The 115,134-nt window shown below is 33.6% G+C and overlaps 11 protein-coding genes across 16 annotated transcripts; 3 read left to right on the top strand and 8 right to left on the bottom strand.

Annotated features, from left to right (window-relative positions):
- Positions 1 to 2,545: 2,545 nt before the first annotated feature.
- On the bottom strand, positions 2,546 to 35,290 carry LOC144845510 (cilia- and flagella-associated protein 300-like). 3 transcript variants are annotated; one of them, XM_078702896.1, is made up of 8 exons: positions 17,672 to 17,689; positions 15,973 to 16,089; positions 6,801 to 6,876; positions 6,021 to 6,093; positions 4,688 to 4,854; positions 4,289 to 4,461; positions 3,986 to 4,046; positions 2,546 to 3,533 (listed from the first exon to the last, which is right to left on the bottom strand). In XM_078702896.1, the coding sequence occupies exons 2-8, from the start codon at positions 16,068 to 16,070 to the stop codon at positions 3,405 to 3,407; spliced, it is 777 nt and encodes a 258-aa protein (XP_078559022.1). In that variant the 5' UTR covers positions 16,071 to 16,089; positions 17,672 to 17,689; the 3' UTR covers positions 2,546 to 3,404. The 3 variants fall into 3 exon arrangements, with proteins under 3 accessions (XP_078559022.1, XP_078559024.1, XP_078559023.1); XM_078702897.1 differs by lacking the exon at positions 17,672 to 17,689 and adding an exon at positions 14,986 to 15,084 and having other exon boundaries at positions 2,547 to 3,533; positions 15,973 to 16,068; XM_078702898.1 differs by lacking the exons at positions 6,801 to 6,876; positions 15,973 to 16,089; positions 17,672 to 17,689 and adding an exon at positions 35,281 to 35,290 and having other exon boundaries at positions 6,021 to 6,218.
- Positions 8,489 to 13,200, bottom strand: LOC144844946 (uncharacterized). The gene has a single exon (XM_078702061.1). It carries the CDS (start codon positions 13,187 to 13,189, stop codon positions 8,489 to 8,491), a length of 4,701 nt encoding a protein of 1,566 aa, XP_078558187.1. The 5' UTR covers positions 13,190 to 13,200.
- Positions 18,214 to 42,181, bottom strand: LOC144845508 (solute carrier organic anion transporter family member 2A1-like). Of its 2 annotated transcripts, none has more exons than XM_078702892.1 (10): positions 42,172 to 42,181; positions 23,213 to 23,828; positions 22,702 to 23,043; positions 22,260 to 22,424; positions 21,619 to 21,826; positions 21,083 to 21,236; positions 20,744 to 20,919; positions 20,426 to 20,490; positions 19,441 to 19,646; positions 18,214 to 19,327 (listed from the first exon to the last, which is right to left on the bottom strand). In XM_078702892.1, exons 2-10 carry the CDS (start codon positions 23,811 to 23,813, stop codon positions 19,232 to 19,234), a joined length of 2,013 nt encoding a protein of 670 aa, XP_078559018.1. In that variant the 5' UTR covers positions 23,814 to 23,828; positions 42,172 to 42,181; the 3' UTR covers positions 18,214 to 19,231. The 2 variants fall into 2 exon arrangements, with proteins under 2 accessions (XP_078559018.1, XP_078559019.1); XM_078702893.1 differs by having other exon boundaries at positions 18,214 to 19,336; positions 19,453 to 19,646.
- Positions 24,606 to 29,923, bottom strand: LOC144845509 (phospholipid phosphatase-related protein type 1-like). Its single transcript, XM_078702895.1, has 7 exons — positions 29,767 to 29,923; positions 28,983 to 29,232; positions 28,252 to 28,378; positions 27,790 to 27,967; positions 27,216 to 27,273; positions 26,876 to 27,052; positions 24,606 to 26,049 (listed from the first exon to the last, which is right to left on the bottom strand). The coding sequence occupies exons 2-7, from the start codon at positions 29,220 to 29,222 to the stop codon at positions 25,621 to 25,623; spliced, it is 1,209 nt and encodes a 402-aa protein (XP_078559021.1). The 5' UTR covers positions 29,223 to 29,232; positions 29,767 to 29,923; the 3' UTR covers positions 24,606 to 25,620.
- On the bottom strand, positions 31,532 to 42,301 carry LOC144845507 (integrator complex subunit 4-like). The gene is made up of 18 exons (XM_078702891.1): positions 42,176 to 42,301; positions 40,702 to 40,855; positions 40,214 to 40,369; positions 39,962 to 40,068; positions 39,261 to 39,437; positions 38,300 to 38,632; positions 37,968 to 38,142; positions 37,384 to 37,589; positions 37,011 to 37,153; positions 36,492 to 36,607; positions 35,354 to 35,487; positions 35,117 to 35,268; positions 34,786 to 34,879; positions 33,940 to 34,020; positions 33,544 to 33,743; positions 32,518 to 32,815; positions 32,173 to 32,293; positions 31,532 to 31,881 (listed from the first exon to the last, which is right to left on the bottom strand). Exons 1-18 carry the CDS (start codon positions 42,230 to 42,232, stop codon positions 31,724 to 31,726), a joined length of 2,862 nt encoding a protein of 953 aa, XP_078559017.1. The 5' UTR covers positions 42,233 to 42,301; the 3' UTR covers positions 31,532 to 31,723.
- A 1,253-nt stretch (positions 42,302 to 43,554) lies between these two features.
- On the bottom strand, positions 43,555 to 69,396 carry LOC144845208 (V-type proton ATPase 21 kDa proteolipid subunit c''-like). 2 transcript variants are annotated; one of them, XM_078702391.1, is made up of 8 exons: positions 69,385 to 69,396; positions 49,173 to 49,237; positions 46,786 to 46,834; positions 46,360 to 46,443; positions 45,228 to 45,305; positions 44,975 to 45,099; positions 44,611 to 44,801; positions 43,555 to 44,491 (listed from the first exon to the last, which is right to left on the bottom strand). In XM_078702391.1, exons 2-8 carry the CDS (start codon positions 49,234 to 49,236, stop codon positions 44,459 to 44,461), a joined length of 624 nt encoding a protein of 207 aa, XP_078558517.1. In that variant the 5' UTR covers position 49,237; positions 69,385 to 69,396; the 3' UTR covers positions 43,555 to 44,458. The 2 variants fall into 2 exon arrangements, with proteins under 2 accessions (XP_078558517.1, XP_078558516.1); XM_078702390.1 differs by lacking the exon at positions 69,385 to 69,396 and having other exon boundaries at positions 49,173 to 49,329.
- On the top strand, positions 51,161 to 53,197 carry LOC144845209 (PAT complex subunit Asterix-like). The gene is made up of 4 exons (XM_078702392.1): positions 51,161 to 51,320; positions 52,321 to 52,426; positions 52,604 to 52,701; positions 52,977 to 53,197. The coding sequence occupies exons 1-4, from the start codon at positions 51,271 to 51,273 to the stop codon at positions 53,044 to 53,046; spliced, it is 324 nt and encodes a 107-aa protein (XP_078558518.1). The 5' UTR covers positions 51,161 to 51,270; the 3' UTR covers positions 53,047 to 53,197.
- Positions 54,271 to 60,388, bottom strand: LOC144845772 (uncharacterized). The gene is made up of 4 exons (XM_078703202.1): positions 60,082 to 60,388; positions 58,323 to 58,661; positions 57,320 to 58,148; positions 54,271 to 56,485 (listed from the first exon to the last, which is right to left on the bottom strand). The coding sequence occupies exons 1-4, from the start codon at positions 60,386 to 60,388 to the stop codon at positions 54,556 to 54,558; spliced, it is 3,405 nt and encodes a 1,134-aa protein (XP_078559328.1). The 3' UTR covers positions 54,271 to 54,555.
- LOC144845206 (WD repeat-containing protein 36-like) lies at positions 62,285 to 86,323 on the bottom strand. The gene is made up of 22 exons (XM_078702387.1): positions 86,144 to 86,323; positions 83,931 to 83,958; positions 83,630 to 83,730; positions 83,423 to 83,537; positions 83,171 to 83,303; positions 82,339 to 82,393; positions 80,926 to 81,058; positions 80,244 to 80,419; positions 79,358 to 79,478; positions 78,342 to 78,491; positions 69,851 to 69,999; positions 69,241 to 69,355; positions 68,880 to 69,045; positions 68,132 to 68,240; positions 67,964 to 68,043; positions 66,944 to 67,051; positions 66,159 to 66,259; positions 65,509 to 65,651; positions 65,256 to 65,369; positions 62,903 to 62,987; positions 62,596 to 62,783; positions 62,285 to 62,452 (listed from the first exon to the last, which is right to left on the bottom strand). Exons 1-22 carry the CDS (start codon positions 86,285 to 86,287, stop codon positions 62,303 to 62,305), a joined length of 2,664 nt encoding a protein of 887 aa, XP_078558513.1. The 5' UTR covers positions 86,288 to 86,323; the 3' UTR covers positions 62,285 to 62,302.
- On the top strand, positions 86,125 to 95,623 carry LOC144845207 (solute carrier organic anion transporter family member 2A1-like). 2 transcript variants are annotated; one of them, XM_078702389.1, is made up of 9 exons: positions 86,125 to 86,182; positions 91,921 to 92,262; positions 92,571 to 92,735; positions 93,337 to 93,544; positions 93,861 to 94,014; positions 94,205 to 94,380; positions 94,602 to 94,666; positions 94,771 to 94,964; positions 95,093 to 95,623. In XM_078702389.1, exons 2-9 carry the CDS (start codon positions 91,935 to 91,937, stop codon positions 95,189 to 95,191), a joined length of 1,389 nt encoding a protein of 462 aa, XP_078558515.1. In that variant the 5' UTR covers positions 86,125 to 86,182; positions 91,921 to 91,934; the 3' UTR covers positions 95,192 to 95,623. The 2 variants fall into 2 exon arrangements, with proteins under 2 accessions (XP_078558515.1, XP_078558514.1); XM_078702388.1 differs by lacking the exon at positions 86,125 to 86,182 and adding an exon at positions 91,053 to 91,753.
- Positions 95,624 to 98,209: 2,586 nt separating this feature from the next.
- LOC144844162 (rapamycin-insensitive companion of mTOR-like) lies at positions 98,210 to 114,508 on the top strand. The gene is made up of 29 exons (XM_078700912.1): positions 98,210 to 98,255; positions 98,359 to 98,406; positions 100,974 to 101,071; positions 101,628 to 101,885; positions 102,483 to 102,609; positions 103,115 to 103,284; positions 103,542 to 103,609; positions 103,823 to 103,890; positions 104,227 to 104,309; positions 104,561 to 104,648; positions 104,947 to 105,104; positions 105,215 to 105,295; positions 105,636 to 105,736; positions 105,875 to 106,046; positions 106,308 to 106,394; positions 106,520 to 106,566; positions 106,802 to 106,952; positions 107,249 to 107,466; positions 107,625 to 107,751; positions 107,919 to 108,160; positions 108,444 to 108,720; positions 108,869 to 108,961; positions 109,095 to 109,201; positions 109,706 to 110,905; positions 111,190 to 111,334; positions 111,570 to 111,879; positions 112,208 to 112,460; positions 112,563 to 112,701; positions 112,875 to 114,508. The coding sequence occupies exons 1-29, from the start codon at positions 98,210 to 98,212 to the stop codon at positions 112,932 to 112,934; spliced, it is 5,022 nt and encodes a 1,673-aa protein (XP_078557038.1). The 3' UTR covers positions 112,935 to 114,508.
- The last annotated feature ends 626 nt before the right edge of the window (positions 114,509 to 115,134 follow it).

The following is a 115,134-nucleotide window of genomic DNA, read 5'->3' as shown; positions in this document are numbered from 1 at the left end:
ACATACCCGGAACATATATGAAACATACTCGGAAGATACCTGGAACATACCCGGAACATATGTGGAACATACTCGGAACATACTCGGAACATACACGGAACATACTCGGAACACACCCACAACATACCCAAAACATACTTGGAACATACTGGGATCATACTCGGAACATACTTGGAACATACCTGGAACATATGTGGAACATACTCGGAACCTGCTGGGAACATACCCGTAACATACCTGGAACATATCCGGAACATATTCGGAACATACTGGGAACATACCCGGAACATACTCGGAACATACCCGGAACATACTCGGAACATACTTGGAACGTACCAGGAACATACCTGGAACATATGAGGAACATACCCGGAACATACCCGCAACATATGAGGAACATAATCGGAACATGCCGGGTGTCACACAGCCGCAACTACGGCTCTTTCGGACATGTAACTTCTGGTAACCACCGGTAAACAACGGTAAATAGCCACAACTGTACACATATAAATGTAAAAAGTAAATTTAATAACAATCTTTGACAAACAATTCTTTCTTTTATAATCCAAACCCACAAAAAAAAACCACAAAAAAAACCCAACCAATTCTCAAACAATGATACAGTATCCCTATTCCCCACACACTTTATACAATTCCCCAAATTTTCCAATCCTTCCAGACAAAATATCAACAATCTTCTTATTGTCAAATAAATCCCCGAAACCCCCCTTTCAAATGCAATATCACAAGATGAATAATTAAACAATAATAAATGTCCACAATATTATCGTTCCTTCTTGCCTTCTCTCCTACGCTGACACAAAAACAAATTAGAAAGATAAAAGTTACAACGATTCTGCAACTAAACAACTCCCACGCCTCTGCTCCCGTTCTGCTTGTATTATCAATTATAATTCTTCCCAAACTGCAACTATTTTCTGACATATAAATAAATCAAATATATAGTTAAAATGTTTCTTGATGTCGTTCTGCACTGCAATCCGCTCCCCGACCAATTATTTCTTTCTCCTTTTCCACGTAAAATAATATCAGTATCAATCAAGTTACTCTTCAATATTTCCAAACAATTCTTTAAATGCAACAACTTCTGCTGTTTTCAACAGTTATTTCTTCCGTCAATTTACATTCACAATTTCAATTAATCCTCAGTAATCTCAACAATTAACAGTTCTACATTTAAGTACAGCCTTATAGTATTACTTCCAACTCACAATTTATTAACTTCATGTATATCACTTTATTTCCTTTCTGCTTCAGCTCTATATCACCATAATTATTTCCAACTCACAATTTATTAACTTCATGTATATCACTTTATTTCCTTCCTACTTCAGCTCTATATCACCATAATTCAATTACTTCTTCTCCTGTACGTCTTAGTTTCTCATATCAATATTCACCTATCCCTTTCTGGCTTAACATAACATAGCCCTCCTTCTCTGTCTCCTCTCAATTTCCATCTCCCTCAAAATTCCCTCAATTATACACATACCACCACCTTATCCTTCTCCAACAATCAGCAACTCACACACTAACTTAACTCTTATACCTCTCCTCCAATCAGCAAACTCCACACAATCCTTTTCTGCAACACAAATACTCTGCTCCACTGGCTTCACACAATAGCTTCCTAAAACAAAAGAAAGGTTCAAATAGTGAAAACAAAGGGAAAGTAAGAATGAACTAGCAAAATATATATACAACTATATGTCACTTGTGACATCGGGTATGTTCCGGGTATGTTCCGGGTATGTTCCGAGTAAGTTTCGAGTATGTTCCAAGTATGTTCCGAGTAAGCTTCGAGTATGTTCCAGGTATGTTCCGAGTTTGTTCCGGGTATGTTCCAGGTATGTTCCGAGTATGTTCCAGGTATGTTCCTGGTATGTTTTAGGTATGTTCAAAGTTTGTTCGGAGTATGTTCCTAGTTATTAATTGTATCAAACATATGATGCAGTATTAATTGTATAGATAAGTTATGTTTAATTTAGGATTAGAAGAAAAGCTAAATCAAAATGATAAATTAAAACAACCAGAAAGTTAGCAGAGCTTTCGGGCAACACTAGCCTTTCATCAGTGCAAGCGGATTTAGGGCGCGTTTATACAACATGCTATTACACGCATATTCACCACGCTTACAAAAAGTGTGTTGTGTAACATCGAAGAGATTCCGTGTAATGAGATTTTAATTGCAAAAAAGGCTACTTGGCTGAATCCTAAAATTGTGTGGATTCCCGGTTGCTGTTGGCGTGTTGAAAGTGTCCTCAGGGTATTGTTTTGACCTCTCGTTAAATATAAGTATGTGCTGTGAAAATGTTTACCAAATCTACAGTAATAAATGATTGTGCTTTTGCATATTTTAACTGATTTTGCACTTAACATTAACGCTAATCAAATTCAAAAGCAGATTTAAAAAATCAATAACTCAATAAACTAAATTTTACATGAAATCATCCGTTTTATTAAAATCCTTAATAAACTAATATTAATTCATAATGCATGCGAGTATATATACAACTTAGGATTATGAACTATGGTATAACACGGTATTACGATTTAATGTATAACTGCAATGTTTTTGTGGGGTTGACCTCGGCCCGTGCAACACGCTAAACATTAAAGATGTGTTCAAATTTAGGGTGTTGTATAAACACAGCCTTAGAGATATATATATACATATATTTAGGATGTATAAAGATATTATTTTTTTCACTTTTCTATAGATCAGAGAGTAACTAAAATAGCACTGATTATGTTTAAATAGTATAAAACTGAATCTAAATAACGAAAGGCAAGCCATGATTCAACTTTTCGATCTTTATTTGATTAGCAATATTATAGCATAATAATTACAATTTAAAAAGTTAATATTTTGGATATTTTCCCCAAAAAAACCCTAGCACACAGTATAGTACAGGATTTTTTTTTTTTTTATTCTTCTAGTCTATGTCTAGGGTAGTGTTATAGGAAGGAGTTAAATGCTATACCTTGTTGGATACTAGCATGCTGAATACTTGTATCTAATAGGATTATTTATATACACCTGAAAGCCAGAAATGTAAGTTTATTGGATACTACTACTGTATTTCCTTACTTATACCATAAGAGTAGTGTTTATCCTTTTGTTGATATATGTATTACTGTTATGTTTACTAGTAGAACTGTTCCTATTTTGATTTATATAGTTTAAACCTTCATACGTCAAACACGTCAAATCGTCAATTACAAAAATATGTCCATCATTGGAGAGTTAAAATAAACTATACCTGATGCGTATCATTTTGCTGTTCATTGACTATTTTATGCGCAATATTCCGCACCTGGTGTGCTACAATAAGCATAATCATTTCTGTAACTGAAAAACTGACCTCACCAACATAATTTCATTACCAGACTGACCCCACCCATCTGTGTTGTAGAATAGCCACATGGCGCTTAAGTGGGTCAATAATGGCATACGCTACATTCTGCTCATGCTCTACGTTACTTGGAAATACTAGCATACAATCCTTATCCTTTAAAAAAAAAAAATATCAGAATTTCTAAATTTAAAATTACATTATTTTCAATATTTCTTTTTTTTTAAATATTTCTTTTAACCCAAACTGGCTTTCGTGAGCCTGTATATTTTTTAATTACTCGATAAACATGGTAAAGAGTATAATTTCAATATTTTAATTAAAAGTCTCTTCCTCAATATTGTCTATCCACAAGTTTGATGAGGAAATTATGATATTTTATACAGTATATATATATATATATTTTCTATGAATTCTGCTGCCAAAAATATACTGTACTGTATAATATTTATTTTGCTACAGCAGAAACAGACCCTATTTCTTGATAAAATAATTATTGGCCTCATCATTTCACTAAATGTCTTTGTTATAAAACAGGATTTGTTTTGAAATCCTACAGTTAATTCAGGAACTAAGATAATATTAGTAATCTAATATTATATACTTACAAATCCTTTGAATCTATATACAATTGAAGACACAAGAAGCTCTTTGCTATCCTTTTGAACACTATGAATGAACAATAAAGCATCCTGTACTATTAATTCACAATTAATTTGTAAAAACAAGTAGAAAGCTTTTTGGTGATACAGTAATATTATAGTTTTACCATTTAGAAATAATAATGTACTTATTTCTTCACGAGTTTAACATTTTAACACACACTATATTTATTAAAGAGTATCAGTTTATAATTTACTATTTTTCACAACTACAATAAAATAAACTGTACTTCAAACAATCAAATTTACCTTATCAAATTTTTATATAATGCTTTTATAGTATCAAAATATGGTATTATGTTATCTTCATATTGACACACTGGGCCACCAAGGCAAATTAGTTTCAGAAGACGAAATAGAAACTCATCTCTCTCTTGATCAGTGTACATCTCATAGTTATCACAGTCTTCTACAAGCAGCATCTAAACAAATATCTCTTTTCGATATTATATTTTGCACATTAAAAAACACAATATATTCATTGTCAGTGCTCTCACCACCATTTGAGTAAGGGTGGTGTTTAAAAGAAAAAATAAATATAAACAATTTATGCGTGGTGGTGAACACTGCACTTGTTCTCCCTCCTAATTGGCTGAGAGCAAGGGAGCCACCAAGGTGGAGTCCAGGGGCGAATTATTTTCTACCAACCTTTCTTAGTTCATCAGCAATTGTAAAGCCTTCATAAAACTCGTCTAAACATTTGGCAATACTTCCATTTTCCCTTACAATTGACTCTTTCTGTAGTCTATCAAAAAATGACATACTAGTATAAAAACAAGGTACTGGGCTGCATTCCACTCTAACTACATTCGTAGCTGTAAAACAACAAAGTATGTTAACAATACTGTAACATGATATATTGCAGGAAAATGACATACTAGTATAAAGACAAGGTACTACATTCATAGCTGTAAAACAAAAAAGATGTTAACAATACTGTAACATGGCTCCTTTAAGTTTTTGTCTAGTTTTCATCATTGAATTAAATATCAAATAATTGGGAAATTCAAGCCAGCACGGCCTCAAACTTGACTGACATGTAATGTATGGAGGAGATCTTTGTGGTACGTATGTGTTAATTCACCACGAACATAATTAGAAATTTAGACAAAAAAGTTATGAATGATAGTCAAATTCTTTATGTCAAATTCTTTAATAGAGAGATTGATGAAAATATAAAATGTCACCTATTGTTTTTTTTTTAAATATCACCTATAGTATTATAACATAAATACATTCCTGTCATTTGATTGGATGGTTGTGGGCCATATTACATGCAATAGTATAGAAATAATGAATGTTTATGATGATGGTGAGAATATTTCATGAGTTGAAAAACTGACTGCTCTATTTTTAACAAGGCACAGCAAGTTGCTAGCCAAAGCATTTTCATTTTTTCAGTGATTTGCCTTTGGATTTAAAGTAAATAATAGAGATTTTTAGATTAGTTAAAGATGTATTGTCACCACAAAACATGAAAAATTAAGATTAATTAAATCAGAATTGAATCAGACAGAATATGTTATTTTGTAGTTTAAATAAAGTTAATCACTTAATAATGTTTTCACTTTTTTTTAAATGACAAAATAAATGGTTAAATTCAACCAAAAACACATTGGCTGGCATCCAATTTGACCATTTTTTGCTTTAAACTACAGTTTTTTCAAGTAATACTTTTTTTTTGGTCAAAGTGGATAGCTAGTTTGTTACATTAAAATGGCATATTCGACAAAAAATGTGTTAAGAATTATTTTTTCAGGGGGACAATACATCTTTAATAGACGTAAATGGTTGCTAATTTTTGAAAATGGCCAGATAAGCATTAACGAGATATCATTCATCATGAACTGTTTGGTAGTACATATATATTTTCTATATTTCCTCGTATATTTAACAACAAGAATGACCTGTTTTTTTTAATGATTTTAAAGTAATCTATTAGTTAATTATATATTTTGTATCAAATAAATGATTAACCTACCAAAGTTTGTAGCAACACCACTGCTGTTTATAATGTTTAAGGTGTCTGTGACATTTGAATCTTCAAAAAACTCCTGAAAAAAAAGTAATGTGCTACAGTAGATAGTTTGTGGTATACAATGATGAATTATGACCATTTAATGAGGTGGGGCCGGGTTAAAATAGAGCATTGAATGGAATAGTCTCTCCACTCAACGAATACAAATCATTCATTTGTTTTAATAACTGTCTAAAATAAACTTTTATTCAATTTTCAACAAATAAATTATAAACATGTGAAATGCAATCCGCACGTTGAAACGCATCAACAATTAATATCACGTATGGTATTGATGTCAACAAAGAATGTGTGATGTAGTACTTTACACACGTATACAGATACAGAGGTTGTCCAAACTGCATATTATGGCTTATTTTCTGTTTAGGTTTAAGGAAAAATATAATATGCAGTAAAGTGTAAAACCAGAACTTTATATAATGTAAAATAATTATTCAGATTACCACAATGAAAGACTAGACATAATTTAGGGCTTAGTGTTAAAATTTGCCACAAGTGCATTCAGTGCATGTTTTGAACTGTTTACACAACGCAAAGAATGACAAATTAGAGATTAAACATGACATATTTGGCTAAATCGGTACAGCTTGCTGAAATCAGTCAATACGCCCTCAAAATTGACGTGGCTAAACAATCACGTCAAGCTGAATCGCTGACTAGAATCCATGTGAATAAACAAAATTAAAATAGAATGAGAAGAAGATTGATCAATGAACAAGTTACCTTCATAAAATCATCTTTCATGTAACTTTGAAACATCTGATCATAGTTATAGTGTTGAATAAGCATCTTTACACCCCTATAATTTAAAGTATATTTTTTCATTTTGACATGTACATAGAAAAATCTACCCGGTGAGTTATTCATTGTGGTTTCAGGCATTTCATCACTTCTATTTTGACATGCATGTACAAATTAGCTGATGAAATTAAAAGAAACATAACAATCCACATAGACGGAAGAAAGAATTTTACAAATTGATTTGATACCATACATAAAAAGAAAAAAAACGAAAGATGCATTTGTATGATTCCAGGTGTCACACAGCCGCAATTACGGCTCTTTCGGACATGTAATTGCTGGTAACCAACGATGAACAACGGTAAATAGCCACAACTGTACACATATAAATGTAAAAAGTAAAATTTAATAATAATCTTTGACAACCAATTCTTTCTTTTATAATTCAAACCCCCAAAAAAAACCACAAAAAAAACCCCAACCAATTCTCAAACAATGATACCGTATTCCTATTCCCCACAAACTTTATGCAATTCCCCAAATTTCCCAATCCTTCCAAACAAAATATCAACAATCTTCTTATTTTTAAATAAATCCCCGAAACCCCCCTTTCAAATACAATAATATCACAAGATGAATAATTAAACAATAATAAATGTCCACAATATCGTTCCTTCTTGCCTTCTCTCCTACGCTGACACAAAACAAATTAGAAAGATAAAAGTTAAAACGATTCTGCAAATAAACAACTCCCACGCCTCTGCTCCCGTTCTGCTTGTATTATCAATTATAATTCTTCCTATTTTCTGACATATAAATAAATCAAATATAACGTTAAAATGTTTCTTGATGTCGTTCTGCACTGCAATCCGCTCCCCGACCAATTATTTCTTTCTCCTTTTCCACGTAAAATAATATCAGTATCAATCCAGTTACTCTTCAATATTTCCAAACAATTCTTTACATGCAACAACTTCTGCTGTTTCCAACAGTTATTTCTTCCGTCAATTTACATTCACAATTTCAATTAATCCTCAGTAATCTCAACAATTAACAGTTCTACATTTAAGTACAGCCTTATAGTATTACTTCCAACTCACAATTTATTAACTTCATGTATATCACTTTATTTCCTTTCTGCTTCAGCTCTATATCACCATAATTATCTCCAACTCACAATTTATTAACTTCATGTATATCTCTTTATTTCCTTTCTGCTTCAGCTCTATTTCACCATAATTCAATTACTTCTTCTCCTGCACGTCTTAGTTTCTCATATCAATATTCACCTATCCCTTTCTGGCTTAACATAACATAGCCCTCCTTCTCTGTCTCCTCTCAATTTCCATCTCCCTCAAAATTCCCTCAATTATCCACATATCACCACCCTATCCTTCTCCACCAATCAGCAACTCACACACTAACTTAACTCTTATACCTCTCCTCCAATCAGCAAACACCACACAATCCTTCTCTGCAACACAAAAACTCTGCTCCACTGGCTTCACACAATAGCTTCCTAAAACAAAAGAAAGGTTCAAACAGTGAAAACAAAGGAAAAGTAAGAATGACTTGCAAAATATATACACAACTTTATGTCACTTGTGACATTTACTCCCCTCTAAAAGAATAATGTATCAACATTTTCTCCATACCGTGACGGGTCCTATTTACACTCGACTTAAATAATCAGCTCCTACATTTTCACTGCCTTTAATCGCCTCTATTCGGAACTTGTACGGTTGTAGAGCCAGGGCCCATCTCATAATTCGCCCATTGGACAATTTCGCTCTGTGCATAAACACAAGCGGCTGGTGATCAGTTTCCAACGTGAAGTTTCGTCCATATAAATAAGACTCAAATTTCCGTACACTCCATACAATGGCTAAGCATTCTTTTTCCATCACTGAATATGCTTTTTCTCGAGGAAGCAGTTTCTTGCTAGCGTACGCCACGGGAAACTTCACGTCACCATACTGCTGCATTAGAACCGCTCCCACTCCATATTCGGACGCATCTGTTCTCAAAATAAAATCTTTGTTTAAATTAGGAAGGCATAAAATTGGAGTACTGTTTAATTTTTCCTTAAGTTTAACAAACGCACTTTCCTGGGCCTTCTCCCAACATATTCGGTTAGGTTCCCGATTCTTCGTTTTGTCGGTTAATGGACAAGCAATCACAGAGTAATTAGGAATGAACTTTCTATAGTAGTTGGTCATCCCAAGGAATGACCGGAGTTGTTTCTTTGTTTCTGGTTGTTTGGCTGACAAGATGCTTTGTATCTTCTCCACTCGAGGTTGAACATTTCCTTTCCCTACCACATGGCCAAGAAACTCGATTGTTTCATAACCAATGAAACATTTGCTTGGTCGAGCAGTTAGATTGGCCCTGCGGAGACGTCCAAACAATTCAGACAAACATTTCATATGTTGATCCCAAGAAGCTGTGTGAATTAGAATGTCATCAATATAATTAAGTGTATTATCCATTCCTTTGAGTAATTTTCTCATGATACGACTGAAAGTAGCCGGTGCATTGACTAAGCCGAACGGCATGACATTAAATTGAAACAAACCATCTGGTGTTAGAAAGGCTGTTAAAGGTTTTGACGCTTCATCCATGGGAACTTGCCAATACCCTTTACTTAAATCTATCTTAGTAAAATAATGATCATGGGCCAACTTTGTGAACAGTTCCTCTTGGTCCGGAATCGGTTCGGCGTCAAAAACTGTAACCTGATTAAGTTTTCGAAAGTCCACGCAGAATCGATTTGACCCATCCGGTTTCTTTACCAATACTATTGGAGAGGCAAACGGTGCCCCTGAAGGCTCCACTACACCCAGATTTAACATCATATTTACCTCATCCTTAATGGTACCTCGCAACGCATGTGGAAGTGGATAGGGCTTGGAACGGATTGTATCATCAGTTTCCAGCTTGATTTCATGCTGCCCAAGTGTAGTCTTACCCGGTAAATCCGTCAGTACATCTTTGTAGTTTCCGATAAGTCGGTGCACCTCATGCTTTAGTGTATCATCCAGGCTTTCGTTGATGTGGATGTCGGCTGTTGTTTCTTTTGCTAGTAGAGGGTGGAGCTGTAAAAGATTCTCATTAGATAGATGATAATTTTGGTTATTTGTAAATGTTTCATTAGGTTCGCATTCAATAACAGCGGTGCTAGCTAATTCAAGGATACCAGAAGGCTCGGATACCCTTAAGGCAGCACTAATGTCTGCGGTTCGCTCGTAATACTTTTTCAAGAGATTGGCGTGAAATATTTTGAATTTCCCGTTAAGGTCAATTTGGTAGTCTAGATACCCAAATTTCTTTACAACCTTAAAAGGACCTTTCCATTGAAGCAATAGTTTGTTTTTGTCTGTGGGTAATAAAAGTAGTACCTTATCCCCAACCTCAAATTCCCGGGACTTACTCTTTTTGTCATAATATTGTTTGTACCTGACCTTAGATTTTTGTAGATTCTTCTGAGCCATCTGACAGGTTTCATGTAGTCGTTCCCGTAAATCCATAACGTACTGGTAGGTGGTTTTTGTTTCTGGTGTTTCGATTTCTTCGGTCCACAATTCCCTTAGGATGGACATGGGTCCTCGTACGGTACGGCCATATAACAGTTCAAAAGGAGAAAACCCTAAACTTTCTTGTGAAGATTCCCTAACCGCAAAAAGTAGTGGGTCAATGTAACGATCCCAATCAGTAGGCCTTTCTGCACACATACGTTTCAGCATTTGTTTGAGTGTTCCATTGAACCGTTCGACCAAACCATTACAAGCTGGGTGATATGGAGATGTCATTACCTGACGTATAGACAACAACTTACTAACTTGCCTCATGACTTCAGATGTAAATTGTGATCCCCTATCGGTAAGCATTTCTTTCGGGATACCAAGTCTAGAGAAAACACCAACCAAGGCCTCAGCAACCCGTTCAGCTTCAATATTTGGTAGAGGCACTGCCTCTGGATAACGAGTAGCAAAATCTATTATTGTGAGTATATAACGATTACGACCTTTAGACATGGGGAAAATGGGACCAACTATATCAACGGCAATCCGTTCAAACGGCACCTCGATCAAAGGCATGCTTCCTAGAGGCACTTTCGTAACTCTACCTTTTTGTACAGTTCTCTGACAAATGTCACAGGATCGACAATATCGAGTAATATCTGCAGTTACCCCAGGCCACCAAAATGTTGTCAACACTTTATCTGTCGTCTTTTTTACCCCTTGGTGTCCTCCTAATAAGGTTTCATGGGCTTGGCGCATTACCTGGCGTCGATAGTCAGCTGGCACTACTAGTTGGGTAAACTTATCCCCGTGTTCAATATTAGGAGAGGAAAATTGCCTATATAATAGGTCTTTATGATAAATAAACCTAGCCTCGGCTTGTTTGTTACTCACAGTTGTAGTTTGTTTCTCTGCAAGATCCTTGAATTTTGCAAGGCTGATATCTTGTTGCTGGGCGGTTTTCATAATTCCCGCTGTGATGATTTGCTTGTGTATTTCTGTAGTTTTAAGTGTTCTGAATGGTTTATCCATAGTGTTAGCTTGAGACCGGGTAACAACAGAACATCCTTGAAGATTTCGCTCTGTCCATGTGGGATCTGGATTTCCTGGTGCTCGTACTCCTGCAATATTACCTAATATCAAGTCATAAATAGGGTTATTCATACATAGTGCATACGTCTTTCCTGAAAAAAATGGAGTATTAACATGTATTAATGCAACCGGTAAGTTGCGGACCGTGCCATCAATCAGCACACAGGTTTTCTCCTTACCAGTAAATTGTTCGGCTGATACAAGATCTTTCTTCACAACCACCCCACTACAGCCACTGTCACGAAGAACAGAGACGCAGCGTGACCCAACACAACCTGTATAAACGGGCATTTTACTAATTGAATTATTTAGAGCCGCTGTCATAATTGGAAGACAGTGCCCACATTGAAGAGTGACCTTATCACCATCATTATTGATACAACATTGATTTAAAGACTCTGACATTTTCGTAACCATACTGGCACCCACATCGGGAATTTCTTCTTTGGCTTTACATTCGTGTTGTTTTGTACATTTCTGGCAATCAGACTCTTTTTGTGGTGAAGTAGACAACCCAGCGCAACTGTTGGCGTCCTGTCTACAATTTCTGGCAATATGTCCTGTTTTTAAGCATCGGTAACATTTTGGAGGAGAGTTTGGCTTATGCATAGTTGAGGCTCTGCAATTTCTAGCTAAGTGACCTACACGATGACATATAAAACAAGTTGGACTACGGAAACTAGAAGGGCTTTGTGATGAGGATATACTGGGAACATTATTAGAGGAGAGTTGAGGAGAATTTGGCTCTTTTTGTTTAAACTCTATTGGTTTACCAAATAATCCCCCACGAGCTTCCAAATATTGCTCCGCAATTTCAGCCATCGCTTGTATCGTTTTCGGTTGACGTTCCCTTAGGAACAGAGCTAGGTCCTTCCCACACCCATCGGTAAACTGCTCTCGCAGCAATAAATCTTTTAACCCCTGAAAGGTTTTTTCCCCCTCTGCTAGGTCAATCCACCTATCAAGATAATTGCTTATCCTCGCAGCAAATTGCGGGCCGCTTTCTCCGTATTCGGGCTTAGCTGTTCGTAACTTATGTCGAAATCCATCGGCGGTTAACTGAAACCGTTTTAGAAGAGCCAATTTCAACAGTTTGTAATCGTTAGCTTCAGCTGACGACAACCTGGAATAAACCTCGAGAGCCTTCCCAGTTAGTAGGGCACTTAAGTTAACCGGCCACTCAATTTCTTTCCACTCCTGACTAGTCGCATACCGTTCAAACCTTTTCAGATAGGCATCTAGGTCATCTGTTCGATCATGGAAAGGGGGTAATTTAGGTTTACTGGCCTTAACCCGTGACTCAGGATTGGGTAATACTCTACCACCCGGCCGTGCCCGATTCTTTTCTTGTTCTAATTGGATTTCTAACCTTCGCATTTCTATAAGATAGGCCTGATTCTCAGCTTCTTTCGCCCTTTCGTTTTCTCTCTCTTTTTCTTCACTCGCTCTTTTTCTCTCTGCTTCGTCCCTCTCTAGTACCTCTCTCCTCTCTCTCTCTTCCTTCTCTAGTGCCTCTCTTCTCTCTCTCTCTTCCCTGTCTCTGTTTCGCTCCATTTCTTCTCTCTCCCTGTCCCTGTTTCGCTGTTTTTCTTCTCTCTCCCTGTTTCTCTCTTCTCTCTCTAGTGCTCTCTCTTCTCTCTCTCGTGCTCTCTCTTCTCTCTCTCTGGCAGCTTCCTCTCTCTTTTCCACAAACTCTCTTAATTCCACTCCATCTAACCCCAACGCTTTTCCTGCGTCAACAATTTTAGTGAGATCCATTTCTTAAGAAAAAAAAATATATATATATATATATATATAAGTATCCAATATAAGTATACAGTATGCCAATAATATGGCAAATAGACAATCCAAGAATCACGTACAATTGTTTCATCTACCAATGTTCACGCTAGGTTACAAAGTCTCCCGGACGAGCCCCCATAAATGTCACACAGCCGCAATTACGGCTCTTTCGGACATGTAATTGCTGGTAACCAACGATGAACAACGGTAAATAGCCACAACTGTACACATATAAATGTAAAAAGTAAAATTTAATAATAATCTTTGACAACCAATTCTTTCTTTTATAATTCAAACCCCCAAAAAAAACCACAAAAAAAACCCCAACCAATTCTCAAACAATGATACCGTATTCCTATTCCCCACAAACTTTATGCAATTCCCCAAATTTCCCAATCCTTCCAAACAAAATATCAACAATCTTCTTATTTTTAAATAAATCCCCGAAACCCCCCTTTCAAATACAATAATATCACAAGATGAATAATTAAACAATAATAAATGTCCACAATATCGTTCCTTCTTGCCTTCTCTCCTACGCTGACACAAAACAAATTAGAAAGATAAAAGTTAAAACGATTCTGCAAATAAACAACTCCCACGCCTCTGCTCCCGTTCTGCTTGTATTATCAATTATAATTCTTCCTATTTTCTGACATATAAATAAATCAAATATAACGTTAAAATGTTTCTTGATGTCGTTCTGCACTGCAATCCGCTCCCCGACCAATTATTTCTTTCTCCTTTTCCACGTAAAATAATATCAGTATCAATCCAGTTACTCTTCAATATTTCCAAACAATTCTTTACATGCAACAACTTCTGCTGTTTCCAACAGTTATTTCTTCCGTCAATTTACATTCACAATTTCAATTAATCCTCAGTAATCTCAACAATTAACAGTTCTACATTTAAGTACAGCCTTATAGTATTACTTCCAACTCACAATTTATTAACTTCATGTATATCACTTTATTTCCTTTCTGCTTCAGCTCTATATCACCATAATTATCTCCAACTCACAATTTATTAACTTCATGTATATCTCTTTATTTCCTTTCTGCTTCAGCTCTATTTCACCATAATTCAATTACTTCTTCTCCTGCACGTCTTAGTTTCTCATATCAATATTCACCTATCCCTTTCTGGCTTAACATAACATAGCCCTCCTTCTCTGTCTCCTCTCAATTTCCATCTCCCTCAAAATTCCCTCAATTATCCACATATCACCACCCTATCCTTCTCCACCAATCAGCAACTCACACACTAACTTAACTCTTATACCTCTCCTCCAATCAGCAAACACCACACAATCCTTCTCTGCAACACAAAAACTCTGCTCCACTGGCTTCACACAATAGCTTCCTAAAACAAAAGAAAGGTTCAAACAGTGAAAACAAAGGAAAAGTAAGAATGACTTGCAAAATATATACACAACTTTATGTCACTTGTGACACCAGGGAGCCTCTAAATCCATAAAAGAGGATACATCCTGAGGGATTGTTTTTGATTATATATTCTATGGACCTTGTGTAAATGGATAAAAGGAAAAATCTTTGGGGAATAAAAAAAAAATTATAATTAATCTTCATTTTTCTTGTTTTTGGGGGACAATAAATCTTTAAAAAAACATAACCTATGTCCTTATGTGATGTCATTAATTATCTAAACTACAATCAACTTACATCAAAATAAAGAGGTACTGCTTTATACATTGGTACCAAAAATTATGAGCAAGTAAAACTGCACTTACAGATATTTGTGTTCCTTACCCCAAAATTGTCCAAAACTCTGGAACTGATTGGTATAATTAGAAACGCGTTAAAATCCCACATTAGGGATGAGAATATTTAATGTTAACATCATGTTCACTGGATATAGGTAGGCATACATAAAGATACCAAAAAATGTACTTAATAGCCTTGGTCTGTGTCCCTTCTAAGTGACATTTTCTTTGAAGTTGTCTTTTCTATAAATATATTGGGTTGGATGGAACAACTTAGTCACCATGTACTGGATACTTAATTGGAGTGAAAATCTAAATTCTTGAACTATGATCTAATCGAATACTATAAAAGGGTTAGGGTAGGGAGGGTTATAAGTTTATAATTTACAGTCCCTTTTTATGCAAAAAATAAAGAATACTAAAATCAAACATTGAAAAGTCATTTTTAGTGTATTAACATACATAAGATATTAAAAAAATGCAGTGACTTGTTTCTATTTTATATCACTGTGCTCCACTGGCTCCAAATTGGGTCCACTTGAGCACAGTGTATTAACATACGAAAAGATTTTAAAATTCAGTAACTTATTTCTATTTTATATAACTGTGCTCCCCTGGCGCCAAATTGGGTCCACTTAAGCACAGTGTATTAAAATACGAAAATATATTAAAATGCAGTGACTTTTTCTATTTTATATCACTGTGCTCCTCTGGCGCGCGTGCCAAATTGGGTCCACTTGAACACAGTGTATTAAAATACGAAAATAATTAACATTCAGTGACTTATTTCTATTTATAATTTTATATCACTGTGCTCCACTGGTGCTAAATTTGATCCACTGGACCAGTTACCTTAGTACTATTTCTATTTCGGAAGTAAATAAAGGCATAAATGGCGCTCCGTAGAAAAGATGGGGCGACTTGACTGGATCCCCCTCTAGCCTAGTTGCCTAGCCTAGGCCTAGGCCTAGCCTAGAATTAGATGCAACAAATAATTATAATTATTAATACAGATTTGTGATTCGAGACTCACCACTTCTGAAAGAGTTCATTAACATTTTTATCAGTAGTAAAGACACATTGTTTATCAAGTTTTAAAAATTTAAACCGTTTTCTGCCACCTTCTTCCATTTTAATAGTAATAGTAATACTAACTAGAATTTAATTCGTCACTTTGACGAATTATAGGTGATCATTTTTATCATTTTACTGAAATAAATTTTTTTTAAACATGCACGTACGTTAACATACGATCGGAAAATGTTGATGTATGCCATCCTATTATATGCTTATAGTGCTGAGTTGTGCCTATATGCCATATACAATATGTACAATATATACTGTATATCTATATACAGTGTAGCATAGGTGAAATTACGGGACACACATGTTCTAATTTTTTGGCATGATGACGTTATCAAACTAAACTTTAAGATGACAATTTCGAAAGATAATTAATTGAGCAAAAAAATATAAGATTTGGAAAAAAATTTGGCACGTGGAAGCGCTGTGCGCGCTCTTTGAATTGTGTATAACTTTGACGAAAAATATGAAAAAACTACTTTTTCACTTCAACTGGCCATATGTTAACGTCACAACATCCGATAGGCTTAATTTTTATATGAATTAATATCTACATTTCATCAGCTTTCATAATAAATTATAATCATCAAGGTAACCTTCAATTCTGAAGAGCTGTAAGATATTCAAATTTACTGCGAAGGTGAAATTACACGGCCTACGTTATTCAAGTTTTTACGCGTGATGACGTCATTAAAATGAAGATAGTGTCAACTCATGATAAAGATAATTAATTAAGCAAGCACATACTGAAAGTTGTGCGAAATTCGAGCACACATAACCAAGATGCGCTCTGTTGAATGTGATAATCTACACAAAAAGATAACAAATCCTAATTTTTAAATTCAAGTGGCCATTTGATGACGTCAAAACATTTTGTACGTAAAATGTGTACATGAATTCATATCTACAACTCAATGGCTTCCAGAATAAGTTAAAAAAATCGGGGGTCATCTTGCATTCTGAAGAATTATTTTCATTTTAAAAAAGACCTATTTTTCACCATTTTCAGAACTTTTGTAAAATTAATGTGCGCACTTTGTCATTTTTAACGTGCTCGTATAGCGTTATTTTAAGTCGGAACTGACTCAAATTTGGTGAATGTACTAAGGATGGTGAGTAGAATGAGATTTGTAAAAAAAATTCATGTTTTTTACGCTTTTTAAGTATCGCGCGCGCAAAAACGCATTTTTGCGCAGTAATTTTTTGAAACACGCAAATGGCCTAATTCATGCTCTAAATTGATCAAAACTTAATTTTGAGCGTTTTAAATTTTTAACGCGCGATATCATGCGCATGAACCTACGTGCGCGTGCGTTTTTATTTGCTAATATTTTTACCCTTGATCTGAAGTTTACGTGTAGTGAATTTCATTAATATGTGATAATGAATTATGGAGATATGATTGATAATGTGATTTCGCAAAATGGCGTATAAATGTCGTCACGGATGAGTGATCACGCTGGAAAGCTTATTAGGATTAAGTTATATTATTTGAAAGATATTCTGAAATTTTTGTAATCATTGACATTAAACTTTTTGAGATAATTGTTACACAAAATAGTGTACAGAAACAATAAAAAGAAAAAAAAAAATAATAATAAAGATTTTATACAATAACAATAGGTGATCATTTTATTCTAAATGATCACCTAATTAGTAGGCTAATTACGAATTCTCGTCGTACGCGTTGTTGTTGTTTTGAAGAATTAAATAATTTGACAGCGCCCTCTTTCATCATGGAATCACTGGACGTGTAGAGTAGTACACTCTAGGCCTACTTACTTCCCAAAGAGTAGCCAGAGCTTGTCCCTGGAAAGCGCACCTATTCATTGAAATATGAAATTAAATATTAAGTCTCCAATAGGCCTACTAACCCACCATGGTTGGGGCAGAGCTAATAATGAAAATAGAGCCCAGAATTGCAATTATACTTATTACATACACCTATGATAATTATGATAATGTTAAAATTTCAACTATCCAGATGCGACTTTAAAATTTTAGGTGAGGTTATTTACTTTAAAAACTCCACTTCGTATATGCCTATGCGGCGACGGAATTAGTCTAAGCTTCGAAAATTCGTCTAGAAATCGGCATCTTTGCAAATGTTCTATATTTGATCTTATTTCACTCTCCATTAACCGCATACAAAAACCACGGAGACAAACTATCTGTTTAAAACATGTTTATTCTGGGACGGTGCGGCCATACACACCAACTACCATAAACGTTTATTCATAACATATTAAAATACAATATCTTGCATAAATCGGACATTTGCTACCAATGTAGCAACATTGATTAACAAAATCAAAATAAAAAAAGATGTTAAATGTGCTCTCCCTGCCTCAGTACTATAAGGCCCTACCAGTACCACAGGCTTTTCGAAAAGAAGACCATGTGCTCCTTCATTTTAGCACTCTTGGGTGGACTTCTTTTCCACATGGAGTTCTTTTCGAGATTACTTTTGCAAACTAAAAGGTTCCCGCCCGGAAATTGTTTACATTTGAACAATCTTCTAATGTAGGCCCTAAAGGTTAACAACATCAAAATTTAAGTGTAGCGTGTTGACCGGCACAAACTTTAGAAAAAGTCAAAGAATAAAAAAGGTGAGTTTTAAGAACAGATTAATATTGTTTTAACGATGACGAATGAGGTAGTAAATTCCAAAAGAAAGACCCACCGCCAAAAAATGCCCAATGAAAATGAAATTTGCCAAGTTTGTTTTAGGCACTTAAAGGGTGAATTTATCATTGGATGAGCGAAGACGGTCAGAAATGTAGGAAACGTTGTAGGCGTTGGATGTCTTTGGCCGAATAGCTGTAATATAATTAAATTAACAACCTTCGCTTGTTTTCTAATACATCTAGTTCATTTGTTTCTTACATTCACCATGTTCTATTTGTTAAATTGTTTCCAAAATTTCCAATGTATAAATGATTTGAAAATAAGTGTATGTATTTTATCACCATCACCCGATCGTTTCGCATCCCTTTACACCCAAAGCAAATTAATTAGAACGTTCCAATTTTGAAGTACATCATAGTTATATCATTTGTTATTATTATTTATTAGTGTAATTATAATATCGATAAGTAAAGTTCATAATGAGGAAGAAGTTATTTAATAATATTTGTTATACTTATACAAGAATTTATTTATTATACATTTTGAATAATTGCATCAATATTATGTGAATATAAAACAAGCTATGCCAACGTTTCTGTAATTTTATTTTTATCAACTGAAGCTGGATAATCTTCGTATTGGTTTTTCAGATTCTTGATTCTCTTATCTCTTGGAGTCTTCCAAAACTATATAATTCAAGTTTAAGTACATGTGAATAAGGATGTATTTACTAATGGTGTAGAAACAAATTAGATAGAAATATTAAATGCATGCTATTCTTATATAAAACAGAATATCTTACCTTAACAGTCAAAAAGACACAACATGCAAAAATACCTCCCAATACCTTCAAAGCCACAAAAGTACCAATGAAGCCAAAACGATAATGTTCAAGATCGTATATTAGACATGCACCATTTCCAGCATCTGTTTCTTGTCGATATAGACATGTTGAAGAAATAACGGCACCAAAGTATAGGCTAGCGGGTAAGAAACCTATAACGTAATCAATCAGTTCGAATTAGGAAAAAGTGGAATCTTTGATGGACCAAGAATTGCGTAGTTGGTCTGTACTGTAATATCAAAATACAATGTAGGGTGGGACGGATGCGAGATTTCGGTGGTAGGAGTGGATTGCGAGAGGGTCTCCACTACCATGGTTTAATATTCAACAAAAACATTTTGAGAAAACCTGGAGTTTGGCCGAAAATTGACCTCAGACCCTAGGCCTATATTCAGATGGTTCAAAATAGAAATTATATACACCAGCTGATGTACCGTATATTTAGAGGTGTCTAATTTTACTGTAAATGTTTCTTCTAAGGGAGGCGAATAAATTTGAATTTTAATTTGATAAATATAAAATGGAATGTAGGGGATGATGGATATATTTGGCAGATATATATATTATATTCACAAACCAAGCATAAATACTTAACACTCTTTATTTTTAAAATAGTGTTGACATGTCCTAATAATTCAATTTTAGCCTGGGTGCAGTACAAATTTAGCGGGAAAAAAGTATAGGAAATTTTTTTTGGGGGTTTTCTGATAGAGTATACCATATAGAATGTCAGAAAAAAAATCCCCATCCCAGGGTCTTGGGGAAAATTTTGTACGGCACTTTTAATTGGCCTATATAACAACAAATGTGTATATTAACTGTTCTGCACCCAGGCTATTTATGGAGAGGATGCGTCTGCACTCCCTTACTAATTGAGAGAATCATCTTGAAAATAAAGTAATATTGAAGCAAGGTAGGTCATTAACATTACCTAGTGTTCTTACTACAAGACTCTGGTAACCCATCGCTATAGCTCTGTCCTCATCAGCTACAGATCTAAGTAAATCAACTTTACATTGTAATATTGGCATAGTATTATTGGTATTTTCCAATAAATGAACTGGCAAACTGAAGAAATGCATAAATGAGTAAATGGACAAAAAACGAACATTCTCATACGAAAGGTAAATAGCTTGATTGCCCATGGAGGGAGTATCTCGATATGTCGAATACGGAAATACGGGTGGGGTTGGGTGATGCGTGCCATGCAAAAATTGTAAAATGCGGAACTAACACTTGACATACATACCTTAATGTTGTCATTACGCATGGATTTGTTCTCATACTAGCAAACATTGAAATGATCGCAACAAAAAGAGCAAATACAAATGTTTTATCACAAACAAAATTGCATACACCCTCAGTAGCCGCAGGAAAGTCACTGTCCGTGTACGATTGACCAATGCATGCACAGTCCGAAAAATTCTGTTAAATATAAAAACATCAAAACAAACAATATATATATTCTTTGTTAAAATTAATTATTCATATATGTATGCCTACATATAATCTAATAAATGTTTAAAAACAAATTGTACTACATCAAAACTAATTACATTATTAAATATTGTTATAAGAATTTTGATACCATTTTGTTGTTATCAATATCATTGTGTAGTGTAGTACATCCTGCATGGCACGGGGATAGATACGTTACACCATCTGCGCCACAAACAGGTTCGTAAACACCGTTTGAACATGAGCAATGCTGATTACAGGCATCACCAGCAACCGGTAAATTTCTGTTAAGGATGAAACAAAACAAATTACAAATAAGTAATTTAGATAATTGATCATACTTATCGTGTTTATACGAGCTTTAGCTTGATGACCAGGACAAATGAGAATCAATTAAACTTCTGAGTTGTGGCTGAGACAACAATCAGGTTGTGGGTAGGCCTAAAGCAACTTACCGAGTTGTGGGTGAGACAACAATCAGGTTGTGGGTAGGCCTAATGCAACTTACCGGGTTGTGGGTGAGACAACAATCAGGTTGTGGGTAGGCCTAATGCAACTTACCGATAAAATCATAGAATCATGTACGTATACTTTCTATCTAACGTGGCAGTATCAACCTTTATTTAAATTTATAGTAACATATTTAGATGGATGTGAATTACTTACAATTGTTGGTGATTTTCATAGTTAACAGTTACACCAGCTATTTTAGGATTGGTACATCCAATAAAGAGTACAGGAATTGAAAAACATGCCGCCGTCAAACAGATGCTTACTACCATGAGAGATAAGCCGCGTAACTTTAGTTTAAATCTTTTTATTATAAAACTGCTTATAACGTTGCCAATTATATTACCTGGAGCTGTGATAAGACCTGAAAATAACAAGAAATATTGCTTACAAAAAAAGCCGCTCGACCTTTTTACGTAACAGTTGGAATTACTGTTCTTGTAATTAAATAAATTAAATTTACATAAATTGGTCTTAAAGAGTGACTCTAAGCACGTATGACGTGATCTGCAACAGGAAAACTATGCCGGTGGAGAAGAATTGCAGATGTCATCTTTTTTTATTTTTCTCTTTAAATTTCTCCCGTTGATCTCTACAACCATCAGTGAGTTAATGTTTACGGATGACGAGCATCTTCATTTTTTTTTAAACACACAAAAACCCCAACCATTTTAAAGAAAAGTGATTTTGTCTCCTCCTAAACTTGTGTTTTGTGGATACACTTGAGTTTTGGAAGAATAGCGACCTTATGATTTTTAAGGAAAAATGAGTTATGCATTATGATCAGTAAGTCTTACCAACGATGATGGAAGCGATAGCTGGAGCTACATTAAACTGCACTTGAATATACTTGGCTACAAAGAATATGAAACCTCCAATAATTGCTAAGTCACAAGATGTTGCCAATAATACGAATGTCAATACAGGATTCATTATCAGTCTTTTAATTGCTTTCATAAAACCTAAACAATAAACCAAATAAATGTTTACAATAGTAATTACGGTGATTTTTATGGAAGTGATACGAAATTAAACGAATTTAAGCTTAAATTAACAAACATATGATATTTATCGTTCTGTTGTATTCGTTGTTTTTGTCAGCATCGTATAATAGACAATATTTTGCGGGCTATATAATCATATAGAGAAAAACATTTTGATATGTTCATAAAAATTGGTAAAAAGATTGAGATTTTCATTTTCCTTTTGAGGTTGACTTTGTAATAATTTGTATCTTACCAATAATATTTGCAAGGACGCTAGATTCATTGAACATACGAAAGGAGATTCCAACCATAATGTCTTCTTTTTTACCATCATCTTTAATCATTCGGCTACATATCTGACATTCGTGCTTGGTGAGGTGTCGTGGAAAGAAAAACATTGGTAAAGACAATAATAACATTACAGCACTGGCACAAAGATATCCAAGCCACCAAGCACCTAGCCAAGTTGGATCTCGAAATCCTAGTGGCTTGTCTTCTACAATAAAGCGTTCGAAGTCAACGTATAATGACAAACACTTGTAACTAGCAAAGAACCCCAGAAGCGGTCCAAATGATGTCATCGACATAAAGGTACCTAAGAAAGGATAATTTTTACAACAATTATTTAATTGGTTAAACAATTTAGGATAAGCATAATAAATCAATAAAGAAAGTATAGCAGTAAATAACTTTCCTTAAAAGCAGTTTAAACGACAACATAAAACATATAATTGAATATAGTAAATTAAAGGTTGTATAATTACCAATATAAATCGATGTTGTGGAAGAATCGATTGTAGAATCATCAAGATAAGTAAATGTCAACGGGAATAATGGTGATGTACCAAAACCAATCAACAAATTGCCAATACAAAGCCAAGCAATGCCACTCATTTCTTTCTCAACATACACTGTTTCCAGTATTTCTTCAGCCGAATTATTACCAAAGGTAACATTGCAAATTGTACCTGTATTTTGTTGTTCATCGTTTGTTGACATGCCTTTGTATTGATAATTATCATTGAAAAAATGCGGCACCGCACAACAGAAATAACCGAGCGAACTAACTATAGCTCCTATTCCAATAATTCTTGGCTGATTTGACTTCGATCCGTAATATGTTACAAATAAGACAGCTGATAAACTTGATGCATCGTTTATGATACCTATCAATCCAGACATTTTACTGTCAAATTGAAATTGTTTTTCAAGTGTGCTTATCACACCACCAAAATATGATGTAACAGCAACTGCAGTTAGGAATTGTAGACATGCAATTACAAGAAATGGAATCGGATGATCAATTGTACCACATTTGTGGTTGCAAGACTTTTGAGAACGGTCACACTCTGTTTGCTTGTTCATTTTTGTCAGAATCACCTCCTTATAAACAAAACAAAAACAATTCTGAACGATCACAAGATATGCAGTGGTCAATCGACAATAGAAATATTAAAATATTTAGTAAACGAAACCTCATTGACATTTTTACCATTTAGAGATCATTACAGTAACGAGAGTTACAATTTGTAAAATACCTACCCACTTTTTTCTCTTGTTTCTGGAAGCAGAATCTACAACCAAAGTCGAATTCACATAATATATACGCTTTATTCGATAATTAAAAGTTATGATAGAGGGGCTACAAGCTGTGATTGATTGAAGATCTCGTAAACTAGCCTGCTTTCATCCTTGTATTTTATTCATGGGCCAAATCCATATTATTCAGAGGTGTACTTAGTCGAATTAAGTTGGAAAAGTAATAAACCTATTCGATAATTAAAAGTTATGATAGAGGGGCTACAAGCTGTGATTGATTGATGATCTCGTAAGCTAGCCTGCTTTTTTTATTCATGGGCCAAATCCATATTATTCAGAGGTGTACTTAGTCGAATTAAGTTGGAAAAGTAATAAACCTATTGTTTAACAAATGTATATGAATCTCGAATTTTCCTGATACTGGAGAAACACAGATTCAGCTTCCGTCTTAGCGATTAGTCTATACGCCCTTAATTTGTTTCCAGATTTGGCAGAATGATTATATTTCTTACCCGTATTCTAAACAAACATTCATACTAACATTTTAAATTGATTGATTAATAAACTTATTATTTATTGAAGAACATGATGCAGAGGTTCGTTTGGTCTGCCAAATCGTTTTATAAAAAACTGAAGTAGTAAATTTTATTTCCAAGATATAAACATGACACATAATACAAAGTATACGATTGAAAATACGTGTAAAATATTGTAATGGATCATTAATAAAAATTTCACACGGTTCAGTGTCTATTAGTATAAACGTGATTCCAGCTGAATACATTAACTAAGTATATTGGCTATTTATTAATTATTTATAACTAGACCTATCTATTACAGTACAGGCCTAAAAGTACAATTTACTATATGGAAATTCACGCCTTGCCCGTTTAACACCTACATGGTTTAATGTCACTAAAATAAAAGCCACCATTATTCCTTCGTTAGAATTTGAAAAAGTCCTAACATCTCAGTATAAGACCAAACTTTATGTAATTTAATCAATTTAAGCAATTCGTGGCTGCCAATTTTACTCATGTAATTAGAGCTAACACCTTCACCGACAAGGCCAGCTTGGAAATCGTCCAATTGACCAACTCCTAAAATGAATGAGGCCGATAAATTATCCACATGTATCAGTCCCTTTAATGTTATAAACATATATTATAATAATTTATAAAATCTACAATGTGATATTCAGCTGCCATCTACAACTACTCTGAAACACCTTTCAATTGGTAACATACTTGGATGTTTGAAATGGATGCGGATGATGGAAACAGGAAGGCACGGATCCTTACAAAGAAAATTTCTCATTTTAAAATTAGAGGATGTAGCAAATGTAGAGTACTAATCTTTCATTACAATCATAAAGATATGCTACAGGCCTACCTCAACGAATGCAGCGAACGAAGGATTTTATAAGTCATTTCTGGGAGGGGAGGGAGTGACATGACTGAAAGTGTATAATACATTGAATGTGTGGGAAATTATGTGTGTTTAAATGTCTAAATTCAGCAACCAGGCCAAGCATGGCAAATGTAATATGTACTGTATATTTAGCTATATGTCTATCGTTCGTTTCATCATACATATACTGTATGCTGTTTAAACACAAACAAATACTAAATAATTAGTGATGGTATAAAAACATTGGTTGATCGTCATCTGCTAAATGACCATCTCCCAAGTCCGTATCGCGTGCTTCTGTTTTAAAGGCAGCTATGGCTGCTTGCTCATTCGCGGGCAATCCATCTTCTGCAAAAGATGGTAATGGTGGTTGATGGTTATAGACAAACTCTTCTTGCCGTCTGTAGTCATCGATGTTGTTGTCATAGTAACTTCTGTGAGCAGTATTGTATTTAACTTCGTGCAACCTGCTCATAAAATCATTTCCCTTTTCACGTCGACTAGCATGGCGACTAGATGCACGGCTGGCTTCTCTAGTTAGCGTTTGCATTATTCCTCCTCCACCTTTTTTATCTTCTTTCTTCGGCTGTTCAATGTTTGGTCGATTAGCTTTTTGCAACGATCCCTCAAAGCCATTCAGAACAATCAGACTCTGAAGATAACACATTATAACTGTTACTAATAATTATTACAATATTTGTAAATAGGCCTATTGTTTTAGGGTTTTTTTGTGCTCAAGTTTAATTTGCAAGCTAAACGTTACTAATGTATACTGCATATTTTGTCCTATAAACACTGAATAAAATGGTCTCAATATCATTTAAATCTATAGGGTGGGTCCTATAAATACGCATATTTGTTCCCAAAAAACGTCAACTTGAGGGCGTTAACCCAATTAAACACAACACGAGATTCTTTCCAAAATACGTCAAATTGAGGGCCCTATTAATAAAAAAAAAAAACGTTTATTTGGAGTTGCTTCTATTTTTAGTCGGTTGGTTGGTCGGTAAACATTAACTTGAGCACGCGACTGCAGCCATGTATATGGCCTTGTTTAGTCGCGTGCAAACGCGACTTTACAGCTCACTATGTCGGTCGGTTTGTCGATCGGTGAACACTAACTCAAATTTGCGCACGCGATTACAGCCATGTATTATATGGCCTTGTTTCCAAAAGACGCGAATTGTCCATAGTAGCCTACGTCAATTTAAATATGGTTATTTTTCTTGCTGTTTTTGTAAGTGGTTTGATAATTAAATTAGCTACGTCATCGTACATAATGTAGACTCAGTAACGCAATATTCCCGAATATGATCGGTTCAGACACTAACATATCAAATTCGGTTATGAAAGACAAATCACAGAATTCATGAAACTTTACTGTAACTTGTCTGACACGTCACTCTCAGCTACAAATTGCTGGGAATTTAACTGTATTTACTATATGATTAAATTTGATTAATTGATATAATTATTACCATATATAAGGCTATGAATATTCCAATCAAGGAGCCAGCTATGATATCAGTCCAATGTTCTTGATAAGTTGAAACTCGATTAAGGCTTACCATAAATGGAAGTAACATAATGGTAATAAAGAAAACAGGACGAAGTGTACGAGTAGCAGTAATTGTCATCATCTTTGACAAATAAATCTACAAAAGAATGGCATGTATTCAAATTAATAAATACACATGGTGAATTGATGCATTCAACGATAACCAAATACCGTAGAGTGAGAATAAGGGCTAATTGTGTAGTCTTTATTTTGATTATTATAGTTTAACTCTACCATATGATAAAAATCGAGTAACTTACCCCTGCAAACAATGCTGCATATGATGAAATGGATGCGAAATAGGAAGGAAATGATGACCTGAAAATAATGTAATGTTATATTCTTCATATAGCAATAAATGAATAAAGTTAGAACCATGTTCATTTTACAATATCGACAGTGCATGTAGGTATAAAATGTGTATATCTCCATGGACAGTGGTCAGTAATATTATAATGAATATTAATTGCTGTTTACCGCCGACTTTAAGCATGGCCTTTTACAGTCGCCAGCTGATCTTTCTGATGGCTACCTATCAATTCTGAGCCATATTTTTATATGAAATATAATACTGCTACTTTTTACTATTTATTTTTTCTAAACACAACATTATACAGTATAACGTATATGGCCATTGGATTTTAGTTTGCATGCTATTATATGCCAATGTTTAGGTTTTTTATAGCGCCCTCTATGATTTGATGTAGTATTATAGCGCCCTTTATAGTTTCATAAAACCTCCCGATATTTTATTTTTCCAAGTTGGGATGTCTGATGTTTTTGTTACGGTTAAAATCGTAGGCATACGTATATCGTATCTTAGGGAGGACCAACCTCGTGTGTTCAGTTATCTCATTTTGACACATTCCATCAGCATACTGAACATAGTTTTCTCTGCAATTGTTTCGAAGTTCTGGACACTCGGTAAAAAAATGGGGAGCTGGTCGACCTACAATGACTCTTCCAATTCCAGAAAATATTAATGTAGAAAACGCTCCAATAATGAATAGACCTAGAATAGCAATTGAATGAAAAATACAATTTAGGAAAACAGGCCTAGATGGCATCTTAGTAACAGTACGACAATGTTGAGTATTGTCATTAATCATAAATACTGTATTATTCATGATACAAAATCAAATAAATTAGTACATAGAAGAAAAATAAAGATAGGGACAAATAAAATAAATAAAAACAGTACTATATTACAATAGGCCTAAGAGGGTATCCAAAACATTCGACAATATTCAATATAATTTGATAGGTCTAATTAATAAATATAGTAATTATAGTTACCTTCATAACGAATTATACGTCGTATTGTCGGCTTAACTCTGAAATCAAATGTAATTACCGTCTTTTCCTTGGGAAGCCCATCGGTACTACTATTATATTGTGCCATTATCAATTCAAATAACAAGACCTGTTAAAAAGCAACAAACGGCGACGGTTGTAAAAACAACTACATCCCTAAACACAAGCATTTTATTGTACTGTAAAATCATAGGTAGTCCTATCTAAATAATAAATAAAACGTGTAGTCCGAGCAAAGTGTCATTTGTAGCATTGACTAACACGAGGAATTGTATGTTTGTTTACAATTTGTGATTACTTATGATTAGTCCAAAGTTGACGACGAAGGTTTAATCGTAATTATATTCAGTAATAATATATGGTTCGTACACTTGAGACTCATTTTTAAATATGCGCAGTCCCAGAGAGAAACTAAATTCAAAAAACATTTATTTACGTCCATAAGACAATTAAATTAAAAATAAAACAATGACAAATAGAGGTTTAGAAAATAATGTACGAAGGTATGAATCGCAGGAAGATGAAAATATTGTGGTGGAATTGTATGAAGAAACACACTATTACAGTACCCTTCTTTTAAAACCATTTAAGGATCTTTTGTTCATTTATTTATGTACTATTGATCGCTAGTTTGTTTAAAAATTCAGTATCATTAATTGAATGTGAGCTTGTATTTTGAACTATATCAATATTAAAAACAGTATGATACATACCAAAATTGATGGAACAACAAAACTGACGAGATAAAGAGCCGTCTCACTGAGAGAAGATGATTGCTTTGTATAATTGTAACTATTATCAGAACAAAGTACTAACATATCATTGATTTTAAATATATCTTCATAATAAAGAAAATACCAAAATAGTATTACTGCTACAGCCACAACACAATCAACAAGAAAAAAACATGGAAGTAACCAGTTGTTTTGGGTTTCTTGTATTCGCCGCTTCATAATTGTAGTCCTACAAAATAAAAATCACTAGCATAAATATTTTGTAAACCTTATATTATTATAACCAATTTGCCAACATTTTAGTAGATTATGGATCAGAAAGATTTCGTTTAATGTGTACAGACATTTTGTGCAACTGCTGAAATAAAATTTAATTGTATATTTAACAGACAACTTGATAAAGTTCAATGACGATTCTATTTCTTTCTCTCTTTACCATTATTTGATTCAATGTTGGGTTGCCATAAATCCCCCCACTGCCCTACTACACCCAGTCGGTGCCTTGAGAGGCTTTACCACTTGAGACGTTATTTGATTAATATAGAATCATAATGGATTGCCTCACAAGATTTATATATATTTATAAACATAGTAACATAGTATATAGAGTAAGAAACGTTCTAATCTTCCACTGTATACCGTACACTATCTTCATGCATTCTGTACTATACACCTTACACACTTTGTGGCAGGCATCTACATAATATTGTATAGATTTTATTACAGGTATATCAACATTGAAAACATACAAGACGGCACTTACTTGTTATTTTTGCTGGTCTTTCCTCATCGAAATGTTATCGAAGCCGACTATCGAATACCAACTGTATCATATAGAAGGTATTTATGTCTACTTAGGCGTGGTGAGAATGAATAAGTGTGTGCTCAAGCATTACAAACATCTCACAATGGTACTATTGACAGTTCTTGCTAGCCTTTGTATTTGTGCATTGATGACAAACATTTACCAAGCCAAAGATCAATCACTATACCATTTTAATTATAATAATATGCCTTTCAATTCTTAAATATCACAGGATTTTGAATTTTAAAGTATATACAGTTTCTATTCAGTGGCATGTATACAAAAAATGTCTGAGTCTAGTCACTATGAAAAATTAGACAAAAACCCAAAGCCAAAATATGAAATGTAAAAAGTAATGTATTGCTAAAGAGTACAACTCTGGATAATTATATTAATACTGTATATATATGTATATAATGACAGGATAATTAATGTACATATAGTATACATCAAAAATATCCTACAGGTTTTTTTAAACATTATTCATTATAACCATATCGCACAATGAACTTGTAAAATACAATACACCTTAATAATATCATAACTAATGTAGTTCGTCTACACAAACATACAGTGTATCATAAATGGACAACTAATTGAGGCAAAATGAGAGCCACATGATATACAGTAGCTAAACATGGTAATTATATCTACTGCACAACACTGTAAATTACAGATGGAATTCATAAGTTAGTATTATAACACCAAGTAGATTCTTGTCATTTGATTGCGGGTCACATGACATTCAAACAATTATAAATTTTCTATTGAACTCTTAACTTATGTCATGTTTTTTTATACTGAGTAAGTGAGCAACCAAACACACGACATGAGGCTATTTATAGCTCCATGATGAGGCTATGATGTTGTGTAGTGTGCGCTGTCAACATTTTTCTACTCCGCATCCAAAATTAGAGTGCTGTCTTCTCGAATGGCTTAGACTTTGGCCTAGCCTCTCATTAAAAGTAGGTGTTTTTTAAAACAAATAATGAATGTTTTTATATTCATGCAATGGAACAAATAATAATATAAAATGTTTTATATTTGAAAATTGAACCTTTAAATTTATATAGAAAGAAAACACATATTAAGAAAACACATTCTATATTGCAAGATTCTACTCATCCCATGCATAATGTATTTGAGGTGTAAGCGGTAGACGTTACCGGTCCATCATCTCTCATGCAAATATGTTTCGTAACAGCTTTTATCCAGCTGCCATTCGGGCACTGAATGCTTGTCAGTATACCGTATATCAGGCACTGAATGCTCGTCAGTATACAGTATATCAGGCACTGAAAGCTTGTCAGTATATAGTATATCAGGCACTGAATGCTTGTCAGTATACAGTATATCAGGCACTGAATGCTTGTCAGTATACAGTATATCAGGCACTGAATGCTTGTCAGTATACAGTATATCAGGCACTGAAAGCTTGTCAGTATATAGTATATCAGGCACTGAATGCTTGTCAGTATACAGTATATCAGGCACTGAATGCTTGTCAGTATACAGTATATCAGGCACTGAATGCTTGTCAGTATACAGTATATCAGGCACTGAATGCTTGTCAGTATACAGTATATCAGGCACTGAATGCTTGTCAGTATACAGTATATCAGGCACTGAATGCTTGTCAGTATACAGTATACCAGGCACTGAATGCTTGTCAGTATACAGTATATCAGGCACTGAATGCTTGTCAGTATACAGTATATCAGGCACTGAATGCTTGTCAGTATACAGTAAATCATGAGACTGATGTGACACTATCCGTAACACTGTCATTATTTTTGTCAGTTTTTCATTTATATCTGATCAGAGCAAACATAATTTCTATGTATATTTTATATGCAAATGACAATAGATGGAAGTAATTTTCCACTGATGAATGAATAGTGATTTTCAATAATCTTTATTTTTTAGTTGCTCTAGGCATAATATATACCTTAACAGGTTTACATAGTTGTAGTGCACACTGTTTATCACTGTTACCAAATTGAGGTGCTAAAGGACCTTTTGAGCCATCCATTGTGTAGCCAAGTACAATACAGATTTCAACCTGACATGGATCTATAACAAAGAAAAACATTTATCTGAACAGGTACTTTCCTGTTAATTGTTAAACATGCTCTTAAATAAAGACGATAATTGTCAACTACTGTATGAAGCAGCTTTGCATAAAGGAGCTACATTAAGTCAGATGGTTTGCCCTGTTCAGAGGTAATTGTACCGACTAATGCTCAGTAATATTTATTGCCATCCATATAAAAAAGTAGACAAAAAAGTACATTGTACAACTCCTATCTGAGACCACTTCTTAAATGTGACAAAGTAGGAAAAAGTTATTTATTTAAAACTTACCTGACCAGAGGGAATGTGACAGATAAACTTGAGTTACAAGATGGTGTCGAAGAGCATTTAAGTGTCTGAAATCTGATATTCTTGGTGTAAACAATTGGGTCCGAGTATCTGGAAATTTCACCTGAAGGAACAACAAATTTAAATCATTAATCGTATTATCAGAAATGATGATTATATAATATCAGAACTGTAGCCAGTCAAAATGTTATATTTTCACTACCCCCATCCCCAGCACAGCTTGTATACTTAATTTAATTTTAAAACATTTTTGCCTCGTCTGTTTTTAACATGAATTGCTAGTATGTAAATAATTATGTTTATTTTAACAAATATTAAAAATAGTACCTGTATTTGAATGGACTGGACATACTCAACATTTTCTAGTATACAGTCTACATTTAGTGCTAATGCTAAGCCAGCTGTAAATCGTAATGGATTATCAGATCCACCCACTGGTTCAAATATCTCTGCACAAGCTTGCTTCACTTTGTTGTCTAATATTAAACATGGTACTCTGTGGTGAAACAATAGTGGCTGCAGGAACTTGGCTAAAATTCCCGGCTTGCTGGCCTCAAACTTATGCATTTCAGAAAACAGGGCTTGTGTAAAACTATGAGGTTGAAGATTGTTTGCCGCAAAATACCTGCAAAAACAAAAAGGAGATACTGTATACTTTAAGAGGGCCTATCACTAGTAGTTTTTGAAGGGCTGCTGAATGGCTTCAGAAGTTTAAGTATAAGTTTAAGAAGAAAAAAGCTTAAAATACAGTTGATTTTCATCTAGTAAAACAGATTTATATATTTTAGTTTTACAACTGTAGTAAGTTTGTGGTATCATATCAGTCAACAGATTGTATTTAACAGAATTAAAAATAAAACATTATTAGCATGACAATAATAACTATAGTAATGATAACAATTTTAAATGTAAATATGTATATGTTTGTATAATGTAGTATGTTTAAGCGGATATTAGCCCTTGATGGCATTTGCAGCAATAAAGAAATTGAATTCAATTGAATTGCATGATTCTCTGAGCCAACCATGTTTAACAAAGAAAACAAAAATAATTAAAATAAAATATTTTTAATAACTGGACACAAATTTGTGACCCTTAAAATCATGACTTTCGAATACTAAATCAATTGGTTTAATGAATAAAAAGCAATTTTTTTCATCTTATTATGTTTTTTTCAAGACTCGACTTTTAAAGATGTCCCCCCAAAAACATGAAAATGAAGATTAATTAAATCAAAAATGTTTAAGAATATTTTTTTCAGGTGAACAAAACATCTTTAAATCCAAATTCTATTCTACAAGTTTTATAAATGCTAGTGTTTAGTTAATAACTAATATTGGCTTTAATACTCACCTCTGTAAAGTACTCAATTTTAGGAGGTAATTTTCACATTGTTGGTTTATATTACTTTTACTGAATAAACCAGAGCGTCCTCGCAGTTGTACCAAAAGTTGTAAAGTTATTGCTCTAAGTCGCAATTGATACACAGATGCTAGATCTTGAGCACTACAACCAACAAACAGGTGTTCCAGTTGATATGATAACTCAATCACCTTTGTTAAAATTAAAACAAACCCATCATCAAAAAATTGTTTGAGAGAAACTCAACAGTTCTTTTTTGAACGTGGTGTACAGCAAACTTGATATCAACATATTGATTTCGCTATGCAAACTTTCAAACAATATATTATACAGGAGATTCTTTTTATATATGAATGAAAAACCTTGATTAATATTATACAGTAATACCTTTTTTGTAATAGCAGATATTGTTAGATTATGTTGAGGACAAAGTGGAGCTGGAACAGACCACTGTTTATCTTTCATAGCCTGTAAAAAATTATTCATTTGAGGTTAATAACTACCTGTTTATCTTTCATAGAGTACGTTCAGACGTATGGTGTAAGACTAGCGTGGCTTACGCAAGTGGTTAGGTAAACCACAGATTAAAATGCCCAGGGGTTCACACGTACGCTGTTCGTTATATTAATGAAAGGCGTTAAACACAGAAGTCAAAGTATCGTTAATTTTTAAAAGTACTAACCCATGGTCCCTTTTTAGATTTTACACTTTCTTAATGAACGTCTTATTTTTTGAAATAATTACAGTCAGCGCTTGATTTTGAATTTAATTACTTCCTGAAAAACACCATCATTTACTTTTATTTCACCCTAAACAATTCATGCGCTTTCAGATCAGAGAGCAGCTGAATAGGCTGCTGGAGTTGGCTCTGTGGCATTATTTAAGATGGGGTATGTAACTGTCGCTAATAACGCTAAGGACGTGGCATAGTGAGTTGCATTACGCAAGGCGTACGCCACGGCTTACACCATACGTGTGAACAGGCTCATAGCCTGTACAACATGATTCAGTTGAGGTTAGTAACTGGCTCAACAGAAGCAATATTGACGTTAAAGACTGAATACAAATTTGTACTATTACTATTACTACTATTTGAAACATTGACATATTGACAATTGTTACTTTTTCACAATTGAGCAATACTGTATTTCAAGCCATATTTGGCATCAGTTATTGTTGTTGAGAAGTAAAAGAATACAACAACATATAATAACAGTTAGATTCACGGGATACCTTTGTAAGTAACAATTGACACTGTAAGTAGAGCGAGTAAAAATCAGCTGAGGCTACCAAGTTTTCCTCAAGTTTAACAACACGTCTCAGATCTCTAAAAGACAAAAACAAACATTATTTATATGAGGTTGTTTACACTAAAAGTATAAATATCCAATATAATTAAATGATTATTTAATTTTTTTTTAAATAGATGCTGTCTGGTTTAATAGAATAAATTAGGTTAAACTTGTTTGTGGTTATGTTGTTGGCAGTACAGTAAATGAGCCATGCAGGATTTATAGGTAGAGCTGTGTGTATGTTACAACATGCAATTATTACTACATGTTACCTAATTGTTGTTTCCATGAGTTTAATTCCAGAGTCCATATCTAGACGACCAACTTGTTCAAGTTTCTCAAGTGCTTGCTGTAAAAATTCTTGAGGACTGCAGTTACCACGAACTAAAGTATGTTTTTGTGCTGAAGACACCACCTGAAAATGCTGCAAAATAAGAAATCTTGCTTTGCAAACTCAATAAACAAAATACTATATACAGAAGAATTGATCACAATGATGTCATACTTACTCTTACAACTGGCACAAGATGTGGAAGACTATCCCTCAAGTATGCATAATGTCTCTTTGTATATTCTGGTAACAATGTTGTCATTGTAGGTTGTGTTACTGCAGAGTTGAAAATCAAAATCATCACACAGATATCTTTGAACAGTATAAGGGATGAAAATAAATATTTATAAAAAGGTTTTGGTTAATGTTACATGCTGGTTCTTAAGTTTATTTAATACAAAGCCACACTATATTTTAAGGCTTTTTTGCCATAATAAATCAAAACATAAATCAAACTGCAATATATAATGTCATCATGTCACTTTTTTTATAATTTTAGTTGGCATCAACTTCTTAAAAAATGTTTTCCTGAAATGCAAAAGATTACTTTTTTAAACATTATTGTTGGAACGGCAAATAAAGTCGTAAATGAACTATTGTCGTTATTTACCTTCTGTATTTATAAAATGTGTTTACAAAATAAAATTGATAAACGCAAACATGATGTAAAATTAATTTGGAAGTTATTCTCTCTCGAAGTCAAATACCAAATTAATAATGAATATTCATGTAACTTAACTAAAGCCGAGATTAAGTGGTCACGCATAAAGAAAAATGTTCTTAATTTATTAAATTAAACATTATTTATTGATCTTTTCTTTACTTTGTTTTGATCTATTGTATTTCAAATAATATAAATTTATGTCTGCGTATTTGTATGTATGTATATGTATTTATGGATATGTACAGGTGTGTATATGGTATATATATGCATTGTATATGTGTATGGCATGTGTGTGTATGGCATGTGTATGTATATGTGTGTAGGTATGTATACATTATGTACATATATTCTTTATAGTTTCAACGTGTATTGTTGATATGCCAATTTTAAATCATAATTTTAATACAGTATTTGAAATCATGGTTATATATGTATTTTTGTGTACTATTAATTGCAATACTTAAACATTACAGCTTATATCAATTAAGTATTTAGACATGTTACTATTTTAACACATTCTTTTTAATGTGTGTCAAATTATTTGTAAGAAAGAATGAAAAAAAGAGAAAAAGAGTGGAAATAATAAAGGTGGGTTGTTCCCACGAAAGACAAAAAAAAAACTTCTTCTGGGAAGTTTTTCATTTAAGGATACAACCAGGATCATCCATATCTGGCTCAGGAATAGCAAAATATGCATGTGTTCCTAAAAGTTCTGGTACAAGAGTCAAAGCCAGGTTAGAGTGATTTTCACCAAGTGCCTTTGAACATCTATAAGGAATATATGAATAAGTAAAATAATTTGTATAGAAATACAAACACAGTAGGTTCACCATTTTATCTGTTCTCAAACGTAAAATTATCAAATAACGTGATTATTCAGTGGAGCATGCTGGAAAAACATGATTAACCTAGTTAAGCATGAGTTATTAATTATAGAATCCACCAATCAGCATTCTTATTGGCCCAGGTCCAACAAATAGATCATGCTGATGGTTACTCTTTATCGTGATAATAATAGATCATAATAATAATTAAATGACATTATGGGTGAATCTCTAGTAAAACTACTGTAAAGCCTAACCTATAACAAGACAACATGAAGCGCCTATCATATCTATTGTCTACTGCTGCACAACAATTCTGAGGTACATTCCCAAGTGGTTTTACTTACTTCCAAATAGATATTCGGTCTTGTGGGTACTTATTGAGGTTCTTTAGCAAAAATTGTAGTGTTAAATGAAGACACATCTTGGTTGCAAAACTAACAGTATATAAAAGTTGATGAAGGCCTTGTCTTATATCTGAAGATGAGTCCTATAAAATCATTTTAAATTTGATTTGAAGTTTCTGGCTGTTATAAGTACATTTTGAAAGTTAAATTCATAACTTTTTAATTTAAAAAGTATTTTTATGTAATCTTAACCATTTATAAATGAATGAATTACCATTATATCACTGAGTGGTTTATTAGAGTTTCTTTATGCATGTAAATGTATATATATACTTTTTTTAGACCAGTGATTATTTTGTAACATTTTACTAACCTCAAGGCCATTTAGCACAGTTTCAAGCTGGTCTTCTCTTAAAACAATGTCTTTGCTAATCTTGTGTAAACTATATACAGCATTCAGACGCACACTTTCAATTTCATCATTTAACATATCCACCAGATAATCCAATGATAAAGAGGCAAATGCTGATGATTGGCTGGCAAGCTCACACAGAGAATCTAAAGCTGCATGTCTTACCTCTGTAAAATATTATTACTTTAAATTTAAAAGGATTGACATGTCACATTTTAGATGGACTCATGGCATTAGATACAATGTTACCATCTATATTTTAAGTATACACCATAGCAGTTAAGGTCACATGATAAACAATTATGCACACAACACAATGAATTTGTAAATCTTCCTGTTATGGTTAAAACTACAAAAAATGATATGGATATGAGGTTACAATAAAAATACAGATGAACATGCAAGGGTTTAGCATGGTGGTCTTTGTGTTATACTCACAATTGCTTGTAACTATTGATGTTATTATATAACGGTTAAATAAATGTTATGGGGGTTTTTAAATACTATATTTACATATTTATTATATATAACAATCATTAGCAAACCTAAGAATTCATCTTCAAGTCCATGGACAAATGCTCCACAAGCTCCAGTATCCATTAAGGTTACAGCCTCTGGATCAAGTTCCTCTTTAGGAGCATCATCTCCCCACTTTTTACCACTGGACCATTCACCAGAAACAAATTGTTCTTTTTGCCGCTCATGTGCAGTTCTTTTACGCTAAACGAAATTGAAAGAACCAATCCTGATTCACTGATGCAGTAGGAGATTGATGTATAGTACAATTCTATAGCTTACTTATTAGGTCTATGTCGACAAGGTACATTAGAAGGTTTTTTAGTAATACTGTACTCTTTGTTTTACTGCATAAACTCACCCTTAATCCTGACATCAGCTTCTTATCCAAAGTCTGCTCCAAAAAATGTGGACTGACACGATGCAAAGAACCAAGCAATCCTACAGCAGTGGTACGCACCAAAACACTTGAATCATTTACTAATTGACAAATCTTAGCAAATGCATCATCGACAAGTCGCAACTTCTCATCTGAATCAACTACAGGTATAAGACTCTCAGGATAGACATGACCTATGACCCACATAAGGCGTAGTGCTGCTAAACGAACACTTTCACTATCATCATGTAGAGCAGTGTATACCTGTTTATAAATAGACTGTTCCAAAACTTGACCCTTTTGATGAAACGATAACTATAAAATGTAAAAATTATTATATTACTCTTTTGTCAAAATTACACATAAACAAAGCTTACATAAAACAAGAACAATATTCATCTAAGAGTATTTAAGACTAGATTAAGAAGAAAGTCACTTTCACAAATATTTACATGTTCAGGCAGACTAATCAAAGTATTTTGTGTAAAGATTTAAGTATATACTAAGTATTTAAACCAGGAATCCATTAACGTTTTAGTTCATAATCAAAATTAGATTTCTGGTTGAACTATATAATTACAAATAATTCTAAATTCAGCCTGAATTTTGCAAAAATAAAAAACAATGCAAAAGACCATGTTAAGTTTATTTCAGAATCTGTCATGCTATACCATAGAGATATTATAGTGAACTAACCCTAACTCTGTGATGCTATACCATAGAGATATTATAGTGAACTAACCCTAACCCACTATAATATCTCTATGGCTATACCCATACTCATCTGCTATTTCCTCATAAGCAAGGAACCTTGGCATTTAAACTTCTGAAATAATCTGTATTTCTTGTTTATCTTTCGTTTATCACCATTACATAATCACATGATTTTCTTGTTTTCTAATTAGAATTATATTTATTAAGATTTATTATGATTTATACTCACCATAGCTTCAAATGCGCTACTACGAACTCTTGGGTCTTGATCTTTTGCATAAGCTGTTAACACTTGTAATGGACTTTCTTGTTTTTCATTATTTTTTACATGTGTTTCTTTGGATCCTAATGTTCCTATTATTGATAGACAATGTTGCCGCACAGAATGGTCTGAATTGGATAAATGCTGAAATGTATAAAATGATATTTAGCATGATATTATCAATATAATATCAAATATAAAAGATATCCTATAACAAAAACATGCTAATAATAAAAACAATTCTATTACAGCAATTAAAAAAATGAGAGAAAACTAAAAGTTTTTAACATTAATTTGAAATTAATCAATAGAGAATGAATGCTTGACGAATGGATGGTACAAATAATGTTAGAATTTACAGAACCGAAACCAATACAAATCAGTGATACGTGTTGCAAGTCATGCGATACCGTGAGCGGTGTTGTACTCTATATACTGTAATAAGCGTTGATGTGGTACCGTGAGCGGTGTTGTACTCTATATACTGTAATAAGCATTGATGTGGTACCGTGAGCGGTGTTGTACTCTACATACAGTAATAAGCATTGATGTTTTACATACATTAATATCCATAGTATTGTTATTGTTGTTATAACAGTACTTGGTCATTTTAGTGATCATATTGTACATTTTTTGATTGATTATAGATTGTTAAAAGTTATCTTTACCTTGTAAGCTAGGACAACAAGTTTTTGATGCAAGTCTATAGAATTCGGAATAGCTCTACAGATGTTGTAAATGGTACCCAATAGCTCAGCACATACTTTATGAGAAGCTAAAGAAATAAATTGGTAATTTAAGAAAAACAGATAATAATCGCTAAATCATATGGTGGTAAATTACATTTAAAAATGATGGTAAATTATTAAGTTGAGATAGTTTAACAATCACTTAGTATTTAGATCCAAAAGTAAGCATACTTTCCCTCTGTAGTATTTGAGTTAGTTCATCAATGACTAGTGTTTTGTTACAATCTGGTGTTCTTGTTAGTATACCAAGAATGCTAATAATACGAGCTTTGATGTACGCAATTTCTTCTTTTCGTAAATGTTCTATGAGTGTATGAATTACTGGGTCTAAAAATAGAATAAATACCAACATTTAACTTTAAATTCCTTAAAAAGTAATTGTATTGAAATAATGAATGTTATGAGTTGAACAATGAATACAACAAATGTGTCATTTTAATTACTCATTAAAATGTTTCATTTAACCAAGTCAATTGAAAGCCTGATGAAAACATTCTCTTTCTTCTAACCAAATTATTTTGTAAATGTAGCATTTAAATTAATTTAAATGTGGAGCTTAGATACAGTTCTTCCTTAGTGTTTCAAAATGTTTAGCTACTTTGAAGACTACATTTAAATTACTAATTTAATAAGTGTATTGTACAAATTAGTACACTTACCAACATGCTGAGGGGATAGAGGAAGGCTATCAGTTAATGTTTTTAGTTGTGTTAATATTTCTTGAGGTCCACTTGCTAAATTCAAATCTAATAATGGAGGTGCAGATGATACAGGAACAGTCAAACGAAGAGTTTTAGGCTTTGATACTTCCTCCTTTAAAAAAATGTCAAAAATTGCTACAGTACTGTTTAAAACCAATAGATGTGGGCCATGAATGCGTCATTATACAAATAATGAATGTTTATGAGTTTGATGGTGAGAATATTTCATGAGTTAAAAAATCGATTGCTCTATTCTTAATGAGGCAGAGCCGAAATTGGAGCAGTCAATTTGTCATTGAATGAAATATTCTCTCCATTCAATGAATAGAAAATTATATGTGTTAATATAACACACCTACTTTTATTTAATTTAATTTATCCACGCAGGGGTGCATTAAAAAACCTAAATGGTATGTCAATTTAATGAACCACAAAGAGACAATCATAGTGTGTCATTGTTCTCTAAAAGGTCCATCACAAATTTAATGCAGGGTTGCCTCGTGGTATTCATGCACATCGAACAAATGACACATATCTGCTAGGTAGTAAGCAGATACTACGCAATACATACATAAGCGGTAAACAGATGATTGTGTATTGTTTGTAAATCCGTTCCATTATAGTTTATAATAATTGAGTTCTCAGCATACTGTCACACATACATACCAACTGTATGAAGTGAAATATTGTGTCGTTACAGTTTAGTAACCAAAATTATTGATCATACGTGGGACCCACTGACTGTGTATCCAGTGTAGCAGCAGTCGTGGGCTTGATTGATGTGCTTTTATTTTTTTATTCAAGTTCTTTTTAGCTACCAAAAATATATACAAAATATAGCAGAAACCTCAAACAGGCCTTTTATGAATGGTTTAATACAATTACAAGCAAGAATAACTAGATTTGACGAGTTAGTTTTATCTGCACAACAAACACCATGTGCACATACACACATAAAAGGATTAATTAATCATTTTAATGATATTATTACAATTATTTTATAATTCTTGTACAGAAGGCCTAGAGGCTAGCCTAGGCTAGTTCATTACATTTTTGTATCACAAACTTGTGGAAAGGACGTCTAGGCCTACCTTTAATTCAGTTTATGGTGAACAATTATAAATCTAATTCATTTTCGTGGACCCAATCGTCTTTCCTTTATTTTTAGAATGGGCCCGTCTAATTAATGTTGGGCCCGATCGTCTAATTATATTGGGCCCGGACGTCCACACAGTTGGGCCCGGACAACCACGGGCGTTGCTACCCGATCGTCTTGGAATAAGTCCGATCGTCCATGGGCCCGATCGTCTGTCAACCATAGTCTAGGCCTATCTATAGTGTCTAGGCGCGCCCGGCCCAGGCAGTAGGCCTAATAAATAATAGCCTAGGACCTCTATCCGAATATCGTAATATATTCAACAAAAGAACTCACTTTAATAACAGAAACACTAAATTCAACATATGCTCGTTTTTTTAGATGGGCTGCCATGATTTCACGTTTCGCAAGCAACAACAGAGAGGTTTTATAAATTAAATTAAGAACGTCATTTCGGATAGGTCGACGATAAAAAAAATATGGAACACAGCGCATAAATTCTCTACTTCTACGGAACGCCACTTATGCCTTTATTGACTTCTCAAACAGAAATAGTACTACTGTACTGTAACTGCTCACCAGGACTCAATTTGGCACCAGTGGACCACAGTAATAGATAATTGAACTTGATAGCAATGTTGTTTTATCATAAATAATATAAAATAAAGTAAGTAATATAAAATAGAAATAAAGTCACTACATTTTAATATTTTTTCATATGTTAATACACTAAAACAAATTTTCGTCAATGAAGAATGTTTTATTAAATCACAATATTCTTCTCCAATCTCGTTTGATTTTCCTACGAGCTTATATTTGAAGTCGATTGACATTCAATTGTCAAAACTGGGTTTTAACGTCTGCACAATCAAATAAACTTGATTCGACCTGGTGTGCGTTTTTATGACGAATGATCCGTAATGGTTATCGGCGAAAAAACACTTTAGATGATGAATGTTATAAACATAAACATCGACATTCACAATATATGTAAGACATGTGATTTATCCACATTCATCAAAACCCAGCAACGAAATTATGCTGCACATCTGATTAGATCCGATAATGATCGGATGACGAAAAAGCTATTCTTCCAAGATGACAAATGCTCGAAGCGTGGTAGAAATACGAACACGTTATTCAAACAAGTTCCCGAAAATGTTGGAATGGTCAGACAAGCCTTCATTAACAACTCGAAGGCCCGCTTATTTCGAATCGGCATTATTTATTAAATGCCATCTAGAACACTCTGTCAGAGTTAGGGATTAAATTTTTATATATATATGTTCAAGTGGACCCAATCTGGCACCATTGGAGCAAATTGATATAAAATAGAAGTCACTAAATTTTAATGTTGTTTCGTATTGTTACACTGTGCAGCTCAAGTTCAAGCAGCGCCAATAAGAATTCTTTGCTTATTTAGCAACGCAGTCCACGTTCTGTAGGCAACAGACATGGAACATTTGATTTCAGACTGATTCAAGTCCTTGTCTTATTTTGTCCATAAATTACATATTTTATTCACATATTTTGTCAAAACATAGAACTCTCTCTCCCCAAGAATCACATATTTAGGCAAAGCCATACTGACTACTGTCTTTCAAATGATGATGTATTTCAACATGATTTTTACGACAGTCGACATTTAATTTGGTGTCTGTCTTGAATTCGCACCAGACGACTCCCATTTCCCTTGTAATAATTTACTACACACCTACAGCCAGCTTTAGTTTATTATTAACATTACTCAAATTTTGCAAGTAACAACCTTGGCATATATCTGAGTTAAAATACAACATCATAACATGGAGTTAAATATAATTGTATAGCTCCATGATTATAATATATAACTATGTATACAAGACTATTGGAGTTTTGTTTACCAATTGTGGTTTATGATCATTTTGGTCATGTTTCAAATCAATCACATTCACGAAAAGATCGCTTACCATAATGAGTAGGTCTAACAATATGAATCAATATATCATAATATACACATAATAACAAAATCAGTTTTCCTATTGGTAATGTATTATGATTCTGTAATGCTGGTATCATTCTTTTACAATACTAATCTGGAAAATAATTTTAATTATTATACAACTTATATTCTATAACTATTTACTTGTTTAATTTACAGTTCATAGATAAACACCAAGTGAAGTAATAATTTTTAAAAATGTGAATAACCAACTAAGATATATTGTGACTAAGATGTATTTTGACCATTAATAAAATTAATGTATAATTATATCTACCCTAGATGCCAATTTACAAAGCCTAGCCTAGCCTATAATTATAGCATGTCTATAGGTTGAATAACAACCATTCATTATTTGTTTTATAGTTTTGTGTCACAATGATGTACACCCAAAGAAAACAGCTTCCATGTCTGTTTCCCTTCTGACACTGTTCATTATAGGTTAATTAAACAACACAAACGCTATCCTACTCCATTCAATCACACAGGGTAGACAACAATTAATAACTATATATATATATATTAACTATTATTTAACCAATTAGACTAAACACATACTACACCATTCCAGAATTGTTGGATTATTCATGTGAACAGTGCACAAAATCCAATAAGTAATATCATGCTTGCTCTTCACTTTATGAAGCTGCTTCAAATCCAAACTTTGTTGTCTAAAAAAACAATAGAATACTCATAAATATCAACAAGCAAAGAATCCCTAAATGAAATTGTGTTAAATTAAACATTTTAGAAAGGTTTACATATTTGTCATGTATTAATTTTCACATACCTGTAGGATTCCTATGATAACGCCAAATAATCCAATTGCACTTCCAAAGATTTCAACAATCAAAACTCTTACAAAAAGTGATGGGTTTTGAGCATCTGCCAAGGCTGCACCACTACCAACAATTCCAACACATATTCCACAAAACAGATTTGACAAACCCACAGTTAAACCAGCTCCAAACATAGCATAGCCTAAGAAAAAGATTAGACAATCTACAATTAAAACACTCAAACCATAGCACCACCTCTGGATACACATATGAGCATCCACTAGTGCATATTTTAATAAATTGAATAATTAAAAACCTGAAAATTTAATCATACTAATTAAATTTTTGATTATGAGAAATATGAATAATACGTACCAGCAGTATAATTCTTAAGAAGATATTCTGGGTCGGTGCTGGTTGTGTCATACTGTTCAAGTTGATTAGATACAACTATAGCAATTATTATACCATAAATTGCAACAGCTTCACAAAAAATTATACTGAAATATATATCAAAAATATTTGGTTAACTTTTATTACAGTAAAAATCACTAAATTTTCAATTACCTTCAAATCACTATTTATAATTTTATTGAACTAAAGTATGATGATATAAAAGATGCTGTACCTAATAAGATTTTTTGTTTTTATTCGAGGTGTTTTGACACCTCCACCAACAATGCTTGTTCCAGTGGTGAATATTCCCCTGCAAAAAAAAAAGAAGATATTTAGAATTTATTTTTTTATTCTTTTTAAAATGTAATATATTGTTTGAAGGTTTGCATGGCGAAATCGAATGTTGATATAAAGTTTGCGGTACACCACGTGTGTTAGTTCTGAAAAGAACTGTTGAGTTTCTCGACGTTTCGATCAATATACTTTGATCGTCCTCAGGAGTGAGAATGCAGAAAGTCCAGGAAACTTGGAATATAAGTGGGACAAGTGGGACGGGTGGAACTGGTGTGAAAGCCAGAAACAATGGCAAGTTTACACAGTGGGAGGGATTGAAACTAGCTATAGCAGAGCATTGTTTCTGATAGGTGTGAAAAGCAGGGTGAGACAAGCTAAAAACAATAGCATTGTCTCAAAGTTGGGTGTGGACTGGCCAAACAAGACCATGTGTCCAGACTGGGTTGTGAAATGTAAACTGGCCAGAAACTATGGCATTGTTTACTGTCGATGAAGATTCTTGTTGAATAAAGATAGCCAAATGTCACTAATAACAAATCCAATATCTTGATGAACAGTGTTGTGTTTGTAGATTTCAATAGCTTCCCTGGTTCGTCTGGAATGCCAAGAAGGAACGGTAGCAATTAGTTCAGCATCTTTCCAATTAACTCGGTGTTGTTGTTTGTGAGAATGCATAACTATTGATGATTTGTCTTGCTCTCCTCTTCTGGCATGGCCTTGGTGTTCTTTAAGCCTGGTTTGAAGGTCGCGTCCAGTTTCCCCAATGTATACCTTTCCACATTCACATGGGATGCAGTATACACCAGGTATCACTCCTGAGGACGATCAAAGTATATTGATCGAAACGTCGAGAAACTCAACAGTTCTTTTCAGAACTAACACACGTGGTGTACCGCAAATTTTAAAATGTACTTACTAAATTAAATTCATTGAGTGATAGAGGGAAATACAAAAAATATATGGTATATATTATAATTTTAAATCCGAGGAGGAGATTCAGTATTTAAATCATGAAATGAAGCAATACTATTTGTTACTGTTTAATATAGATATTGTATTAAACTACATACCATGCTGCTCCTATAACCGAAAATGATATTGATGAAGCAATACCCAAGTTAGCCCACATGTAGGGGGAGAGTGAAGTCAAAAACCTGCAATAAAAATAACAACATATATTTACATTTTTATTTAATAATATAAAGGAATGCAATACTTTATATTAAGCCACAGTATTGTTGCAGAACACAACTTGAATATTACATACACAGAATCCAATACAATTCCATAGCAACTATTTAGCAATAAATTTATTAGTATCAATTCAGAACTGTAAAACGATAGGTTTAAAAAACTTAATAGTGGATAAAGATTTATTTCAGTAAATAAATAAAAGAAAAATGAAATAAAATAAAAAAAATAAAATGCGAAAGAAAAAAAGATAGAACAATGATTAACCTAGACATATGGAAATGTTTGATAAATACAGTACTTACCATCCTATGTCAATCCTATAAAGTTGATCAGTTAAAGTATAGTAAAGCACTGTGGATAACAAGAATACTTTCAATAAATTAAATGGTAGGTAAAACTTACTGTACTGTTTTTAGTGATCTGTGTTTCTAATAAAAAAAAAACAATTAAAGTTATAGAATTATTGTATGTATAATTGTTCATAGTTTAAAATGGACATACTAGTTCATAAAAATACAATTCAAGTCTGTGAGCATCAATCTTATAACATTGGTGTTCTAGACAAATTTGTTTCGCTATGAAAACCGATTGTTGTATGCGATTTTTTTTTTTTTTTTAAATGGTAATCTCTGGTCAGCAAAAACATGTACGGTAGGTAGGCAAAATCATGTAGGCTGTTGTAGAGGAAACTACCAATGTATAAAGCGCAGCTCTGATATGGTTTCATGAAATATTTTTAACCGCACCATATGATTGTTCACTAAATATCTCTAGCTCTTTGTTCTACTATATAAACGGCGAAAATGTATATTGAACTTGAGTTGGCGAAACACGTCTGTAAAATTCATCAATTTAAAGGATTTATTTGTTACTCTTTCTGTGATTCTCCTTCGTAAAAGTACCTAATTCTAATAGTAACAAGTAATGGTAATGTGTGGTAACGGTATTGACGATAAGAGTCGAAATAAAAGACAAATTTTGATCTCAAAATCTCAAGAAGATGTTATTCTATACAATTTTGACGGCGCTACTGCAGTTTCGCACCACACCGTTATATCTTCGATTTCTCACCTAAACTTTCCTTTTTCACACTCACAACATAATATTATGTAACATGTTTATACGATTCGATCACTTACGAAGTAATTCTTTTTAAATAACAATACTTTTCAAAACATTTTGAACGATACTGAACTCGCTGTCAACACACGAAATGTTTGCCATCTTATATTTAACAATTGCCAGAATGTATGCTTCAATTTCCCCAAGAATGTAGAAACTATAGAGGGCAGTGTTATGAAATCCGATTACACATATATAGGCCTATTTAGTTTTGAAAGGCAAGAAATGTTTTCAGCTGGCGTAATAGAGGTTAAATTAATATTATTATTCATAATATAATAGTGGCTATCAAAGAAAATTATCTCGGTCGCTAATCAATACATTCACTAAAACAAAAACAAATCATTTTGTATTTTTTATTACAGTGAGATAACAATATTTGCTATGAATATGATGATGACGATTTTGATTTTTCACGCTGCTGCTCTAGCCCGCTACGTCACACGAGATGACTCATTTATTAGATGAAATCAAGCACCAACTGTATTTCTGGTATTTATGAGTCCCATGACAATACTGTATTTTGCTGTCAGATAATCATTGAATTATTATCAAAACAGTCCAGGAAAGTTTTTGTTTGTAATATGACACTTCACACTTGAAGTATCTAAGGTGTGATGAAGTGACCTCCAGACTTGACCTTAGCAATAAAATAAACTAAATTGAGTCTGTTTCATATCAAAGTTATTCACTTCGGTAACAAAATTCACATTATAAAAAGAGAAAAGAAACGTTTAATTATAACTCAAAAATCATTGTCTGACAGACAATTGAAGTATTTTTTGCTTTTAATTACATTTTTTCAGGTAAAATAACTATTATGTGACAATAAAATGACAAATTCAAAAACAAATTTCAAATAAAAAATATTTTTCAGAGGGACAATTTATCTTTAAAACTGTTACGTCAATAAGCGAGCAGCGTTTTTTGTAAGAAATATTTCTTGTTTAAACTGTGAATTGTTTTAAAAAAAATAAAATGTTATATGTACGGACTCATATCGTCGCCGTTTTGATATGTACAGCAGGTTCAATATAAAACCACGCTCTGCAGTTTAAAAATATTAACAGAAAATAAAACATACATTGATGTACAGTTCGATTGAACAGTTCGTTCGATCGAAGTATTCGCGGAAAAGGAGCTGTTTTGAAAGGCATTTTTTATTGTGATAAATGTAATTTAACGGTGCCTAAATCATGGGAACATGTTACATAATGGCCCAAATTGTATGATGTGAGTGTGAGAAAAAATTTAGGTGAGAAATCGAAGATATAACGGTGTGGTGCGAAACTGCAGTAGCGCCCAATTTGACATGTTTTAGAAAGCTTCACAGCCTTTTTTTATCGTAAATTCTTATCTAGGCCGAGCCTGGCTTACCTTACCTACTAGCCTAGCTTCCCCTAGATAGTAGGCTAGCCTACTAGCAGGCTCTAGGTAGTATGCGGCGACTAATAGGCTAGGGCTAGGCCTACTAGCCTAGGCCTAGAGTAGTAGAGGCTTTTTTGCCTTTCATTTCATTCTTATCTTCTTTTCTAACCTTACGCAATATTTAAAAAAACATACTTACGTATACCAACTACTATTGCTGTTATTATTGACGATGAAACATATGCTACACGGGCTACAGACATGGTAAAATTAAATTAATTCGTACTACTGTCTCCTAGGCCTAGTTTTTAGTTGATCAGCAGACAGCAGCGCGAGCCAGACGAGAATCGACGAGATGATCTCGTGATAAAATGCGTGTTTGTTTTTAAAAAATAGTTTACTCCAGTATGCAATCCCGCCCTCTCACACACACAATGCAACGACAACCCAAACTTTATATTTATTATATCTTCCTACCTACAGTCAATAATAATAAGTATGTATATTGAAAGCCTGGAGTAATTTTTCTAGACTACAACTGAGTTGAATCATTGATTATTGTATAGACGGTTAATGACATTATTGGAATTGGGCTTAATCTCGGTTAATCTGTTTAGATTTTGTGTATGGTTTGGTTCATTTATTATAATTATTAACCAACAATTATTTATATTTAGGATTATTATATTTGTTTAAAACAAATAAGACACTTTTATAGATGAAGATTTATTATTTTCCCGCATGGGTTAATATGATAGTCAATCCCCTCGATATGAACTATACAAATTAATATCAAACGATAAAATACAAGTATCAATTCATCATCCAAGCGGTTTGTTCGAAACGGTATGAGTGCGCGCGACATCTGTAACAAACAAGGCAGCAACAACCTGACTGAAATTACACGTCACTCCTGGCATCCCATCTAATGTAAGAACTATATAGTATGCCTACATCATGACTGAGTTGTAGTAACAAATTGTGACCAATGCACGGGCTTGTCGGAAATTATGCTATAATGAGTTTCTGATAATTAAAGCACTTGTGTTTTGGTGCTTTTGTGGGTAATGTTTGTGAGGTGTCAGATGGAGATTCGTTAAAAATGATTATGTCACCTTTGATGCGCGTCTGGTAGGGTTGATTATAATGAGTTTGGCACTAGTAGTAGTAGGAATGAGAGGCATCAATATTAATGCCAGACAATGTTGTTAACAGACAGACATCATAATTGGTTTCAGATTTAACTAATGGTGAAATAATACAATGTGTATGGGATCGATCTTCCGGGGTATACTCGGTATAAATTTAATTTGGAATGCGCAAAAACACCATTACTACATTAGAAATTCGACGAAAATGTGTAAACATTCTCCATACTTTCATATCTATATTCACGGACAAACAAACGCGCTCTATAAAAATATTGAATTAAACTCCAAAAACTATATTAAGAAACTAAAGAAATTATATTGAGTACTACAGAGTCGCTCATGATCGGTTTATTGCCTCCGCCGGCAAACGAACGGTGTTCCTCCTCTTTTGTATAATACTGGTATTTAAATTGAGTACTACAGAGTCGCTCATGATCGGTTTATTGCCTCCGGCAGACGAACACGGTGCTCCTCCTCTTTTGTATAATACTGGTATTTAATACTTCTGTAGTGGACACTTTATGTGCGCTTAAAAACATGGAAAACCCATCGTCGTTAGACGTCATCATTCTTTCCACTCAGGGAGTGTCTCGCCCTCGATTTTACCATTATGTACATATTTTATTTAAATTTGTGTATATCTTAATTGTTCCTGAATGTTCAACTGGTCTGTGTGTAGGCCCATGGATGCCAAGAAGAACCCCTTCTTTTGTTTAAATATTGTAATTAATTGTGAATTGTATACACATTAAAACATTTTTCAGTGCAGTGCAGTTTTAATCACATTTTAGAGGCCTATTGATGATTGCCGTTTAATTTTATTTAAATAAATAAAAACCAAATTTGTACAGAAATAATTAAAAAGTTTGTGGCCACGTTTGTGGTGACGCATGCCTTCTGTTGATATTTTTGAAAATAATGTTGTCTAGCCAGTGTCTAATCCCCTTTCATTATTTCCATCATGAAAACAAATTGTATAGCACCGCTAAGTGGCGCTATACAATCTTTACGGTGTGCGGCCAGGCGGAACGCGACGCTACGCTGTTGGTTGGAGGTTGAAAAGAAAGTGAGGAGACGAACCGGAGACGAAAACGCTCCGACGAAAACCAGTGTTTTTATCGCCATTTTTTCTCCTTTGTTAATGTTATGTCGTCGAATAATTCTGCTGAGGTTCGCAAACCAAGCAAAGCAAAACGGTATGTGTTGCGAGCGTTTCTGATTTGAGTATGAGTAGTCCACAGACACAGACACAGTGTATGATTATGACCTCTACTCTAGACCTAGCTAGGCCTAGGCCCAAAGATTGTATAGGCTAGCGGCGCTATACAATCTTTGCTAGGCCTACTACTACTACTAGCCTAGGCCTAGTCTACTACTAAAGCTAAGCCTGCTAGAGAGTACAGACTCTAGGCCTAGTAAGAGTAGAGGGCGCCATAAATAGACCTAGGCTACGGAACCTACCTAGGCCTACTACTACTTGATTAGGCAGGCCTGCTAGGCTATTACCTATCTATGATTGATAGGATTTGTGTATGGAGTATGACAAAATATAACATTCATTGTAAAAAGTGAGAAGAAATAGAACAGTAGGGAGGGAGGAGGGGGACGGGGGACAACCAACCCCACAACAAAACAAACGAAAAAGCTTTTATTACCACACACTCTAGCCTAGGGCCTAGACCTAATATATATATATAGGAATTAATAATAATAGGTAATAACAATTTATAATAGTAGAAGCAGGGAAAAGAAATAATAGACATAGCACGATAACATTAATTTATTTTATCATTAATGAACAAGCCATTCAGTCTGGCCTACTCTACTGGCCTATTAAAGTATATTTCATTACTTTATACTGGTGGTAAGCTTAGTGCTTTATTGTCTAGCAGCAGGACCTACTGTAGACTCTACCATCCTATTTATTGACCACGCATAATGGACTAGGCCTTGACATACTTTTTAGGCATGGTATTTATATTTAATTAGACCCTATTTTTGTTTATTATACAAGTACCCTCCAGGATTACAGCATAGTCACATCAATGACAAATGATTCAAACAGTAGATTTAAAAGTGGTCACTAAAACGAATATATATTATAGTGCTCACTAAACCGAATATATATTATAGTGCTCACTAAACCGAATGTATATTATATAGTGGTCACTTCTAACCCGCTGAATGTTTATTTAGGTACAAACCCCCAGTTGTAGACAGCAATGCACCACCAGATGACCCTATGGCAGATTACATGAATTTACTTGGTATGATTTTCAGTATGTGCGGACTAATGTTGAAGGTAATTTACACCAAAACCTTTTTATATTACATTAAAGATTGGAATAATTTACCGTGAATATTAAAGTATAAATGTTAAACAGAAAATCCTTTCCAAAGACCACCTCTGGAATGTATGTATTGTGGCCACAATGAGAGATGCTTATATTTTAATTTGAAAGTTATTATTATTTTCTAGATGAAATGGTGTGCTTGGGTAGCTGTATTTTGTTCTTTTATTAGTTTTGCAAATTCCAGAGTTACAGAAGATGGAAAACAAACATTTAGCAGTTTTATGTACGTGATATATGTGGTTTGTGCCATTCATGCGTCATGTAATTCATAGATATTAATAAGCATTTCTGTAATGAATGTAATATTACCTGTAAAATTTAAAAGGATTACTCTATATGTAATGCAAAGAATATCACACGTACATGATTATTTATATTACTAAGTAATTGGTTGCCAATTGATTTGGTTGTATTGTCTGACAGGGTAATGAGGAATACTATTTGCCGATTTCCTAACCTACAGTACACTTAATAACTTTTTTTTCTTCTTATTTCAAGGTTGTCTATATCTGCCGTTGTGATGTCATATCTGCAAAGTCCACAACCAATGACATTACCGTTTCAATGACCAACAAACACATCACAGATTTTACAAAAGACTAATATCTAATGTATATTATTTACTATGTTGTTATTTAATTTCATGTTCTTTATTGGTGTCAATTTTTCGTACTCATAAATAGTGGTGGAAATAACGATAATAAATCATGTTGAATGGATGCATTGTAATAGTTTACACTTTGTGAAACCATTGTGGTTGATATAAGCCAGAATTTAAGCCATGTTAAGAATTGCTGTGTACTTTTACCAATTCTGTATTACATTTCCTATTTACATTTGATTGAATATAGTTTCGTTGAATACCATTTTTTACACTCTTTAATTATATTACTTGTATAATTTTCTTAAATTGTGTTTTATAAGAGTCACGCAGCGTAATTTATTATCGACCGGACTTGCACTATTCTCTCACACTCACTACATCTCCACGAGATTATTCATATACTTTACATACGACCGGACTTGCACTATTCTCTCACACTCACTACATCTCCACGAGATTATTCATATACTTTAGCAAAAAAGGCAAAATTAAGAACTACTATAGACTTTATTGTTCCACATAATCACAATAATAATAATAGGTCAAATAAGGCGGACAATGAAAGGATTCCGAAAAATATTGGTTCATTGCTTAAAACAGTGTAGGCCTATACAACAATGAAGATAGATTTGATTAGTTATTTTGTATCCGTTGTTCCTAGTTAAAGATGTATTGTCCCTTGAAACACAAAAAATGAAAAAAAAAAATATTCTAAATTTAAATTGGCCATATCAAAGTAATGTTAAAGTTATTCACTTTAAGTCGAAAATTCTACCCAAAAACATCAAGTTTACATAATTAACAGGTTAATTAATTTGATTACATTTCGTCTGAAAATCGTCACGAGCAAAAGTAAACAAAGATTTCAAACCACAAGTATGCATTATGCATGATGCTAATTAGGATTGTTTACAACTCGTCGCGGTTGAGAAGGTGTTTTCACACAGATCGCGAGGAAGTTTTATGAGTATGCATACAGAGTAGCCAAACAAGCGCGTTGCATTATGAGATATGTTTTGATCGAAAACTTTGACTGGAAGTCAAAGTTATTTTTTGAACAAAGAAACATCTGTATTTCGGTTAAATTATTTTTTTTTCGACTAATTTTTGGTGAAAGTTAATAACTATTATGATACTTCAAAATGACCCACTTTTTTCGAAATATTAAAAAAAATTTTTTTTTTTAATTAGTTAAAGGGACAATACATCTTTAACCAAGACTAAAACCCGGCTTTCGACTCCTTTCATGTAGCAGTTTCTAGCAGCGACCAATTTCAACTGTTTTTTGCTTTTAAACTATAGGAATTATCTCTCCCTAAACACGTATAGCATAAACTGTACTTTACGATTCTCATCTCTAAATATAAATCCAAATAAAGTATCACTTACATAATACTACAGTACTACTAGGACATACATTTATTAAAGCACAACGAATAATACCTTCTACGATTGAAAATGGCATTTAATGATCTAACCCTCTATTTGTTTCATTTGCAAGACACTCCCATTTTTAATATCGAAATCCGATAGTCGTAAACTGCCCGAAACTAAGGCAGACCCTTGATATTCCAAATGTTGCATATGCACTGTTATTCCAGTCTTACGCTCAACCATCTCTTTGACTTTCAAAACATTATGCCATGGCTGTACATCACTAAGTATTACCTTTCCAGATGAAGAGACAACCATTACATTACCACTATGTAGATTAATGATTGATCCCTTCTTCAAATGATCCATTACCATATCACCATCATGCAGATGCTGATCACGAACTACTAATGCTTGTCTGTTTACTGGTATTGCTTTTATTCTTCGTATTTCTTCTTTTAACTGTTTAACAGTCACACATGGATCTAATTCCATTTTCAAACTTTCACCTGCTGGTTTTTGAGAGATGGTTACCGCACAAGTAAGATCTACTGTACTTCCCTCACATATTTTATAGTGAATGAGGGAACGGCTGTCATCTAGGAACTTTCCTCTAAATCCTAGCTTTTGAGAATCAACACAAACGCCAGCAGCTTCTCTCAAAAGAAATTTGACATTTCTAATTGTCGAAAGTTCATCGACCTCCAAGGGAATCAGTGTATTTGATTTAGTTCTAACCCATATGCGGTAGTTTAATTTCATTGATATTGCAGAGTTCTTGTGTAGATTAAAGTCGTGAAGTAAGTTACCGTCATCCATAACGACATCCCGATGTAACAGTATTTGCTGATGTGGTGGTACACCTTCATACTTGTATATTCGCGCCTTCGTCACGGCAACTGTTTCATTTAAGTCAACGTCAATCATCCGTGTTCTCTGTCCAGTTTTAAGAATGATAGTTGTTGAACCTTCTTTCACGTCTAATTTTAAATATATCGAAGATTCGGGTACAATTGAATTTTCAGAAAGGGTTGTGGTATCATCAAGTTGAATTCCTCCATAATAAAACCGCTGCCAGTGAGTCGGTATTCCCTCTTCTTTATCTAGTATTGTTTTTAGACCCCAGATAGTCAAGCCTGGCGAAACCTTAATGTTAAAAGGTTGAAACCGTCGTGGAGAGTTTTGATCATCACCTCTTTGTACAATAGTATACTCACACATAATAGGCTCGTCTGTCAAACCACTGTCACTTGATGTACGTGTAACCGTTTCTACGTTATTCTGTACCGTATTACTTGGATCATCTTCAAGCATATAATTATTATTTTCCCTCTTTTGTAACAGCAATTCTCTTTGTCTCTGTTTCATCTGTATATTGATCAGCATATCTTCTTGTTTTCGCAACTGTTCATATTTGGTATCCATTTCTTCATATCTCAACATGAAATCTTTTTCACGATCTCTTTGCTCTGCTTCAAAACGTTCAACATCTTCATTTAACACTCGTCTCCCATGGTCTATTGAACCAATATCTTGCTCTCTTCTGTCCAAATCTGTTTTGCGAGATTTTAGCTTGTGTTCTTTTTCATATAATCTTTTAGCCTCAATTGTGAGCTCTTCTTCCTTTCTCTGATTTTCGTCTGTTCTCTCTTTGAATTCTTTTTGTGCTTGTCTTAATTCATTATTCTTTTTATTCATTTCGTCTTCCATGTTTCTCAATGTTCTTTCTCGATCATGTAACTCGTCTGTTTTTTTGTTCCATTCTTCTTCTGTTTGTTTAATGTTATGCTCTTTTTGACGCCATTCACTGTACCAACGCTGCCTCTCCAATTCCAGAAGTTCTTTCTCTTCTTCAAGTGCCGTGGTTTTCTGATGCAATGCAGCTTTAGTATCCCGCTCCCGTTGTTCGATACTGTTTTCCTTCTCCCTTAGTTGCTCCTCCTTCATATTTTGCTCCATGTTCTGTTCATCTAAATTCTCTCCTTGTTTCTTTAGATCTTTCAACTGAGCCATGATTTCACTTTGCCTTCTGAAATCAAACGAATCTCGAATATTATAATAATACTATTTTCTATGAATTTAGCAACAATAAGTGACGATTGGATCAAGCACAATAAAAAGCTCTCTATATTCGCTTGAGCGAAAAAAGTTAGGGTTAGGAACTGGTGGTCTAGAGGTATGAACGCCAGGCTAGTGATCTGGAGGTCGTGGGTTCGAGTCCCACCCGAGAACTACTTGCGAATGTTTTCGCAAGTATTCTCAAATGTACTTAGTAAAGTACAAATTACGTCAGAGTAGGGCAAAACATCTGACCAATTACTCAACTCCCTGACGCAAAGCTACTCCACAGTAGTTTAAAAACAATTACAGTGGATTGGACTAGACAAGCAGTGCGTTCTCTAGACGTGGACTGACGGTGAAGTAGCATGCCATTCAAAACTAATACCATTTAAAGACAATGCGATAAGATTTTTTTTTTCATTTAATAAATTAATGACGTAATGGTAGTTGATTTTTGAATTTACAGTATTTGTTTCTCTAGCACAAAATTATACACACAAGTATAACTATGTTACTAGTAGACCTATGGATCTTCTTTTTAAATTTATTTATGTCTGTATACGGTAATTCACTATGTATATCCCAGTTGTAAACGTGGTGGTAAAGCATAGTGCTAAACTGAATCCAAATTAGTTTATCTTACCTTATAATTTGAAACAATAATGTTGAAGTAATATTTGAAAAATGATAACACAGTCAATGAGATTTACAAATGGCAATACAATAGCACCTTTTAGTGGCTTCTATCAGCGAAGAATTCTTCCCTGCTTTTATAGTTTAAAAAAACTCAAAAACAACTCACATCTTGTTTTCCTTTATCTGATCATTAATATTATCTTCCTTCATTTGATATTGCTCTTGAAGCACAATTGCTTCTGCTTCCTTTCTTTTTAATTCCATTGAACGACGTCTTTGTTCGAGGCCTGTCTTCCTACAAGAATCCTCACGGTTCTCTACTTCCCTTTCACGTATAATCACATCGGCTTCGCGTCTCGTTACCTCTACGTCTCGCTGTTTTATGTTCTGTTGTTTCTTCATTGATTTTGCAGAACGATCTCGTTGATTTTCGTCTTTTTCGCTTAAGCTACTCTCAATTATATCAAGATTTCTTTTCCTTTGAATTAATTCCTCATGCTTTTGATTCTGATCTAATTGTGTTTTGTGCAAGTCATTCTCCAAGGATTTCAATTCATCATTCATCTTCTGAAGCTCATCCATTTTCAATTTTTTGTTGTTTTCCCAACGTTTTCTGTGATCTTCATCTTGTTTACGAATTTGTCGGCTTTCATGTTCAAGCATTTCTATTTGTTTTTTAAGGTCTTTACATTGCATATTGGCCACTCTTTCTAAATGCTGCGCGTCTTCTCGTTCACGCTCAACACATTTAATTCTTGCTTCAAGCATTTTAATTGCACTGTTTGCTTCTGCAATTAATTGTGATGCTCTGTCAAGTTGTCTTGATCTTCCCAAGCTATCAGCTCCAGTGTTAAGAAGTTCTTGTTGCATAACATTAAGACTAGACTTCAGACCTGTGTGCTTTTTGTTTTTATGCGGTTCTTGTGAATACTCCGTGTCCGACATCGTTCCAATAAAGTTGTCTCTGTTGTGATTTGGAGGTGCAGGAGAATGCTCTATAATTAATGTATAATACATCAGATACTTTTTAATATAACTATTGTTATAGGCCTACCAAAAAAATATCCTTTAATTTTGTTAATGTAAATTTTAGTCACTGTGGTTTGGTATTGAACCCATTCGGTCTTCGGAGTGATACTTTGTATGTACTATAAAGTAAAGAAACTTACTTGGGAGGTGTACCTCGGGTGTTGGTGCCGTCATTTTCATCAGGTCATTCCAAACAAGATCTGACACATGAGGATACGTTCTATCCAATATACCATGCAGCATAAAGAATGCCTTATGACCATGCTCATCCACTTTTTGTAACAACAAGTCAAACAATATTTCAGATCTATTCCGACGAGATTTCTCCGATCGTAATAGTTGTTTATCCAGATTGCTAAGCTGCAATGGTGGTCGTAGTTCTGGTACGATATGTTCTGCCCAGACATTTTCGATGAAACTCTCACGGTTATTCAAACATACCTCACCGTATGTACGTGGAATAGGAATCAGTTTCGTTTCTGGAAATACAATTCAATAACATACTCTATTATTTATTTTCAAACAAGTGATAAATAGTATTGTTAACATAAATAATTTTTGAAGAAATAAAAAAAGTATAGTATAGTACTAGCATAGCCTCAATAAAAGGACATATAAATGTTTCTTATTGTCTGTACCTAAGACTGGATTACCACATAATGTGATCTGTTTGCAAAGTAAACATTCACAAGTTGTCACTCCAACAGCATGATTATGAGATTTATCTTTGCTTAAAAAATGTGACAATTCCTGATCGTAAAACTGCTGATGAGAATGTCGTCTACGTAATTCAATAGATGATGAAGTAAATGAAATCGCTCTTCTTAAATTAGTTTTGTCTATTTGGTTCATGTTGGGCTCTTGAAGTACAAGTTGAAACGATTTCGTTACGAAAAAATATGTTAAGAATAGATTAAAATACAATGGAAATGTAATGACATACGTGTAGCAGCTGAATAATTTACGGTTCAATTATAATTGACTATTTTCCTGGCGCACCCGTATTATTATTTTACGGGCGCATTATATTTTAGAAGTGCATCATGATATTACCGGGCCTACTTCACGGGGTTATTTTTTACGGACTATTTTGACAAATTATTATTTAGCCGATGGCATTATTAATTAACGGATAGAATTATTGATTAACGGATTGAATTAATTATTAACGGATTTAATTATTTCTATTTAACGGATTGAATTATTTCTATTTAACGGATTGAATTATTAATTAACGGATTGAATTAATTATTAACGGATTTAATTATTTCTATTAAACGGATTGAATTATTTCTATTTAACAGATTGAATTATTTCTATTTAACGGATTGAATTATTTCTATTTAACGGATTGAATTATTTCTATTTAACGGATTGAATTATTTCTATTTAACAGATTGAATTATTAATTAACGGATTGAATTATTAATTAACGGATTGAATTATTTGTATTTTAGGGATTGAATTATTAATTCACGGATTGAATTATTTCTATTTGACGGACTGCATTATCATTTAGCTGATTGCATCATACATTAACGAATCGTATCATTATTTAAGGGATTGTATTTATATTATATTATAACATCTTGGCCATAGGTAGTGTATAATTACCGTTAAATCTATATTTGCTGTAGATACTTCTAATCAGGTTTATTGGAATTTAATGAACAAACGCATAATTTATCATATTCAATTCAAATCTCATGCTTTATCAAGTGTCAATATAATGTTTTCGACTCACTGCATAATGCCTATGTATAATGATATTGACATCAATAATTCCCCCCGTCATTACTGAAGGATATAAAAAACTATAAAAGAAAATAAATACATAAAGACCAATGCATACAGTTTTATTTAATGCCACAAAAAAGGTATTCAGTTTTGTTAACTTACTTTTTTTGCTGGCGTCGTCATTTCGGAATCTTTGATAATCACTTTTTAAACTTTCCACTAGTTCATTATATCCATGTTTTGTTAAAATTTCAATAAATATTTGGAAAGATTTAGGGCCACATGATGTAATGAGATCAATAAGGCGATTAAGTTTCGCTTTACGTCCGCTTTCTTGTTCAATATCTTTAAAGAGTATGGGTGTTAACACTTCAAACTGTTTTAGCTCCCAAATTATTTGCTCGGTTTGGATATCGCCAACTAAGCGGGATTTGTTCAGTAGAAGCGTTTTACGCTGTGCCTTTTCCATTCCTATTAATATATAATCGAATTTATTTTTAAAAATGTGTAAACTAAATATATATGCTTAAACATGTTTAATGCAAAGAGAAACTGGCTAAACGACATGACAAATAAAATGTTTATTTACTCTACCTGTTAAATGATTAAACAATTGCAGGAGCCTTAAAATGCCATAACTTGCGTGTCCACTCGCGCCTTATAGAAAGACTTCTGATCGATTGTATCCAATAAATACTTTTTAATTAAATTAGACATTTGCTTCAGTGAACTTTCCCATGGTAACAATATACACGCCAATTGTGTACATTGTAATGATATTGTTACATGAACATACAGCACTGAATAAAACAACTATTTGAAATTGGACCTTATTATGCCAGGAACTGGAGGGCTATTGTAATATGAATTACAATGTAAATAATAAACAAAAAAGAAAATGATAGAAGAACTTCTAAATTACAAGAGCTTTTTCTAGAATTCTGTACTCGAAATAATACTCAACTTTTTAATTTCACTTTGTAATTCATTTTATTTTTAATTACAAGGGAATTGTATATCATCACATTTTCTTAGCTTATATATGATCATCAAATTGGTTGATACAGCTATGTCAGGGAGTTGTTAATTCACCACCAGCTATAATCATCGAATAGGTTGTTGGAACTACAACTGTAAGGCTATGACTACAGCTATAATCATCGAATAGGTTGTTGGAACTACAACTATAAGGCTATGACTACAGCTATAATCATCGAATAGGTTGTTGGAACTACAACTGTAAGGCTATGACTACAGCTATAATCATCGAATAGGTTGTTGGAACTACAACTATAAGGCTATGACTACAGCTATAATCATCGAATAGGTTGTTGGAACTACAACTGTAAGGCTATGACTACAGCTATAATCATCGAATAGGTTGTTGGAACTATAACTGTAAGGCTATGACTACAGCTATAATCATCGAATAGGTTGTTGGAACTATAACTGTAAGGCTATGACTACAGCTATAATCATCGAATAGGTTGTTGGAACTACAACTGTAAGGCTATGACTACAGCTATAATCATCGAATAGGTTGTTGGAACTACAACTATAAGGCTATGACTACAGCTATAATCATCGAATAGGTTGTTGGAACTACAACTGTAAGGCTATGACTACAGCTATAATCATCGAATAGGTTGTTGGAACTACAACTGTAAGGCTATGACTACAGCTATAATCATCGAATAGGTTGTTGGAACTACAACTATAAGGCTATGACTACAGCTATAATCATCGAATAGGTTGTTGGAACTACAACTGTAAGGCTATGACTACAGCTATAATCATCGAATAGGTTGTTGGAACTACAACTATAAGGCTATGACTACAGCTATAATCATCGAATAGGTTGTTGGAACTACAACTGTAAGGCTATGACTACAGCTATAATCATCGAATAGGTTGTTGGAACTATAACTGTAAGGCTATGACTACAGCTATAATCATCGAATAGGTTGTTGGAACTATAACTGTAAGGCTATGACTACAGCTATAATCATCGAATAGGTTGTTGGAACTACAACTGTAAGGCTATGACTACAGCTATAATCATCGAATAGGTTGTTGGAACTACAACTATAAGGCTATGACTACAGCTATAATCATCGAATAGGTTGTTGGAACTACAACTGTAAGGCTATGACTACAGCTATAATCATCGAATAGGTTGTTGGAACTACAACTGTAAGGCTATGACTACAGCTATAATCATCGAAAGTATAGTAAAATATAGTACAGTTAAAATATTAACAATACACATGTTGTTGCACCCAAGAGTAAAAAGGAAGACTTTTGTTCAATGGTGGCCAATAATTACATTTATTGTCATTGTTAATTAAAACCTAAATATGAATAATTTATTTTATAACATTTCTCATATTGTGGCATTTTTCAAGTAGTTTACAATGCATGCACTTTGGTTAAACTTTTTATTGAGTTCTTTCCAAGCAGTCGTTTGAATTCTTTGTAGAGTTTCAAGTTCATCTGTCAAATCTGAATCCTTTGTTAAGAACTCCCCATGAATCTAAAAATATATACACAAATATTTATATGAACACAAATTTAAAATCATGAGCATACCAAAAGTTCAATGTAAAGATAAAATTATGGTTGGAAAATTATCTTGTATTGATTTTATGTAGGTATCTAAATTATTATTATACTCACTTTTAGGAACAAACCCAAATAAGCCTGTACCAGTTGATAATCTTGTTTGCTAGACAATGCAGAATTCAAAAATTGTATGAAATAGATCATCATATGCACAGAACCTCCTCCAATTGGAGATAGAGAACGAATTTGTGTGTCAATGGCAGATGGTCCAAGTTCTTTCATATAAAGTAGTACAGGCATATCTAAACAAAATAGAAGTTCACTTAAATCTATAGATGACAAAGTCATTAATACCTGGTTTGATAAATATAGCTTTAAAAAAAGGTTATTACAGTATTTAAAATAAAGTTTTTAAACTTACAGTCTTGAGTTTCTTCTGCTCGTGATAAATAATTACACAGTTCAGATGTTTCAGCAAGAGCATCTATTTGAAGAATTCTAGAAGCCTTTAAATATAAAATACATATATTAAAATATATACTTTTTATTTCAGCTCACAAGCACACATAAAACGTTGACAATCTCTTCACTGTCAGTACTGTTCATAAGAAGGGATACAGGCCTGTAACCAGGGGGGGATCGGGGGGATCGTACGATCCCCCCGCTGAACAGCGAGTTCCGCTTGGCCTCCCACTTTTTTTTTGCTGGGCATACTAACACAACACGACGATTGTTCACTACAGGCCTAGTCAAGCCTTAATAAATTTAATTAATATATATATATATATTTTAACTAAAATATAAAAACCTAACACTAAAATTTACAAGATAAGTTCTATTTGATAACTGCTTAACATCGTGGTTCTGGAGCTCTAGCGAGCTGTACACAGAGCATAGTTGTTTGCTTGACATAACAGGGTATTCCCCTACGCAGGTCTCCGCGTGCGTGTGACGTGCCCAGCCAGCTGCTTGATAGAGAAAGCATGCAGCTCACACGCAAGTGCAAGATGCAACGGTTGAGTGAATTCAGAGATCATCTTAATTCCATGGTTTTTTACCTAAACACCACATGATGGTGAATATGCCTGTTAAAGTCTCAATGATACGATCCCTAATGTACCATGTTGTTGCTAGGAGGCTTGAAAGGAGGAGGGATCTAGCCTAATTTCGGTCGGCAAGAGAATGCCGTCCTCTGACAATATAAGGTCGGCAATTGAAATTTGTGGGCTGGAAATTACACCAACTTATAGTTCATAAACAAAAGAGAATAGCCGGAAATGCGTTTTGCGGCCATAGGCCTATAGAGAAAAAAAATTCGATTGTATGATTCCAGTGGCGGATCTAGTGGGGGTGTATGGGGCGTCCTCCGCCCCCCCCCCCCCTATTTTTTAAAGATTTTTTTTTTTTTTTTTAAATTAAATAGATTTTAAAAACACGTATCGTTTCGACGGTCATCAATCACCGATGGTTTGCACATTTTCATATTGAAAATAGTACGTCGGAGCACATCGTCAGCTTGATCGCATTCCACCAAGCATACGTCGACATCCTTTGTGTACTATCAATCTCTAGCGTCACAGTTAAGTGTAAAAGGAGCAAGTTGATAAAAGCCACGTGGTGAGCTTGGTCGCGTTCCACTAAGCAGGTCGGCATCCTTTGTGATCGTCACTCCCGTATTGTAGAATAGCGGTACCTCAGACGATCAATAGAGTTGATGAAGCCACATGGGGTCTGTTTCTGCTGCATAACGCAATTTAACCGGTTATTTTAAAATAGATTAAAAATAGATAACAATAACATGGTCAGTGCTACTATACTACGCGCCCATTTATTAAGTACAATAAAAACAAAGGCTAGGACTGTATAGTGCCTATGAAAATTATCCCGTTAGGGCTACATTTTATTTAAACGTATTACTATTAAAATATTAACAATGCTGCAGCATTTCATGACCCTTGTTGTTTTATTTGCTTTCCCGTCGATGATTCTCATAAACACATCGCGATGACATCATGACAAAAGAGGTGTTTTGTTTTTTTCAAATCACTAAATATAATGTAATCGAGCCGGACCGCTAATTTTTAAACGATCGTTTAAACCAGGTCGTTGAATATGCCGTGATTTTAATTGTCAAAAACATGACCGTCAGTAGATGGCTCGGAGTTTCGATAAATCTTGCGTCGCATGTGTTGCGTGGTGAAAACACTCTCAGCAAGTTTGCTTCATTTAAATATGCATGAGACTCTGTGACGGCCCGCTTTAACGTGACGTCATGTTACTGCTGCATGCGAAGAAGTAGTGACCGCGATCGACCCGGCGCGCGTGTAAGAAAATAATACCGGCCTAGGCTAGGACAAGTTTATAAAAGCTGAAAAACATCGTCGCGTTGTAAAAATTTAGATGTAAAGTACAGGCATTTGGCATTTGGTACCCTAGGTAAGTATCATGCTGCATGTCCCACATGTCGTAATTTGCGAGCTTTAGAGTGTTTGGTAAATGACATTATGAGATGTTTGTAAATCGTTTTAAACGACTTACAATGCGCTAGAACGGCAAAATTTCCAGGGGCCGTCGGCCCCTGGACCCCGACCGGGGGCCCTTGGCCGCCCCCTGGCCCCCAGCCAATGTTTGCTCGCTTCGCTCGCAAAGCTACGCCACCCCTATTTCAATATCCTGGATCCGCCCCTGAGTTCCAATAAAGAACTTAACGATCCACCCCGCCGTCAAACCTGGTTACGGCCCTGGGATACTACTGAACTGTAATCTGTATTTACCTCTGAACTATCTTTCAATTCTGATGTAGCAAATTTCAATTCTAATCCAGGAAGTGTTGGTAAGAAAAATGGCACTTGAGCTAATTTTGGTGGCTCTTTTGGCTTATTCCGTTTCTGTTGAAAAATAAAAAAACTATTAATTATCCAACATTTTCACCCAAAATATTCCACCAATAACACTATATATAAAACCAATTACAACACATATTATATCTGAAAAAGTTTATTGAACTTAAAACTTATGAATTCTTACCCGTATAAGTTCAAGATTAGTTAAACTTTTCCATCTTGATTGTGGTAATAATGACAAAGTAACTAATTCAGATGAAATCTGATCAGGAGACTTGAAGTTACCATCAAATTCATATACATCCTTTATTTCCTCATTATCAATTTCTTTAAAAATACAATCAACATAACATATGAAACTCTTTCAGAGGTAAATATAAAAATAGAGGTTTCTTAGGTAGAGAAGTCAGAGATTACATACCTCCGCCAAGAGCTGACCTCCAAAATTAAAAATGATTAAGCCTCAATCAAAAATTCCTATTGTTTAAAATACCCAACCAAACAGGGCGTTGTCTCATGTTATATGTTTGTTATACAAAAATTATGTAGTTACAAAAGAACTTACAATTTGGCCATCATCCTACAGCTTAAAAAGAGGTCCAGAATTGGGATCCTGGTAGAGATGCCCCCAAAATGAAATTGAGTCATTGTGGTATATAACTTTCAGTGGTTTGAATTAGTAAAATATTAAAAAGTGGTCCAGAATTGGGATCCAAATTTCATTCAAAATTTAATAGAGTAACCATATATCTATCTGTGGTTTAAATGTAGTTACATCTTTTTGGCAAATATCGCAGACAAAAATATAACTTTTTTGGCGGATTAAATGTTTACCTTTGGTGTTAATGCAGGTTCCTGGAAGAGCTACTACTGTTGGTTCAAAGTCATCAGGTAATGCTTGAAGAGACACATGTACAAACAATGTTCTATTGTTCCTATTATGAATAAACATGTAGTTTAGTACTTTATACACCATTAAATCATTTTAAGATAATATAATTGCACAATAAAAATACATTATAACTTTCCTAATCAATAGCTGAGGTTTTGTATCAATACATTTTTTAGAGTAGATAACCTAATACATTTTACAGGGGATAACATTTTTACCTGTATTTACCACAATTTTAATATCAGTAAATATCAGTTTAATGTAAAATGCATTATTAAATTTATAATTTACGATTGATAATTCGTCCATAATGATATTAACTAGGTTTTATATCACCTTGAGTTGTGTAGTATCAAATTACTACAAGTAACTTGATGACAACAATGACAGTAGATGATTTTTGATTATAAGTAAAGTAATATTCGATGACTTGCATAGACTGAATTGTAAAGGTTATACAAAATGACAAACCATTATTAGATAACGTTTAGATACAAATTAGATAAAGTCTAATATTACTAGTATGATGAATGCCTTAGGCAAGTTAATATCTTGCACGCTATTTAGGAATTCTATTATTATTAGTAAAGATCAAGTAACTAATTGAACAAATTCAAATACAGATTTATTACTTTCTGTAGGAATATAGTACATTTCCTTACAGAAAGTTGTCGTTAGGGTTTTTCACTAACAGGTTTATTTTTCATTAAAAAAAAGCTTAGAATACCATAGATAAACTCCTAAATCATCAACATGAGTGGTTGCCAAGTAATCACATGTTACAGAAAGAGTTAAGCTTGTTGCCGGGGAATCCAATAAGAAAGAATCAACCAATCTAAAATTGAACAATATTGTTGAAAATCAAAATTCAAATATTAACGACAAAACTTTTATGCATTAGAAACAAAGTTAAAGGAAGTAAAGGAAGTGCAATTTAAATTGTGATGTTTTGATAACAAACTGTTAACTGTATCAGACTGGTTTGGTGTCATCAATTTTTTAAGTGACATATATATGGTCTGGAAGGGCAGTAAATATAAGAGGGAGAACATATATAATATAAAAACATGTGCATAATAAAAAGTCCTCATCCCACAAAAGTTAGCCAAAACTGACAGCAAATAGGGAAGGACCACTACAGTTATTGAAAACAGACAAGAAAAGTGCAGATATTGGTAGGTGTATATACTGTATGTAGACAGTTTGCTGGAAAAAGTTAAAACAGCAGGGGAACAGCGAGTTATTTTAACACCAATTTATAGCACATAGAAAATTCACACGCCAACAAAGAAGAAGATTTAGTCCATGAAGCAGTTCACAGTTTTCAAACTAGGGGTAAATTACACTTCTTTAAACTTTATTTAAAATTGGTTTAACTAAAAGTAAATGATTGCAAAGAAAATAATAATCTGAAAAAGGTGTTTTGAGAACAGATATAAACTGTAATTTATGAAGAAATGTAATAAAAAAATATATAAGAAATTTAGGAGGTAATTTAGGACTATTATTGTTTGCATTGTTATAGTACATTTTGGTACTGCTAATATTAATGAACACATTCATAAACACAGGTTTTTCATTTACCTAATTATTACAAAGCACAGTGAGTTTTAACCAGAAAATTATTTTTTATTTTTCATATATTTATTGATTATATTACATAGATTATTCTATTTTTTTCAATTTTTCATATATATATACAGTATAAGTTTAATCTGAAAACTTCATGAACAAAATGAGGTATTACTTTCCAAGTGGAAGGTCCCAAGTGCGAATGGTTGAATCCATTGATGATGTAAGTAACCATCTGCCATCTGAACGAAATGCCTAAGAAAAACAACATTTCAAATTTCAAAAGATTTGTTTGTCAAATAATAAATTAAAATCTGTCATTAACAAAATAAATTAAAGTTACCATATCTGTTATGCTATTTCTGTGACCAACAAATATCCTGACAATGCTGTATGTGTCTATATCAAGTACATTCAAAGTAAAATCATCTAATGCTACTGCCAACATACCACTGTCAAAATAACAATCACCACTGTTAGTTGCAATATGATTTTATGCTGATTTAATTAAAATTCTAAATGTCCCTATGTTTTTAATATTTTAATTTATTTTTTGTATTGTTGTCCCCGGGATCTATGATGTGACAGAGTCTAGAAATAAGTTACTAACACCATTAGTTAATGCACCCATTTTTTAACTTTACTTCTTGGCTCTAGTTTATTTTGAACATTCTCAAGATTGTCCGCAACTGACATTTTTAGTTACTAACAGGGTGTTGGGCAACTAAAAGATCAACTCTTAGTTTTACCTCAGTCCCAACCATGGTGAAGCTAAGGTGCTTCTCTTACCACCAAGTCCATCAACTTCAGAACACTATCTTACTAGTAATTCAGAAGTGCAGCTTTTTGAGTTGTTTAACTTTGTTTATATTCATATACACACAGATTAAAACTATGTACAGTTCATATTGAACCGATTGTAACGACCTAAGATTGAGAGAGCCGGGCATCTTTCATAGCCCCCAGCCAAAATCTTATTTTGTCCCCTCCCCCACCTTTTTGAAAAGGATTTGTGCCATTGTCCTGAATATTAACTAGCCACTGGAAAAGTAACTCTCTTTAAAAAGGTAACAAAAAGAAATAATACTGACCTTTCTCGATGTAAAAACACTTTTGAGATTGTACAATCCATTTTTACATTTTTTATCAAATCTTTGGATTTGAAATTCCAAAACTTGATAAGCCCATCAGTGCCAGCTGTAATAGTGACTTGGTTTAGGCCGTCTACTGCTACGCCACGAATTGCTCCCTCATGTGCTTTAAAATAACATATTTATTGTTTGGATAACAATAATCATCACAAATTGCTACTAATTTGTTCAAATCATCATGTCGGAGACAGATATAATACAATTAATATATCATTCAGATAAGAATATTCATATAATGTGTAATATATTACAAACTGTTTATAATTGTATTCATTAATAACAAACTATGGTTATTCTTTACCTACTGGAATACCATAGGAACCTCTAAAAATAGCAGACTGCATGTTGTATGTATCAACATGTCCTGTACTCCATCCAACAACAGCAAAGTTACCACAACTCGTCACCTCTACAACCTATGTTTAAAAAAATCAATGAAAAAGGCATAAATTAAATATTCTGTTATTCATTTTATTATATTATTAAATTATTGTTTCAAATTGAAACAATTTAAGTAAAAATAATGTGCTAAGACCTATATTTATATATTTATGATAATGCTAATGAGCTTAACAAAAAAAATGTACCAATGTAAGACAGACCATTGTTTGTAGATTTAACTGCTGATTATTAACCTTAATAAATTTGTTTTAATGGGATTTTCATACATTTGGCTGAAGAAAACACAGTTGCGTGCTATTTCATTACTATGATTAGTAACTTTAATGCCAGGGCAGTATACATATGTGCAGTAACATCTCGGAACCAAAAAACAGGCCTCTTGTCGGTGTGTTTTCCACAAAATTGTCTTAACACTATGCAAATATGACTACAACTTGTTACTTTTTGCAGGTGTGAAAAGGGTATTAGATGAATAGTAAAATCAACGTGGTATCTAAGAATAAGCATACCGTGGCCTGTACATGTAAATTGTCATCAAAGCTCTTATGTTTTAATTTGTGTGTTCCCATACAGCACTTTTGAAAGTTCCATGTTGTAACAATAGGGAAACCATGATGACAAGCTACTATTCCATCCCAATGCATTTCTCGACTGCACTCTAATAAAAATTAAAATCGTGTAAATAATTAAATTCTATTGTCTTTTTATTATATTAGTATATATATATATATATATGCAGGGTGCAAAATAAAAAAATATATATAATATACAATTTTTTTATTTTGCACCCTGCATATGGTTGTTTCAGGACCAAGCCATTTTGGGCCGCAACCCGTAATTTGTGGAATGTCGCTTTAAATGCAGAGCCTGGTATCCCAATGTTGGGATAAGGTATGCTTTAATGCAGAGCCTGGTATCCCAATGTTGGTATAAGGTATGCTTTAATGCAGAGCCTGGTATCCCAATGTTGGGATAAGGTATGCTTTAATGCAGAGCCTGGCATCCCAATGTTGGGATAAGGTATGCTTTAATGCAGAGCCTGGTATCCCAATGTTGGGATAAGGTATGCTTTAATGCAGAGCCTGGCATCCCAATGTTGGGATAAGGTATGCTGTAATGCAGAGCCTGGTATCCCAATGTTGGGATAAGGTATGCTGTAATGCAGAGCCTGGTATCCCAATGTTGGTATAAGATATGCTGTAATGCAGAGCCTGGCATCCCAATGTTGGTATAAGGTATGCTGTAATGCAGAGCCTGGTATCCCAATGTTGGTATAAGGTATGCTGTAATGCAGAGCTTGGCATCCCAATGTTGGGATAAGGTATGCTGTAATGCAGAGCCTGGTATCCCAATGTTGGTATAAGGTATGCTTTAATGCAGAGCCTGGTATCCCAATGTTGGTATAAGATATGCTGTAATGCAGAGCCTGGTATCCCAATGTTGGTATAAGATATGCTGTAATGCAGAGCCTGGTATCCCAATGTTGGTATAAGATATGCTGTAATGCAGAGCCTGGCATCCCAATGTTGGTATAAGGTATGCTGTAATGCAGAGCCTGGTATCCCAATGTTGGTATAAGGTATGCTGTAATACAGAGCCTGGTATCCCAATGTTGGTATAAGATATGCTGTAATGCAGAGCCTGGCATCCCAATGTTGGTATAAGGTATGCTGTAATGCAGAGCTTGGCATCCCAATGTTGGGATAAGGTATGCTTTAATGCAGAGCTTGGCATCCCAATGTTGGGATAAGGTATGCTTTAATGCAGAGCCTGGTATCCCAATGTTGGGATAAGGTATGCTGTAATGCAGAGCTTGGTATCCCAATGTTGGGATAAGATATGCTGTAATGCAGAGCCTGGTATCCCAATGTTGGTATAAGATATGCTGTAATGCAGAGCCTGGTATCCCAATGTTGGTATAAGGTATGCTGTAATGCAGAGCCTGGTATCCCAATGTTGGTATAAGATATGCTGTAATGCAGAGCCTGGTATCCCAATGTTGGTATAAGATATGCTGTAATGCAGAGCCTGGTATCCCAATGTTGGTATAAGGTATGCTGTAATGCAGAGCCTGGCATCCCAATGTTGGTATAAGGTATGCTTTAATGCAGAGCCTGGTATCCCAATGCTGGTATAAGGTATGCTGTAATGCAGAGCCTGGTATCCCAATGTTGGTATAAGATATGCTGTAATGCAGAGCCTGGTATCCCAATGTTGGTATAAGGTATGCTGTAATGCAGAGCCTGGTATCCCAATGTTGGTATAAGATATGCTGTAATGCAGAGCCTGGTATCCCAATGTTGGTATAAGGTATGCTTTAATGCAGAGCCTGGTATCCCAATGTTGGTATAAGGTATGCTGTAATGCAGAGCCTGGCATCCCAATGTTGGGATAAGGTATGCTGTAATGCAGAGCCTGGTATCCCAATGTTGGTATAAGGTATGCTTTAATGCAGAGCCTGGTATCCCAATGTTGGTATAAGGTATGCTGTAATGCAGAGCCTGGTATCCCAATGTTGGTATAAGGTATGCTGTAATGCAGAGCCTGGTATCCCAATGTTGGTATAAGGTATGCTTTAATGCAGAGCCTGGTATCCCAATGTTGGGATAAGGTATGCTTTAATGCAGAGCCTGGCATCCCAATGTTGGTATAAGATATGCTGTAATGCAGAGCCTGGTATCCCAATGTTGGTATAAGGTATGCTGTAATGCAGAGCCTGGTATCCCAATGTTGGGATAAGGTATGCTGTAATGCAGAGCTTGGCATCCCAATGTTGGGATAAGGTATGCTTTAATGCAGAGCTTGGCATCCCAATGTTGGTATAAGGTATGCTTTAATGCAGAGCCTGGTATCCCAATGTTGGTATAAGGTATGCTGTAATGCAGAGCCTGGCATCCCAATGTTGGGATAAGATATGCTGTAATGCAGAGCCTGGCATCCCAATGTTGGGATAAGGTATGCTGTAATGCAGAGCCTGGCATCCCAATGTTGGTATAAGGTATGCTGTAATGCAGAGCCTGGCATCCCAATGTTGGTATAAGGTATGCTTTAATGCAGAGCCTGGTATCCCAATGTTGGGATAAGATATGCTGTAATGCAGAGCCTGGCATCCCAATGTTGGGATAAGATATGCTTTAATGCAGAGCCTGGCATCCCAATGTTGGTATAAGGTATGCTTTAATGCAGAGCCTGGTATCCCAATGTTGGGATAAGATATGCTTTAATGCAGAGCCTGGCATCCCAATGTTGGTATAAGGTATGCTTTAATGCAGAGCCTGGCATCCCAATGTTGGTATAAGGTATGCTTTAATGCAGAGCCTGGTATCCCAATGTTGGTATAAGATATGCTTTAATGCAGAGCCTGGTATCCCAATGTTGGTATAAGGTATGCTTTAATGCAGAGCCTGGCATCCCAATGTTGGTATAAGGTATGCTTTAATGCAGAGCCTGGTATCCCAATGTTGGGATAAGATATGCTGTAATGCAGAGCCTGGCATCCCAATGTTGGGATAAGGTATGCTGTAATGCAGAGCCTGGTATCCCAATGTTGGGATAAGATATGCTGTAATGCAGAGCCTGGTATCCCAATGTTGGTATAAGGTATGCTGTAATGCAGAGCCTGGCATCCCAATGTTGGGATAAGGTATGCTGTAATGCAGAGCCTGGTATCCCAATGTTGGGATAAGGTATGCTGTAATGCAGAGCCTGGTATCCCAATGTTGGGATAAGGTATGCTGTAATGCAGAGCCTGGTATCCCAATGTTGGTATAAGGTATGCTGTAATGCAGAGCCTGGTATCCCAATGTTTTTATTTTTTTTTATTTCTTTATTCGAATTCATAAAATCACAACATAAAAAAAAATACAAAGAATGAATTCAGGGTAACACAAAAAGTAACCAAAGGTCAAACTTATTTCCATTGTGGCCCTTAAGGATAACAAACACCAAGAATAAACATTTACAATATAAACAGAACACATGTAGTAACAATAAAAATATAAATTATAATCTTTCTAGCATAACCTCTTTGAGATGTTTCCTGATATTTCTTTTGAATTGATTTATGTTTTCTGAACACTGTATCAATTTTGGCAGGTGATTCCATGACGTTATTGCCGTGTTAACAAAGGTTGATTGGGAGTGGTTACCTATATATGGTCTATAAATTGATTGAGTTGCAAATCTAGTATTGTACTGGTGAATTACATTTGCTCTACTAATACCATCATTCATAAACGTAGGGCTTAATCCATTAATAATACGATACATGTGACAAAGTTTTATCTGTTTAACTCTTAAATCCACTGGGAGCCAATTCAGTTTGTTTAATTCATTAGCCCCAATGTGATCCCTTGGTTCTAGACCAAGAATACATCTGACTGTCTTATTTTGTGCAGTTTGCAATTTAACTTTTAAAGTTTTTTTTAATCCAGAGTACCACACGCTACAAGCATAATCATAAAGGCATAACACCAAACTATTTGCTAGTAACTTAAGATCTCTGAAAGTTAAGTACTTTCTATTTCTATATAAAAATTTTACCCTTGAGTTTACTTTCTTTATAACTGATTTACCTATATAATCTCCGGTTAGATTGTTATCTAGTTCAAGTCCTAGATAACTTACTGTCGGTTTGTTTGTGATTATATGATCATTACAAGTAACTTTCAATTCTTGTTGATTTCTGAGTTTACGTTTAGATCCAAATAGAATTGAATACGTTTTTCCTAGATGCAATGACAATCTATTATCTAATAACCAAGAATTAATAGATTTTAATTCTTTTGACAATACATTTTGAATATTTGCGACACTTTTATCAGATACAACTATTGCAGAATCATCGGCATAAAGAAGCAGTTTACTACTCAATGCAGATTCCATATCATTCACATACATTAAGAACAACAGTGGGCCCAATATTGACCCCTGAGGGACCCCACAAGTTATTTTTTTCCACGAAGAAAGAGTACCACAATTATCAACTACCTGCCATCTATCTGTTAAATATGATTTAAACCAAACTATTGCTGTTTGGGACAATCCTAATGCTCTCATTTTGCCTAGTAAAATCTGATGGTCTACAGTATCGAAAGCCTTTTGTAGGTCTAAGACTATCATACCTGTTAAATTACCTTTATCCCAATTCTTTTTAATATGGTCAGTTAGGTGAATTAAACAAAGATCTGTAGAAAAATTTGCTCGGAACCCACATTGGAAATCATAGATGAGTGATTTAGAATTAAGGTATTCCATCAATTGGTCATGTACTAGTCTTTCAACAACTTTAGAAAAAGCCGAGAGTATAGACACCGGACGATAGTTACCAACCACCGTTTTGCTACCCTTTTTGTGAATTGGGATGACTCTCGCTAATTTCCATTCTTTGGGTACAATACCTGATGTGAAGGATAACTTAATAATATGTGTTAATGGTTTTGCGATTGCAGAAGCCCCATCTTTGAAGAATTTGGCTGGTAAATTATCTATTCCGGTAGCTTTACTCGTCGATAATTGTGTCAAAGCTTTAAGAACATTATCTTCAGATAATTCTATGAAAGAAAAATCATTAGGAAATACACCTTTGCTACTGTAAAAGACATTTACATGTTCCAAGTTATAAGTATTACTAGGAGGGTCAAGTTTGTTTACTAGCTCTCCAGCAACGTTGGTGAAGTACGAATTAAACTCTTCAGCAACTTCTTTCTTATCATGAATATATTCATTGTTGATCTCAAGACTAACCTGTTTCTTGTCATTATTATTTGATTTAGAGGTTCCTAGACCTTTAAGAACTTTCCATAGTTGTTTTGGTTTGTATTTATTTTCTTGAAGTTGTTCCGAATAAAAATTTACTTTAGCTTTTTTAATTTTGTAATTTACTCTATTTCGGAGTTTTCTAAAACTCTTGAGATGCATCACATCCTTTGTACTACGATATCTAATTAACATTTTGTCTCTTTGCCTAATAAGATCTCTTAATTCGGAGTCAAACCATGGTTGATCTTTTACTTTAACCCTAACTTTTTTTTTAGGAGCAATTGAATCAATTATACGCAGAAACTTATCTTTAAATGTATCCCATGAAGATTGAACACAAGTTAAACTAATACAATCTGACCAGTCTATACTATCAAGCATATGAGTCAGTGAATCAGAACTGTAATTTTTCATTGATCTAACATCAATTGTTCTGTGTATGCCAGAAATGATATTAGTCCGTTTTCGTCTACAAAACGTTAAAAAGTGATCACTTAGTCCAATAGGAATTACTCCACTGGCCTTAATTTTTAAAGGATCACTGGCAAAGATCAAATCTATTGCTGAGCTATTGTTATCATTGATCCTAGTTGGTTCAGTGACAAGTTGTTCAAGACCGAAAATATTACAGAAGTTAGTCACTGACTCATAGTTGTTACGATTACAATTTAAAACATTTACATTAAAGTCTCCAAGAATAATACTTTCTTTAGCATTGAAGTTTCCAACAGTCATAAGCAGGTTTTCTAAACAGTTAAAAAATGTACCTTGTTTTGGTGGGCGATAACAAACACCGGTTAAAATTGGCTTCGACTTTGGCAAAATTATATCAATCCATTTGCATTCGATATCCTCTCTGTCCAAATCATTTCTGACTGAGTATGAAACAGTATTGTGTATATATAAACACACTCCACCCCCTTTTCCATTTCTGTCTTTCCTTTCTATGGAGAAATTTTCAATTTTTATTTCAGCATCATTGATTGAATCATCGAGCCACGACTCACTTATTGCAATGACTGATGCGTTCGTATTTTTTGCAATATCTCGAATTTGATCGATTTTGTTACGTAAGCTTCTAACGTTAAGGTGAATAAATATCAAACCCTTACCACGAAGAAGTTTACATTCTAACTCGTTGAGCAGCCTATCCTCGTTATCCAAATTGGCATTCAACAACTCCGTGTACGAACCATCAGATATATTAATAGTGTCATCTTCAAATAATGAATCACTGAAGTTAGGTACCATACATGAGTAGCAATGCCAGTCCGAATCCGATTTTGCAAGGCGATTGTATTCCTTAATAGAGATATTCGCACATTTAATGTGGTACCATGAGTCGCATCCATCGCAGCAGATACCTCGTTGGTTTGATTTCACAGATCCTGAACACAGCCCACATGGATCACAAGTTGCGGGTCCAGGGTTAGTCGAAATATCTCCACTTAAAACAAGAATCATAAAGGCAAAATGTCTCAATAAAACTCCAAGTCGTATTGCCCGTGTTTTTGTTTTTCCTCCGTGACCGTTTTTGCGTGGATATATCTTTTCAAAGTATGACGTAGAACATAATGTAAGTGCTGTGATTCCATGTTGGCTTGTGTAGAATTCCTTTACCGGACTGCTTGTACGCAAAACATTGGAATTTCTCTGAACATTCCTGGCATTCCATTTTGTTATCACCGCCAGCAGTATCACTAATAGAGTAGGCAGACCGGTATGTCGAAACGTAGCCATGATAAATCTAATCCAAGTAAAAATCCATCTAGAAGAAACTTACCGGCTATGAAATGAGTCAATACTGTACCGTAAACAGATCATACAAATAAAACACGATACAAAAACAGTTAAAATCCGTACACAATTCCAGATTAAAAATGCATGTAAAATTTCAGCTTGAAAAAGCATATAAAAATATCATCAATATACAGACTGCTATACAAACAAACATCATATAAAAATATTTTAGTTGCTTTAAAAAAATGCGAACTTGAACTAGGCCCAAGGAGTGCCCTTGTGCCTATCTGTGTCGGCCGGACTCGTTCAAAGTTCCCGGGCTATACTGTAGATTGATTCACAGAAATGTCATGCCTAGAGAGCTCGACTGAGACACGTCCGCTGACGAGTAGAGGTAGTGAGTGAGTGGTTGGTATAAGGTATGCTGTAATGCAGAGCCTGGCATCCCAATGTTGGTATAAGGTATGCTTTAATGCAGAGCCTGGCATCCCAATGTTGGGATAAGGTATGCTGTAATGCAGAGCCTGGTATCCCAATGTTGGGATAAGATATGCTGTAATGCAGAGCCTGGCATCCCAATGTTGGGATAAGGTATGCTGTAATGCAGAGCCTGGTATCCCAATGTTGGTATAAGGTATGCTGTAATGCAGAGCCTGGTATCCCAATGTTGGGATAAGGTATGCTGTAATGCAGAGCCTGGTATCCCAATGTTGGGATAAGATATGCTGTAATGCAGAGCCTGGCATCCCAATGTTGGGATAAGGTATGCTGTAATGCAGAGCCTGGTATCCCAATGTTGGTATAAGGTATGCTGTAATGCAGAGCCTGGCATCCCAATGTTGGTATAAGGTATGCTGTAATGCAGAGCCTGGTATCCCAATGTTGGTATAAGGTATGCTTTAATGCAGAGCCTGGCATCCCAATGTTGGTGTAAGGTATGCTTTAATGCAGAGCCTGGCATCCCAATGTTGGTATAAGGTATGCTGTAATGCAGAGCCTGGTATCCCAATGTTGGGATAAGGTATGCTGTAATGCAGAGCCTGGTATCCCAATGTTGGGATAAGATATGCTGTAATGCAGAGCCTGGCATCCCAATGTTGGGATAAGGTATGCTGTAATGCAGAGCCTGGTATCCCAATGTTGGTATAAGGTATGCTGTAATGCAGAGCCTGGCATCCCAATGTTGGTATAAGGTATGCTGTAATGCAGAGCCTGGTATCCCAATGTTGGTATAAGGTATGCTTTAATGCAGAGCCTGGCATCCCAATGTTGGTGTAAGGTATGCTTTAATGCAGAGCCTGGCATCCCAATGTTGGGATAAGGTATGCTGTAATGCAGAGCCTGGCATCCCAATGTTGGGATAAGGTACAGTATGCTTTAATGCAGAGCCTGGTATCCCAATGTTGGGATAAGGTATGCTGTAATGAAGAGCCTGGCATTCCAATGCTGTGATATTACATACTGTGAGGCAGAATAAATTAAATTAAACAAAATTATTACCTGCAGCAAAATTATTTATTGGAGGTAATTTAAAGGTATCATGTTTTAAGCCTTTCTTTTTTGCAACACTTCTTTTCATAGAAGCTTGTCCAAGATTTTTGTTGTGCTTCTCATGAACTGTTGAGAAGGATTTTAGTGTACAATCTTGACCTGTCAATAAATAATTTTAATTATGCTTATGATATCATGTACAATGGAAAACAAAAACAATTTTTAATGGCTTACCAGGAGTGGTCGCAGAGAGCCATTAAAGGTCTGCTATACAGAGGTCTGTAATATATTATTTTATATTACAGTACTTCAAAAACCTACTATCACACTCTAGGTAGAGTGCAGCGTTCCATTTTGACTTTTATGCATGCATATATTACAAGCTAGCAATTCAAATGTGTACTTATCTGGCCTTGTCCTTCGTTTTATTTAACGAATCTCTTTAACATTTGCTACTATATTTAGCCAGTTTGGCCAGTTCAGTTAACTTGTCGATATCTGAGCTCTGTCATTTTACACATACAGGTAGTTATTTTAAGGTGGTATCCACAAGATATTCACAACTATATTTAGATGTTTGCTCAGTTATATGGGGTTCAGACTCCACTACATATGCATCTAGTCATTATTAATAATACAGTAATATTCGCCTTTAAATCATGTTATTAACGCTCATGCAGCAAAAAGGGACGAATTATGTTTATTCCTTGGTTCTGTAGGGTAAACTACCATGCAAATGTGAACTCACTAAAATCATAATGGTTTTACACAGTTCTATAGCATGCATAACAGATATGAAATCATAATGGTTTTACACAGTTCTATAGCATGCATAACAGATATGAAATCATAATGGTTTTACACAGTTCTATAGCATGCATAACAGATATGAAATCATAATGGTTTTACACAGTTCTATAGCATGCATAACAGATATGAAATCATAATGGTTTTACACAGTTCTATAGCATGCATAACAGATATGAAATCATAACGGCTTATTAAAAGTTGAGTTGTTAACTTACCTGCACTTAAAATATCCTTTCCATGACTACCATGGAAACGAATCATTGTCGGAGGTGCATAGTGACCTGACCTAATTTTGTGCAATCTACCAGAACCATCAGGTTGATCAAAAATCCACATCTAAATAAAATATCAAATATCTAAATAAGTAAAAGATTGTGTTTTTACTTTTTTTGCAAAAATAATCCTGTATAAAACTTTGGCGTTGATATTGTCCATTAACCCTTTAAGTGCACAGTGTTAGTCCCAACTCTGTGCATAATATAAGAAAGGTGAATTTTAAATAAATTGCAAAAAATACTAAATGATGATGAATAATTTTGTGATTATTTTTGTGGTGTCTGGTGGGCAAAAGGTTGGTCTATGGTTGGGAGTAAAAGGTAATTTGCATATAATTAATGTCATGTGAAGTCATTAAAGCTATTTCCTGTTTTTTTATCAATTAAATGGTAAAAACTATTTTTTCTATAAGAAATTCTTATGGAATATGGTTTTCCCACTGGATAATGATGAAGATATGTATAACAAATAAAAATATCAAAGAATTTGAATTATTGTTTTATTTGCTAATTAGATATCTGTATTACAGGGTAATGCGTTTAAGAGCTTCGGCTCATTGCATACCCGTTTTGTATAAAATAAGTTTATAGAAATATTCTTGTGAAAGAAATACTGTATAATATATTTTTTGTTGATACAAATAAATTTTATCGTTTTATAAAAAAACATGCACAAATAAAAGTTTTAGGTCAAAATCATAAAAAAACGTATAATACTCAACTGTTTTCTATGAAATTTAGGAAACTATGCCTCATTATTTTATAAGACTAAGAAGTGTAATATTAAATGGTTTGGACTGTATGAGGATATGTAATGTATGTTTACCTTTAGTGAATTGTCTGCTGCTGATGTAACCATTAGAGGTTCAGAGTCCAAAAATTTCATACCAGTCACAGATCCATGGTGTACGTCTCTCATTTGACTTTTTAACTTTTTTTCTTCCAAGTCCCATAATGCAATGTGTCCAATAGTGCTTGCAGTTGCCATAATAGGATGACCATCTGCGAAAATTGAATACAGAAGAAAACGATCTAAAAACAAGATGCTTTAACTTCCTAGATTCCCTCTAATAGATAGTAAATTCACAGCCGACGATAAATAAACTTTGGGTTATCAATGTTGTTTTAAATTTTAAAACATTTTTTACTCAAATTATTTACATATATATATTTTTAAATAGTTAAATAAAGAAGTAAAGCTTTTGAGCAGCAAGCCCAAAAATAAATAAAAAAACACCATGATAGACAACAATATTATTTTAATGGGGTTCATAGAAAAAAAAGGCCGCAGGAGATGAACTCAGAATAGTTATGGAAGACAAACGAAAAATACATCAAGGATTTGATGTAAAATAATGAGGCGCGATTGCTTAACACACATATACACACACACACAAATTAAAATGAATATTGAGCAACCAATTGTGATGATATTTAAATAGATTAGATAATTAGCATTCAGGAAATGATCAGTAAAGTGAGTAATAAACCAAAATTGTTGTTCTAACCTGTGCGAAATGAAATTGCAGTTATTGGACCCCAGTCTTGCGTAAATGTCATAACAGATTCATCAAATCTTAGATTGTGGATGATAATATTGCCATTTGCAAGACCAACTGCTACAACATCAACGGCTGGTGCCTTTAATAAGAGATAATAAACAATACAAGGATACAAGGAAACTTTATTCATCCCAACTTGCTGTCTTATAACAATGCCGTAAAGAAAAGAGAAATGATAGGCCTAATACATAAGTGTGGCATGTATTACACTCTCCCCAACTGGTTTTGAATTGTCTTAACAAGTTAAGTGGTAGAAATTGTCCTACTGAGTTCGCTGTTGGGAGTTCCCTGGGTCTAGCATGTGTATTGTATGTAATTGTCCTACTGAGTTCACTGTTGGAGTTCCCTGGGTCTAGCATGTGTATTGTATGTAATTGTCCTACTGAGTTCGCTGTTGGGAGTTCCCTTGGTCTAGCATGTGTATTGTATGTAATTGTCCTACTGAGTTCGCTGTTGGGAGTTCCCTTGGTCTAGCATGTGTATTGTATGTAATTGTCCTACTGAGTTCACTGTTGGAGTTCCCTTGGTCTAGGATGTGTATTGTATGTAATTGTCCTACTGAGTTCACTGTTGGAGTTCCCTGGGTCTAGCATGTGTATTGTATGTAATTGTCCTACTGAGTTCACTGTTGGAGTTCCCTGGGTCTAGCATGTGTATTGTATGTAATTGTCCTACTGAGTTCACTGTTGGAGTTCCCTTGGTCTAGCATGTGTATTGTATGTAATTGTCCTACTGAGTTCACTGTTGGAGTTCCCTGGGTCTAGCATGTGTATTGTATGTAATTGTCCTACTGAGTTCACTGTTGGGAGTTCCCTTGGTCTAGCATGTGTATTGTATGTAATTGTCCTACTGAGTTCACTGTTGGAGTTCCCTTGGTCTAGCATGTGTATTGTATGTAATTGTCCTACTGAGTTCACTGTTGGAGTTCCCTGGGTCTAGCATGTGTATTGTATGTACTTGTCCTACTGAGTTCACTGTTGGAGTTCCCTGGGTCTAGCATGTGTATTGTATGTAATTGTCCTACTGAGTTCACTGTTGGAGTTCCCTGGGTCTAGCATGTGTATTGTATGTACAGTATGTTCCTACTGAGTTCGCTGTTGGAGTTCCCTGGGCCTAGCATGTGTATTGTATGTACAGTATGTTTTATTGTTTGTATTCATGTAATGTCCGGAATAAATTGAATATTTTATAACAAATTCAGTCATATATTGCAGACCTCTCAACATTACACCATAGTTAGAGAGTGCTATTAGAAATATGAAAGATATGCTATCCTGTCAGTGTCAGACACTACAACATTTTAGCTTGACACTACAAAACAGTGAATTGTTAGTTTGTGGAAATTCTATAGACTTCTACCTGTTCTATAGCTGTAATTGATGACCCCCATCCATCAAAGATGTATACCAACTTGCTGAAAATACAATATAGACATTTAGTAAACAAATTATGAATGTTTATAAGTGAAATGGTACAAATAATTTAATTCAGGGAAAGATATAATAACAAATCTTTCACTGAATCACATCATTTGTTCCATTGCATGATTATAAAATATTTGTACTTTTAACGAGAGGCTAGGCCTAAATCATTTACAAATGCAGCGCTCAAATTTTGGTTGCAGAGTAGAACAATTATAGACAGCGTAACACTACAGGTTGTTTCTTGAATTTGATCAGTCAGTCAGTCTACCCTCTTGTTACATGTGTGGTTTCCCACTCACTTTGTAACAAAAATAAATGTGTAATTCATTTCAATGATTGAAGATAACTACTATTTATTAATGAAGTTAATAAGTTTTCAACTGATAAACACATTCATCCTATACAATTATTAAATTCATCTACACAGCATTACATTGATTTATTATGACAAACATACTTCTTAGAGTACAGTGCTGTTGAGCAGATTTAATAATGATCCCATGTTAATTTACAACACAATATTTGATGTGTTTAAACCAATGATCACCTTTGCACAGTTTAAAAACATTTAATACAATATTGTACAATATATTCAACACCTTCTATCATATTTAGGACATCAAAGGGACACTATGTTACACAGTCTGTATCTGAAATGTACTGTATGACATGTAAAGAAGTTGCTATTTACTAATTTTACAATTGTTGGGGTTTTTCTGTTGATCTGCACCATTGATTTATTGATGAATAAACAAATGTAAACTGACTTGTTGCGTATATTCCACAATTGCAATTGTCCTTGATGACTTCCAAAGAGAATTTTGTTTAGGTAAGTACTTGGGTGCATAATTGCCGAAATCTGAAAAGTAGCATTGCTAAACTCAAGCTCCATGTACATTTCTAATCAAAATAAAAAGAGAAACACATTAATTACTGTCTATAACATTGTTGGTCATCAAATTATGTCTACAGCCCTGGATTGTTTAGATACAACAGTAGTTCTGGTATTACATAATTACCCTGTGTAGTAATATGCCATATGTATACATGACTGTCTGAATCAACTGCAATTAGATGGTCACCAAATGGAAGAAGAAGATGCACATCACCAGAGCACTCATAAACATGTTCTGCCTACAGAAAGATAGAGAAACAATAATCAAAAGTGCTCCTATTAAGAATTGTAATGATACTGTGTAGTAGATTGAAATCATATAAGGACTTACTGTAGTCGATCTTATAAAAGCTGTAACAATATTTTGATATGCAGTATACACATACTTGCTGTCGGAAGTCATGCATGATATTTCATATGGATGAGTATCACCTGAGAAAAAAAGTAAGTAATTGTCAGTCATGCAAGACTATCTCAGCAACACAGATCATTTGACATATTAATATACAATTGTCATCAAAAGATGCAATTGCTATTACAGTTGGTATGAACATGGAGATATAAATAAATAAGTGTGATTACAGCATAGTGTGAATTTCAGTGATATGAATAACTCAAATAAATTTACTTACTAACACTAACCAACCCAAATCTTGCACACTGAAAAAAAATTGAAAATAAAATTATGAACATTTGAAATATTTGAGGTCATGACAATTGAAGAAAATTCACTGTTTTTTCAGTAGTCCATATCTCGCAAACTGATAGATACTACTAGGTAGGGTTCACGATGAAATCGGTCGCGTCTCAAATCGGTCGCGTCTCAAATCGGTCGCGATAAAATCAACTTCCGGTATTTTATATGGCGCGCCGCTAGAGCTATACTTTTGATGATATCGGTCGCGTTTGAAATCGGTCGCGTTTGAAATCGGTAGCGCTATTTTGTATGGATCGAGCGGGATGCATGCTAGAGCGGGATATACATTTTTCGTTTATATAGATTTAATTGATATTTTTTAGGAACTAGATTATTTATGTGGATATTTTTTACTTGGTTAATAAATATTTATTATCAATCATTCAATAAATTTTCTTTTTTGTATTTCACAGGTCTCGGAGAAGGATTGTGTCTTTTCAAAATGGCCATTTCTAAACACGTTTAAATATTATATATTAGGCATAATGTTATATTAGGCATATAATAATTTACCTCTATTTATATGTACTGTAATTAATATATTATATAGAGAATATACGTCTGTCGTGTCTTTTATTATGCAAACAATTACGCAAAAGAGAACAATTTATTTAAAAACAATAATGTTTACAATATAGCCCGTAAAGCCAGCATATCTATTTTTATACTTATGCATACTGTGGCAGATTATATATCCATGTCGTTAACAACATACTATTCGATCACCTTATATTTATTTTTACAGTATTTTATTAATTTCCGTTATGTAGGATATTATTAGGTGTATAATGATTATTGTTGAGGCAAATCACGTGTATATTTTTATTTCTAATGTTTAAAATAGTTTTTAGTAAAATGATCATTATATGCAGGTGGTTAAAAGGCGAGTTACTGAAATAAACCCCCGAATAAGCCATATCGGTGATGCGCCTTTTATGATCGTGCAGCCGTTTCCTCTAACAATACGTTATTTTGCTGACAGGGTTTCCCCTTTTTCAAAAACACGCACTTGTTAGTGTGTCAAACCATGGACAAAACACGTACGATCGTTGTCCATGGCGAGTAAAGATGACGTCTATTACTAATAACCATACGTTTGAAACGTCTATAGGCCTCCTGCACGTGTTTTTGTGAAACGATCCAATGAGCTATAGATGCTCGACGCGATTATGAGATCATGTTCATTCATTCATTTAAAACATAGGTAACCAAATCAAGACATGTGGAAATATAAGGAGGCAAGGATAAGCAAAAGCAATTAAAGTCGCTGTAGCTCACAGGCTTGCTTATCCATAATAATTCCGAATAAAGCACTTTTTCTATAATTTGACAGTATGATTTATATATAATTTACGTATATACGTCGGCGATACTATAGATTTTAATTTGAATATCTTTTATTTCTTCATTTATAATAATCATTTAATGTAAATAATTAAGTAAGTGCAACTCAGTGTCTCACATTCATACGCCGTTCGTAAATCTAAATGTTTAAATATCAGTGCAGATTACCTCTTTGAGAATCGTGTCCACCTTTATTATCCATACATTATTATTCTCACATCTATCATTGTACATCATATTCCTACTGTAGGACGGTAGATTGATTTATAACGGCATATTATCTATATTTTATTAATATCCTAAAACCATACGTAATTGTTTGCATAATAATAGATACGACAGACGTATATTCTCTATATAATATATTAAAGATGTATTATCCCTTGAAACACAAAAAAATGAAGGTCAAAATATTCTAAATTTAAATTGGCCATATGAAAGTAATATTAAAGTTATTCACTTTAAGTCGAAAATTCGAGTCAAAAACAACAATTTTACGTAATTAAAAGCTAAATTAATTTGATTACATTTCGTCTGGAAAATCTAGCCATATTTCCGACTTCCGAAATTTATATTACCAATCTTCGCCTGGTTGGTGGTATTGCTCAGTAAATTTAACAATTAACAATCACCGAAAAGTGGACCGAATCGTCTCAGGGCCGAATCGTCCTAGACTAGGCTAGGCCCTAAAGGCTAAACTAGCTAAGCTAGGCTAGGCTAGCCATAGTCTGAGGAGGGCTAGCCTAGGCCTACCTACTAGCTAGTGTCATTGACACTCCTACAGAAAATAATTAAATTACTTACATTGTATGTATGAAACGCTTTTCCTATGGATGTTATAACGTAAGTATCTTTAAATTTTCTATTATATTTTGTTAATAAAGGCACATGGTTGCTGTAAAAGCCAAGGGCTCGAGCGCCTACAAAAACCTTGCTACCATGCGACATGACGAGTTCTATCAAAGAATATATTATTTGGTTCTATCTGCATGCATTGTGTAAAACATGTTGCTTGCTGCTGCCATGCGGTACGCGGTACACCGGAAAATGTCACCAAAACATGGTATGAGAGGGCGGTATTTGAATATGTTGTACAGAGCCATATATAGAGAGAGTTAATATCTCATTAATATCTTTTCGTATTTTAATACACTGTGCTCAAGTGGACCCAATTGGGCGTCAGTGGAGCACAGTGATATAAAATAGAAATAAGTCACTGAATTGTAATATCTTTTCGTATTTTAATACAATGTACTCAAGTGTACCCAATTTGGCACCAGGCGAGCACAGTGATATAAAATAAAAATAATTCACGGAATTTTAATATCTTTTCGTATGTTAATACACATGCTCAAGTGGACCCAACTTGGAGCCAGTGGAGCACAGTGATATAAAATAGAAATAAGTCACTGAATTTTAATATCTTTTCGTATTAAGCATATTTGAATACCTACTGGTATGGTACCATACATGTTCGACAATACAGTGTCACATATCTCTATTAAAAAAAAAAACAATATTAAAAAAAAAAAAAAAATTCCGTCGAGGTTCGAACCCCAGCCGATAGCACTCAAAACTGAGCATTACCCGTTACGCCACCAAGTACATGACAGAAAAGCTGATAATAGTCTATTTATACGTGTATTACGTAATTGATCATTACGTCATAAATATCCTATTAAACTTGCTAAAACCAAAATGATCAGTTAGCTCAGTCGTCTGAGCGTCGTGTTAACAACACGATGTCCGTGGGTTCGATTCCCACGCTGGTCGGTGGAATAGAGTTAAAGGCATGCGGCCACTGTGTTTGGGGTTCACAGATCATACGTCCCCCTTTCCACCACACATCATGAGGCGACAACATCAATGCATCTGGTGATGTGGTGGAAACGACCCCAAAAGGCTGTGGCAGGGCCTTAGTGCTGAGGCAGGGAGAGCACATTTACCATCTTTTTTTTTTAGCTCTCGCAAACTGCTTTGGTGGTTTTAATTTTATGTTTAGCGCCCTCAATTTATTTTAATGTAAAAAAAAGGGAATTAATACTCTTCGTCACGTGTTTAGAAGAGAATTAATTTTATCTCATCGTAGTTTGGTATGCCGTGCGTTTGTTATGCAAATGAGTGTGCACATGTGCTGTGTGACAGACGGTATTGTTAGTCATTCGCGATCAACACACAACACTGTTCAATTTTTATTTTGTTAATCTTTTACATTAGAATTGTAATTCTACCGTTACACATTATAGTGTACTGTACTTTTAAATATCCGTTTCATGCAAGATATTGTATTGTAGGCCTACTAATATGTTGTGAATAAAAGTTTATGGTAGAATAAATAAATAAATATGTTTTAAGCAAATCTTCGAAATTGAAGCATAATTATGAAGTCGAGTTTTTTAAAAACCCAACCTAAAATTCGCATCTGGATAGTTGAAATGTAACATTATAATTATCAAAGATGATATGATAATTCTAATTGTTTTCTAAATTATAGAAATATTAAAATTAGTAAGTAGGTTTCTATGTGCTAGCTCTGTTTGTATTTCATAATTTTGTTTTGTTGAATTACCGTCACGGCCGCGTGCATTGCATGTCTCACACCTGGGAAACAATCACCATTGTATGGCTGGTTCTGAAAACTTGTATATTTCGTTTCATAATTTCCGGGGACAAGCTTTCATTCTTAGCTCTGCCCCAACCATGGTGAGCTTAACTGGAGACTTAATATTTAATTTCATATTTCAATAAATGTTTTTTCAGCCCCAATCATGGTGGGGAAGTGAAGACTCTTATATATCATGTTTCAAAATACTATAGGTGTCATTTCTGGGGACCTTGTAGCTATTTTAAACAGTTTGGTAAGCCCTGCGTTGTTATGCAAATGAGTTTGTGCAGGTGTAATGGGAAAGATAGTATTGTTAGTCCTACGCGGTGAACACGCCACAAAATAAAATTTAATTATTAAATTTTGATTTTGTTAAACTTTATTAGAAATTCAAATCATGTAAAGATACAATTTTCCGGGCGGGAATCTAGAAACTCCCCTCCTTTAGTTTAGTGATATAAAATAGAAATAAGTCACTGAATTTTAATATCTTTTCGTATGTTAATACACACTGTGCTCAAGTGGATTCAATTTGGAGCCAGGGGAGCACAGTGATATAAAATAGAAATAAGTCACTGAATTTTAATATCTTTTCGTATTAAGCATATTTGAATACCTACCGGTATGGTACCATACATGTTCGACAATACAGTGTCACATATCTATATTTTAAAAAAAAAACAATATTAAAAAAAAAAAAAAATATCCGTCGAGGTTCGAACCTCAGCCGATAGCACTCAAAACTGAGCATTACCCGTTACGCCACCAAGTACATGACTGAAAAGCTGATAATAGTCTATTTATACGTGTATAATGTAATTGATCATTACGTCATAAATATCCTATTAAACTTGCTAAAACCAAAATGATCAGTTAGCTCAGTCGTCTGAGCGTCGTGTTAACAACACGTATGTCGTGGGTTCGATTCCCACGCTGGTCGGTGGAATAGAGTTAAAGGCATGCGGCCACTGTGTTTGGGGTTCACAGATCATACGTCCCCCTTTCCACCACACATCATGAGGCGACAACATCAATGCATCTGGTGATGTGGTGGAAACGACCCCAAAAGGCTGTGGCAGGGCCTTAGTGCTGAGGCAGGGAGAGCACATTTACCATCTTTTTTTTTTAGCTCTCGCAAACTGCTTTGGTGGTTTTAATTTTATGTTTAGCGCCCTCAGTTTATTTTAATGTAAAAAAAAGGGAATTAATACTCTTCGTCACGTGTTTAGAAGAGAATTAATTTTATCTCATCCGTAGTTTGGTATGCCGTGCGTTTGTTATGCAAATGAGTGTGCACATGTGCTGTGTGACAGACGGTATTGTTAGTCATTCGCGATCAACACACAACACTGTTCAATTTTTATTTTGTTAATCTTTTACATTAGAATTATAATTCTACCGTTACACATTATAGTGTACTTTCAAATATCCGTTTCATGCAAGATATTGTATTGTAGGCCTACTAATATGTTATGAATAAAAAAATAAATATGTTTTAAGCAGATCTTCGAAATTAAAGCATAATTATGAAGTCGAGTTTTTTAAACCCAACCTAAAATTCGCATCTGGATAGTTGAAATTTAACATTATAATTATCAAAGGTGATATAATAATTCTAATTGTGTTTCTAAATTATAGAAATATTAAAATTAGTAAGTAGGCTTTTGTGTGCTAGCTCTGTTTGTATTTCATAATTTTGCACGGCCGCGTGCATTGCATGTCTCACACTTGGGAAACAATCACCATTGTATGGGCTGGTCCTGAAGACTTTTATGATTTCGTTTCATAATTTCCGGGGACTAAGCTTTCATTCTTAGCTCTGCCCCAACCATGGTGAGCTTAACTGGAGACTTAATATTTAATTTCATATTTCAATAAATAGTTTTTTTCAAAAATTGTCTTTGCTCAGCCCCAATCATGGTGGGGTAGTCCAGGCTCCTATATATCATGTTTCAAAATACTATAGGTGTCATTTCTGGGGACCTTGTAGCTATTTTAAACAGTTTGATAAGCCCCGCGTTGTTATGCAAATGAGTTTGTGCAGGTGTAATGGGAAAGATGGTATTGTTAGTCCTACGCGGTGAACACGCCACAAAATTAAATTTAAAAGTTAAATTTTGATTTTGTTAATCTTTATTAGAAATTCAAATCATGTAAAGATACAATTTTCCGGGCGGGAATCTAGAAACTCCCCTCCTTTAGTTTAGTGATACAAAATTGAAATAAGTCACTGAAATTTAATATCTTTTCGTATGTTAATACACACTGTGCTCAAGTGGACCCAACTTGGAGCCAGTGGAGCACAGAAAATAGAAATAAGTCACTGAATTTTAATATCTTTTCGTATTAAGCATATTTGAATACCTACTGGTATGGTACCATACATGTTCGACAATACAGTGTCACATATCTCTATTAAAAAAAAAAAACAATATTAAAAAAAAAAAAAAAATTCCGTCGAGAATGAATTTTATCTCATCTTTTGTTTTTCTGTGGCTCTCGCCACCTGTTTTATTTTAGCGCCCTCAAATTTAATCAGAAAACTTTTAAATTAGAAGATTATTATTCTACCGTACCACAATCTACTGCATTTTGAAATATCCGTTTCATGCAAGTGTAGACCAACTTCGAAATTGGACTAATTCCGTGACTGCCTTAGGCATAATGAAGTCGAGTTTTTAAAGTTGAAAAACCCACCTAATATTTTGAAGTCGCATCTGAATAGTAGAAATTTTAACATTATCATAATTATCATAGGTGGCGATAGGCCTATCGTTGGTATAGAGAGAGCCTCCAACTAACTTCGACCCACCTCGCTTCACGTCAACTAATTTGCGTACTTTAGCTTACTGTATAAAGGCAATAAAACTATGAATCATCAAAATATGAATAAAATAGTACACATCTATAAGAAACAAATTTATTTATTTTTTTCAAATATTTTATGGGGGTTGTCTATCCAGTCCAAGGTGATAATTAATCAATCATAGCTTTATAATAACCCTTCTATAATAAATGTTAATTGTCGCGAATAAAGAGTACATAATATATAGTATGAATTAGTCTTAAGACCTACAGAATCTGCCTACAAAACAAGAGAAAATAAGTGGGTACGTATATTGTACAAGTAATAACACTCGTTACTGCTGTTGTATGTGTGATCGTTTTTGTTTGTACGAAAGCAACTACTCTGGAAAAAATGAAAAAGCAATCTGCAGATAGTGACCGTTCTAAAAGGTGCATTAAACACAAATTTGGTAGGCCTACTATTGACCACCCGATTCCATTTCTTGTTACTGCAAGTTTACAATTTCTAACTGCAGTTGCTGCTACATCATATTTTGGTGGTGTGATAAGCACACTTGAAAAACAATTTCAATTTGACAGTAAAATGTCTGGATTGATAGGTATCATAACCGATGCATCAAGTTTTTCATCTGTCTTATTTATAACATATTACGGATCGAAGTCAAATCAGCCAAGAATTATTGGAATAGGAGCTATAGTTAGTTCGCTCGGTTATTTCTGTTGTGCGGTGCCGCATTTTTTCAATGATAATTATCAATACAAAGGCATGTCAACAAACGATGAACAACAAAATACAGGTACAATTTGCAATGTTACCTTTGGTAATAATTCGGCTGAAGAAATACTGGAAACAGTGTATGTTGAGAAAGACATGAGTGGCATTGCTTGGCTTTGTATTGGCAATTTGTTGATTGGTTTTGGTACATCACCATTATTCCCGTTGACACTTACTTATCTTGATGATTCTACAATCGATCCTTCCACAACATCGATTTATATTGGTAATTATACAACCTTTAATTTACTATATTCAATTATATGTTTTATGTTGTCGTTTAAACTGCTTTTAATGACAGTTATTTACTGCTATACTTTCTTTATTGATTTATTATGCTTCTCCTAAAGTTTAACCAATTAAATAATTGTTGTAAAAATTATCCTTTCTTAGGTACCTTTATATCGATGACATCATTTGGACCGCTTCTGGGGTTCTTTGCTAGTTACAAGTGTTTGTCATTATACGTTGACTTTGAACGCTTTAGTGTAGAAGACAAGACACTAGGATTTCGAGATCCAACTTGGCTAGGTGCTTGGTGGCTTGGATATCTTTGTGCCAGTGCTGTAATGTTATTATTGTCTTTACCAATGTTTTTCTTTCCACGACACCTCACCAAGCACGAATGTCAGATATGTAGCCGAATGATTAAAGATGATGGTAAAAAAGAAGACATTATGGTTGGAATCTCCTTTCGTATGTTCAATGAATCTAGCATCTTGGCAAATATTGTTGGTAAGATACAATATTTACAAAGTTAACTTCTCAAAATGAGCCTCACTATCAGAATCTCGCTATTTGTGAAAATATGCAAATTTGTTTTATAATAATATTACAGTATACAGTAACCAAATTATCCATAACACACAATTATGTACCATAAACAAACTTTTTATAATAAATTGGAAACAATGTTGGCGGTGATCGATACTATTATTATTATGTTGACCAATAGATGTTTGTGATATGGTAAAGAAATTATTTCATTGCATTTTGTATACAATAAATTTTAAAAATATCATTAGTATTGGTTTATTGTTTAGGTTTTATGAAAGCAATGAAAAGACTGATAATGAATCCTGTATTGACATCCGTATTATTGGTATCAACTTGTGACATAGCAATCATTGGAGGTTTCATATTCTTTGTTGCCAAGTATATTCAAGTGCAATTTAATGTAGCTCCAGCTATTACCTCAATCATCGTTGGTAAGTTCTGCAGGGTTTGAAACATTTTGTTCAAAGAAAATGAAACTCCACTAAACAACGGTGTTATTCATAGTACTTTTTGGCCTCATTTAAAAAACATTTTGCGTGACGTCATTGTTCCATATATGAAAGTAAATTACGTAATTGGTTGCTGACTTTTGTTCTTGAGTTGTAACAGGTTGTGCTCTTTTCATTCGAGTTCCTCAACTCTTAAACGTCGGCTATATTTGTCGTTTCACATAGTTACAAACATAGAATGAGAGGCAGCATTGCGCTCCATGGTCAGTCAGTTATGTAGATTAAATTATTTTTCAAATTATCACCTTAGTAAAGATGCCTCAATAATTTTAAGATTGTTGATATTGTCTATTTAGATTTTGTTTATCTCTATTTGCTAGACCGTGCAATGTTTTTATTATTATTGTTTTTATTATCTTATTTATTATTATTACTAGGCGTCGTAAATATTGTTGTCACGTATTAATACTTAAAAATTATCACTTGGTTGTTTAATCCTAGTGAAGTTCTACTAACTAGGGCCCATTATAATGATCTTTCTTTTTTCTCTCTTTATTTCATTAATTGTTTATGATTTTTTCAGGTCTTACCACTGCTCCAGGTAATATAGCTGGCAACGTTATAAGCAGTTTTATAATAAAAAGGTTAAAACTAAAGTTACGCGGCTTATCTATCATGGTAGTAAGCCTCGGTTTGACGGCGGCGTGTTTGTCAATTCCTGTACTCTTTATTGGATGTACCAATCCTGAAATAGCTGGTGTAACTGTTCACTATGAAAATCACCAACAATTGTAAGTACCACATTCGCGACTCGCCTAAACAGTTTACTATTTCTAATACGGTTGAGATTCTACAACCTTAGGCTTTTTGTAAGACATTTACAAGAGTTTATATCTACTCACTGGCTTCCAAAATAATAATAACTGTTTATAGTTTCATCAACAATCAATATCATTGGTATAAAAATTACTTATACATTGATATAAAAATACAGATCTCAGTAATTTAAAAGTGAAAATAAGTAGTGGTATTATAAAACTTCAATAAAAAATATTAAAATCTTTTTAAAAAAAGATCACCTAATTTGGTTTGTTTCATCCTTAACAGAAGTTTACCGGTTGCTGCTGGTGCCTGTAATCAACATTGCTCATGTTCAAATGGGGTTTACGAACCTGTTTGTGGCGCAGATGGTGTAACGTATCTATCCCCGTGCCATGCAGGATGTACTAGACTACACAATGATATTGATAACAACAAAATGGTATCAAAATTACTGTCAATATTTTACTGAGTGATTTTCTTATAACAATATTTAATAATGTAATGAGTTTTGATGTAGTACAATTTGTTTTTAAACATTTATTAGATTATATGTAGGCATACATATATGAATAATTAATTCTAACAAAGAATATATATATTGTTTGTTTTGATGTTTTTATATTTAACAGAATTTTTCGAACTGTGCATGCATTGGTCAATCGTACACGGACAGTGACTTTCCTGCGGCTACTGAGGGCGTATGCGATTTTGTTTGTGATAAAACATTTGTATTTGCTCTATTTGTTGCGATCATTTCAATGTTTGCTAGTATGAGAACAAATCCATGCCTGATGGCAACATTAAGGTATGAGGTTGAAGGTATTACTTAATAATTTAATTGTTATTAACTATTAATAAGATGGTATGGGGTCGGTCTTATCGGGATCCCAACCTTGGACGACAATTAAGTCTTCCCTTTGGCGGGAGCTTTTTGTATCGATTCATCACCTATTGTTCATCTCTTTCGTCTGTTTATATTCTTTGAAAATACTGCAGCCTTTGCTCTAGTTTCTGTTTTGTATTTAGATCCGTAAATGACGAGGACAGAGGTATGGCGATGGGTTACCAGAGTCTTGTAGTAAGAGCACTAGGTAATTTAATTATCGTATTTGAAAGATGATTCTTACGGTATGAAATAGGCCTATAAACGAATTGAACTATGCCTAGCTACAACTTATTGATTTGTATATTATAGGTTTCTTACCTGCTAGCCTATACTTTGGTGCCGCTATTTCCTCAACATGTTTATATCGACAAGAAACAGATGCTGGAAATGGTGCATGTCTAATATACGATCTTGAACATTATCGTTTTGGCTTCATTGGTACTTTTGTGGCTTTGAAGGTGTTGGGTGGTATTTTTGCATGTTTCTTCTTTTTTTCTGTTAAGGTAAGATTTCAGTTTTATAAAAAATATTACACTAAATGCTATAGATATCCCGGTTTATCTTTAATTGGTTTCTACATTACTTAACAAGCAAAATACATCCTTAATGTACTTCTGAATTTGAATTACAGCTTTGGAAGATTCCAAGAGAAAAGAGAATCAAGAATCTGGAGAGCCAAACACACGGAGATTATTCAGCATCTGATGAAAATACAGAAACGTTGGCATAGCTTGTTTTCTGTTCATACAGTATTTCATGAATCAAACTGCATCATGTAGTGTAACTTTGTGTTCATTTCAATGTTATAAAAGTTCACTATGAACACAGAGTAGAGTGAAAATATGTTGAGTTTAGAAAAACGCAACAACAGATGGAAAGAAGCTTGTTTCGACGTGTGGCGGCTTCATGACCAGTTAACAAGTGCATTCCACAATGCATTCATTTATATAACAAATCATGTATAGGTATAGTATAGTAGTAAATAATATAATTATTATATAACTGGTGCGTGCCTAATTTAGTTGGGTGATTGATTTACTTGGTGTGTCATAAATGTAATGATCCTACCAACTTACTTTCTAAAATCCTCATCAAAAGTTATATTATTTCAATAAATCTTTATTATTTTGTTGTACTTCATTATCCACTGAGATGATGAAAATAATTGCATATCGTTGTGGTGCCTCATAGGTTGCTTAGTTAGTGTCTTTTTACATGGATATTTGTCGGTTAAAAAGAAACTTTGTAATATCCTACCTAATTCTCATCAACATTTATATTTCAATACATCTTTATTGTTTTACCTCATTATCCACTGAGATGATGATAATAATTAATAAAACGTGCGTGAATATTATAATGATATTTTACAATTTAATATAAATGTTCTTGCCCAATAAGCGTTGCTTAGTTAAGTTCAAGTTAAAATTTATTGTCAAATACAAAGTAAATGAAATTTGCCTTCCAAGGTTCAAATTGCAGTTAAAATAACAACAGTCAAAAACATACAATACTATACAATGGATAAGATAATGTATAAGAAAATATGCTTATGTATAAAACATTATGAACAGTATAAATATTAAAACACTATATAGAATAAAATATAAAACGTCTCAAGTTATCTTTTAAATTAATTAACTGTGTATAGTGTATTTTTAGTCGCGTGCAACGCGAGTCTACAGCTCACTATGTCGGTAGTTTGGTCGGTCGGTTGGTCGGTCGGTTGGTCGGTCGGTTGGTCGGTAAACACTAACTTGAGCACGCGACTGCAGCCATGTACATGGCCTTGTTTACATAGATATTTGTCGATTGGTTGTATATCTCTTTACGAACACTACCAGTTTGCTGTTTTGATTTCGTCCAACTGAAGTATTTATGTTTGAAAGGCCACGTGTGGCAAATGTAATTTTACCAATATTAAGTTGAAAGTAGACTCATTTGAGTGTGTCCAGAGGGCATGCTCAGTGTCCAAATTAGAGAGTGCTCAATGTCCAGATGGCATGCTCAGTGTCCAAAATAAGGACATGTTTTGTCCTGCAGAATAACGACAATTGCGGCGGTATGTAGCGCTTGTCGTGTCTAAAATATATAAACTGTCAACAGAATCTTTGAAATTGAAGAATTGCGCAAACTAATATTAGGCCTATTGCATGTTTTTGTATTATGAATTGTGTTTATTTGGGTTGGGTTTATTTGATGACCTATCTATTAAGGTTCGGTATGTCCTAGGAAGCACACTATTTCAGAAAAATAACTCTCATGAGATTTATGCTGTGTTTGACAGTTATTGTAAAATGTACACAGGCCGTGCTAGGAAACTAAGAATTGCAATTCTATCAAAACTTTGAACTGTTTTATTTCAAAAAGTGTATCAGTATTGTTAGTATATTTTTTAAAGTGTTAATAATGGGACTAAAGAGCATTGTTATGCTTTTGAATTTACGGTCGACAGGTCTATATAATGAACGTTGATTTATTATGCAAACGTGCCCATCGAATTTTAAGTTGAGCAAGAATGTTCCCAATCAAAATGTGACAAATGTTTTAATTTAAGTTTTTCCCCAAATTTATATAGGCCCTAGTTTTTTTTTCTTCTGTTGTTTAAATTGTGTAATTATATAGACGAACCTCGCATGTTTGCCGCTGTTAAGGTGACGTGTATATCCAAATAAATATTATTATTATTAGAGGCATTTTGTATTATCCTACAACTTACTTTTAGTAAAATTCTCATTAAAAGTTATATTTCAATAAATCTTTATTTTTTTGCACTTCATTAACGACTGAGATGATGAAAATGTTGATTCCACAGTTTAATACCGTTGTGGTGCTCCATAAGTTTCTTAGTTCGTTTTTTACATGGATATTTGTCGATTATTATTATTATAATAGAGAAACTTTGTAATATCCTACCAACTTTCTTTGTAGTAAAATCCTCATCAAAAGTTATATTACAATAAATGTTTATTTGTTGTACTTCACTAATAAATAATATAAAACGTACGTGCGTTAATATTTTAATGATATTAGTGTATTTTGTACATTTTATATTTGTCGATATGGTTGTGTCCAAAATAGAGAAATTGTCTAATAAATCAGATGTCCAACATTTTGAAATGAGCGACAGACTGAGTTGTATCAAAATAGAGAACTCTCGAAATAAGAGAATTCAGAATTGTTCAAAGTGTGTTTGGTTTAGAAAAGCGACAGCAGGCCTAGTATTTGTGTTCATAATAGAGCAACTGTCTCCAATAGAGAAATTTAGATTTGTTCAAACTGTGGAAAGTTTGTACATTACAGTAGCTGAATAAACTCATCCATCCAGACCTATTAGTATCTCTATTGGAGAGTTTGTTTGTTTGTTTTTAACAGCAAAATGTGAACCTTGCTATTGTTTTAGCTTTCACACCAGTCCCATCCATTTTACTTATATTCCTGGATTTTCTGTCCCAGTGAAGGACAAGTGAAAATAATTAATACTTTTCAGAAATATAATGTGGTACGTACGTACCGCAAATTGTATTACAGTATATCAAAATACAATGGTCATTATCTTTTATTTTGGCTTGTAATTTATGTTATAAGAAAATAAAAAATGTCATTTAAATAAAATGTGTACATATTCATTATTGGTAGTAATTGGGATTGAACTGAATTGATTGGTACCCAGTAAAACCACCTACAATGTACAAAAAGCATTTCGTCGTAACAGAAAATACGCATGCGCAAACACTTCATTTTTAACATGGCGGCGCCCATGTTACGAATTCGTTCTTATCGGAAAGGAAAAGGTAATAGGCCTACTACTAGTGTGATTATGTATTTGTTGATTTTTGCCCAGGTTATATTTTGCCTATAATAAATTACATTACGTATTAAATGTTTATCTTACAGGTCGTCAAGAAACTGGAGACACAGAGGTGCCGTTAGATCTTAACAAAGGTAAGCCTCCATAGCTAGGCCTAGCTAGGTTGTCAGATACGGAACTTTTTTCCACCACATCAGGGCTTAAACGACGATTGCCGCGGTAGGTTTTGCGACCAGTTAAATGAGGCTTTTGACTTTGGTCCTAACCTAAAAAACAAGGGCGGTGCTTAGCTATATCTTGCTCGGTACTCCTTATTTTTGTAGAACTACGGCCTACATTTAATAATTTTTTTGTGAGTTTTATATTTGAATGATATTAATTATTTATTATATCGATTGTCCAGTTTCCTTCATTTCAACAACACACTCCTAATTAACAGATTGTGTATACTCATTCATATGGTAGTACGGCATATATTTATTGTTTCATTTATGAACAGAAATACACAATTTAAATACTAATATAAATGTACTTATGCCTATATAGTTTGCCTACTACTGATTTGCAAAATGGTTCTTGATTTAAAAAAACGGCTTTGCAATCTTCTACCCTTCTATTTCATTGTTTGTATATCTGCCAACAAAATCACTGCACAATTTTATCGGTTTCTGATCATTTGGACTGCCGACTTATTTCAGTCGTTGACTTTGTTAAGTACAAGGGTTAGGCCAACTTTACTAACCATCATTTTTACTCAGCATTTGCCAAGAGGGATTTTTTTTGTAGAGATATTTGGAATGAGTTGCATGATAAAAATCATTAAATGAAATTGTAAGAATTTATTTGAACCATTGACAATTGTATGTGCAAAAATTGATTTGTTTTCCACAAAAAGGACAAAACTTTACTTTCGCTGCTGGCATGGTGTTTAGTTTTAAAACCCAAATTTCAATCAACATTTTACCAAAGACGGATATTTTAGAGATTTTCTTCCATAGCTTTGGCGTCATGTTTTTTAGCTCATATAATAGTGCACATTTACATTATATTTAGTTTAATAATTACTTTATTTACTTTGTATTACCCAATAAACAACCAATGGAATTGATAGAGTAGTAGTGGGATTTTCTGTATTTGATTAGTTTATTTATACACCTATATTAAATTGCAAAGCTATTAGTTTACTATTTTGTGTGTAATTACAAAGCATAATTTTAGTAAATCTTTAACCAATATAATTTGTGTGCTAATGAAGTGACTATCAGGATTCCCACCAGAGCCGCCTAATAACAGGAAGAGTGAAGCACCTTTATTTGTATAAAAACAGGAAATCAGATGATTTGGTTCAGGTATTCCCAGCAATTCGTTTAGTAGTGGATACAAAGTAATTCATTCAATCTCTAAGAATAAAAGCTAAATTAAAAATTATAATTTTTTTTTTAAATTTAATTTAAGTAGATTGAATTTCATCTATTGAATAGGATTGCCAATAAGAATTTGGCTGTGTGGCATAGCAGTTATAGATAGCGCATACTATAGGTTGGTTTTCCACCACGCATCAAGCCTAGCTTGTTATAGATAGCGCACTCTATAGGTTGGTTTTCCACCACGCATCAAGCCTAGCTTGTTATAGATAGCGCACTCTATAGGTTGGTTTTCCACCACGCATCAAGCCTAGCTTGTTATAGATAGCGCACTCTATAGATTGGTTTTCCACCACGCATCAAGCCTAGCTTGTTATAGATAGCGCACTCTATAGATTGGTTTTCCACCACGCATCAAGCCTAGCTTGTTATAGATAGTGCACTCTATAGATTGATTTTCTGCCACGCATCAAGCCTAGCTTGTCACACAAAAATCTCAAAAAACAATTGCAATTTGGAGAAAGTAATCCAAAATAGAAATTCAACCTATCAAATTGCAAAGATACGTCTGTACATTTATAGGTGTTATAACTTTTGCTGTTATATGACCTAAGAATGATTATCTGATCAATGCAGCAATGCCCTCCATTTTCATGATCTTACTGATATTCAGAGTTCAGGATATTTTAAGATTGACAAATATTGACAATGATTATTATGTAGTTTAGAAAGAATAGATTTATAGTTGTCCCATCCCAGTACAAAGTTCATTAAATAGAGTTACTCTGACAAGATTGATATCTCATTAGTTTAGTCATGGTCTAGTATTTAGTATTATCCAGTGGGTTTATAAATATAGGAACTAGTAAAGAAAGCCCTTGCAAAGCAGCTGGATGGATTAGCACAAACCAGAACAACTTGGCAGGTTGCATCAAGGAAAATTCATTACCTAGTAATCACATTGCTGTCTGTGACTCTACCTTCTGTCGGCATTTTTGTAAAAGTGGAGTGTAGCCAGAGAGGACACCACTATAACGTTAACGATTAGAGTCAGTCTGACGATTTGCCACCTTAGTACCGTTTGTATTTTGTTTAAATACAACACTGTTACAAATACCATAAATGTATTGCAGCTGTAGCATGTACATGTAAGCATTTTAAAATGGTTGTGTCGAGAAATGAAGTGATAAATCAATCTGATATGAAAACAGTTGACAATGTTAAGCTGACTGGCCATCTTAATGGCCTAACAAGTAAGTTGTATACATTTTGTAAAAAATATAATCAATGTGTTTACTTTTCTTTTATTATTAATGTTGTTGTATTGATTTTCACAGCGCCACCTGAAAATTTAAGAGATATTCTTTTGAATGTCACAAACAGTAGTGAAGTATTGTACGGAAGAAGATTGAGTTATCTAAACAACTTTGTGAAGGTAAGAATGTTTGTGAAAGTAAAAGAGATCCACCAGTTAGGGTTTAGTTATAGAGACTTGGAAAGCAGATGTTTGTGATTGGACAAGGAAATGCTAGAGTGTAGGTGCCACAACAGTCCAATCAACGCATTCCCCTTTCTGGTGGAAACACATCACTTATCAATGTCAATGTGATTACTTTTGGAAAATCATCAGTTTAATGTCAATGTTATTAGTTATCTGCAATATGCGGATAACTCCTTGTTGTATTGAATCAATATTTTTTTTCTGTATTATTCTTCTTTCTTCCTTATTTCTGAGTCGCGTTTCTCTAAAATGTGTAAACATAACATTTCCTAACTTTGACAACATGTGGACATTTACCTGAAGTTGTGCACCTCCTATTTTTGAAAGACGTCTTGTAATTTCACCTATTCTACACTGTATGTAATATATATACAGATTATACTGTTTATACTGTATATACTGTATATACTATATGACACAAAATTGACAGAATGGAAAAACATCAGTTTTCAATGTCAATGTGATTACTTTTAATGTAATTTTTTTTCAGCTCCTTGATTCTGTATCAGATGATGATAAACTTGGCTTTACAATATCAGAAATTGTGTACTGCCTTAGAGTAGCTCTTGTTGATAACTCAAAGGAGGTGCGGGCAGGATGTTTGAGAGCATTACGTTATCTTTTAAGGAATTCTACAATATTACAAACCATGTTAGATTTACAAATTGATATTCTTGTTGGTAGATGTTTAGATTTTTGTCAAGACAATGATGTTGAAAGAATTCAATCTATGCGTTTCATAAGACGTGTAAGTTATTTTAAATAATATATACAGTAGCTGTTATATACAGTAGCTGTTATATACAGTAGCTGTTATATACAGTAGCTGTTATATACAAAAGCTGTTATATACAGTAGCTGTTATATACAGAAGCTGTTATATTTGTAATGTGATAAACAAATCAGGTATTTAATTGGATTTTGATTTTTTTTTTGTAATACATGTTGTTTTGTGTCTTGTTTGTAGGTCATTGTCCTTTCTGTTGTATTTGTATTCATATCCAAGTAGACATACGTCAATAACAATGAGTCACTTTTGAACTTCCTCATAGCCATAATAAATACATCTTATGAAATGTTGTACTCAAATATAATTAATTCACATGGAATTGGTTAGCCTATAAAAACACTGTCAAATTATCTTGTATCAACAAGACTTCTAACTAGACATGTTAATTTGTGGAAATTATTAATTTCCTTAACAAGTCCCAATAGCTGCTAGTTTTAATATGTTTACTGTTAAAGACATCAGATCAAATCCACCTGGTTAACCAAGGGAACAGATTTTATTATGCTCTGTTTTATGAATTGAAGTTGAAATTGTAAAATGTTTACAATTTTATAGATTCTTACTGTAGCACCACAACTGTTTCCCCAATCACTGGCAAATGTTTTAGTTGCTATAGCAAATGATGGTGACAGTGAGAGAGATCGACTACAAAGGGCTTGTCTAGCAACTTTGTGTGAATTGGGTAATGTACATTCATAGTTCATTTGTAAAAGCCGTTTATTGTAAATACTCTAAAGGCCTACAATTATTTACACATGGACTCAGATCACCGAATTATTGTTTTACTCTTAAGCCTAGTTCCCACTAGGACGTAACGCAAGGACGTAGACGCAACGCAAGCGAGTTGACCAATCACACGCGACTGTTCGAATAATCCATCGAGATTGGTAAAATCACTTTGCGTTGCGTCCTTGCGTTGCGTCCTAGTGGAAACCAAGCTTTATTTAAATACTTCAAATACATCTTTTTCATACATCTTTTTCATACATCTTTTTCATACATCTTTTTCATACATCTTTTTCATACATCTCAAATATCTTGTAATAATGAAATTGTATATTTTAAATTCACTATATCCATGTTTGCTCTTGCTCATCTCTTTTTCTAGAGAGTATTTATTATCTCAGTGTCAATTGTATTTATTATCTCAGTGTCAATTGTATTTATTATTTTATATTTATCATCAGCAATTAAAAACACAGATGTATTTGCCCAAGCTGGTGGAATTGCAACATTGATACGGAACATCTTGGGTTCACAAGTTGATAGGATTAATGAGTCTGTTATTATGACTATTATGCACCTTTTAAACTATCCACACACCAGGTGTCATCTACGCTCCAGTCTTGATCTTGAGGTTAATATTTATCTTTATCATTAAATTGTCCCCTTGGACGCCATTGCCATGTTAATGTTACATAATAGTTATTATATTATAACTATTTTACATTACTTAGCCTATTGGTAAACACATTTGGAATGTTCTTGTCATGAATGCGTTTGTAACTAATCATATTCAGTTCTTTTGCACCATAAATCTCAATCATATTGAGATACAGTAATTGTAGAAGACAAACATAGTAGTAAAAAATAAATTATATTGTTTTCTTCCAGCAAATTTTAGCTCCATTTACAGATTTGAATTACAAGCATACAGGAGAAGTTTCAGACCAACACCAAAGGTAAACAATTACTATATACTAAATACTACAAAATTAGCTCTATTAAAATTATAAAAATGATTTGATTCTTGAATACGATCAAATAGATCGCAAACACTGCCTGTTGTTTTGAAGTTACCCTTATTTTATCTGAAATGACTCAGTGGAGTATTATAATTTTATTGTGTTTTTTAAAATGAATATTGTAATAATTTTGTCTATTATTTTTTTAAGTGAGGAGAGAGAGATTATGTTCAGATCCAGCAGAATAGCCATTATTTCAATGCTTCGCTCTTGGCCTGGTAAGGTGTAAACAATTATATGTTGTCATATACATAGATTCTAAATTTCACACAAAGAAATAAACCACTTCTGCCCCAAGTAGACCAGCCAAAATGGCTGAATTTCTTTGCTGTTTACTCAGAATTTGACAAGTAAAAATTAGTAATATGACCAATTATGCACAAGATAGAACCTGCAATCTACTATAATTACTGTTATAACTAACAATTAAGTAGTTATGAACTAGGTATTAGCTATATGTCGTTCCCCGTTAAGGGTCTGATTTTTATGATAAATACATTATCTCTGTGAATTGGCATTTACAAACTTGTGACTGATTTGTGATTTGTTTACAGGTATGATAAGACTTTGTAAGCCAGAATCTGGAGGTCTTCACTCATTGATAAACATTTTGTGTATCCCAAATGAGGAAACTAGGGTGAGACTACTACTGTACTTTAAACTGTTTTGCTCTTACTTTCACCTATAATGTATTTAGATTTTATTTCTAATTATTGAATTGAAAAAAAAAGAAATTATACAGTGCAAAAACGTAGCGTATTTGATACAGAACTTACATACACCAGCCTGTCTATGTAGCTATTTATTATCACAAATTGGGATTGCTTTTCATACATCAATTCCACATTTATTTATTATATTCTTTCTTGCTTTCAATTTAACTTTTAGAAGCATATTATGACCTTGATATTCCACCTATTCCATTTACATGTTCCGGACTGGACTGATGATTTTTTTGTAGCTATTATCACATCAGGTAATAAAAACTATAAAAAATATATAAGATTTTCCTGGCATTATATTGAATATCTCCAGCTGGCAATGCTAACTAAATTAAACTAAACATCAAATGTTTTGTCATTTTATACATTTTCAACACCATATCTGAAAACACTAGTGTTCTTTAATTTTATATATACATTAGATATTTAAAATGCTATGGGCATGTGCTGTCATCTTTAACAGTTGTAGAGTGTTTATAGCTTTGTGTTACTAAGCTTCAGATAATATTTCTAAAAATGCAGTATTATTTAAACTATAAAATTTGTTGACAGATGCATCTCATTGGCAGAGTAGTTGGTCATTATCAGAAGGTTTTGTAGTTGAAGAAGCTAAAGTTATTTTACCACATCTTGCATCATCCAGAACAAATCTAGTAGAAAATCACAATGCACTGTTGTTATCAGCATTTATCAATGCGGGGTTACTTGAGGTATGTCTGTTGAATGCAATTTAGAATCATTGATAATTTATGTGTTTGTTTATCACTAATTGCATAGATAATGATGTTATATTAAATATTGTATTGTTTCTGTATCTTAGAGCCTAGTGGAAGTCATCACATCTGGAAGTGACCACCTTGCTACCATGGCAACTGTTCTTCTTGGAGAACTGCTTCATCTGGTAACATTTTTTTTTCAACATTAAGTACTAAACATACTTGAACATTACTTTATTTTATTCAATTACTGTACAAAATGTCAAATCTTTTACTATGGAAAATATATTATTTGAAGATTAAAACCCCACACCACGTAGGATAGCTTTTTAAATACTTATACAACTCATGTCTTGCCTAATACTTATACAATCATGTCTTGCCTAATACTTATACAACTCATGTCTTGCCTAATACTTATACAACTCATGTCTTGCCTAATTTTGTGTCAAGCTAATAGCCTTCTCAATATTCTAATTAAATTGTATAAAATATATAATTAGTTATTTTTAATTGTATTACTAGGCAAATAGATTGTTACCCCCAGAGTGCAGTCATCATTATCATTGCCTTCCAACATTGATGTCAATAGCAGCTGCCTTTAATATACCACCACTCCAAAGAAAGTAAGTAATGCATACAGTATTGCAACAATCAGTTATTTGATTTTTTTAAATATATTGTAACCAAGATTTCATAGTCTGACCAGTAGTCTGTTTTTAGTTAAGAAATATACTGAATATTAGGTATACATATTTTAACAGTCGTGCAAATGCAGCAGTAAATCATCTTAACACGCTACATGAAGTTAAAAAGACTGGAAATGTTCCAAGAAGTTTGTTCTTGGATAACATCATGTCACATCAACGAGACTTAGCAAATGAAAGAAAGTCCGACAAGGCAGCTAAAGAAGATTTAAAACAATTCCTCAACAAGGTAAAAGAATAAATATTATATTAAGTATGCAATTCCCATTACTTCATAAGGGTTTATTAAAGGTAACTTGTGGGGGTGGGTCTGATTTTTTGTTTTGTTCTTTTATATTTTTATATGCATCTTGTTGTTTTGCAAGCTCCTGTAATTTCTTCTGTTTTGTATGTCTTATGTCTTCCTTCATACGTGCATTTCACACTTTACTCCAAAACCTGTGAACAAATAATGCAAGGTGAAGTCATCATCTTTTCATATTGTATTTAGGATTTAGAAGAAGCTATTAAGAATTCCAATGTGTTGACAGATGAGCCTATTAAGTGGAATTGGGATTTATTGAGCACAATATTTAAGGTAATCATCAACATCTATATTAACACTATACAGATACATTATAGTTTTACGGTTTAACAATTATTTGCACCAACAGCACTTTTTTATTAAATGCTGATATCTTCATTTTGTCATCTTTCTTTCAGTGGTCAAGTCTTGTTCTTTCAAAGTCAGAAGATGCAAATGTTGTTAAGTAAGTTTTTTAGCAACTAAAAGTCATTGATTCATGCTCTTTTTATATCAATTTGGTCTGAAACACATTAAATAAGGCAGACTTTGTGCAAGCCATATGGTCAGCCAATACTTTTGTTTTTGATGACAAAAATCTACATATTTGGTTTAATTGTAAATTCTTTGTTAAATTGGCCTAATTGTTGGATAGTTTGCTGAAACCAATTTGTTTTTATTTCCCTGTATTTCTGTTTCAGATTTCTCAGGAATATTGCTTACTTCTACAGACCCCAAAGTAGTTTGTTCTGTCGTAAACATTTAGACAAATTAAAAGTGAGGTCACAAGAATTGCAACAGTATACTGTAGTTGGCATTCAATTCGTCCAGTTCCTTGTTTGCTCTATAGAGGTAATATTTATAAGATTTAAATAATAATAATAATGATACAGTCAACCCAATACCTGACACCTTTGGGACCTTTTGGATCTCAAGAAAAATCTGGTTTTGTAAAAATGTTCCGGTTTTCAAAGAGTTTGATATTGGGAGATTGTACTGTAATACTTGTAAAGAAAACAATGCTATATTATAATAATTTTCAAATATTTTTACTTCATTATTATTGAACAGAAGTTGCTAATAAAAACATTTGTATTGATTTTATTCTGTAATAATCGTAATGTAATTTTGTTTTTCAATATCTGTAGCCTGAATGCCAGCGTATTTTATCAGAACTAGTAGAAGACATTGTGGATTGTATTGGGGAGATACTTTTATCTCCTGCTAACAGTGTATCGGGTCAGGCTGTTTTTAGTCCTCATAGTCTACACACAACGTTAAGTCAGGATTATATGCTTTTTCTTGGAACGCTTTCTGGCAGTTTGCAAGGAGAGAAAATCCTTGAAAAACATGGTGCATTCCAATAGTATGTATGCATTTGTTCTTTTTAGTAATATATTTATATTTCAAATATTTATTATGTAATATGATTTTTTTATACACAAATTTTATTATGTTGTTATCTACTAACAATTAGAGTATATTCAATTAATTCACCAAATTGGTAATTTCTTCAAAATTTAGCTTTTTAGATTTGTGTACATTGTCACATCATGACAGTTTGTTGCGGCTTATTATAACATGTTTGGATTACAAGAGAGATGGCCTGGCTAGAGTGATCCTCACAAAAATGCTCTCTTCATCTGTAGATGTATGTATTTTATTATTACATAAGATGTATATTTAATGTATGAGTAATATTGAAATTAACTTAATCTATTTTTTAGATAAAAGTTTCAGAAGTTTTTATTTGCAGAAAAATGAACATCTGACTAACCAACACACTGTAAACATTTGTTAATAAATTATTTTAATTAGGCTGTGAGGTTGTACACAACAAGCCACCTGCGTGTCCTTTTAAGAGCAAGAATACCATATTTTCACAACTGGGGTATGGAGTTACTAGTCATGCAATTGTATGATAAAAACAAAGCAATAGCTTTGGAATCAGTGGATATAATTGATGAAGCGTGTGAGGATGAAGCTAATTTGCATAGTCTTGTACAAATAAGACCAACTGTATTGCATATGGGAGATAGAGGAGCTATATTACTAACAAGGTATTTCATTATACTTTTAATTGGATTTTATCCATTTTGTTATTTCTTGAATTCAACAAACTTATATGTAAATGTAAATTAAAATATAACTTTTACAAAGATGTAGCAAACCTATACAAAAGAATAAATACCTGTTATCCAAATTCTTTGGTTATTTTTATTTCAACTACTTTATTCAATAAAACAAAACACAAACTGTATAGAGCACAAAAATGTAAGAATATATTCTACTACTTATTGTGGCATGTAAATGCGTTATTAATTGTTAAATACTGTTTTCTAGGTTCTTATCTACAACAACAGGTTTTAGATACCTATCTGAAGTTAACTTTGTTAACCATGAGCTTCAAAAGTGGTTCAACAGTTTCAACAAACGTTATGTAGTTCTTGTTGAAACACAAATGAATGAAGCTTTTACAAGTTATATTAAACCAATGTATGAAGGAGCATTTGTTAGAAGAAGTCGTGATGACCGAAAGAACAAAGATGTGTTTGTTCCTGCACATTTATATGGACAGCTTGTTCAACACAAAGGTGGAGCTGACCTTATAGATGAAGAGGTTTGTGCTTTATTTGATTTGATGTGATCATTTTCTGTTCAATAGTTTTATTTTATTTCATAATCACAGTTTTCTTTTTGTGATAATCTTGATATAATTCCATCATATTAATTCAATATTCACTCATTTGGGGGTGTTTTTTTCTTAGGATTATCTAAGTCAATTTTGTCGCACAATTCACTGTCCTGACATGGTGACGTGTGATGGAGTTCTTACCTTGAAGGCTGCCCTCTGGGCCGTGGTAAGTTTTTTAACATTTTTATTGTAGACCGTTTTTTTTTTTTTGAAAAGGAATAAACTTTTAAAATAAGTTAAAATGATAAAACAGTTGTCATTGGTCTTTGATTAAATGATTTGAGATTGGTATTTTACAGGGTCATATTGGAAGTAGCAATTGGGGGTTAAAACTACTTGAAAGAGAAGAAATCATTCCAGACATCATCCGCCTTGCTGAAGAGTGTGAGGTTTTTTCAGTCAGGGGGTAAGTAAAATAGACAAAGATTTTCTTTGTCACGTTTTTAATTTTTCAAAACTTTCAAATGATACCTTATACCAAGGAATTACTGTAATAGCAAATTGTTTTCTTTTTTTCAGTTCACATAATTCTCATGCTACAGTATATAACATAATTTATGCAGTATTATAGGCAATTTTTGTGATACAGTGTCATACACGATATGATACGAAAAACAATAAACACAATGTTAAAAAAACAGTTAAACAACATTGAATATCACAATCTGGTTATACATTATTTTCAGTTTGGCCATTCTCATCACCAAGATATTCAAAAGATTTCCTTGTACAATTTGCAAATAAATATGGGTATCAACATCATGGTGTATATACATTACATTACAGTGTCAAATGTGACATTGTTCCTACCATACAGGTGTATAAAACAGCTAATTGCCAAGTTATGTGCTTGTTGTCAAATGTTTACCGTATTGATTGAACTTTATTTTAAAAACACATTTATTTTTAGGACATGTTTCAATGTGCTGGGCCTTTTAGCAAAGACTAAGCAAGGTTCTGGCATACTCAGTAAATTGGGATGGGAAAGCATTCGACATAGTAGAAATGAGCAGTGGCCTGTGGTAGAAGAGCAAGAAGGTATCTTCAGTGAAAAAGAACTTGTAGAGAGTACATCAATGTCAAGTTTTGATAGTGTCAGTACAAGAACTAACAGTCCTTCTCCATATCAATTTGATGAATCAATTGTTAACCAAGAGCCTGAAAGCTTGTTTTTTGTTACTGGTGACAATGTTGCTGTTAGTCCAAAGTCTACCTTCTTTTTAAGCATTGATGATAAAGGAGAACATAAACTGGCTACTGGAGCACAAAAAGCTCCTCATCTTGAAAGTTCAGTAAGGTCAAAAAACAAAGATAAGATTGGATTTCCACTTTATCAAGCAGCGGACACAGATGGTTATAGCAAATGTAATTCTGGTATTCGCAGAGAAATTGCAGCTAATCAAGACAGACGTATTCCAAGGACAAATGATTTGAGACGAGTTAAAACAATGCCTTCAATGGAAGGAAATGATGACTCTTTATTAAAGAGTCCGTTGCAAAAGATACGAAGTAATAGTGACAGTAAAGCCAGGTCAAGGAACGTAATAACTAATTCACATTCCCAACATAGCATACAAACCAAACCAAGAGCCCACACAGACTCTGCTTATCCACCTCCAACAAATACTGCCAGAGATCGCAGTCAAAGTCTCAAATTTAGAAGCAATAGTAATGAAAGTTCTGGTCGTGGAAGTGCTGGTTCCAAAAGTAGAAGTGAAAGCTTTACAACTGACACAACACAAACAAGTGGAGTAAGTTCAATGTTATCACACCCATCAAGTCCACACCACGACTCATCCATGACTAGTCTAAGTACAGTCATGAGTGGACAAACTGTTAAAACTGTACATTCTTCGGATGCTACAAGGAGACAATATAACTTACATCGAACTCCTAGCTTTACACAAAGAGTTTCAAGGACTCTTCCAAGAAGTTTTGGAAAGAACTCTGGTGGAACGTTTGAAACTAATGCAGTATTTACAAGTAGGCGGGATGCTAATGGGTATGCAGCCTTGCGTGCTCTTCAGTTACACAGAAGACTGTCTGTGGATGATTGTGGCCTTATAAACACTTTCCAAGATGATCATTTAACCAATTCTAAATTTCCTTTGTAAGTTTAGTATACAATACATTATATTCCTGCATGTGGTTATTATGTTATAGTATGTAGTTGTAATATTTCCTAATATAAAGAATTTTGTACCATTTAAATAAACAAAATAAATAAGAAAGAAGTTGCCAAAGAACTATTTCAAAATACTGTACCGTTGCAGCCAATATTTTCACATTTTATTTCACCACCACTCAACAGTGACAATAACAGAGTTGAAGAAAAAACATAAATTCTTGCAGTCTTATTTATGAATAATGCTAATATCAATTCATCTATTTTAGAAGCAGAAGTTCTGGATCTTTAACTGGTTTCATTAGCAATAGCATGCCATGTATACCATCGCCCAAAGCTAATCAAAGAATTACATCTGCTGTTGGTGGGTACATGGGTCTCTGCTTACCTGTAGATGTCCATCTTATTTTTCATGTAAGTATGTTAACATGTTAATGCCTTTACTACATGTGTGGGTTTGGAGGGTGCATTTAAATGAGCAAACATTTATGTGTTTCTCAATTATATACAAACCTACGTGTAGGAATTTCAATGACAATATATGATTAATAACGCATAATAAATGCATTGGACATAAACATGTCTTCCATCATTAAGATAACAATGTATGGAAAATAACTATTCTCACCATTAGATAATTTGTTTTCAGGATGATGAAACGTTATACCGTCAAAATTGCTTTACATTAGCTGAAAACTGCCAGTCCCAGCAGCTTCAAGTGACCTGTGTTGATAATGTACGCTTTACAAAACACAAGAACCTAAGTACTTCATTCCCAACCTTGTTACCATTATCACCACAAGAATCTAGTTTACCAGAGTCTTATCAATCCATTGGTCACGTTACACGAAACAGTTTACAAAGAGACAAATATAACTCGCAGCAGGCAGATGATGATATTCATTTAAGACAGTATTGTTTCCGTTGCTCTAAAGATGATGTTACAGATGATGAAAATGGTAAATAGTCTTTAAAGTCTTTGAATGCATGGCTTTTTTAAAATATAACGTTTTAAAAGTTTATTATATCAAATATTTAAAACTAAATTTGTATCGAATGTTACCAAAAAATGATGTGCAATTTGAAGTAGCCAATCCTTGTGTTATTGTGGTGTATTGACTAAACAAATATTCCATCATTATTACTAATTACAAAATTATCTATTTTTCTTAAATTTGTAATTTTTAGATTTATTGTTCAAATAGGACTAAATAAGTATTTTTATTTGAAAGCTGATGTAAAAAACATTTGCAAAACATCAGTAATACTATTGCTATATTATTTCAGATTATGGACGATTACGATCTGTTAGTGAATGTGAACCATTAGACAATCTTCCAGTTGAGAATTCAATGGAAAAGGGAGAATTTTCTATGAGTCCATCAAGCGATGTCAGTAACTTTTCTCGTCTTAGCTCATCTAAGTTCATGTCATACAATTCAAATCATGGTTATCAACTATTAAGAAAGGAACTAATGCAGTTTATTAGCAATATGTGCAGCTCAGTAAGAAGGAAAGCCCAAGAACAGGGTCTATTAAAGTAATTATTATTTATTTATTATAACAATAACTAAATATTACAAGTGTATTTTCCTTATTTGATTTGGTAACTGACAAGTTATTCTATATATATATTTTTTAGTTTAAAAGAGAAGTTTCCACATATTTTTGAAGACATTTGCCTTTATTCGGATGTCTGCCACACATTAGCAACCCATACTTTCCGTCTCTCTGCCAGAAGATTCATTCAAGAACTCTTTCAAGAAGTAAAATTTGATTCCGTAAGTTTACAGAATATTACCATTAATACTATACCCAATTCTAATTATCTTCTTACTAACTACTGTACTGACACCTATCTCTTTAGATTCACCTTTTATTCTCCATAAGTTTTCCAGTTATTTCTCCTTCTTATCAGAACTTCTTTTAAAATCACTTTCATTGTTTATTTTAGATTATTGATATCCCACAAGCAATATTAGCTGACAGTAATAAAGTAAGCAATCTGGAATAAAAAGAAATGGTAATTACTGATGGAGAAACTACTGTACCAAATCGGTATCAAATCGGCTGTTGTCTTGGCTACATCTAATAGGTGTACTTACTTACTGTAAGCTGTTGTACTTGGCAACCAATCATGTACTTTGATACATCTAAAATGGTGTACCAACTTAGCAACCAATCATGTACTTTGATACATCTAAGCTGTTGTACCATATAAGTTTCTTTTGGACTACGTACAAAAAGTTACTTTTACACATCATCAACCTAGACATAATAAATTGCATTAGATAGTTTACAATAATTGAATGATAGTGGATATAAATATGTAACTGTATTATTGTATTTTGTGATGATAATAAATTACTTGTTATATTCCTAATTAACTTAAAAAGTAAGCAAAGTATAATGTATTTTAATTTGTACATAAGTATTAGAAATGTATACATACACAAATTGATATAATATTATAGTCTTCTATTAATGTATTTGGTATAATTTCTTTTCATTCATTATTGCTCTCAGAAATCTCTGTGACCATAGAGTGAAATCTGTCATTTTCATATTGAAATTTCATTAGACTTAGTTTTCAAATACAATTTTAATATTTGTAGCACATATAAGCAGCAACCAGTGTAAAAATAAAGAAAAACGTCTTCTCCCTATTAGGGTTTTTTTAAATCTAACCAATATAACATAATAATGCTCATACTCTTCCATTGATCTTTCTATTCATTGCCTACTTATAGAGTACACAACACAAATTCACATATTAGGTCATAACATGGTTTATTAATAATATGTTTATTTGGTACATAGTTGTTGTACAATGTTGTTCAAAGGCATTTGTCTTTGCAGTAATAGATGTATCAATGGAGTTTAGTGCAAAACATGTTTTACTTTCACCTTTACTCACTCGAGTGACCGAATAAATATTTAGTATTTATTATTATTACATTCATTTGTTTTGTGTAGTGATTATATTTTAGTTTGTATTGATTGAATAAAGTCTATCCAGTTTTAAATGTGCAATACAAAAGAAAGTAATATATTGTGCAAGTTGATAAAACAGCTGAATTGTAATAGAGTCCCTGATTGAGGAAAAAGTATGCCCTACCTAGTAAATTACAAAAAACATATCTCCACATATTCATTTACTGAAGATATATGTTTTTACAATCATTCAAAATGCTGTGATTTTACCTAAACTACAGTAGATATTTTGAATACAGTTGAATAGTTCATGCATCATTTAAATAAGGCATTGTAATAATCTACACAGATTGTGGAGTAATGCAGACCATGCACTTTTTGTGAAATGCTGTTATAGAGAATAGCCCAATGAAAAGAATTTTAGTTAATGTCTAGTAATTCTAGTAATTGTTAGTATTTTTGTAGTATATTCATCATAATGTTGTTACAGGAAAATAATTTAAACATTTAGCCAAAGTTGTGTTTCCACTTTATTTTTACTAGATTGTGAAAATCATAAACAAATAATTGTACTATTTTTAAAAAGATAATTTGCATTGTTTTTACATGTTTATTTTTACAATGTTTCAGCTGGAACTGATTAAAAGATTAAGAAGCAAAAATGATGTATCCTTTTTTTTTTAAGGTTGAAAATTGTTTATCTGTCTACACTATCAAACTAGTTTGACACAAAAAATGGTAGTGATATGCCCAGATATAGTATGATATGACATCATCATGTCCATATATGGGCACATCATATGTTTTTGTCAAGGCTTTAATTAAAGAGAAAGGTCTGGCTCTCTGCATGTTACTTCACACCAGGTACAGAAGAATGATGATAGAGGCGGTGTTTTAATGGCAAAGGGTGCTACGGGCACAGTCCACGGCCGACCCAGTCTTGTACTGAAGAGATGACCCAGTATAAAGAGAAATAAATGTAAAAGAACTTCTGTGACAAGACTGAGATTTGATAAAAATAACTTGACAATTGACAGTTTGTACAATATGTAGCTGGGCCATGGGAAAACGAAAGTTTACTTATTGCAGGGAGGTATAAAAATAAGTTTATACCTCCTGCTTATTGTATTTTTGCACTTTCTATTTATTCTTTTCCTTTTTTGTTTATGTAATCATTGTTATTTGAAACCCTGTGGGTTACAACATTTGGATTCTATTTAATCTTTCAATTTTATCAGGCTTTTTAGTACTCTAATTTCGGCCTTTAATTTCAGGTCACT

Source organism: Antedon bifida, chromosome 6, assembly GCF_963402885.1.
Source record: "Antedon bifida chromosome 6, ecAntBifi1.1, whole genome shotgun sequence".
NCBI lineage: Eukaryota > Metazoa > Echinodermata > Crinoidea > Comatulida > Antedonidae > Antedon > Antedon bifida.
The sequence above is the reverse complement of the archived record's forward strand: the minus strand, read 5'-3'. Positions and strand labels throughout refer to the sequence as shown.

Bases quoted from the DNA above. Each gene is read 5' to 3' on its own strand.
- LOC144844946 (XM_078702061.1), bottom strand. From the start codon at position 13,189: ATGGATCTCACTAAAATTGTTGACGCAGGAAAAGCGTTGGGGTTAGAT.
- LOC144845507 (XM_078702891.1), bottom strand. From the start codon at position 42,232: ATGGCAGCCCATCTAAAAAAACGAGCATATGTTGAATTTAGTGTTTCT. The intron at 38,633-39,260 runs GTGAGTATAAAT...TACATTTTATAG, and splicing joins GTAGCGCATTTGAAGCTATG to TTATCGTTTCATCAAAAGGG. The intron at 37,590-37,967 runs GTTTGCTAATGA...AATATTTTACAG, and splicing joins ACTTGAAGATGAATTCTTAG to AGGTAAGACATGCAGCTTTA.
- LOC144845208 (XM_078702391.1), bottom strand. From the start codon at position 49,236: ATGTCTGTAGCCCGTGTAGCATATGTTTCATCGTCAATAATAACAGCA. The intron at 46,444-46,785 runs GTAAGTACTGTA...TTTTTATTGCAG, and splicing joins TATAGGATTGACATAGGATG to GTTTTTGACTTCACTCTCCC. The intron at 45,100-45,227 runs GTACAGCATCTT...TATATATTTCAG, and splicing joins AAAACAAAAAATCTTATTAG to TATAATTTTTTGTGAAGCTG.
- LOC144845209 (XM_078702392.1), top strand. From the start codon at position 51,271: ATGTCGTCGAATAATTCTGCTGAGGTTCGCAAACCAAGCAAAGCAAAA. The intron at 52,427-52,603 runs GTAATTTACACC...ATTATTTTCTAG, and splicing joins TGTGCGGACTAATGTTGAAG to ATGAAATGGTGTGCTTGGGT. The intron at 52,702-52,976 runs GTACGTGATATA...TCTTATTTCAAG, and splicing joins CAAACATTTAGCAGTTTTAT to GTTGTCTATATCTGCCGTTG.
- LOC144845510 (XM_078702896.1), bottom strand. From the start codon at position 16,070: ATGGAAGAAGGTGGCAGAAAACGGTTTAAATTTTTAAAACTTGATAAA. The intron at 6,094-6,800 runs GTAACTTGTTCA...CTTTTTTTTCAG, and splicing joins TGAAAGATGATTTTATGAAG to GAGTTTTTTGAAGATTCAAA. The intron at 4,462-4,687 runs GTTGGTAGAAAA...ATATTTGTTTAG, and splicing joins TTGCTGATGAACTAAGAAAG to ATGCTGCTTGTAGAAGACTG.
- LOC144845206 (XM_078702387.1), bottom strand. From the start codon at position 86,287: ATGTCGCATGGTAGCAAGGTTTTTGTAGGCGCTCGAGCCCTTGGCTTT. The intron at 81,059-82,338 runs GTAGAAGTCTAT...CTCTTATTAAAG, and splicing joins CAATTACAGCTATAGAACAG to GCACCAGCCGTTGATGTTGT. The intron at 62,453-62,595 runs GTGAGTATAATA...ATATATTTTTAG, and splicing joins ATTTGGGTTTGTTCCTAAAA to ATTCATGGGGAGTTCTTAAC.
- LOC144845508 (XM_078702892.1), bottom strand. From the start codon at position 23,813: ATGAACAAGCAAACAGAGTGTGACCGTTCTCAAAAGTCTTGCAACCAC. The intron at 22,425-22,701 runs GTAAGATACAAA...TTTATTGTTTAG, and splicing joins CGTCCTTGCAAATATTATTG to GTTTTATGAAAGCAATTAAA. The intron at 20,920-21,082 runs GTATCAAAATTC...TATATTTAACAG, and splicing joins ATATTGATAACAACAAAATG to AATTTTTCGGACTGTGCATG.
- LOC144845207 (XM_078702388.1), top strand. From the start codon at position 91,144: ATGAAAAAGCAATCTGCAGATAGTGACCGTTCTAAAAGGTGCATTAAA. The intron at 91,754-91,920 runs GTAATTATACAA...ATCCTTTCTTAG, and splicing joins CACAACATCGATTTATATTG to GTACCTTTATATCGATGACA. The intron at 94,667-94,770 runs GTAATTTAATTA...TGTATATTATAG, and splicing joins TCTTGTAGTAAGAGCACTAG to GTTTCTTACCTGCTAGCCTA.
- LOC144845509 (XM_078702895.1), bottom strand. From the start codon at position 29,222: ATGAAGCGGCGAATACAAGAAACCCAAAACAACTGGTTACTTCCATGT. The intron at 27,968-28,251 runs GTAACTATAATT...TTGCTATTCTAG, and splicing joins ACGTATAATTCGTTATGAAG to GTCTATTCATTATTGGAGCG. The intron at 26,050-26,875 runs GTAATAATTATA...TGTTATCTTCAG, and splicing joins TATTCATAGCCTTATATATG to AGTCTGATTGTTCTGAATGG.
- LOC144844162 (XM_078700912.1), top strand. From the start codon at position 98,210: ATGGCGGCGCCCATGTTACGAATTCGTTCTTATCGGAAAGGAAAAG. The intron at 105,296-105,635 runs GTAACATTTTTT...TTGTATTACTAG, and splicing joins TTGGAGAACTGCTTCATCTG to GCAAATAGATTGTTACCCCC. The intron at 108,962-109,094 runs GTAAGTTTTTTA...GGTATTTTACAG, and splicing joins AGGCTGCCCTCTGGGCCGTG to GGTCATATTGGAAGTAGCAA.
- LOC144845772 (XM_078703202.1), bottom strand. From the start codon at position 60,388: ATGGAAAAGGCACAGCGTAAAACGCTTCTACTGAACAAATCCCGCTTA. The intron at 58,662-60,081 runs GTAAGTTAACAA...TTGTATTTCCAG, and splicing joins TGACGACGCCAGCAAAAAAA to AAACGAAACTGATTCCTATT. The intron at 56,486-57,319 runs GTGAGTTGTTTT...GTTTGATTTCAG, and splicing joins CAGATAAAGGAAAACAAGAT to AAGGCAAAGTGAAATCATGG.